The sequence below is a fragment of the Mirounga leonina genome, unplaced genomic scaffold (genome assembly GCF_011800145.1).
Source record: "Mirounga leonina isolate KUSES-001 unplaced genomic scaffold, KU_Mleo_1.0 Mir_92, whole genome shotgun sequence".
Taxonomy (NCBI): Eukaryota; Metazoa; Chordata; class Mammalia; order Carnivora; family Phocidae; genus Mirounga; species Mirounga leonina.
This window is the reverse complement of record NW_023270852.1, coordinates 3880120-4013558: the sequence shown is the minus strand read 5'-3', so window position 1 is coordinate 4013558 and position 133439 is coordinate 3880120. Positions and strand designations below refer to the sequence as shown.

Genomic DNA, 133439 nt, shown 5'->3' with positions numbered 1-133439 from the left:
TTTATTTATTTATTTATTTATTTATTTATTTATTTATTTATTTATTTGGAAAGACTTTATTTTTTGACAGAGACAGAGATAGCGAGAGCAGGAACACAAGCAGGGGGAGTGGGCGAGGGAGAAGCAGGCTTCCCGCTGAGCAGGGAGCCCGATGTAGGACTCGATCCCAGGACGCTGGGATCATGACCTGAGCCGAAGGCAGACGCTTAACGACTGAGCCACCCAGGCACCTGGAAACTAGTATTTTAAAGGAGTTCAGACTACAAAGGGGCTGCACAAGGGAATTTCTAGGATGACAGAACTATTCTGTGTGATACTGTATTGTAGACCTATGATTTATGCATTTGTCAAAACCCACAAAATTATACATCACAAATAGTGAACTTTTTTGGCATGCAGATAAAAAAATCAGCCAAAGTCAACCAGGATATCCAAGAATCTCAGGATGGAATGCAGACAGCAACAAATGAATCTGATTATATTACAAATGCATGACATAACCTCACTGAAGGAAGTGGGGAAAACAGAAGCTGACCTAAGTAACTTTGGAAAACCATGTTTGGATTGGATACTTTAAAGCTAAAGAGAAAAAGAACGTTATAAACACTATACTCTAGTTGGTAAGGGAGAGCATTTCTGAAACTGATTTATTTGTATAGGGTAGAAAAAATAAATTACAGACAATGGGAATCAGATTTCTCACTTCAAAGAAAGAAGTTAAAATTAGGGGCACCTGGGTGGCTCAGTCGTTAAGCGTCTGCCTTCGGCTCAGGTCACGATCCCAGGGTCCTGGGATCGAGCCCCGCATCGGACTCCCTGCTCGGCGGGAAGCCTGCTTCTCCCTCTTCCATTCCCCCTGCTTGTGTTCCCTCTCTCGCTGTCTCTCTCTGTCAAATAAATAAAAATAAAATCTTTAAAAAAAAAAAAAAAAGAAGTTAAAATTAATCCAGGAGAGAAGGCTAGAATGAATTCTGTAGTGCTGTATTAGAATTGGGTCTATATGGACTCATACTTATTTTAATATACATTCAGATGGATACAGAAACGAATATAAATACGTGTGTTTACAGGGGTTAATATCTATGTGTATATGCATGTGCGTATATGAGTGTGTGTGCGCACACACTTTTTTTTTTTTTTTTTTGAGACAGAGAGAATGAGAGAGAGAGAGAGCACATGAGACGGGGGGAGGGTCAGAGGGAGAAGCAGGCTCCCCGCCGAGCAGGGAGCCCGATGCGGGACTCGATCCCAGGACCTCAGGACCATGACCTGGGCCGAAGGCAGACGCTTAACTGACTGAGCCACCCAGGAGCCCCTCTCTTCCTTTTCTTTTTAATTTTTTTTTAAGATTTTATTTATTTATTTGAGAGAGAGAGAATGAGAGAGAGAGAACACTAGAGGGGGGAGGGTCAGAGGGAGAAGCAGACTCCCTGCCGAGCAGGGAGCCCGATGCGGGACTCGATCCCGGGACTCCAGGATCATGACCTGAGCCGAAGGCAGTCACCCAACCGACTGAGCCACCCAGGCGCCCGCGTGCACACACACTTATTTGCTAGCTCTGTTTACTGAGTAGGCCTAGAAGCAATGGCACTTCAGTAGCCATGAGCACACCCAGCACCCAAATCTTGGTTTCTAAATAAAATTCTCCAATGAAAGGATACAGGTAGTGACCTGAAAGAGCTCTCAAAACTGGAAGAATTTGGCCAAAGTTGGAACAATTTGAACAACAAAGTAATGATAGTATTCTATTATAATCCAAAGAAAAAATATCCATGAGTCCATACTGATATAAATAAACAATTGAATAAATAAGTAGATAGGTGAGTGCCAGAGAAGAAACAAATTTTCCTTATAGAAGAGTTCAGAACAATATTTGTAAATACTCCCTCTCCAGGAAGTAGACCTGAATTCCTCTTTCCTTGGGTGTGGGCTGGACTGAGTGACTTGCTTCCAAAGCACAGAATATAGGAAAGAAAAATAGTAACTTTACAGTGGAGGAAACTGGCAGGTACCATTTTAAACAAGTGGGTAAGGTTAACATCATTAGTGATAGATCACATTGGTATCATATACCTCCTGATATGATGTAAGGAAAAGGCACTTCACCTTTGTGGTAATTTCCCCCCAAACTTAAAACTAGTGTAATCATAAGAAAAACCCAAACTGAAGGACATTCTACAAAGTATCTGACCCATATTCCTCAAAAATGTCAACGTCATGAAGAACAAAGAGAGACTGAGAAACCGTCAAAGATTGGAGAGGATTAAGGAAACATGGTGACTAAATGCAATGTGGGATCCTGGATTGGATCCTCAAATGGAAAAATGATATTAGTGGAAAAACTGGTAAAATCTGAATAAAGTCCATGGTTAATGGTATTATGCTAATGTTAATTTCTTAGTTTTGACAACTGTACCATAACGATGTAAAATGTTAACATTAGGGGGAACTGGATCAAGGTAACCCTCAATACTAACCTTGCAACTTTTTAGTATTATCTAAAATTATTCCAGGGCGCCTGGGTGGCTCAGTCGTTAAGCGGCTGCCTTTGGCTCAGGTCATGATCTCGGAGTCCTGGGATCGAGTCCCACATCGGGCTCCTTGCTCAGCGGGAAGCCTGCTTCTCCCTCTCCCACTCCCCCTGCTTGTGTTCCTGCTCTCGCTGTCTCTGTCAAATAAATAAATAAAATCTTAAAAAATAAAAATAAAATAAAATAATTCCAAAAGTATAAGTAGGTTCAGGAAAGCAAAATTATAGTGTCTAACACAAGAAAAATGTTCTTCTGTTGATCAGGAGTATTTCCCCAGGCTTGAGCTGGCTAAAATATGTCTCAGGTCTAGGTCCTTTGGCTGGAATTCCCTGCTTACACAACAATTTTGAATTGCCAATTCAGCCTAGAGGGGCCTGTGGTCCCGGGAAAAGGAAAGCATTGAATAGGACAAATGAGCATACTGTCACTAAAAAGATGTATCCCCTAACTGTAAATCAATCTACCAGCATCCAGGCCAGTTGCAACCACTTCAGAAAATTTAGTTAGGAATCTCTCACTAACAACCTGCTCATCCCAATGTCCAAAATATACTTTCTGGACTAGTGAATCTTCAATTCAGACCCTACAATCTGGTAGATTGCTTCTCCACCTCCTACCCACCTCTACCTCTTTACCCACATTGTTGTTCCAGCCCATTAGGCTTCCTGGGGTAGCCAGCCTTCCCAGCAGTACCTCCAGTAACATCACACTTGCTTTATACAATAAAACCAATTTCTGATACCTTAGCATCCCTTTTACTTTCTCAAATAATATGAACCAGTTTTAAAAGTGAGATTCCCTTAGGCCCCTGGATGTTTTTATTAAGTAAAATTTGTGCCTGTATTCTGCAAATATTAGGGCACAATACCTATAAATAATGACTCTAAAATCTAGCCTCTACCAGGTTTTTACTGTATTGAAAGAAAAGAACTTGATTCTTTCCCTCCTAATAAAACTAACTCTTCTTTAAGCTGTATGTTTCCTGGTGCTTTTCCTTATCATTCTATGTTTGAAGGCCTGTGTAACATGAATTGCCACTTCTCCTTTCAGAGATGAAGACAGAAATATGTCATTTGTATTTCAATTATGAGGTTCTTCCCTTTTCTCACTTTTTATCATTTCCAACTTTGCCTTGAACTTCCAAGTTCTTCTGGCCAACATAACTCTAACCTGCTTGTCAATAGTTTTTAGTAACTATTGTAATGGAGAACTTGTCTTTACCGCTCAAAGCTCACCAAACCCTATACTGAAAACTATGTGTTAGTGAGTCAAGCAAAAGAATGAAGAGCATCTTATTATGTTAACCAGAATGAAAATCAAGGTTACTGGATATTTGTTTCCTCTTTGTTGTCTAAACTTTATTACACATAATTTTTTATGTAATTACTAGTCAAACACTTGACTTTAAAGAAATGGGAAGGGTAATTTTTTTTATTGATTGATTTTTAAAGATTTTATTTATTTATCTGATAGAGACAGCAAGAGAGGGAACACAAGCAGGAGGAGTGGGAAAGGGAGAAGCAGGCTTCCTGCCGAGCAGGGAGCCCGATGTGGGGCTCAATCCCAGGACCCTGGGATTGTGACCTGAGCCGAAGGCAGACGCTTAACAACTGAGCCACCCAGGTGCCCCAGGGAAGGGTAATTTTTTAAAAAAAGATTTTATTTATTTGAGAGAGAGAGAAAAAGCATGAGTAAGCAGGGGGAAGGGCAGAGAGAGAATCTTAAGCAGACTTTGCTCTGAGTGAGAGCCCGATGCAGGCTCCATCTTACAACCCTGAAATCATGACCATGAGATCATGACTTGAGCCAAAATCTAGAGTCAGATGCTTAACTGATTAAGCCACCCAAGTGCCCCTAAAGATTTATTTATTTATTTATTTGAGAGAGAGAGAGAGAGCATGCAGTGGGGTGGGAGGGGCGGGGCAGAAGGGGAGGGAGAGAGAGACTTAAGCAGACTCCATGCTAAGTGGAGAGCCCTTCTCAGGACTTGATCCCACAACCCCAAGATCATGACCTTAGCTGAAACCAAGAGTCGGTGCTTAACCTACTGCGCCACCCAGGTGTCCTGGGAAGGGTAATTTTTGACTGACAGAAATTTTGTCTTATTACTACAGATGAGTCTGGATTTAGAAATGCCTCACTGTGTGTATTCTCTCCCAGGATTGGGTAGAGAGTGGGATAGTTCCTTTCCTTTACACTGTGAACGAGCGGTTAGCCCCTCCTTGTTCTCTCTTCTCTGGGAGCTGATCCTAGCCCGAGTCTCAATGCCTCAACTCCGTTTCCCCTTCCATTCTGGTCCTCATTTCTGTGCTGTGCCCATAGTAGTGAGAGAATATTTGCTTGAATTTTGTCACTTACAAAATTCATACTCTTTCCAGCTTTTCAATATAATCATATATTTCCAAGTAAAGATACTCAGTAAACAAAGTTCAGGGGAGAAGATAAGCCTGGATGTTTAAATTTGGGAGTTGTCAGCATCCATATAACATGGATACACACTAAATGAAGGCACCAGCTTCAATCCTTATACTAAATTTTAGTAAAGCTCAATTTTTTTTTTCACTTCTGTATAAATACATTAAAAAATACAAGTAATTAGAAGCTTGCCTGGGGTGCTCGAGCTTTGCTTTACAAAGCACTGTTCAGGGACACAGAAATCCAAAGGCTGAGTTCCATGAAATATACATTTTCAGTTTTACTACAAACTGCCAATTGCTTTTCAAAATGCAATGTACTAATCTGTAAGCAGTTAATGAAAGAGTTCCTGTTTCTTCACATCCTTTCCTAAACTTTGTATTATCAGACTTCATACCAGTCACTCTGTGAGTTGACCTCTCCCCTCAGGGACCAAATTCCTGCTTTAACTAGCTTGATGAGAAACCCTTGCTCTCACCTTAGCACAAGACTTTTGACCGTTTTAAGGTCGCTGAGAATAAGATATAGTTCCAGAGAAATAAAATTCATTAGTGGGGCAATACATATATATAAATTTAATAATTTATACTTTTCTGATCCCTAACAAATGTTTTAAACATAATCACATAAAGTTCAGACATTGTCACCAGGAGCCCATTAAGCGCTACTACCTATTATCTGGCATGTAAGTAGGGTTTCAATTAAGTATTTGTTGAATGAACAGAAGGAAATGCCACTCTATAGCCTTGAACAAACACACTGGGTGCCTCTCGTGATCCCTGTTTTCTTTGCTTCCCTGACATGAGTTATCAGGTCTCATCAGTTCTGAGATGGCCCTGTCTTATTCTAAATTCCTACTACCATTGCTCAAATTATCACCACCAAAATCTATTTTCATTTCCTATGCTCCTATCTCAAGTCTTTTTCCTACTTCAGGCCAACTTCCACGTGCTCACTAGAGTTACCTTTCTAAAGCTCAAATAAAATAACATCAGTCCTCTTTATCAAAAATTTCAATAGTGGAGGCACTTGGGTGGCTCAGTCGGTTAAGTGTCTGCCTTCGGCTCAGGTCATGATCCCTGGCTCCTAGGATCGAGCCCCGCATCGGGCTCCCTGTTCGGCGGGGAGCCTGCTTCTCCCTCTCCCTCTGCCTGCTGTGTGCTCTCACTCGCTGGGTGTCTCTCTCTCTCTGTCAAATAAATAAATAAATAGTGCATGGCATGCAAGGCTTTTCATAATCTGTCTTTAATTGATTTTCCAACTTCATCTCCTACTACTTCTCATTAAGCACTCCTACCCTCTATCCCACACTTGAGAAAAGTCAAGCTATTTATCATATTTCAACTTGTTGGTTACTCTTTCATGTTTATATGACATTGTACATGCTCATCTTCTGCCTGGAAAATACTCATCTAACAATAATCCTTACTCACCCTTTGGAGTTCAAGCCAAATGTTACCTCCTCTGTCAAGCCTTTCTTGAATCCCCAAGCCAGTTGTTCCTCTGTGCTCCCATAGAATATTCTATTGACTCTTGTCATAGCATTTATATTTTACTGTGTTCATCTTTTTTGCCATCTTGACCAATGCTGTTCCATAGAAACCTAACACAAGCCACATGTAATTTTAACTTTTCTACTAGCCACATTAAAAAGTGTAAAAACAAACAGATGAAAAGAATTTGCATAATATCTTATTTCACCCAATATATCCCAAATATTATCATTTCAACATGTAACCAATATAAAATTTATTAATGAGCTATTTTAGCTTATTTTTTTGTACTAAGTCTTCAGAATCCTGTATTTTTTTTTTTAAAGATTTTATTTATTTATTCATGAGAGACAGAGAGAGAGAGAGGCAGAGGGAGAAGCAGGCTCCCTGATGAGCAGGGAGCCCGATGCAGGACTCGATCCCAGGACCCTGGGATCATGACCTGAGCCCAAGGCAGATGCTTAACCATCTGAGCCACCCAGGCGCCCCCTGTATGTTTTTTGAACTTTTAGCATATTGCAATCCAGACTGCCACATTTGAAGTGCTCAAGAGCCACATATATCTAGTGGCTCACAGATGGGACAGCTAGTGTGAGCTTCAAAAGGGATCCTATCTTGTTCATTTTTTTATTCCAAGTGCTTGATTTGTAAGAAATGCCTGATAAATGCTTGTTAAAGGAATCAATGAACAGATGAACGGTGATAAAAATAGCTAAGGTTGACTGCTTGCCACGTGAAAAGGCAGTATGATAAGCAATGTACGTCACTCTGATCAGCAAATGCTCGGTTAGCATTCGATGGCTATTTAACAGTTACTAAATAATTACATAGTCTTGGGAAAGCCACTGAACTTCTTACAGTCTCAATTTGCCTATTTGTGAAAGGACAGAGAGTATGTGCCCATACTGGGCACATTATATACTGACTCGGAAGACCAGTTTTAAAATAGGGTGGATATAAATAAACTCAGGGGATGGGTAAGAAGTTTTAAGAAACAATGCTGCACAGGAGAAGGGCACATGCTTTGGAATTAGACACACTGCGTTAGAATTCCCAACTCCACTACTCACTTATATGCTCTTAGGCAATTTAATTAAATTCCCTAATCTTCCACTTCCTTATCTGTAAAATGGACACAGTAATACCCACCTTGTTGTGAGGTTTATAAATAGTATCTTCAAAGTATTTGGCTAGAAGATAGGCATTATTATCGGTTCTAGGAAGTCTTTCACTCTTTTTTTTCTTTAAGATTTAACAATTTTAAAGATTTTATTTATTTATTTTAGAGAGAGAGAGAACGTGCATGCAAGTAGGGGCGGGAAGGAGCAGAGGGGGAGGGAAAGGGAGGGGAAAAAATCTCAAGCAGGCTCCATGCTGAGCAGGGAGCGCCGTGTGGGGGCTTGATCTCACCACCCTGAGATCGTGACTTGAGCTGAAACCAACAGTTGGATGCTTAACCGACTGAGCCACCCAGGCACCCCAAGATTTAACAATTTTAAAGGTAAGCATTTAGGTAAGGCTTACCATGTGTCAGAAACCGTGCTAAGTGCTTTAAAATATTAATGCGGACCTGCAGCCACCCGGAGAAGAGGGCCATCCCAGCAGTGTCCGGGCTGTCCCGGCAGGTGCGATGCTTTAGTATGACTGTGGTCAGGCCGTTTTCCAAGTTCGTGCGGCCACCTGTTCAGGAATATGGTATCGAAGGTCGCTATGCCACTGCTCTTTATTCTGCTGCATCTAAACAGAATAAACTGGAACAAGTAGAGAAAGAATTGTTGAGAGTAGCACAAATCTTGAAGGAGCCCAAAATGTATGCTTCCATTATGAATCCCTATATAAAGCGTTCCGTGAAAGTGAAAAGCCTAAATGACATGAGCGCAAAAGAGAGGTTCTCTCCTCTCACATCCAACCTGATCAATTTGCTTGCTGAGAATGGTCGCTTGGACAATACCCCTGGAGTCATTTCTGCCTTTTCGACCATGATGAGCATCCACCGTGGAGAAGTACCGTGCACAGTGACCCCTGGATCTCCTTTAGATGAAGGCACTCTTACTGAATTAAAAACGGTCCTGAAGAGCTTCCTAAGTAAAGGCCAAGTCTTGAAATTGGAAGTTAAGACTGACCCATCAATCATGGGTGGAATGATTGTCCGTATTGGAGAGAGAGATGCTGATACGTCTGCAAAAACCAAGATTCAGAAGCTCAGCAGGGCCATGCGGGAAGTTTTCTGAAAGTGTTGATTTTCTGTCAGTGAAAATTCCTAAACTTGGAGCAACAATAAAATGCTTCTTGAACAGGGCGCCTGGGTGGCTCAGTTGGTTAAGCGACTGCCTTCGGCTCAGGTCATGATCCTGGAGTCCCTGGATCGAGTTCCGCATCGGGCTCCCTGCTCAGCGGGGGGTCTGCTTCTCCCTCTGACCCTCTTCCCTCTCTTGCTATCTGTCTCTCATTCTCTCTGTCTCAAATAAATAAATAAAATCTTTAAAAAAAAAAAATGCTTCTTGAACAGAAAAAAAAAAAAATTAATGCATTCGGCTTCATAACACCCCCAATGAGATAGTACCATTATTTCCACTTTATTGCTGGGAAACTGAGGCACAGAGGGGAAATACCTTGCCCAAGGTCATTTAATAAGTGGTGGTGCTAGAGATTAGAGATTATGTCAAATGTAAGTCTTATTTCCTTAAAGAGTCATACCTTTGTATTTACTGACAAATTTTTACACATAAGTGTGGTTTGCTGCATGAGTTTCTTCCCAGTTTGGGGCCTTTGTTTGCAAATATTTCTGGGAGCAGGCTTCTCCCTAGAAGCTCAAAGATGTGCTAGTCCTGATCTTAAAGACTTTATGCAGAGTTCTCAAAAAGCACCATCCAAAAAGCAGGAAATAGGTGAGTCAGAGTCTATGGCTTTCACTTTGGATTGGCTGTGATGTTAGAATACAGATTACAATCTAGTGATCCCCATTTCTAGTCATCTGCAGCAGCTCTGCTCTGATCTAAATACAAGGGGAGTAAATCTCCAATAAAGAAAGAAAACGAGGGCGCCTGGGTGGCTCAGTTGGTTAAGCAACTGCCTTCAGCTCAGGTCATGATCCTGGAGTCCCTGGATCGAGTCCCACATCGGGCTCCCTGCTCTGCAGGGAGTCTGCTTCTCCCTCTGACCCTCCCCCCTCTCATGTGCTCTCTCTCATTCTCTCTCTCTCAAATAAATAAATAAAATCTTTAAAAAAAAAAAAAAAGAAAGAAAAAGATTAAAAAAAAAAAAAAAGGAGACAGGAAAAAGAAAAGAATAGTCTCCAGGTCTCAGGGTTCTACTGATTTTACTACTGCCCAAAAATGAGGTCTAAACATGGATAATGCCACCCACAAAAAAAGGGCAAAATGACCATCTAATCAGATGAGGAAATAAACTGGCCAGAAAGATGGTTTCTCTTTTTTCCACAATGATGCTTGGAAAACAGACAACAGACAGTATTTAAGGAAATACTACAAATACTGTTTTTCTTCTTCCCAACACCTGTAAGCCACCAGGACCCTTTAATCAAGAGAGGTAGTGAGAATGCAGGGGAGGCAAAATTTTACCTCTACTTTCTTAGGGTTTTTCAGCCAGGCCTGAGAATTAAACTGATAGAAGACAGATTAATAGGAGAAAAGTATACAAACCTGAAAGTTTTATATGATATGGGAGCTCTCATAAGAAAAGAAAGATCCAAAGATATGGCAAACCTACCGGCTTTTACATTAGGTTGAACAAAAAGGCAATTGTGGAGAAGTATCTAAACTATATGGGGAGGCCATAGGAAGATAAGTATTATTTTAACATGGTCTATTTATACAGGATTCTCTTGGCCTTAATTCCCCAGTGAAGAATATTCATTTTCCCCTGGTACAGGGAGGGCATCTTTCACACAGGAGTGTTTATCTCCTGTTTTCAGGAAGAACAGGGGAGATTTGAATGCCCTTCTTTGCATCTGCTGTTTTAAGTGCCTTTCACTCAAAAACAGTCCTTATGCCAAAGGGGCATATTTGGAGCTGGCATAGCCTGCCACCCTTCGAGAACCGAAAAGTCAATAGTAGGATACAAGGAATGATTTACAAGGGCCAAGAACATATCAGCTATATTTTTGTTTCACCTAGATTGAGTTGTTGAATAGTGAGGGTCAGATGATTCACTTCCATGTGAAAACCAAACTTACCGCACAGATCTAGTATTCGCTCAATACTCAGCGTTAAGTTTCACCCTCCTTTTATAGATGGGGAAATGAAGCTACAAGGACCTATGTATACTTGTTCAGACTGGCAATAGACGGATAGTGGCAACGTTAGAAAACCTGGTAAAATTGGTTCCCCCCCCCCTTAATAACAGGCTTTAAAAATATGTTTAAAGCAGATGGATTCTGGATGTCATAATTGAGTACAGGGCAAGGTAGAAATGACCAAATGATTTGCAGAGAATCACTGCCCTCACTAGAAATTTGACGCTCTTGCAAAAAGTGGCCTGAAACTCTTTCTACACTATGAAAGTGAGCATCTCTGATGCATTCTAGATGGCTGTAACAGGTTCTCCACTGTAACTACAAAGGAAGTTGTGTTCAACTTTAGTTTTATCAACACGAGTATTTTTAATGTGAAATAGTTACTCCTAAATAGTTCACATTCTCATGAAATCTATAAAGATAAAGCATGGTAAAAATAATTACTAATTCTAGGAGTGCCATGGAGACGTATGTAAGATTCCATGCTACTCATTGTAGGGAACACAAAGATAAGGACAAGGCAAAATGACTTGATCTTGTTTTGGAGATGGCAAATGTGGCTTGGTAGAAAGATTATGGGGTTTGGCATCAAACAGATTTAGATTTCAATCCCACTTCTGTCACCTAACAGCTGTGTGATGTTGGGCAAGCTACTTGTCTGAGTTTCAGTTTTCCCATGTATGAAATTCAGATGAATAGATGAGTACCTGCGTAGGGTTGTTGGGAAGATAGAGTGAAGAACCTCATCAAAACCGTTTAATAAGACATTGGCAGAAAAATATACGAGTTAAAAAATGACACATGCCATAAGAAAAGTGTTTCCTCAGAGCAGGAAGATTCAGTGTTTACGTAAAAAAAATAATGCTTAACCTTCCTTGTTTTTTGTTTTTTAAAATGTCATGAAATTCCGAGGGATTCATAATAGCTATAACAACATTATGTGTAGCGTATGTGTTTCTGGTGTTTATTCCTATATATTTTCTCAGTAATACATGGTATTTCTCTTTAGGTTGCCAGCTATTTGTAAATAGGTGTAAATTATTTTTGCTTGGAGGAATTTACCTTCATTTACAGAACTGTGTTTCTATAGCAAGGATCAAAAGCACGTACAGGTATTTCATTTTTGAATAAAACTACAATGCAGTTGATTCCAATATATGGCAGCCCAATCTTCAGGGCTCTTGTTGCAAGATGGGGAAAGCATTTGAATGAATGATTTTCTTTGGTATTACTACACTACTACATAGAGGTTAGACTCTGGGCAAAATCCTTCATTGCCTTTTGTGGAGACTATTACTCATTTTTTTTTTTTTTAAGATTTTATTTATTTATTTATTTGAGAGAGAGAGAGAGAGAAACAGCATGAGAGGGGAGAGGGTCAGAGGGCCAAGCAGGCTCCCCGCTGAGCCAGGAGCCTGATGTGGGACTCGATCCCAGGACCCTGGGATCATGACCTGAGCCGAAGGCAGTCGCTTAACCAGCTGAGCCACCCAGGCGCCTTATTACTCACTTTTTGTAGATATATGAATTCTTTGAATTCATTTAAGAATGATGGTGCACTGAGGGACAATGGTCAACACAACATGCCCTCCCCATAAGTTTGTACCATCTTGGAGAGTGAACCACTGTTTTAATTTTAGATCCTCCTCCAGAAAGCTCATCTGGGGGGGGGTTGTGGAGGGGTGTCTCTGCTGGAGGTGCATGTTACAAATGAGATGCCTTTATGCTCTCAACCCTAATGTTATTTTTGAAAATTATAATGTACTCATTAAGCAATTACTTAATTTCTTCATGTGGTTTACTCAGAACTAAATAATAGGTTATATTTTTATACAACTATTTGAAAAAAACCATGATGTTTGCACAAAAACGTAAAAATTTGCAATGAAAGTATTCTCCAGAAATAGTGTCTGATTGCACATGCTGATAAATCTCAGCAGTGGCTTACTTAGTTCTGGTCTTCTAAGAATATGCCCCTAAATTCCCTAAGCATTTAGATCGTTAAGATAGCTGGCATTTACATCATTATTTTTATATGTATTTCCTCATCCTGAATTACATTGGAATGATCCATTTATGTCTGTCTTCCTATTACACCCTATGCTCTTTGGAAAAATTATATGCCTAGTTCAGGGACAAGTACTTTAAACAAAGGCATTTATCTGAACTGAACAACTTTATGACTAAATTAACAAATATGAATCATGTAGTCTTTTTTTTTAACTTATTTTTTTTATTCTTATGTTAATCCCCATACATTACGAATCATGTAGTCTTTAAAAAAATTTTTTTTTATTTTTAAAAGATTTTATTTATTTGACAGAGCACAAGTAGACAAAGCTGCAGGCAGAGGGAGAGGGAGAAGCAGACTCTCCAGGGAGCAGGGAGCCCCACGTGGGGCTGGATCCCAGGACCCTGGGATCATGACCTGAGCCCAAGGCAGACGCTTAACGAACTGGGCCACCCAGTTGCCCCTGAATCACACAATCTTCAATTCTTTTGCTGCTGGTGCTCTTTCACAAGCTAGAATTTTGCCCAGAGTCCATATGTTTGTTTTGTAAAGGTTACTATCGACCAATTTATAACAAGTGCTTCACCTGGCCCTGGCTATTTTCAGAATTCTGCTACTGGTCTGGATTCCAGGCACACACATCTGGCCTAACCTAGTGGAATGCCTCATCTCTGAGGGCAAGCAGCTGTGTCAGCTGTGTGTTCTGTGTCCCGCAGGAATGACTGCGCATGGTGCTGGACTGTGAGCTCCTCCAGGGCGGAAGCTATGGCGTTAACTAATTAATTAGTTATTGTTTTAGAAGCTATGGTATTTATTTATTTATTTATTTATTTATTTATTTTTAATTTTTTTATTTTTTAAAGATTTTATTTATTTATTTGAGACAGAGAGAATGAGAGAGAGAGAGAGCACATGAGAGGGGGGAGGGTCAGAGGCAGAAGCAGGCTCCCTGCCGAGCAGGGAGCCTGATGCGGGACTCGATCCAGGGACTCCCGGATCATGACCTGAGCCGAAGGCAGTCGCTTAACCAGCTGAGCCACCCAGGCGCCCAGAAGCTATGGTATTTAAATTAAAGTTTCCTGGGTTCAGTACTTAGGTCAGCCACGAGGTAGGCAGCTCACTCAACTTTTGTAGTTTCCAACCGGGTGCAGCATCATGGGTGCTTTGGTACCACTAACAGGGCCAGGCACTGAAACAAGCTCTAAATTCTCAAAGAAAAATCGGTCTGAACCATCTTAGCTGATCCTTAACTATCAACCCTTGTGCGCTAGTCACTGCGCTAAGAGCTTTCACTCACGTTCAATTCTCACAATCCTTTTTCTTTGTACGGTTTGTAGTTTTTGAACGACAGGTAGCTAAATCCTAGTGAGATTGTACCACGGGAGTCTCATGGAGCCTAAGGTTACAGTAATGCTATTACGGAGTTATTCTCACAATCCTTTTATTTAAAAAATTGAGATATTATACAATATTATATATTAAAGTGCCTTGAGTGCACTAGTATTAACTGTACTGCTTGAACATTTTTTACAGATGGATACCAACCAGATCCGGAGACAGAACGTTTCCAGCTCCCAGTAGCTTCCCTCGTGCCCCTTCCATTCCCGGGGTCACCATTATTCTAACTTTTCTCACCATCGATACGTTTTGTACGGTATTATTGTGGCACGATTGGTCCGCGGCGCTGGACGAGACGCACGCCCGGTTTCCTCGCTAAAAAGCATCCCGCCGAGGTTGCAGGAGTCCCCGGAGCCGACCTAGCGCGGGACTCCCCGTAGGCGCTGCGGGAGCACGCCACAATGGCTGCCCGCGCTCTCCCGCTCCGGCCTCGCCGCTTTCTCCCACCTTTCAGTGGGTACCCCTCCCGCGCGACGGGCAGCCGGGCGTGGCCCTGGGCGGCCACCCGCCGGAACGGGAGCGGCCAAGCGGCCGCTCCTGGGCCCGGGACGTGGGGCGCGCGCCCATTGGCTGAACTTTCCCCCGTGGACCGGCCGGCCGCAGAGCCCGCCTCCCGGCCCTCTCTCGGCGCTCCCGTTGGCAGTTCGCGTCCCACCCGCGCCCGCCCCCGCCCCCAGCCCGCCGTGATGGAAACGGGGTTGCGGGGCGGGCGGGAGGCCGAAGCGGGGAGGAGGGGTTGAGCTTTCCTCCCGGTAAGGGGGCGCGAGAGACGAGACAGGCCAATCAGGACGAGACGTGGAAAAGAGGCGCCGCGCCAGCCAGTCACATCGCGAGGTCCAGGTCGGGGAGGCTGACGCGAGCGGCACAGCCAATGGGCGGGCCACTACCCGTCCGCTCTCCGGCAGCCGGTCGGGGGTGGTGGAGGAGCGAGTGAGGAGAGCGCGACGGCGGCGGCGGAGCCATCACTGGACGGCCAGGGGGCAGGCGAGGCCCGAGCTTCTGCGTCTAGGTGAGAGGCAGCGACGCCGGGCGAGGGGAGGCCGGGCTGCGGGCCGCTCCTCGCCTGGCCCGGGCCGGCGGCCGCGGGAGCCGGGGCGGCAGGCCGCCAGAGGCGGAGGCGACACCCGCCGCCCCGCCCCCGCCCCCACCCCGAGCCGCCCGGAGCCGGGGGCGCCCGCCTCTGCCCGGCTGGCCTGTGCGCCGCTGGGCCGGGGCCACCGCCCTCCAGAGGGCCGGGCTGGCGAGCGGGGACGCGCGGAGGGGCCTGGTTTGCAGCCGCGGAGCCTTGGGGGCTCTGCCTGGTGTGCGGAGGCCGCAGGGAGGTGGTGAAGGTGGGGCGGGGTACTTAACGGAGGCGCGGGCTCGTGTGCTCCGGGGTGGCAGTCAGAGGGGGCCTGTGATTGAAGGATTTCTGGTCTGAGGGGGAAGAAAGTGACGGGAAAAGGGTGATGCTCAGAGAAGGGTGCCCGGGGAGAATGTGCGGAGCCGGGGAATGTGGCTGGCCTTTTGGAAGTAGGCATTGATCGAGCGTGGGGGGAAATCAGCTGGGAGTGAAGGGAGGGTAGGTTTTTGAAGGTTAAGATCTCTGGACAAATGGGGACAAGCGGATTTGGAATAAGAGGCACCTACTCAAACCGGAAGGTGACTGAGGGAAGGTTTTAGGTGAGGTGTGGCTGGAAGCTGTTTGACTGGAAGGCTTTACGTGGCCAGTTAGGAGAAAGTATACAAGGGGCCGACGAGGTCGCTTTATGTACGGTAGCTGAAGGGTGTGGATCTTTTATGATTAAGTGAGCAAGAGTAACTCTTCCTTTTGGGAGAGACTGGAGAGCCGAGTGTCTCAGGCAGGAGTCAGTCAGCCAGGTTCTTTGGTTCATGCGCTACTCATGAGGGCCAAGCCCTCAAAAGTTAACTCTCACAACTGAGGCTGATTGTGTCTCCCTTCCCCACCCCCGTGGTAGTTCGTCTAATTGTTTTGCCACACAAACTCGCCCTCTCTAAAGTAAAGGCACGAATATTGTTTGCTTTTGACTGGATGGCAATGAGGAGTCACTTAATTCTTTATGTTTTAAAAGAAATCAGAATGTGTTGGTTTAAAGGCAGCATCAGAAGGTACTTTCAGAAAATCTGCCCTGCAGGCGAGTTTCTCAACAAATGACGCAAGATCTCTTAGAGTAACACAGTGAAAATTAACGCGTAAGTACAATTCTGTTACCGTAGGATCAACCGCTTTGATGCGGTAGGATTTGATTATGTATCATACTTGTTGGGAAGTTTTTTGGGAGTCTTGGGAAGTCTTGGGAAGAGTGTTGTAGCTAAATAGGTTCAAAGTTCTTTTCACTTAGAGGAACGAAAGGTGGTGTGTGTGTATCACTGTTGCTGCCTCTCACTTTCAAGCTTTAGGATTTTTTTTTTTTTTGTGGGGTGTGGGCGGAGGTTGGGGGCAGAGAAGAGGTAGTAGAAACGAAAGCGGCCCACTACACATTTTCAGTGGATTTAAATGGGAGGAGGTGATAGGCAGTGAGATATAATTTCTGCTTGAGGATAGGACAAAAGGATTGTGAAGAGTTAAACACTTTTTGACAAACATGACGTGCTGAGGACAGAAACCAAAGAGGGCATAGGTTGTATACGGTATTTCCTTAGCCAAATCACCAAAGCGTCATAGCTAATGGACCATTCTTTAGGAGGTAGAAATAATTTCGTGGAAGTAATTTCTTGGTAGTGCTTTTCACTGATCACATTTTACCCTTAGTATAACAGAACACCTAAGTGCTGAGGCGACTCAGAGCAGAGAAGTAATAATCCAAGTGGTGTGGAGATAATCAGGGAAGGTTTCCAGGAAGAGGTGAGTTTTGAGACATCTTTGGAACTAGGAGTTTGGATTTGTGTTATTGCAAAACATGAAGATGACATTCTATTAGTTTGTACGTGCTATCAGCAACTGTGGACAAGAATGACACATTAAAAATGGTTTTAAGGAGGATGGAAGATTTGAATGAAGATTTAAGAGTGTGGAGATCAATTATGTCTAAGGTTGTGGTTCTGTCTGGTGGCTCGGAGAGAAGAATTAGAATAGTTAATGATGGCTTGGAGACAGTAAGGGAAAGAGCACTAAAATATTTTTTGATATTTTTGGTAAGAAAATATGTTGACAATAAGTTGGGTTATTGAGAGGGAGATTTGGTGTTCAACCATAAAATAATCAGAAACATTTTTGAGTCCTGTAGTAGATTGTGTTGATAATAATAGCAAAATTTATTGGGTGCCACTTTATGCCAGATACTGTTTTGAGCTTTTCGAGCATCATCTTTCTTTGATTATCACTGTTTTATAGACGAGGGAACTGAGATTCAGAGAGATTTAATTTGCCCAAGGTCACACAGCTAGTAGGTGGCAGGTCAGGATTGACAAAGTCAATAAATATTAATTGAGCATATGCTTCATGCCAGGCACTGTGTTAAATGCTGGGGGTTCAAAGTTGCCAAGCAAATCCAAAGGTCAGGCTGGAGGCACTTTTTTGGAGGTTGTCAGGAATTAATAAAAGAGAACCAGTGAAGGAAGAGAAGAAGATGAGTTGGAGAGACTTGTAGACACTGAGGAATATACTGTTTTGGAAATCTTAGGATAGAAATAGTTTTAAGAAAGAGGAAGTAGTCAGCAGCAAAATACGTAGCTGAGAGACTCAGAAGAACAAAGACTGAGAAAAAACCGTCGAGTTAAGTCAGGAAAAAACTTATGTGAATATAGTCTCAAAAACCAGAATTAAGATAATAAGGTATAGGCAGATAGTTACTCATGTTTAGTGGCAAGTGCTCTATACAAATTTAAAATATGGTGGCAGTTATGGTCAAATTCATAGGAAAGATGTTGGTATGTCCCTTTCTGATATTTTAATCTTTGGCTGCTAAGATCATGGGTGGTTTAAAAATGCTCATACTCTTTGTATTTTCCAAGTTAAAAAAAAAAACAAGCATTACTTTTATAATTAGTGGGGGAGAAAATCATTCTGCTGAAATGAGCTAATAGGGAATAGTGGATGGGCTTCTCTGAATTATGTTTGGGGAAGGGGACAAGATGGTCTTATTTCAGTGTATACTGCTGCATATGAGATACTTTGGTAGGTACATTCCTGTTTTGGAAATGATTAGACATATTCTGAATCTGTATATCCTGAAAGATGGCATTTGCTTAATCTGAGGAATCGGTTTACTAAATCACCTTGAAGCATGGAGATGTGGTCTTGGTTTTTCTGAACATTGTTTTTTTTAGGGTTTAATAAACAAATTTGAGGTTAAAAGCACACCACTCATTCGATTGGGTCATTTTAACTGTGTCTTTTGGACTTTATACCCTTCTTTCTTCCCACACATTGGTTCTTTAGTTCCTCTCTTAGTGGGTTTGTAATGGGCTTAGATTTTCAGTTCAGTAAGACCATATGAAAGTGCTGAATTTACAGATAACTAATTTAACTTAAAATTTGTCATTGTTTTCTGTTCCCAATTTGAAGAAGAAAAGAGACAGATTTCAAGACAGTGACATAAGCTTCTCTAATCAAATAATTATTCGAAAACAAACTAGTAGGATTTGCCCCAGGATCAGTAGTTTTATTCCAGTCTCTAAAATGGAGATGGAGGAATCTTTTAAGTCAAGAATAGGATCTAATTTTTAGTTTAACTTGGCCCATAGGGATTGTGGGAGGAAACTTAGTATTTCATCTAGGTACTGTGCTATGTTCCTTAAATAAATTATTGCATTTAGTTCTCATACAATTCTCCAAGGTGGATAACCTATTACAGATGAGAGAATGAGGCTCAGAGAAGTTAGTAAGTAACTTTCCAAAGGTTGGAGAGGTAGAAGCAGAGCTGAGATTCAAACCTTGCTTTGTGGAAAACCAAAGTTCATGCATATGAGATAAAAGACAAGAAAGACTTGTTTATATTAATATCTACAATTGAAAAAAACGCCACATAGCCTTAGGTGTTTAGTAACTGTTACCTTAGAGGATGGGACTGTTGCTCTGTGTGTTTGCTTTGTGACACTGGCTCTTAAATGATGGTGATGATTATGTATCTTTTAAGGTGCATTATATTACCTTTAGAGGTACATGTTTTCTTTCACATTTTAGTATTTTTTGAAATGAAGATGTAATTTACAGTCTTTTTAAAAATGTTTATGAAATGGATACTATGTCTTTTTTTTTTAATTTGAAGATCTAATTGTCTTTATTAAATGATTCATGAATTGGACAGCAGCACCCCATCTAGTAAGTAGAGAGGCGCTCCCAAATGGCTGCTATGTCTTAAAGTCAAATGTGTGTCTCAGAATTGAGGAAGTGTGGTATATGCATATAGTCTGCATGTACAGTGCCTTAGCAGTTTGTTGTGTGCATTTTCTTCCCAGCTCCTTCCTTTACTTAGCCTATTACCTTTTTTTGGTATGGTATAATATAGAACTGAAGTATATATTAATAATAAAATAGTCATTCTCTTTAGTTAGTGAATATTACAGGTAGAAGAAAGTACTTTGCTGTGGAAAATTCACATTGCCCTGTGAATCAGCAGATCTGAGTTTTAATTTTGGTTTTGCTAGTAACTTGATGAGTAACTTGAGGCAAGTCACTTCCCCTCTCTGAGCTTTAGTTTTCTCATCTCTAAAATGGAGTGGGGAGGGGAACTTTTAGACCTGTCCAGCTTGAACAAACTGTATGCTCTTTCTGTAATTAAAAACATGGATGCCTTAGATCCTTCTTAAAAACTGTATTTATTAACTTTCTACTATTTTTTCTTTGTCTTCATCTCTTTGCCTTCTCTCCTTGCCCTTTTTTCTGTGGATCCTTGAGAGTACTATCAGATCCAATGTATTAGAGAGGATGTGTTATTTTTGATATCCTGCATTTACTAAGACAGGATATTTGAGAAAGTAGGTATTTAGTAAATAGTTAACAAATGAATATATGTTTTATCTGAGTTTAATAAAAGGATCATTTAAATAAAATACCATACAGAAGCTGTTAAGGTTCTTTGAAAGGTCGTTCTGCCTAAATAATGAAATGTGTTTCGTGAAGTAAATTTATCTGCTCTCTATGGGGCAGATGTATAAAGAAGAAGACTACTGGACCTGTCTTTGAGAAGTTCTCTGTTCTAGTAGGAGAAGGAATCTCCTTTAAACTTTGTATTATGGAAAGTTGCCAACATAAAACACACATCACCAACTTCAGCAATTACAAACCTGTGGTTAATCTTGTTTCATTTCTGCTTCCACCCACTTCCTCCTTTTTTATTTTGAAGCAAATCCCTAGACATTTTTTACCAATTACTACCATATAGCATGATGAGTGTGACAATAGACATGCTAAGCTAAGTGAAGTAGAAATTGTTCATTTAAATATATTTTGAGACTTATGTGTTATACTGTGCTAGGCAAGAGAAATTAGATATAATAATCTGTAGAGCAGGGGTAATATAATTGGATAGACTGAATATACATATATAAAACAATATAGCAACATGAGATCATATACCAAAATTGGTGATAGAGATTTTAAATGAGAGATGACATTATTTCTGAATGAAAGTAGGATTTAGATAGGGAAAAAAGAACATTAAGGGGTGCGATGAGGTTGATCACGTGGAGAAAGCATATAGTTAGAAAATCTAACTTTAGCTTCATAGGAAAAGTTATCTGTAAATCTGTATCTCTCTATACCTTTTAGACCCCTACAGCATATTATTGACATACTTTGATCTTAAATCAGTATTTGAAAAAAGCCAATTTCTGTGTTACAATTTAAGACACACTGCTTTATGACTGTATCACTGTCTGTGGTGAATTATTTGGCACTTTTCATTAAAAGGCCTTCTGAATATCTTAGTACCACATGTATTAATGGATCCATTTTGTCTAGAATGTTTGTGTGTGTGCCACCAGCTTTCAAATATAAATCATATGAGATCTTAAATGGTGCTGTGTGTGTTTAAATGTTAACCGTTAGACAATTTTAAGATTACTTTGAAATACCTGGTTTATATCATTCTTGTCTTTTATGGAATTCTTGCCAGAAATGTTGGCATGACATGAGTTTTCTCACATGAGAAATCCTCCTTGAATTTAAGGAATTCTTACCATTATATATTATTATTATGGAGTATTGACTTAAATACTTTGAAGTATTAATTGAGAATAAAATCTTAAAATGTGTTCCATAATGCAGAGATTTTTAGTCAAAGGTCATGACCTCTTTTGAGCATCTCCTCAAAGCTTTGTGCTCTCCCCTTAGAAAAATAAACAGCAATCCCTCCTTGTCCATAGTTTTGCTTTACACGGTTTCAGTTACCTATGGTCAACCTAGGTCCGGAATCAGGTGATCCTCCTGACATATTAGAAAGTCAGTAGTAGACTAATAGTAAGTCACAATGCCTAAATCATTTATCTTCCTTCATCTCATCATGTCGGCATTTTATCATCTCACATCATTATCAAAAGAAGGGTGAAGTACAATAAGATACTTTGGGAGGGAGAAAGACCACATTCACATAACTTTTGTTGCAGTATATGGTTATAACATTATTATTATTGTTAATCTCTTACCTTGCCAGATTTATAAATTAAACTTACCATAGGTATGTATGTATGGGAAAAAACAGTATGTGTAGGGTTTGGTACTATTTGCAGTTTCAGGCATCCACTGGGGGTCTAGGAATGTATCCACTGCAGGTTAGGGGGGATTACTGTACTTGCACACTTTGTTTTTCATATAATTTCCGGGGGTTAATAAGACTCTCAGAATCCAGGGTGCCTGGGTGGCTCAGTCAGTTAAGTGTCTGCCTTTGGCTCAGGTCATGATCCCAGGGTCCTGGGATCGAGCCCCGCAAGGGGTTCCCTGCTCAGTGGGGACTCTACTTCTCCCTCTCCCCTTACCCCTCCCCCTGCTTGTGGTCTTTTTCTCTCTCTCTCTCTCTAAAATAAATAAAATATTAAAGAAAAAGACTCTCAGAACCCATGTGTCTATGGATTCTAGTTTAATAAACCATTCTTTAATGTATAGGCAGAAAACATACCGCTAAAATTCAACTCAAATTTATTTTGGTGTGTACCGCTCACCTTTTACAAACAAGTGTCTTTCATTATTGAGTGACAAAAATGATAAAACTCATTATGCATATGCCTAATTTTAAAAAATAGACCAATTCTTTTTTTTTTTTTTTTTAAAGATTTTATTTATTTGAGAGCGAGAATGAGAGACAGCATGAGAGGGAGGAGGATCAGAGGGAGAAGCAGACTCCCTGCCGAGCAGGGAGCCCGATGCGGGACTCGATCCCGGGACTCCAGGATCATGACCTGAGCCGAAGGCAGTCGCTTAACCAACTGAGCCACCCAGGCGCCCACCAATTCTTTTTTTTTTAAAGATTTTATTTTTATTTATTTAACTATTTATTTATTTTGGAGAGCGAGAGAAAGAGCATGAGCAGAGGGAGGGAGAGAGGGAGAGGAAGAGAGAGAATCCTCAAGTAGACTCCCCGCCAAGCGCAGAGCGGGACGTGGGGCTTAATCCAGGACACTGAGATCATGCCCTGAGCCAAAATCAAGAGTTGGCTGCCCAACTGGCTGAGCCACCCAGGCGCCCCTTCAAAATTTTATTTTTAAGCAATTTCTACACCCAGAGTGGGACTCAAACTCATGATTCTGAGATCAAGAGTAGCATGCTCTACCAACTGAGCCAGCCAGGCACCCCCAAAATGGAACAATTCTTAATTGGATTCTTGGGAAAAAATAAGCTATAGCTAGCTTAATAAATATGTTGCATGATTTTATCAAAGATTTTGGAATAAGTATATGGTACTTCATATAATGGCTGCTATCCATCCTGAATTAAGAAGAAGTAGAGTATGACTTTAAGAATGGATAAATATAGGGGCGCCTGGGTGGCTCAGTTGTTAAGCGTCTGCCTTCGGCTCAGGTCATGGTCCTGGGATCAAGCCCTGCGTCAGGCTCCCTGCTTGGCAGGAAGCCTGCTTCTCCGTCTCCCACTCCCCTTGCTTGTATTCCCTCTCTCGCTGTGTCTCTCTCTGTCAAAAAAAAAAAAAAAAAAAAAAAAGAATGGATAAATATATTTCAGAGGTTAAGGAAAAAACTACTTTGGCCTTACTTGCCCTTATCTATTTGAGATCTGTGGAGAAGAGGGTCTGTTAAAGTATTTTGAGTTGTACATTTGTGTTAAAATCATTCCTGTATGTGATAATGGGGCTTAGAAATGTGTTTGGGCTGAAAGGGTTGATTCTCTATGGAGCCTGGAGATTGTGTTTATCATCCATCTAGTTTGAAGGATGGTCCTAAATAAGTTTCTTAGAAATATGTGGTTTTAAAAGGTTGTGGGTTGCACCTAAAATGTAATCATAATAGTGGATTTTAGCATAAGTAGAATCCTCAGGAGATAGGAACAGTTGAATTAGCTGCTATTGAGACATTTGACTGTTTGAAGATCAGTGAATTTTAGGTGTATTGCTTTAAAGTGATAACCTTTGTGACCTATTAGAGTTAATAATTCTCTGAGTATCTAATGTACTACTAGGAAACAGCTTATTCTAATATGCAGTAATAGATACATAGACTTTGAGTGCTAGGAGAAGGAGGATTTAACCATCAGTGATTTTGGCTCCTTTTCAATGAATTTTACGAATGATCAGAGCTGTTAATTGACTGGCCCAAGGTCAGGTGGTTACTGGCAGTCCCAACAGTGTAGTTATTCCTTACTGATTTTTTTTTTTAATTTTTAACTTATTTTATTTAAATTCACTTAGTTAACATATAATGTGTCATTAGTTTTAGATATAGAGTTCAGTAATTCATCAGTTACATATAATACCCAGTGCTCATTACATCATGTGTCCTCCTTAATGGCCATCACTCAGTTACCCCATTCCTCCACCCAGCTCCCCTCCCTCAGTTTGTTTCCTATAGTTGAGAGTCTCTTATGGTTTGTTTCCCTCTCTGATTTCACTTATTTTATTTTTCCCCTCCCTTTCCCTATGATCCTGTTGTTTCTTAAATTCCACATATGAGTGAAACCATATGATAATTGTCTTTCTCTGATTGACTTATTTTGCTCAGCATAATACCCTCCAGTTCCTTCCATGTCGATGTAAATGGTGAGATCACATCCTTTTTGATGGTTGAGTAATATAATATATATTATATATATGTATATATACCGCATCTTCTTTATCCATTCATCTGTCGATGGACATTTGGGCTCTTTCCATAGTTTGGCGATTGTGGACATTGCGGCTATAAACATTGGGGTGCAGGCGCCCCTTCAGATTATAGCATTTGTATCCTTTGGGTAAATACCTAGTAGTGCAATTGCTGGGTCGTAGGATAGCCCTATTTTACTTCTTGAGATTCCTCCTTGAGATTCTTGAGGAACCTCCACACTGTTTTCCAGAGTGGCTGTACCAGCTTTCATTCCCACCAACAGTGTAAGAGGGTTCCCCTTCCTCTGCATTCTCACCAACATTTGTTTTTTCCTGACTTGTTAATTTTAGCCATTCTGACAGGTGTGAGGTGGTATCTCATTGAGGTTTTGATTTGTATTTCCCTGATGCCAAGTGATGTTGAGCATTTTTTCATGTGTCTGTTGGCCATCTGTATGTCTTCTTTGGAGAAATGTCTGTTCATGTCTTCTGCCCATTTCTTGACTGGATTATTCATTACTGATTTTTGATAGGTCTGTTGTGCTTACTGATTTTGGCTGTCTTCATTCTGGATCTGTTTCTGGAGAAGGAAGTATCTTTACACTAGCTTTTTTAGCATTGTGGCTTTGATTCTCAAATGATAAATTGACTAAGAATTACCTGGATTTTTATACTCTTAATGTTTTTACTTTGCTGTACATGTTCTCAACCCATCTTTAGCACAATAACCCATGGTTACAGTGCTTATTCAGGTAAGGTTCTTAGGAGCTTAAATCAGTTTCACAGCTGGAAACAGATACTAAGAATCCACAAAGTCATTAGACACTCCCCTTATGTTTTCTATAGCTTTCTGGGCTGATCCCTGCCTGACAACATTTAGTTGCAAGCTATATCTATGAACTTGGCAAAGTTTTAAAGGTAAACTGGGAAAGGATTTTTTGAGAAGAGGGTTTGTTATGGGATTTAGTCCTTTTTAAGACATTTCTAGATAGTTTCCAGAACTAGAGACTGGAGGGATCGTTCACATTCAAGTTCAGAGAAGTTATTATTACTTCCATCAAGGGCCTGATTCCAAGTCCTTATGTCACATTTGGTTGGTGTAGACCTGGTGGGCAGGAAGAAGACCTGCCCCTGTGTTGGTGACCCTATAGCCAGGGCAAGGACCCTTAAAACAGTGACTCTCAAGCTGTTTCAATCCCATCTTTAGCTAGGTCATTCTTTAGCTCAATAATTCCCACTTTCCGGTGGAAAAATAATAGTAATTGTCAAGGTACAAGCATTTTGGGGTTAGAGGTATGATTAGTTCCTAATTGAATCGCAAAAAATATACTTGTCTTTAAGTCTAGACTGGTTAGAAAACTGTAGGTCTCAAATCCTAGTGATGTAATTGTATAATACATTCTGCAGGTTTAATAAAACAACTAAAATGATATGTATAAGCTCAATTAATGCTAATTTTTAATTAAAAAGTAAAAATAATGATTATTGAAAAACCATGGCCAGCTAAAGAGAACACCACTTCACTGACAGTGAGTGCCCCTCTTGAAAATGTCAGAATTCCAGCTTTTGAGTGTGCATATGTGGTGTAGGAGCTTTGTAGCATTGGGAGTTGCAGCAGCCAGAGGAATTAATTGTATACAGATTGAAGTCTTTGGTACATTCTAATAACATGCCCATTTTTGCAACTCTTAATTACTGGCTTAATAGTTTATTTCTAAGTAGTCTTATGCGTCAAAGGAAGATCATGCTTTCTAAATCATTTGTAGTCCATGGGAGGTTTGGTCCATTTTTGGATAATCATTACCTTAGAAGGTAATCTGTGAGCTTCTCCGGAGCATTGTTTCTGTAGCTGTGTTGGGAAATTTGTGAGAGCCTGGGCTTAAATCGAGTTCAGTGGGCTTCTTCACCTCAGGACATTTGCTAGTCTTTGATATGCTAATACCCTTTGTTGATCCCTGGTTGGGGGTAAAGCATACAGTTTCCCAGCCCCATTTACCATGTTTTGGAAAATGCTGCCTTGGAGGATGTACCAGTTTTCAGATTTCAGCCTTGAGAACAGATTCAGAAGGTACATAAGAAAGTGACACAAAAGAAACAGGAAATACAACGTACAGCATAAAGCAGGAACTTCAGAGCCTTTTCTGCCGTTACCGGTTTGCATTTGCTGTAATAATCAGACTGAGTCTGAACTCCTTCTGAACTGAATCTAAACTGCTTCTATAAGCAGTGAAATACCTGATTCTACCAGCTTGTTCTGAATGATCTTAATCTTCCTGAATAGACTTTGTTAGTTTTAAATTACACCACACAAAATACATAATTAGTAAACTGCCTGAGTCAGTTTTTGGGTAAACCTGTAGGTAGTCTACATGTAATGTTCATGGTAAACATAATACATTTTCCTGTTAACATCAGTTTTACTGAGTAACTTGAAATATTTTTATATTAACCCTTAGATATATTATGGAGTCAGATGTACAACTTCCGTGAATTCCTAAGCCAAACGGGATATTTCCCGTTCTTTAGTTGTGTTCAAGAAGCCTGATTTTTGGTAATACACTTAAAGTATTAGTATAGCTATGTATATTGGAATCCTATATTTCACTTTTCTGAGTCTGAAAGTATTAGGATAAAAATTTCATGTCTTAACATGAAAACATTTTTATTAAGGTGAGGAGAGACTGTAGAACGATAGTTTAAGAAAAAATAATGTGACTTATGGTAACTACTTTTTAAAAATTGTTTTCTCCCAGAATGGAATTGAACACGTGCTTTTACAAGCAATGGAACTGTCTATTACCAAACTTAATAGGAACGCAACCCTTCTGTAGGCTTTACGATAGAGAAGTTACCCCACTGGTACAGGCTTTGAGAACAGAAAGAGAAACAAAGGAAAATGGATATGGCTGAAAAATTGAAGTTTTCTTGTCAGCAGATAACTTTAATGCTGTAGAATTGACATTTATTTTCTGAAGGAGGAAAACTTGACTTTTTAAAGTTCTTTAGATCACTCAAAGGAATTTGGAGGCTGATTTTTTTTGTTAATGTCTAATATTTTCCAGGGTAATGAAGCCTTAGAGGCATTTAATGCTGGCCAGAGTGCCATGCTTATGGAGCAACCTCAGTGTATAAAATAGTTGTGTAGTGCCCCTAAGAGAACTAATGAACCTATTGGGATTCCTAACCACCAAGAAGTATCTTAGACATTGAGGAAGATAGGATTCAGAGAGTTAAGTATTCGTATGCCAGCGTCTGTGTAGGCAAACAGAGTGCCCATTATATCTACTTCAATGGGTGCTTACAACAGGGTTGGACACTAGCATCTTTTATTGAAAAAAGAACTGTTAACCAAGATGCTACAGCTATTCTTTTGTTTGTGGAAAAATGCCTTATAAGCCTTAATTTTTGAAAAAGGAAAAAGGACCCCACTATTCTTATCAGCTTGAGTACAGTAAATAGTTTGTGCATTTTGAGTTTGCATTTTGGCCCTTTATTTGTTGCTTACAGCTTACTTTCAGAGGCGGTTTTCTTTTCTGTTGAGTCTTAAAACACTAAGTAATGATGGCTGAGTTATTAAAATATAATAGAAAAGACACAAGGCCAATGGTTCCCAGTATGCCTCCCATGGAAGACTATCAAAAATCTTTAAGTATATATACTTACCTACAAGGTGAAGCCTCTTCATAGTCGAACCAGAATGAGTTGGCTTGCTTTTGGCTAGACGTGTGTCAACTCCAAGTGGTCACTTCCTAATTAGAGGTTCACAATTAAGTGAATAAGCAAAAGTGAAATTTTTATTCAGTAAAAGAGGTTGTTTGGTAGGCAAAATATTTTAAAGTATGAGGCCCATGGGGCCATATTTTTTTAAAGGAGTTTTGGGTAACTAAAAATATGTAACAAGGAACAACTCTTTATTGTTCCCTAGGCCCAAGAAATAGGTCCAACATAGATTAAATAGTTGATAGTCTCAAAAGTAATAAGCAGTTCTCTCTTCAAGTTCTTGGTGGTAGAATGTATTTTCTAAAGACGGTTTTAACAATATCTCCCATCTTACATGTTCTTTCAGTGTGATCTTGACTCCTCTCATCCTGAGGTGGGGCTTATGTCTCCCGCTCTTGGATTTGGGTGGTCTTTTGAATCACTTGTAAGCAATAGAATGCAGCAGAAGTTATACTGCGTGACTTCCAAGGCGAAGTCAGAAAAGGTGAGAAGGCTTCTACCTGTCTTACTAGAATCCTGGTCTTGAAGACGTTAGCAGCTTTGTAAGCAATCTAGCCTGACATTGCCGTGCTGCAAAGAAGCCCAGAGTACTTGAGGTGGAGAGATATGAAGGAGCTAAGATCAGGAGCTACAACTCTTCACTTAGAACTGTTTAGTTGAACCCTTTACAAATTCCTAACTTACAGATATCATGAGAGAGAGGAAAATGATTATTGTTGTTTTCAGACACTAAGTTTTTGAGTAATTTTGTTATACAGCAATAGATAATCAGAACACTGCTTTTCCTGAACCTGCTACTATATACTGAGATTTGACCATGTGTAAATGTATGGTAAGGAATACACCCTAATGATTTGTTCTGGGATCTAACATTAACTTTATTTTTGATCTTTTACTTTTGTGATATAAAACTTTTTTTTTTACCCCTTTATCCTGCACCCATTTGGAAAAACTAGTCCATCTTTAAGTATTAAGTAGAGTGTATTTTGGTAACTCAAGGTGTATCTCGTATGTTGGGAAGTGTCCCTGATATGTTTATTATGGCATGAGAGCATATGCATCATCTTTAGAAGGCCTTTTCACTGTACCCTAATTTTAGTTGCTATTGAGATTGATATTTGGCTTTCTGTTAGTTTCCTAGGGCTGCTGTAACAAAGTACCACAAACTGGGTGACTCAAACCAACAGAAATTTATTGTCTCATAGTTCTGGAGGCTAGAAGTCTGAAATCCATGCTCCCTCTGAAACCTGCAGAGGAATCCTTTGTTGCATCTTCCTGGCTTTTTTGTTGGCAGTTTTGGTGTTCTTTGGCTTGTAGCTATGTAACTCCAGTCTCTAGTTTTGTTGTCACATGGAGTTCTTCCTGTGTTTCTCTGTCTTCACATGGCCCTCTTCTTATAAGGACACCAGTGATAATTGGATTAGCAACCCACTGTGCTCCAGTATGATATCATTAACCTTTAACTAAATACATCTCCAAGGATCTATTTCCAAATAAGGTCACATTCTGAGGTACTGCGAGTTAGGAATTCAACATATCTCTTTTGAGAGAACATAGCTCAATCCATAACAGGCCTCAAGGGAGATTTGTATAATTATGTTTTAACCATTTATAAATCTTTATTCCAGAGTAGATTTTTCATCAGTACCCATGAAGTCTGTTCTCTGTATGTTAAGTCCCCCTTCCTTCCGGCATGCATACATAACACACATGAAATTTGATGGTAGTTTTTAACTGTTTAGGTTCATCGACCCCTTTGAGAATCTGATAAAAGCAGTGGATTCTTTCCCTAGAAAAATGTGCAGATGTATGCGTGGGACTGTTTATTTGTGCACGTACATAAACAGACACACAACAGTATTTTGCTTGAAACTTCAACATGTTCTTGAACCTCCACCCTTATCCCCCCACCCCCAAAGCCTGTTCATGAACTTCTGGATTAGAGAATTAATTAATTTCGATTGGTTAGAGATACCTAATCCCTATTTCCCTTTTAGTGGAAAAACAGAAGGGAAAAGGAAGAGGAAGCAAAGGCGTATGTGTAGGGTGTATAGGATCCCCTCACGGTCATTGCGACTGCATGTGGCTTTCTGGGGGATTTTCATGTTTATGTGATATTTATGATGTGCTTAGTCTCATTTCCCCTCGCTCCTGCTCCCCATCCCCATATATAACCTTTAGCTAAATAAAATTGTAAATAATATACTTTTCAGTAAAGAAGAATAATCTAGGTTCTTTTAGAGCTGTACCAGTATATAAACAGACTTTTATATCTTGCTATGTGTTGGATTAGCTCATGACCTTTTTAAATTCTGTGTTATTTAAAAAAAATTTTTTTTAAGATTTATTTATTTCTTTGAGAGAGAGAGAGATTGAGCGTGTGAGCGCATAGTGGGGAGAGGCAGAGGGAGAGAGGAACTCAAGCAGACTCTGTGCTGAGCATGGAGTGGACACTGGGTTCTGATCTCATGACCCTGAGATCACGATCTGAGTCGAAACCAAGAGTTACCTGAGCTGAAACCAAGAGTCAGATGTCCAAGCGACTGCGCCACTCAGGCGCCCCAATTCTGTGTTATTTTTTGATTATTATATCAAAGTTATTTTGAAAAAGCTAGTGGTCTAGGATTTCTGAGTCTGTGACAGAAACGTATTTTGTGCTCTTCTTCCCTTGTCACCTTTTCTCCAAAATAATACTGCTCAAACCTCACCTGTGAACATCTTAATGGGCTTTCCTTTTAAAAATACAGATTTTTTTTTTTTACATACCTTGAAACAGGCTATAGGTTATGTTTTGATTTTGCATTTAGCCACTGGCATATTTATATTTCTGAAGGCTGACATTCATGTGTTGGTTTGCTTTTGAAGATATTATATCAAACAAGTATTTACTGTTTTACAGTGATATGCATGGTGAGTCTAGTAGTAGTGAAATCACAGGTGATGAGTTTTCATACCAGACTGGTTTCCCAATGATGCCTTTCTCATTTGTGTTCACTTTTCTGAATATGAAATATTGGAGATCATTATTTAGAATAGGGGTTAGCAAACTATGGCTTTCACACTGCCTTCCTCCTTTTGTGAATGAAATTTTGTTGGAACACATCCATACCCATTCGTTTACTTAATTATTTATGGCTGATTTTGTGCCCCAAATGGCAGAATTGAGTAGTTGATATAAAGATTGTTTGGCCCACAGAATTGAAAATATTTACTACCTAACCCTTTACAGAAAACCTTTGCTAATTGTTGGTTTAGAATATTTTGTAATTCCTCCCTTTTAAGGATATTTAAATTTTTTTTCTTACTTTTTAGTGATGGAATCTGAAGGCTATTAAAAGACCATCTAGCTCAACTTTATCTGGTGCTTGAATTTCCTTAGGTACTCCTACCAGGTGGTCGTCCAGCTTAGAGGCCTAGGACAGTGAGACGGAAATGGCAATGGATGTGCTTGTGTTAAACACAGAAGAATGACCTCTGACTGGGAGTCAGTGACTGACTTAATAATCTTAATCTTTGTCCATTGGTCATTGTCCATTGGGTCTCCCTTCTGTCTCCATTGGTAGGTTTTGACTTTGGCTTTATTTACATGGGAAAAGGCACAGAGGAGCCAGATTTTAAGAGGAAGACAACTAAATGGACCCTACTTCAAGATACAGCTGTTAAGTGGTGGAAGTTTATAGGAAAGTGGATTGAATAGTTAGACATTAACTTTAGACTTTCATATTCAGTGCTTAAGTTGCCCTAAATAAATTTGTAACTGCTAAAACATAGAACTAAGTCCTTACAAATAAAGATTTGTCAGATTTTACAATTTGTGTTAAAATTGCTGGTGCAGAAAGAAACATATATAGGTAGAACAAGTCTAGACTTCACTGCAGAACTGTATTTGGTAATTCTGTGTACTTGACTACTTAGTGAACGTGGTGAACATAGGTGATCTCTCAGGAGATGGAAGAGAGGGGCATCTGATCCCAAGGTCAACATTATCTGAAGGGGGAATGTATTTCTCACATTCCATTCTTGAAATCCAGCCTGTTGGAGTCTTGTTCTTCAACAGTTTCGTAGTTATCACCTGGTTTTTAATCTAATAGGTTTTTCCATCTAATAAAGAAAAGGGATGAAAATGTAAGTAATAAAGATCAGCAGAAAAAAGATAATACCCTTTTTTTTCCTTAACAGCACTACTCTTTTATTTTTACTTTTAAAAAGTTTGTCAGGTGCAACTCACTCTCTGTCTCTCTGTCTCTGTCTCCCTGTCTCTGTCTGTCTCTCTCTCTTGCCCACTCTCATATCTTGAGAGTGTACTTTTTGCTTTAATAAACCTTCCCGCTTGTGTTGCTCAAAAAAAAATTTGTCAAACTTTTTTCTAACAGATAAAAATGAGTTTGTAAATAGAAGACAAAATATAGTGGAGACTGGCTAAATGAGAGGAAAATTTGTGCTTTCAGATATTTTTTTGGTACCCTCTGACTTTTCTATTTTATAAAAAATGTTTTAAAAATATATAACACATGCACGTAGTACATAATTTAAAAATGCACAGAAGGATATGTAAATTAAATGCTCATCATCTCTATTGCCCACTTGTTGAGTTCTCCCTCCCAGAGGTAACCATCATTACCAATTTTTTGGGTTTTCTTGCCAGAAGTAATCTATGTATTTATAAGCATGTGCATACTTTTTTTCATTCCTTTTTTCGTAAAAGTTGGTGTATCATACGGTATATTACTTCTTGACTTTTAAAATTTATCATGAATACTGTTGCATATCAGTATACATATGTTGAACTACCTCATTCTTTTTTTAGATGCAGAATATGCCGTTTTAGTAATATACCACTTTGTTTGCTCAGTCACCTGTTGGTGGACATTTAGGTTTTCAGTCTTTCGCTATCAGTGTTGCATTAAATACATCATTTCACACACTTGCAAGAATAACTGCAGGATAGATTTTTAGAAATAGAATGACAGGGTCAAAGGCAATGAACATTTAAAATTTGATAGATACGGTCAGATTCCCACCCTATCCCCCATAGTTTGTACTAATTTATAGGCCTACCAGCAATATAAGAGTCTGTTACATGTGTAAACCCTGATTGTAAATTTTTTGGTCTTTGTAAGTCTCATAAGTGAAAAAATAAGTCTTGTAGTTTTAATTTTCATTTTTCAGAATGAGTAAAATTGAGCATTAGTTACACATGGAACATCACATTTTATGTTAAAGACCATGGATATGTAATATAAAGATGTACATGTACATGTGTGCACTTGAAAGTGGAGGAATAATCTTTTTTTTTTTTTAAAGATTTTATTTATTTATCTGACAGAGACACAGTGAGAGAGGGAACACAAGCAGGGGGTAGTTGGAGAGGGAGAAGCAGGCTTCCTGCCGAGCAGGGAGCCCAATTGCGGGGCTTGATCCCAGGACTCTGGGACCATGACCTGAGCCAAAGGCAGACGCTTAACGACTGAACCACCTAGGCGCCCCAGAAAGTGGGGGAATAATTTTGATATTGTCTTTGTTCCTTTTCATTTGCCTTGTTAAGTAAAACAGATTATTACAGGTTATTAAATAGTCTTGGCACTCAGGATCACTGGGTTTAGTATAGTCTTACAACTTAGAGTGTGTGGTTCCTAGCATCACTTAGGAACTGTTAGCAATGAAGAATCTTAGGCTCATCCCAAACCTGTTGAATCAGAATCTGTGTGTTAACAAGGTCTCCAGGTCATTTGTGTGCACATTAAAGTTAGGGAAGCACCTATAGAGGGATTTATCTGGCCTAAAAATAAGGCTGTAGCCTCCCAAAGAGGGTATACAAATTATTAACCTTTTGGCTATTGTCGGGGGGGGGGGGCAGTGCCTCATGAACTTGGTTCTAAATTGGACTGGCAAAAATATTTGAGGTGTGGAATTTTGTGCCTTGAGGAACTGGAGTAGGTGTCTTTGGATACAGCTTTATTTATCACTAGAATGTTTCATTTCCATAGGGTCCAGAATTTATTTAAGATTGAAATAGAATTTCCAAATAGAAGCTCTAGGTTTAGGGACAGATTCTGGGGATAGGGAACTTGTAAGAGCTAGGCAGACTATGAGAGTTCAGCCAGGAGGAACAGTCAGCATTCTGGCTTAGTGGGAACACAATATGACCCAGGAACTGGAACAGAAACTCAGGATCTTGGTCTAGGCCAGGGGTCTACAAATTTTCTGTTAGGGGCTAGACAGTAAATATTTTAGGCTTTGTGGGCCATAACGTCTCTGTTATGAGTACTCAGCTCTGCTGTTTAAGTATAAAAGCAAGTATGGGTAATTCACAAGGCAGGGTGTTGCTGTGTTCCAACAAAATTTTATTTAAAAAAAGGGAATTAGGAGAGATTTGACTCTGGGGCAGTAGTTTGCCACCCTCTAGTCTAGACCCATACTATGAGAATAGGGAATTAACTGCAGCTTTTTGAAAGGTGGATGTCTCAGAAGCTCATCTACCAAATAATAGAAGTCCAGATTTAAGGCAGCAGATATTCTATACATCCCACGTTGATGGTGAAATCAGGTTTCTGAAAGCGCTGCCAGGGTTTTCCTCCCTAATAGTGCAGTAGCTTGGGTGGGGCCTTTAGGTTGAAGTTCTTCATTTCCTGAGGTGGACAGGTATTAGGTTCTAAAGGTTAGGGTTAAAGATTTTTTTAAATCCCTGCCTGTTATTTCTTCCATTTTACCTTGAAAATGGGCTAGGCAGTGTTTCTCAAAGTTTGGATTCCATTCAGCCTGCCTTAAATCAACTGTGATTCCTAAATTTGGAAAGGGCTCTTGTGGAGCTATTTAAAACTGTAAAAATGTAATTATGTGTCTAGTCTTTTGTGTATTACATTTAATCTTCACACAAATGCTATGAAGTGAAGAGGGGGTTGGGTATGCTATCTGTATTTCAGAGATGAGAAAACCAAAGAACCAAATAGGTAAGTAAGTTCACCCCTAAGATAAATGGGTGTACCTGGATTCCAGCCCAGCCCTACTAGACTCAGAGCTCAAGGGTTCCTACTATATCATGGCATCAGGTTATATGAAAGGCTTGTTTCCACAAAGGGCCTATGTTATTTAGCGGGAAACAGTTTATAGCAGGGCCTGATTTCATACAGTACTGAAAATGGGTTCACTAGAGATTTAGTTTCCTACTTATGTAGTGGAGGAAACACTTTTCTTCTACCCTCTAAGTTCTGTGACTGGTGTCTGCTAATTAAACTGACAAAAGACAGATTAACAGGAGGAAAGGGGTATGTGTATGTGTGTGTGTATATATAAGAAATGGGGATTCCTTTTTTTTTTATGTGTGCTAGGGTTTTCATGTCACAGAAAAGACTTGAAAACCCAAAGAGAGGTGGTTAAGACTTGAAAGCTTATAGACCATATTAACAAAGGGTGATAAATTATGAAGTGATGGGTGGGAGAGGAGGGTGGGTGAAATAGGTGATGGGAATTAAAGAGTACACTTATAATGAGCACTGAGCAATGTATAAAATTCTTGAATCACTGTGTTGTATATCTGAAACTAATATAACACTGTATGTTAACTATACTGGAATTAAAATAAAAAACAATTTAAAAATAAAGTTCATTAAAAACACAAAAACATGGAGAAGTGGCTAAGACAAAGGAAAAGGAGTTTGGGCTTCTGGTAGCAGTGAATCGTAGGAAGGTAAATATATGGGAAAATCATAGAAGATAGGGGTTATTTTAATAAGGTTTGTTGTGCAGACTTATCTCAGTGCTACCTTTATTTACATCATCTTCTTGGCCATAAAACTCCCCCAGAGTCCTCATTATGGCAGTCCTCATTTCTCAAAAGTTCCTGCTTTTAGTCAGATAGGGGAAGCTCAGGGAAGACTTCTTTCTGCATCTGTTAAATCTCTATGGCCTTTAGCTCAAAGTGATCCATAAGGTGTATATTCTGATCCGCCACGCTCCCTCACACAACATTTCTATTTTTCACAGTTACATACTATACGTGTTATCAAAATTCAGTGATCCTTAGGATTATTTTGGTATAGATATTTGTAGAAACATGTTTGAATTTGTTATTTAGCTTAAGCAAGACCTCAAGAGCTTCTTGTCTTCCACCCTTATTACTACCTCTCCTGACCTGGGTTTTTTATTTCTAACATTCCAATGAATAATTCTATCTAGGTAAGGTCTTTCAGTGGATTGGGTGGAGCAGAGTTGGAAATAAATCCACTAACCTTTGATAAGAGCATATTCTTAACCTGAGGATAATGTCTTTTTTATTCAGACTGATAGTGACAATAATTAAGCCCAACTAGACGGTCTTTGAGACAAGTTCTGTTTGACAGTAGACCTCTTCTGCTCTCTCTCTTTGTTGGCTGCCTCTGGAAATGGCCCTCAGGGAAGTCCTGGTAAAATCTAATTGCCTTTAAATTTTAATTGTTTAAGAGTCTACCTGAACCAGTTAATAGTTACAGTTCTATTCTGTGTTGCTAGTTAGGCCCATCGACTCTTATTGTGGAATAATGTGGAATTTTAAGGATTCTTCAGCCAGAATTTGCCTTATTTCATGTGTTAAAATTTCTGTGAAGCAGATTTTTGTCTATCATATGCCAAGAAGGCCCTGTAGTGAAGAATGCTATTCTACTTCCTCCTGTAGGGAATTGTGCAAAATGAAACAGGCCTTCAAGACCATCTTTTCCAATCTCTTCACTTTCTCTAAACTTCTCTTCCAGTGCTTGCACTCAGTCCTTATCCATGAGTTGATGCCTTTACCTCACCTCAAAGGACAAGTAGAAACTTTATTCCCCCCACCCCCAAAATGTGGGATTTAGTTTGAAGATACTGGTTCAAATTTGGCTCTGCCCATAGGTGTGCTGAGCAACTTAAGGCAGGAGGATTATTAAAGAGACTTGGGAGACTGTATCTGAAAGTGTGAGAGATACGGGTTTTTTGTGCTTAATAGATTTTCCTTTTCCATTCTTCCCTTTGTTAGGATTTTTTCTCATCACTGGGAATCTTCTATAAAACTTGGCTTCAAATCTTTAGAATTGCCTCTTATTCCTTCCTCCTACCATTCCCTACTCTCCACATTAATTGTTCATATTTGTCTTTCTGCTTAGCAAGTGTCTGAAACAACTAGTTGACAGAGTATTAAGAGTTTTAATTACAGTTGTTTCTAGCTCTAATACAGGGAAAGGAATCCCCATTTCTTGCACTTTAAGAGCTGCCTTTTTTTCCTTTGCTAGATTTTTTGCAGTTTTCTGGTTATTTTAATACCCCAATCTCTTACTTTAATAGCTTTATCTATTGAAAGAACAATTAAAAAAAAAAAAAGTTAAGCGACTACCTTCGGCTCAGGTCATGATCCTGGAGTCCCCGGGATCGAGTCCCACATCGGGCTCCCTGCTCAGCGGGGGGTCTGCTTCTCCCTCTGACCCTCCTCCCTCTCATGCTCTCTGTCTCTCATTCTCTCTCTCGCAAATAAATAAGATCTTAAAAAAAAAAAAAAAAGTTGAAATGGGAGAGAGAGGACTTGGTCTTTACTCATTTATCTTAACTAAGTTTCTAAAACTAATTGAGACAAGATGATTAGCCTTCCACTAATACTAGGACATTTATAATGAGAGTATAGTTGTTTTACAAAGGTGCAGTTTATATTGACCGAGTGAGTGCTATTTTGGAAGTTCTTTGTGGTTTCTCCATTTGTGGCCATTTCAGGCTCTTTTTCTCCTTAAAACCTACTGCATGTTCTCTTTTTACAGATCAGGAAACAGGTTCAGAGTAGTAGTTTAAGATTTATCTTAGGATCTCCAGCTTCAAAGTGGCAGCATCTGGACTTGAAGTGAGTGAATGTAGGAAGTGAGTGAATTGTATCCCCATTTAAGTACATTTGCAATATGTTTTCTTTTTTTTTTTTTTTAAGATTTTATTTATTTGACACAGAGAGAGAGCACAAGCAGGGGGTGTGACAGGCAGAGGGAGAGGGAGAAGCAGGCTCCCACAGAGCAGGGAGCCCGATGTGGGACTTGATCCCAGGATCCTGGGATCATGACCTGAGCCGAAGGCATACGCTTAACCAACTGAGCCACCCAGGCGCCCTGTAATATGTTTTCTTAATATAAATATAAATACATAATGTATAATGTAAAACCACTGGGAAAAACCACTCTAGCAAGAAAACCTTGAAAGTAATAGTGATATCTGGTATCCAGCATTTTTACTGGTCTTTTAAAAGAGTTCTGCCTCTTTAACTTTGGAACCATAAGAGAGGGTATTTTTTTTTTTTTAATTGAAGTATAGTAGACACACAATGTTACATTAGTTTCAGGTGTACAACATACTAATGCAACAAGTATATATGTTATGCTTTGCTCACCACAAGTGTAGCCATCAACTGTCACCATACAACTCTGTTATAATACCATTGACTGAATTCTTTATGCTGTACCTTTCATCCCTGTGACTTACTCATTCCATGACTGGAAGCCTCCACCTCTCATTCTCCTTCACCCATTTTTGCCTATTCCCCTGCCCCTCTTCTCTGGCAACCACTGATCTTTTTCTGTATTTATGGGTCTGTTTCTACTTTTTGTTTATTCATTTATTTTGTTTTTTAGATTTCACATATGAGTGATAGCATATGATATTTGTCTTTCTCTGTCTGACTCATTTCACTTAGCATGATACTCTCTAGGTCCATTTTTGTTGTCCCAAATGCTAAGATCTCATTTTTTTTTTTATGTTGAGTGATATTCCATGGTGTGTATATGTATGTATGTATGTATGTGTGTGTGTGTATTCACCACTTCTTCTTTACCCATTCATCTGTGGAGACTTAGGTTGCTTCCATATCTTGGCTATTGTGAATAATGCTGCAGTGAACATAGGAGTGCATATCTTTTTGAATTAGTGTTTTTGTTTTCTTTGGGTAAATACCCAGTAGTGGAATTACTGAATCATAGGGTAATTATGTTTTTAATTTTTCAAGGACCCTCCATACTGTTTTCCACAGTGGTTGCGCCAATTTACATTCCCTTCAACTGTGCAGGAGGGTTCCTTTTTCTCCAAATCCTCACCAGCATTGTTATTTTTGTCTTTTTGATACTAATCGTTCTGACAGGTATGAGGGGATATCTCATTGTGGCTTTGATTTGCATTTCCTTGATAATTTGTGATGTTGAGCATCTTTTCACGTGCCTGTTCGCCATCTGTATGTCTTTGTTGGAGAAATGTCTATTCAGGTCCTCTGCCCATTTTGAGTCAGATTATTTGTGGGTTTTGGTGTTGAATTGTATAAGTTCTTTATGTATTTTGGATATATCATTTGCAAGTGTCTTCTCCCATTCAGTAGGTTGCCTTTTCATTTTATTGGTGGTTTCCTTTGCTGTGCAAAAGCTTTTTATTTTGGCATACTCTAAGTAGTTCATTTTTGCTTTTGTTTCCTTTGCCTGAGGAGACAGGTAGAAAAATATTGCTAAGGCTGAAGTCAAAGAGATTACTGCCTATGTTTTCTTCTAGGAGTTTTATGGTTTCAGGTTTCCATTTAGGTCGTTAATCTGTTTTGAGTTTAGCTTTGTATATGGTGTTAAGAAAGTGGTCCAGTTTCTTTCTCATGTAGCTGTCCGGTTTCCCAACACCATTTGTTGAAGAAACTGTCTTTTACCCATTGTATATTCTTGCTTTCTTTGTCATAGATTAATAGACCATATAAGCATGGGTTTATTTCTGAGCTCTATTCTGTTGCATTAATCTATGTGTCTCCTTTTGTGCCGGTACCATACTGTTTTGATTACTATAGCTTTGTAGTGTGTCCTAAAATCTGGGATTGTGATACCTCCAACTTTGTTCTTTCTCAAGATTGCTTTGGCTTATTCAGGGTCTTTTGTGGTTCCATACAAATTTTAGTATTTGTTCTAGTTCTGTGAGGATAAGATATTTTTTGAAGAAAATACTCAGCTGCCACTGTTAAGTGATGTTTTCTATAAGGCAGCTCAAGAACAGTAAAAATAAATATGAATCACGTTTCATAGCCCCTCCGCCCCAGCACACAGGAATGATAATGCCGCTGTTTTTCCTCAGTATTGCAATGCTGCATCTACTTTTCAGCAGATGACAGGAGCTTTAGATATCTTGCTGTGGAGTAGAATCACACAATCGGAATTAAAACAGCATGCTCTAGAAGGATTGGCAGCATTTTCTTCCCTGGCTTCCATCTTTCTAGTAGCTTCTGGCTCTGTCAGCAGGACCTATGTGGAAGATGTGACAAGTCTGGACTTTCCTTGAAAGAATTCTTTTTTTTTTTTTTTTTAAGATTTTATTTATTTATTCATAAGAGACAGAGAGAGAGAGAGAGAGGCAGAGGGAGAAGCAGGCTCCCCGCTGAGCAGGGACCCCGATGCGGGACTCGATCCCAGGACCCTGGGATCATGACCTGAGCTGAAGGCAGATGCTTAACCATCTGAGCCACCCAGGCACCCGAAAGAATTCTTATTTATGCTGGCTTCGCCATTAAATTAGTAGGGTGAAATTATTGGTGGATGGGGGGAATCAAGAATACCTAGACACAGAGTTTAAAAATACTTAGTGCCTATGAAGTTTTTGGTAACATTGTGATAAAGTGGGAGACTTGTGGGAATTCTTCTGTGAAGAAAACCATGTAAGTCACATGTAAATAGCTTTGGGCTAGTTACCTGAACCTGATAAGCAGTTTCATTCTTCAACCTTCTTAGCAAACAGCCTTTATATTGCTAAGCTTGAGGAGACAGAATTAAGTTTGATAAAAATTTTCTGCTATTTGGTGTTAACAGATTTGCTGTTTAGGCTTTAGAGGGAAGTTGTCTTTGTAGATGAGAGAAGAAAGTATGTAGTTTGTTAGTTTAGGGTTGAGCCAATCATATATTCAGACTGTAAATCCTCAATTATTAAAGGGAAAACTGCCTGATATCTTTTTCTGTTTTAAATGCATATGTACACCTGTGGCAAACTTTCTTGTGGCTGGTATCTCATAGGTGCTTAATAGTATTTATTGAATAAACTCTTACATATGAAAAAAATGAAGCTTAGAGAATCAGATGACTTGTTCTAGGTCATGTTCTCAGTACACTGTGGTTAACATGTAATTAGCATATAATTGTTATTAATACCTACCAGATTTGTTAAGTATGTCGATGCACAGTTTCTTCATATCTCCCCTATGAGGTTATTAACATTTTAATTTTATAATACACTACTGTTTTAATTAGGCTTTTGGTCACTGAAATCTTGAAATAGTCTCATTTAGACCTGAAGCTGGTTATAACTAGAGTAACCGTATAATTTATTGTGCATACTGAAAGACTTCAGAGGGCTCTACTCAAACTTAAGTTGGGATAGCATGTATAAACCAGTTTGTTCCAGGCAAACCAGGACATGTGGTCACACAATGTTTTTATTTTCTAAAGTACATTTTTTATTGGTGTATAGCATACATTCAGAAAGTCTTAACCAGTATCCCAGAAGCCTCCCTCACACCCCCTTCTGGTCACTACTTCTTTGCAAGATAACCATTCTTCTGACTTTTAACTGATGAGTTTTGCCTGTTTTTGAACTTTATGTAAATGACACTATATAGTATACACTTTGTGTGTCTGGCCTCTGGCTCAGTGTTCTCATTGTGAGCCCCATGCATGTTGTATGTAGTGATTGTTCCTTCATTTCATGATTGTTCATTCATTTTCTTTTCTGGTTAGCACTTCTTGTGTCCTGTTTAATAAATGTTTGCCTACCCCAAGATGATGGAGATGTGCTGTCATCCTCTAGATACGTAATTATTTTACCTTTCACATTTAAGTGTATAGTCTATCTAGAATTCATTTTCGTGTGTGGTATGAGGTAGCAGTCAGGATTCATTTTATATAGGGATAGTGAATTGACTGCAGTATTCTTTTTTTCTTTTTTAAAGATTTTATTTATTTATTTGACACAGAGAGAGAGAGAGAGAGGAATCACAAGTAGGCAGAGTGGCAGAGAGCGGCAGAGGGAGAAGCAGGCTCCCCGCTGAGCAAGGAGCCCGATGTGGGACTCAATCCCAGGACCCTGGGATCATGACCTGAGCCGAAGGCAGATGCTTAACAACTGAGCCACCCAGGCGCCCCGACTGCAGTATTCTTTGTTCCAAAAACACATTCCGGTAGCTTTATAATATATCTTGTTATACGGTAATGAATTTCTCCAGCTTTGTTGTTCTTAGTGCTTGTCTTGGCTATTCTTGTCCCTTTCTATTTCTATAACATTTTAGAATCTTAGTTTCCATCCACATGTAAAACAACTTAGAGTTTGATTGGGATTGTATTGAATCTAAGGAGGGTGAGCTGACATTGTATAAAGATGTCTTCTAATCCAGGAATGTACATTGTATATCTATTTATTTAAGTATTGTTTAATTTCTCTCAGTGTTTTGTAGTTTTCAGAAGAGAGGTCTCAAATATCTTTCAGTTTATTTCTAACTTTTGGTAGTTTAAAAAAAACAATTTATTGAGGTAAAATTTATACAATATATTAGTCATTTTATTTTTAAATTTTTTATTTTTTAAAAGATTTTATTTATTTATTTATTTGTCAGAGAAAGAAAGAGCACAAGCAGGCAGAGCAGCAGGCAGAGGGAGAGGCAGAAGCAGAAGCAGACTCTCCGCTGAGCAAGGAGCCTGATGTGGGACTTGATCCAGGACCCTGGGATCATGACCTGAGCTGAAGGCAGACGCTTAACTGACTGAGCCACCCAGGCATCCCTGTATTAACATTTTATTTTATTTTATTTTTTAAAAGATTCTGTTTATTTGAGAGGGATTGAGAGACAGCACGAGAATGGGGTGAGGGGCAGAGGGAGAAGCAGACTCCCCACTGATCAGGGAGTCCGATGTGGGGCTCGATCTGGGGACTCTGGGATTATGACCTGAGCCCAAGGCAGACGCTTAACCGACTGAGCCACCCAGGCGCCCCTGGCAGTTTCTCTTCACTGCCCACTCTCCCTACCCCTCAGCCCCTGCCAAACACCAATCTGCATTCTGTCTCTGGATTGATTTATTCTGGATATTTCTATATGGGAAATCAATGCAGTATGTGATGTTTTGTATCTGGCTTATTTTACTTAGTATGTTTTTGAAGTTCATTCCCCTAGTGTAGTGTCAGTTCTTCCTTCCTCTTTATGGCTGAATAGTATTTCGTTGTAGGTGTATGCTGTAATTTGTTTATCCATTTATCTGTTGATGGATCTTTTGAGCTATTTGTACTATTTGGCTGTTGCAAACAGTGCTGCTATAAACATGCATGTACATGTACTTGTTTGAATACCTGTTGGCAGTTTTTTTGGGGTATATACCTAGGAGTGGAATTGCAAGGTCATATAATTCTGTGTTTAACTTTTTAAGACACCACCACCATTTCCCACAGCAGCTGAACCATTTTACATTCCCACAAGCAATGTGCATGGGTTCAGTTTCTCTATGTCCTTATCAATACTGGCTATTTTCCATAGTGTCTTGGTGTTTTGGATGGTGTGGTAAGTGGTATAGTTTTGTTGTTGTTGTTGTTACTTGATTTTCTGTGTTGCTGATGTATAGAAATATATTTGCTTTTTTCCATATAAACCTTGTATTTAGTGACCTTTTTAAGTTCCACTTAATTTTAATAGTTTATGTATTTATTGGATTTTCTTGTTCATCTGAATTTCTAATTTTCACATGCTTTCTTATTCTTCTGTTTCTTTTTCATAGTAGTTTGTTTATTTTATGGATGCAATATTCTTGTGAATGGCTTGAAGAATTTCTATTAGAATTTAAATTCTCTTTAAATTTTTCATTACCTTCATTTCCTTTGTGGTTGCTTCTGTTGCTTTTCATTTTGGTCCTTCTTTTAATTTTGTTAAGCATTTCTTAAATATCAGGTGATCCTTGGTTATCTATTCATATTTATGAAGGAGCAGGGTGATTGGTTTTGGTGGTTCATACTGGCTTCCTCTCAGTTTTTTGAGGTCTGTTTTTCCAAAAGAGCTTTTCTCTAAAGGAGATTATTGATGGAGAGTTCTGCATGAGTTTGTCTTAAGGGCCAGCAGCAGTCCGATAGGCTTAGAACCTAAAATTTATTCTGAGGCTCAAGTGTTGTGAGACTTTTTTCCTTTTGGTTGCTTTAGTTTCCTCTCCTGATTGTCCACCTGCCCCACCAAAATTTGTGGATGTTAGGAGCAATGTCAGGTTCAGCCCTACTTCACTTTTGTTCCTAGCACCCATGCTCTATGTTCTTCTCAGCAGATCTGAATACTAAGTCTCGGGAGCCCAAGTTTATACAGGAAGTAAGACTGTCATGAGTGGCTCTGCTGTTGTGTGAGCAATCCTTTAATTACCTTGATTTCCCTATGCTTTAATTCAGCTTCTTGATCCTGAGCTTGGTGTTCTTTGTTCAGGGAGTTGGGATATCTCTTGCCTCCGTATAAGTCCTTTCCTATGCTTGCTTTGCTTGGATTGCTATTTCTTCTGCTATGGCTTCTCTGTCAGTTTAGTCTTGGCTGTTTCTTCTAGAAATACGTTCCTTCTTTCCTTCCTTCCTTCCCTACTTTCTGCTTGTTAATTGGTCTATTTCTTATCTTCAGATTGTTATGAATTAATTATTTTTATCATTATGAAAAATTTGGACATAAAACACAGGTATCTACTTCCTAGCATAAAGAAAATGTAAATACAATTGAAGTTGAAACCTCTTCTCTGATTGTATTGCACTGCCTCTCAAGCATCTATTAATATTATCATGTGTGTGCATTTCTAAACAATAAAGAGCATTGTTTTGAATGTGTTTGAGCTTTGAATAGCGACATACTGCATGAAACCTTCTGCATCTTGTTTTTTTTCTATTCATCATGGTTCTTTTGTTTATTTGTTCTCTTAGTATACTATCTTTTCTGCTGTTTTAGTAGAATTTGGACAGGGAGGATAAGTCAACCCATGTATTCTTTTCTGTGACTTTTTTAAAAGGGAGATTTAAGCACCTTTTGGATATATTGTCACTCCAGACATGGAAAAGAAAGGACTTGGTATTACCTCTTCTTGTTCCAACTGGTCATGATAGGTGAATATGATACGTCACCATGTTATATAAGCTAGGCAATTGAGTCTTGCTGCTGACCTGTATTTGGTGTTATAAATCCTTTTGGAGACAGAGAAATAGGATTCATTTGTGTGTAGGGTTTAACAGAGGTTTAAATGAAGATTTGGGTTCTTATTGCTGGAAGGAATTTTTAGAGGTCATTTAGTACAAACTATACTAAGGAAGCCCAGGCCCAGAGAAGGTGAGTGATTTGTCTGAGGTGATCCAGGGGGGAAAACACAGGGATCAGAAGCCAATTTTGCAGTTCGTTGTTCTTTCCACCTTACTACAGTGGATCAAAGGTTAAAGGCCCCTTTTGTTAACATTCGACTTTAATTTTTGCCTATCCTTTAAAATATTTATTTCTATACCAAGAGATTTTTAGTACATAAGAATTAACATAAATCTTTGAACTGATGTTTATTTGCTGTGTTTTCCTTAGGATCAGAATGGTTTCAATCCCAGAATACTATGAAGGCAAGAATGTCCTCCTCACTGGAGCTACCGGTTTCCTAGGGAAGGTACTTCTGGAAAAGTTGCTGAGGTCTTGTCCTAAGGTGAATTCAGTGTATGTTTTGGTGAGGCAGAAAGCTGGACAGACACCCCAGGAGCGAGTGGAAGAAGTTATTAGTGGCAAGGTAAGTGGGGGGAAAATGATCATTTGGAGGAAAGAAGAGTGTGTGTTTGTATGTATAACTATTATAATCATCAACAGCTCAGTTTATTTCTTCAGTGTCCTGAAAAAAATTAGTGAAAAAAAAATCCTACAGGATGGCAATAAACTGGATATGACTTGTGCTTAGTAGGAGAAAAAAAGCTTTCCTCTGTGATGGGCAAAATTGTATAACAAGTTCTAAAATACCTGTATGTTAGATATTTAATGTGTTCTTAGAATATTTGAGACCTATTACTTGTAATTAGGTATTTTAGATAGTATTCAGGATAATAAGTAACTAAGAGGTAGTTTCTAACTAGTACCTACGATGCTGTGAAACACTGTCCCTTGATAACACTTAAAAATTTGTAAGCACTGATTTCTCCCCACAACAGTGTTAGGAAGTAGCAAAGCCACATATTCCCATTTGACAAATAAGAACATGATGACAAGAGGGGTCATTTAGAATGCAAGAATAGGTCATGCATTTTGAAACTTTGGAGAAGTATATTGATAAGAAAAAATGGAAATGAGCTGGAGTAAAATTATCTCACAATTGTAAGCTTTGAATTCTCTCAGATTGAATGAATTTATCTGACAGTCATTGGCAGTAAGTTTAGTATAGTAGCTATGTAATTTTTTAGTTATTAGGTAGTGTCTAGTACCTTTTAATCACTTGTAATTAGTATGTTTTAATCTCCCTCCTGACTCCCTCCTCTAATAAGAGGTTATTTATTATTACTCATTTTTTATATTTCAGAAAACATTTACTGTGCATACTCAGTGCTGGACACTTGACTTGATGTAGGAGGTTGAATTCAGGGATAAATAAGATAGAATCCTTGCCTTAATGGGCTAGAGAGTTTTTAAGAGGGAAAAGGGAAGAAAGAGGGAGTATAGAAGTGTCAAGAGAGACTGGATAGGAGCAATTATTGGTGTTAAAGTCTTGGCTGGAATTGAGAGCCTGAGTAAAATGTCAAAGATTTGGGCATCTCCTATGGGGTCTCCAGGGCAGTGGGTCTAAAAACTTTCCTCCACAATAAGTCTAATATGTAAAGAAAAAGAATGCCTTACACTTAAAGCCTGAGATTTATTGAACTTTTGTAATTTAGCCTAATTATATATTACATGGAGTTTAGATGCCAGAAGCTCTGGACCCTCCTGGCCCCACCTCCCAGTTGTGCCCACCAAAAATGTCTCCAGACATCACCATATGTTCCCTTGGGGGTAAAATTTCCCCAAGGTGAGAACCACTGATGAATGTCTTCAGGAAAAGAAACTCCATTAATATGGTGGTGGATTGAACTAAAATAATTGACCACGAAATAAATTCTGGAAAGGGAATAAAGCATATCAAAGAGGCCATTAGTGAACATAATAAAGTAGGAACTGGCGGGGTGCCCATGGATTAAAAGCACTGGAAAAGGTAGTGTTGAATAAAGAGATGGTGGCTAGAGAAGGGAAGAGCATCAGGTCTCAGATGTAACTTGCAAAGCAGCATGACCCTTTCTTGGTGGTTGGAGATGTCTGATATGAAGGGGAGTTAAAGGTCATTGGCAGTGTGGGAGAATGAAAAGTGTGAATTCAAGGTATTAAAAGTACTTTTCTGGTCATTCCTCAGGTTGGTTTTTTTTTTCCTGCCCGCCCTTTAAACGTTGATATTCTTCAGAGTTCTGTCCTAGGCCTTGATCTCTTCTTACTAGATCCAGTTAGGTGATTACTCAGCAACCTCTGTTTCACGTGAGACAGATGGTTGTATTTTAATAGATTTGGAAAAAGCTTCATCTAGTCTGGACCAAGGGTGCTCATCACTGCTGCTACCTGGGTGATCTTCTCTTCCCAGGGCTCTCTGTATGTAGTTAGTAAAATTTGTATGGATAGTCTGGCTCTTCTCTTCCCTGAACTTCAGACCCGCAAGATCCAGTTACCTCTACTAGGTGTGTGCTCTGGGTGTCCCACAGGCCCTTTACACCCAACATTCAAAAAACTGAACTTGTGTCTCCGTAACTGTACTTTGTTCTCTTCCCATGTTTTCCACCTAATGAGTTTATTCACTTAACAAATGTTTATCATGTCTACATCTTGCCGGGCACTCAGCTAATAAGGACCTCTGTGCTGAGCAAAATAGATGTGGTCCCCGTCCTTGTGGAGTTCACATTTCCTTATCCCTCCTATTCAGTCATTGGCCAAGTCTTACTGAATTATTTTAACTCCCCAAATGTTAATGCTCTCTCAGTTCTAGGTGGTTATACATGCTGCTTTCTCTGCCTGGAACACTATCGTTCTATTTTATAATTTCTGGTGCTTCCCCAGCGGGGTTAGTTGTTTCTCCTGTACAGTCTCATAGCACTGTAGTATTACCCCTATTTTATTACCTTTAATATAGTATTTTAATTGTATTTACTTATCTGGCTTTTCCTATCATATTCTAAATAGCTTTCGGGAAAGATTGTTGCTTTGTTTTCTCAGTATCTAGAAGGTGCCTGGCTCATCTGAAATGCTTAGTAGATATTTAATAATTAATATAAGAACACATTAATACTGAAATCACTAGGTAACAGTAGTGGAAGGGAACACTGTTATATCCATTTAGGAAGTGAAAGCGAGCATTATATAAGGTGTATAGATTTTTCTTCCCAGATTGAGAATCTCTGCTTAAACTACAAGTATGGATTTAAATGAAGTGGAGAGTCAAAGTGTAATAGAGCAGTGATCTGGAGAGAGCATCAGTATTTCTTTATAAAATCTGGGATGAAAAATTAAATTTGACTCACAATCGAATGTGCCTTTACACTGTAATCACCTTGGGATCTAACTGATTCTTTAGTTAATTTATTTCTTCCAGTATACTTAAGGAATATTGAATTTTAGGGTTAGAATCCTGTATATATGATATTTCTTGTTTGTCCAGATTCTAATCTGCATATTTGCTTGCCAACTTTTTTCCCTTCAACATATTTTTTTCCTTTAAAAATTTTGTAGGTTTTACAAATTTAATATAGACCATGAATAATGTTATTTTACTGTAATCTACTGTAACAGAATAAAACCAAAATAAAATGAAGAGATAAATTAAGATCTGGATTTTAGAAATCTGAATGATCATTTTAAACATTGTCCTGATGTCTATACTGCTTAAGTCTATTCTGAGGGACGGTGCAATACACTCTAGTCAGCAAAGGCATGGGCAGTTCAAATTTAACTCTGCAAACTACCAGCTCTGTGTCCTTGTCAAGTTACTTAAGTTCTCTGTGTCTTAGATTCCTCATCTGTAAAATGGGGATAATAATGTGGGTTTCACAGGGTGTTTTCTGTACAGAATGATAGCAGTTAAGAATAGCAATTTTAGGGCGCCTGGGTGGCTCAGTTGGTTAATCGGCTGCCTTCGGCTCAGGTCATGATCCCGGGGTCCTGGGATCGAGTCCCGCATCGGGCTCCCTGCTCCGCGGGGAGCCTGCTTCTCCCTTTCCCTCTGCCTGCCTCTCTACTTGTGCTCTCTATCTCTCTGTCAAATAAATAAATAAAATCTTAAAAAAAAAAAAAAAGAATAACAATTTTAGGATTAACATAGTTGAAGTTTTCAGAATAGTGATCCTTGGTGGGGTGCTAATGGGTTTTAGAAAGTTGAAAAATACTGGGGTGGGAGGGATAGGGCGGCTGGGTGATGGACATTGGGGAGGGTATGTACTATGGTGAGCGCTGTGAATTGTTTAAGACTGAAGAATCACAGACCTGTACCCCTGAAACAAATAATACATTATAATGTTAATTAAAAAAAAAAAGTTGAAAAATACTGCTCTAACATATTTTATCCCCTTGGATAGCTCTTTGACAGATTAAGAGATGAAAATCCAGATTTTAGAGAGAAAGTTATAGCAATCAACAGTGAACTCACCCAACCAAAACTGGCTCTTAGTGAAGAAGATGAAGAGATCATCATAGATTCTATCAATATTATATTCCACTGTGCAGCTACAGTGAGGTTTAATGAAAATTTAAGGTAAGTAAAGGTATTTATATGATATTTGAACTTCAGCATAGTTTAAAAATTTGAATTCTTTTTAGTCAAATTGTTTTGAAAGTGATTTGAAACTGTTTGCCCTAAGTTAATTGTAGCTTTCAATGTCCTAAAGAGTGTTAAGAGAATTTTCTTCTTCTTGTTAGCAGTTTAGAAACATTGGACAGCTAATCTGTATATTAGACGAAGTTGCCTTGAATTTAACTGTAAGGCAGGGAAGTATAGAGTAGAAGAAAGAGAAATTTACCTTCGGTAGGTGTGTCAGTCCTAACAGCTAATAGGGTTTGTTTCCTCTTCCCTCCATTCTTTCAGAAGCCTAAATCTCAATGGCTTTATTTTTCTACTCTGCACATATCCATCTGAAAATTAGAAAAAAAAAAATTGAACTCAGGTTTTGCAGAGTAAAGATAAAATGGCTTATAAATTTAAGTTACACCTTCTTTTGTTTTAAAACTTGGTAGCAGTATTAGGGACAGGCAATAGTGGACATAAGTTTAATTAGAAAAATAATTTGAAAAAAAGAAAAATAATTTGGACTTCTGTCAAATGCCTGTTTCAAGAAAAAAATAACATTTTAAATGTTTACTATTTTTTAAAAAAATCTCACAGATATGCATTTCAGATAATGGTGCTTAATTCAGAGGATTCTTTTTGATATGTTCAAAAATACTGTTTTTTAGTGTTAATCTAATTGTATAGTCTTATGCCAGTTAAAATGGTGCAGACTTTTTTAGGTTTTACAATTACTTGAAGTCCTTCTTAAAATGTTTTTAAGTTAAATTTTGTTTATAAAGGGTTTTGAGATTATTTCCCATAAAGTCTTTAATATAGAAGTATAAATCTTAATTGGCATTATATAATGTGACAGTTCAGCACCAAAGCATTACAATAAGTTTTGCCTATATTCCAGGTGAGAACACTGTGATAGTCACTTACATTTCTTTAATAGTACTTTATAGTTTTCAGGGTAAATTTTCTCATTCATTATTTTATTCCATGCTGATGTTACCACTGTAATATTGTGGGCAAGTCCATTTTATACTTGAGGAAGCTGAGGCAGCACTGTGTACTGCACAGGACATGAGCTTTTTGGAATTACATACCTTAGCTCTAACTTTGACTTTATCATTTATTATCTGGTGATAATGATTTATTTACTTTTCAGTTGTTTCTATACAGCCATTATGTGTTCATGATTCAAAAGTGACAAAAGAATCTTAGTAGAGCTATAGCAGAATTTCACTTTCATAAAAGGTGTGTGTACATATATGTGTATTTATATATATCTTTTGATATTTGGCACTTATTATCCTTGGATAGTGTGATAACAGGCAGGTTTTTAGTATTAAATAATAATCTAACAGATATTTCCCCCCATAGTTCTAGCTTTCATTGTTTTTCATAACCAAAAGAAAATTCACACAGCCTTATGAAACTGTTTTCAAGAAAAAAAGGTATATATTTACCAGATAATTGTGGTATAGTCCTCATTAACTTAAAGGGGAAGTTAGATGCTTTTAAAGGGGAAATTGCTTGCAAACAGACATTAATTAGGGTGAAACTCCTCAGAGTAACCTTTATGAGAATGGCCAAAGTGCAGTCCTTTCAGGGAACCTTTTCTCTCTTTTTCCCCTTGAGGTAAGCAAGTCTACCATTAATGAAAGGGAAATCTTTTCGCTATTTCATCTTTTACTAGTGATCTCATAGTGCAAGGAAGATAGATAGATGAATAATAAAATTTATTGCCTTGTCAAGGCATCTGTATTTACTGACCTAACCTGAGTCAGTTACATTGAAATTATTGTTTCCTGTGAAGCAGTTTTAATGTATATTAATGTGTAAGTGGTGATATTGCAACATTAGATTTGGGCCGGACATTCTAAAATAGTGTAGGTTGGCATGTAATAACTGCCTAAAAAACACTCTTTATAATCATTTTTATCTTTAACTGCCACAAATAAAAAGTGGCACAAAGACTTTATTGCCAGGGCAAAAAATAATCCAGATTTTACTCCCAACATTATACCCAATTTTTTGTAAGAAACAAAAATTGCACACAGATCCTATTTGCAAAGTCCTTATAGTCTAATAAGGGAGATGGATTTGCTTAAATAACAGTAAAGTAGGATAGAAAGTAAGGAGTCACTAAAGAGTGTACATTAAGTGCTGTGAGAATTGAGAGGTGGTAGAGCTCATTTATTTTCAGATTTGGTGGTTTATAAATCTTGAGGTGGGAAAAAGTGGGTATCAAGATTAGGAATTGTAAAGAAATACTGACAAAAGATGAGGGGAGAGTGACATTGAGGATGATGAAGGGAATTTCTTAAATATTTGATCCTGGGGTCTGTTGTTCCTAAGGTAGTAAAGAAAGAAAGTGAAGATAGGACAGTGGGGTTGAGAGTAAAGGAGTGTCAAGAAACTAGAGACCATGATGAGGACAGAAAACAGGCTTACGAGGGGAATTGGAGGGGCAGATAGTGTGGTCTGGGGGAAATTCTTAGTACGAGATGTCAGAGAGCAGCAATTTGAATGTGAGAATATGTGAATATGAACATATGAATATGGGAGTAGGTGTTTTGAAAGGAGTGGAAGTAAAGATGGATGATGAGAAAGGATTAAGAAGCTATTGAGTCTAAGGGCACCAACTCTCCCACTTCAGAATGCATTATGAATCTTAGGAATTCCTGGAAAATGTGTTAAAAAATGCAGAATTTTAGAATCTACCTGCAAAATTCAGACTCTCTGGTTTGGGATAATACCCAGGAATATTTATCTGTAGCGAGACCCCTGAGTATGATTTTAAATTATAAATGTCTGGGTCCCCTACCTTAAGATTGATTAATTGGTCCCTAGACATCTGTGTTTGTGTCTTAATTAAATTAAAAAAAAAAAAGCAGCAAGCAATAGTGATGAGATCTCATCTAGGAAGTATTTTCTCAGAAATGGGGAAGGGGAGAGAGATATCAAAATGGCCTGGGGAAGTTATTTAAAATATAGTTTTCCAGGGCCACCTGGCTGGCTCAATTGGTAGAGCATGTGATTCTTGATCTTGAGGGTAGAGGTTACATAAAAATATAAAATCTTTAAATATAAATATATATATTTTTATATATATAATTTAATATATAAAACTGTATAAATAAATAAATATATATATGTTACATATATATAGTTTTCCAGGCTTCGATTCAGACATTACAATGTGCCTGAGGATGAGGTCCAGCAATCTACATTTTTAATAAGCCCTCAGGTGTCTGTCCCGCCAAGCATGAGCTCTCTGGTTTAAGGTCTTAGAAGTACTATCAACACAGATTCTGAACAATCCAGGATATCTGTGCAAGACAGATGAACAAGAAAATTTATTAGGCAGTTCAAGTTGAGTTTTTTTACTCTTTTTTTTTTTTTTTGAAGTGGCTTCTATGTCTACATTAATGATGGACCATAATTAACAAAAGATGTGTTCTTTTGCCCCCTCCTCCAAAAGCTAATGTTATTTAAGATGCGTTTATGGCTCCATATAATCAAACCATGAAAATATTATTATTATTTTTTGGCTTTCTAGTGATCTAACGTGTCAGGGTCTCAGCCAGAAGTTCAGTGGAGTAGAAATTGGATGGTGGTAAAATAGAGTGAGATTATTAGCCTTGCAGAGATACTGAGAGTTACGTATGTAAGTATATAATGTGCCTTCAGGTTTGGGCTCTCAGGTACTACAGGGATAGTAGACAAGGTACAGGAGTGTTCTCTCTGAAGTTATTCCTTATTTTCAGTGACCCAGAAATTCTGTCACCATCCTCAGGAACCTGTAACAGAATATCCTTTGTGTACTGCTCCCAAAACCTTCCTCTCCCTTGCTTCATTGTTTTACAAATGCAAAAGAAAATAGCGTATTGCCTTACAGTCTAGTGGACTGTATCCTCTCTGTGAAATGTCTTTTTTGCTGGATTTCCATTTGAGCAGATTTTCCCCCCTCAGTTGAGATAAGGAAGAAAAAAGATACACTCGTGATTGTAAGACCTCAAACCAATTACTTCATTAAAAAAAAAAAAATTCCTTCTAGTATGTTTTCGTGAACCCTCGGATACTATTAAATTAGAAGAAAAAATAATGCACAGGAATTTTTTCTCTCCTGAATTATTTTTTGTTCTTGGTGACCCAGAACTTGTTGTCCTGTCCTCAGGAACCTGTAACAGAATATTTTCTGTATACTTCTTCCAAAACAGTACCCTCCCCATCCCCGTTGTTTTGCAAATGCGAATAGATATCAAAGCACTGCTTTATAGTCAAGTGGACCAGATTCTATCAGTGACATATCCTGGCCTTTTAAAAGAATAATTGGATTTTTTTCTTCTTGGATCCTGAAAAATGTAAGAATTTTGGAAAGTACCTAAAACTATTGTGATTTTTTAAAACATTCCCTTGTGGTCTATCTTTGAACATACATTGTTTTATGTAAAAATGTAAACATAGAATTTCTGATTTTACTTAGGGAAACAATTTCCACATTTCTAATTTTTTTCATAGTTAAAATTTTTGTGATGTGATGGTGATACACCATAATTGATGTATAATGTTCAGTAGGTATAGCAAATTTAGGGAATTTTCATTTCTTTCTTTGAAAAATTACAGTTAGAACAAGTTTTTCCTTTGAGTTAATTTCAGTAGGTTAACTAGATTAGTAATTATATCGTTTCTGTACTTCCTGGTACTTTGTCTTAATCTCTTTTGAATCCGTTATATCAGTGTAGTCACCAACAGTGTATTACTTTGCCAGTTTTATCACAGTATTACTGGTGTTGAGTATATCAACTTTTTTTCGTTCAAATAACAAGTAAAAACTACCCACCATCTCATTACCTTTAGTAATATTTATTGAATGCCTGTTTCAGTGCCTTTTTAGGAGTGAATAATGCTAAATACTTGCAAGCTATTTATTTCATTTAATTTTATGCAAATCCTAGTAGGTAGACTGTATTGTAGTTCCCATTTACAGGTGAGGAAATTGAGGCCTGAGTGCCTGACTAACTATACAAGGTCACTGAGTGCTAGCTGGTAGGTAGGCTAAGTCAGAATTTGAACCCAGGTATTACTCAGAGTCTTTTTTTTTTTTAAGATTTTATTTATTTATTTATTTGAGAGAGAGAATGAGATAGAGAGAGAGAGAGAGAGCATGAGAGTGGGGAGGGTCAGAGGGAGAAGCAGACTCCCCGCCGAGCAGGGAGCCCGATGCGGGACTCGATCCCGGGACTCCAGGATCATGACCTGAGCCGAAGGCAGTCGCTTAACCAACTGAGCCACCCAGGCGCCCCCAGAGTCTTGTTCTTAATCCTGCTTTACTTTATAATGTGTATATTTTAAAAATATTCATGCAGATTTCCCATGTTTTTATAGTTGTTGTATAATTATTTTAAATGACTCTTCTTTCATTGTGATAAAATACCTGCTTTGTTAAAGTTTATTCATTTCATTCATAGTGAATATTTAGGCTCTCTAGGCTTTTGCTATTACTGGATGAGGCTTTATTGATTATTTTTCTGCATATATTTGCATTTGTGAAATTATTTACCTTGGATAAGTTTCAAGGAGAAAATAATATATAGATCATTTTTGAGTCTTGCATGTGCCTCTTGTGGCAAAATGTACCCGTTTTATTATAATACCCCTTTGAATTTTGTAAGCTAGTCTTTAAAAAAGTGTTTGGATTAATTGCTACACAGAGAAATAAACATATTCTTACTTGATTATATGTTAATATAACTTAATGTTTCTGAGTTTTCTTTGACTGTTTTACCCTTATTGGTGACTCTGCCTTAGCATTTTAAAATTACTTAACCATTCTGATTACTTTTGTAATTCCATATCATGAAACAGTATACTTTTAAAAACCAAGGTGCAAGAGAAATCTAACGTGACTTCAAAATGTATGTATAAAAGCCAAAGACCGAAGTTATCTGTGTTTATTTCTGGGTAATTTAAAAATTTTAATTTTTTTTTTTAAATCCTAGTGGGAGGCTTCTTTTATAATTAGGAAATCTTTCTTTTTAAATGCAACTGATACAGTGGATGTACTTTATATTGAAATAAGATATACAAGATCAGACCTAAGGGATCAGTTGTAAAGAAACAAAAATCTGTCTCTCTAATGGAAATAAAAATATTTTAGCAGGTGAAATAAGTGACTTTCTAATTTTTCACTGGGAAAGCTTCCCAAATTTTCATTGTCACTTTTTCTTTTATAGAGATGCTGTTCAGTTAAATGTGATTGCTACACGCCAGCTTATTCTCCTTGCACAACAAATGAAGAACCTGGAAGTATTCATGCATGTATCAACAGCATATGCCTACTGCAATCGAAAGCATATTGATGAAGTAGTCTACCCACCTCCTGTGGATCCCAAGAAGCTGATTGATTCTTTAGAGTATGTTTGTTTTAGATTTATACACATTGGATTTGATCCCAAAGCTCTGGACCCAAGTTTATCTATGTGTATCTCTTGGTCTATTTCAGTTTCTCTCTCTCTCTCTTCACCTACACATATGTATACATTTATCTCTTCCTTATTCAACCAATTATTGCATATCTACTATGTTCTTATTGTGTAGATTTATATCTGAATGACTGTTGGTGAAGTCAAGGTGGATCTTTCACATTTGACCAGGTGTGAGGGTTGGAGGAAGGTCTCTGAACAACTCATCCATGATATTAGGGCCTCTGTTTTCCAGGGAGTTAATCTAGCAACTATGAGAAGTACCTGATACCCATGGAGACTAATGACTTGCCTGTTCAATAGCAGGGTTCTAATTGATTAAAAAATTATCCTTTTTTCCCCCAAATGGAGTGTATCTGTATAGAGAGGCCTTAAATTATTAGAGGACCAGTCTCATTCCTTTAAATGATACTCCTAGTGTTATTGTTTATTATCTTTCTGAGGACTAGGATCCTGTCAGCAATTATTATTTGAGAAGTATTTGTAAGTATTTGATGGATATGGCGTAAGTGAAGTCGGCAGGGTCAAGATTTCATTTGCTTCAGGCTGTACTTTCTCATCAAGTGAAACAAACAGGATCAGAGCAAAAACAAAAAGAAGGGTCTTTTCTTCTTTAATGGGCTAGAATTACAGAAAATTCCCGTGTCCATCATATCTGAACATATTCGTTAATCCTCCGATATTAGCCCTGTGGACTTTTTCCTAATTTATTCTTCTCTGTTTCCCTTAGGTTTCCTTTCTTCCCAGAGATGCTATCCACTTTCAGCTCTGTTTACTGTCCCCTGCTTTCTCAAATTATTTTTTCCTAAGGGTGCTAGAGAGCGTTCATTGTTTCTCCAAGCTTTCTACCTATAAGCACATATAAATCTTTTTCTTTACGGCTTTCCTGCTGATGAGTATGAGGAAGCAGACAGATTATAAGAAAATAAATAAGAATGGGAGTTTACCAAGACATTCTTATAATTCCCTGTTTCTGTTTTTTGACTCCATTTCTTAGATGGTCCCAAATATTTATGTCCTTGTCCCCATAGGTCAGTAGTGTTTCATATCTCTGGGAAAAGTTGAATGCAGAAGCTAATGAAGCTTTTTACTTTTTCTCTTTTTAGCAGTTGGTATATCCAAACATCTAAGTTGCTGAGAAAGCACTCGTAACCTTCTAATTTTGTATCTCTTTTCTTTGCTTACAAAGAAATCTAGCTAACAGATAATTTTAGGGTAACTCATAGATTGGCTCTGTAAACTCACTCCCAGTGATGAAGCTTTCTGGCTAACATCTCCTTGGTTTAGCCAGTTCATAGTTTTTGCTGTTTTTTAATGTAGCAACTGTTCCATTTTTCAAGACTCATCTCCACTATGGAATTTTTCCTAAGTTGAGTAGCAACCTCCCTTCAGTTTTGTTGATTCTTTTTCTTCCATGCACAAAAAGTACTTGTATATGCGGAAGAAAACTTACCTTGATAATCTCTGTTTTATGCTTCCTCGTCAGTTAATACGGGCATCTTTAGAGTATGCCATTTTATACTGAGTGTGTAAGTCTGTATAACATTATAGATAGTAAGGAAGAGTATCTGAAAACAGGTACATAACATAGTGGAATTGGAAATGTAGAATTGGAAAGACCATGGATATCACCTAGTATATCACCCTCCTTTTACAGATGATCAGAGACATATTCGTTAATCCTCCGATATTAGCCCTGTGGACTTTTTCCTACTTTATTCTTCTCTGTTTCCCTTTTCTTCAGAGACATTGAGAGGATTGGAGGAATTTTGTGACTTCATAGTAGGTTGCTAATTGAATTTTTATAGCATGGTTCAGTTTATTTTTATCACTTACCTTAGTATTTGTTAGTCTTGCTAGTGAGAACATAATAGTTTTTAGTGCTTTACATGAACTACTTAGATCCCTAGACCTTTTATATTAATTGTAAATGTATGTTCATTGCAAATGTTTGTAATGAACATGGTGCTGTTATGGTGGTTATGTACAAGTCTGTAATTCCTAATCTGAAACCCTTGGGGCTAGATATATTTTGGAATTTCTTTGGACGTCAGAAAGGAAATATAATCTATGTACTCTGTAATATGAAGTAACTTCACCTAGATCCGGGATAGCACCCCTGATCAAACACATATGAAGTGTATGAATATTTACCTTAAGTGGTCTTTTTTAAAAGGCCATAAATCAGTTCAGATCAGTTATTGCCACCTACTATATTATTTATGAAAGAACTCTTGGCTTTCAGACCTTTTGGGATATAGAAATTGTATATAAGAGATGTGGGCTTGTAGTTGATGTTTAATGAAAGTAGGATTCACTTTTTTTTAGTAAAAGTTGTCAAATCATTTGAGTCAGAGCAACAGATATGTTTGAATATGCAAAGTTACTGAATATATTTTTGCATGCAATTTCTGTGCTAACCAGGTGGATGGATGATGGCCTAGTAAATGATATCACACCAAAGTTGATAGGAGACAGACCTAATACATACATATACACAAAAGCATTGGCAGAATATGTTGTACAACAAGAAGGAGCAAAGCTAAATGTGGCGATTGTAAGGCCATCGATTGTTGGTGCCAGTTGGAAAGAACCTTTTCCGGTAAGTTGTGAGAAATCTTTGTAAATAATGGAATTGAGAATTTTAAGTCTTATCTTTGTATAAAAAGAGTTGGCAGTTGTTTGATATAAGAGCAGGTGTTTTTTACTGTACATGGCTTACTCTGGCAAAGTTGTTCTCATTCATAGAAAGAGATACTTTTGTTGGTACTTTTTTGTAATGTAATGCTGTGTATATAGAAATGCAGATAAACATTTTCAAAATCTTAACTGAAAGTTAAATTCAATCAAAGTCTGCGATGTTGTCTGGAGTCAAAGTAGACATTGCATTATACGTTTTCTTTGTGACTGACAAGATATTGGACTCTGACACATCAGCATTTGTTGGCTTTTAAAATTATTTACTGATTAGTTTCCCTTGTGGAGGTGAAAGAAATAGAGATAAGAATATTCAGGATCTTATTTTATTTCATTTGCTTTTTAGTACCAAAAAGAGGCAAGCGTTCCAAGGGGTAAACTCTTCCTTGTATAGATCACAGGCTAAGAAAGGCATAAGAAATTTCTATGATAATTTGCTGTAGAAAAGCAGGCCATTATGGTATTTGTGAATCCCTGGAATAAGGGAAAATAGATATAAACTAACATGAATTGATTTATAAAAAACCTAGGTCTCTATTATGATAGTAAGTGGTATCTCTTGTTGCTTTGACAAGTGTTGTCTTTTCGTCTGTTTTATTCAGTAATATTGAGGAGTTCCCATTTCCCCCCAGTCTCAGGATGCTGCTTCAGTAAATAGCACAAAATTAAACGTGAGAAGGTTTAATTTAGCTAAAATATTTGACAGGTATAAAGTCCTTTTTATTGATTTCTCTTTGTAGAGAGTTAATGGAAGAGTAGGTAACCCTTTGAAAATGACTTAATTTCACCATTTGCAATATCAGGAGAAGACTGCTTCTGTTACAGAAGGAGAGAAATATTCTGGTCTGAATCTTGTCTTTTTTAGTTTTTAGAAGAAAACTGCTAAGTATATATATGGGGTTGTAGATTTCAAATCTCTAGTTTTATAATATTTCTCAGCTCCCCCTATTTTTAATTTTTTATTAGGGATGGATTGATAACTTTAATGGACCAAGTGGTCTCTTTATTGCGGTAAGTAAACCTTTTGACTTATTTAACATTCTGCATATTTTCCTGTTTTCAGTGTATCTTTATATGTATATGTGTATGTGTGTATATATATGCACTCTGCCTTATATATCTTAAGGTGTTGTTTTTAATTTCAACAAAGGCAGGGAAAGGAATTCTTCGAACGATGCGTGCCTCCAACAGTGCCCTTGCAGATCTTGTTCCTGTAGATGTAGTTGTCAACACGAGTCTGGCGGCAGCCTGGTATTCCGGAGTTAATAGGTATATGAGGTGACAATGTCGCTTGTTAAATAAATAGTAACTGTGAAGGGAAAACGGAGCTGATGGCTAATGTTAATTAATCCCTCAGTCCTGGCAATTTCCATACCAGTATGTACAGGTATTATCACTTCCAATTGCAAGAATTGATTTAATCATAGGTAATATAGCAAGTAGTCCCATCAGTTGTAATTAAGAATTGACATTAATTTTCATATACTATCTACAGGATGGACAAGTTCATTTGGGATTAAGAATGAGAAAAACCCAAAACCCTGGTGCTTTTTTAATCCAAACTAAAACTTAGTATAAACTCAACATAGAAAAAACTGAAATTTTCAGAGAATGGCTTACATATATCAAACATGGCACACTAGAGTAGCTTTAAAGATTTATTTATTTATTTGAGAGCAAGGGAGAACACAAGCAGGGAGGAGGGGCAGAGGGAGGGGAGGGGAGGGGAGCCGACCCCCCCCCCCCGCCACGAGTAGGGAGCCTGATGTGAGGTTCAGTCCCAGGACCCTGGGATCATGACCTGAGCTGAAGGCAGACACCTTCAGCTGCCCCACAGCTGAGCCACCCAGTTGCCCCACTAAAGCACCTTTAATTGACTTAGGCCTCTTTGTAAAAGGGAGTAGTAGCATTTACAGGTAACTCTTAAATTTTAAGCTTTTCAATAACATTTTTTTTCCCTAATCAATAAACTGCCCTTATTTTTTATTTTTATTTTTTAAAGATTTTCTTTATTTATTTGAGAGACAGAATGAGATATAGAGCATGAGAGGGGGGGAGGGTCAGAGGGAGAAGCAGACTCCCCGCTGGGCAGGGAGCCCGATGCGGGACTCGATCCCGGGACTCCAGGATCATGCCCCGAGCCGAAGGCAGTTGCTTAACCAACTGAGCCACCCAGGCGCCCGAACTGCCCTTATTTTTTAAGTCAGCATTTTATATCCTAAAAAATACGATTATATGAGTATATTGTTTCTGGTAAAAGGGAACTCAGTCCATAGTTTTTAAACTAGAGCCTCTGGAAATGAAAAGAAGATAGGAAGAGCTGAGGTTGTTTGTCATTGTTGTTTTCCTTACATTTAAAACCAGATACTCCTGCTATTATAAGGAAGAAGAATACGAAAAGAGAAAAATATTTATTTTTTTTATAATAATTTTTTTGGTGGGGGGGGGAAGGGTAGTTGTAAATAGCCCTTCAGACACAAAGATTAATTGTTTAAGGATAATTTTTAAAATAACCAGTGTAGACAAGGTACCCATCATCCTTACTTCTTCCTACTTGAATGTTGTTTAAGATGTCGATTGGATAAGCTTGGCCTCTTTTTGATGTCTCACTGCTTTGATCTCTGTCTTTGCAGACCAAGAAACGTCATGGTGTATAACTGCACAACAGGCAGCACTAACCCTTTCCACTGGGGTGAAGTTGGTATGGTTTTACCTGTGTTTTTGAACGTTAGAATACATCTTAACTTAAAATACCCACTGAGTTTTTATGTTAGAACATACCCACAAGGCATTAAAAAGCCACTGAGTTACCAGTTTATTCTTATTTTAATTGCTGTATTAGAATATCTATACTTACGCTGCCTTGTGGTCCTTAGCAGTATTTCATAAATTAAAAAACATCCTGCAGTATATTCCCTCGTTGGCCCACCCTTTTCTGACTGTACTAATTTTCTGCTGCCGTCTGCAGCCTCCTTCACAGATAAATGCCCAGGATGAGGAAACAGTGATTTTTTTCCCTCCCTCATGGTACTCTCAGTCCTGAAGTTGTCTATTCAAAGGCAGTATCACTTCCAGCTACAGGAGTTGTTACATCACAGGAGCCACCTAGCTCCTAGCCACCTACCTAGCCAGCTACCCCAAGAGTAATAAATTAAGGAGTTAGCAAGGAGGATACGTTTTGCCCCAGTATTTTCTATTACATTTATTAATTTATTGAAGTTCACAGATTCACAGGAATATATGTGTGCTATATTGCTTGTTCTAAATTAGGGTTAATAGAACTTAAAGCCTACTGAAATTGAATAATTTTTAAGTTGTTTTTCAAATTTAAAGTAAGATATATCGATGGCATGGATTTAGTAATAGGTCTTATTTTACCTCTCATTGAACAATTTTTGTTACCCTTACAGAACAGTTTTGATTTTAAAGTAAATCTTTATGTCATTTGTCCTAGGGTTTTTCTGTGCCATTTTTATTTCAATTTAAAGATTGACCATTATAACATAAGAAAAAAAATCCAATCTAGGGTGATTTTAATTTTATGATAATTATTTAAATAGTATTCTAAGAATTTTAAAACACTGAAATGAGTTAGGTTTTTTGTAATCTCTCATTGTGTTGTAAAGTGTAGTAAAAATCAAGCTAAGCATTATTTTTCAGTGGATTTCTCAATATACATTTCCATTAAAGTATTAACATAGATAATAGATTTGGTTTTGTTGATATTGTATTGCCTAAATAAATTACAGCAGAAGTTAATTTTGGGTTGTTTTAAGCTTGTTGATGTATGTTAATTTGAGCAACTTAATTATTTATAAGCAAAGGATGATGATTTTCCTTTTCTTTTTTAAGTAAGTATACAGTAATAAGAATCTGGAAAGAGGAACAGAAAGAAAGAAGCTATCGTGAGAGGTGAAATATAGAAAGTGACATTGTAAACTGACATAGGTAAAACATTAAAAGGATTTTTAAGAGTGAATTGTAACAAAAATTCATTCATCTAATTAAAATTCATAAATAGTGACAGTTCTAAAACCACTCAAGTTCAGCAGTCTAATACTCCTATTCTCTTAGCTACTATCGAGAGTAGAAAAGTTTGTTTTTTAATTGAGCGAACTCTGACATCTTTGGTAAAATATTTTGCTTTGTAAAAACATGATTTTTTTTTCAAAACTTCATTACATGGTTATTATCAAAGCTGTTACACAACTTTTCTTCCTCAGAATACCATGTAATTTCCACTTTCAAGAGGAATCCTCTCGAACAGGCCTTCAGACGGCCCAATGTAAATCTAACCTCCAATCACCTTTTATATCATTACTGGATTGCTGTAAGCCATAAGGCCCCAGCATTCCTGTATGATATCTACCTCAGGATGACTGGAAGAAGCCCAAGGTAATGGTGACTAGCTCTGTCTTATCTGTTCCTCTGACTGTTAAACAACCCATGCTTACACTAAAATGCATATTCATTAACTCTCTATTTGTTTATGCTTATGATAAGGCTTAATGGCCTTTTGTGAATGAGAAGACTCTTGAATTAAGACTTTGTCAGAAAAGCAAAGGTAGTGTCATCACTTACTCTAATTTATTCTGAAGTTTGGATGATAAATTATTGTCATGTGCTGAATTCTAGGTCTAATTTTAGGTGTTTTTTCTGAATAACAAATAACATTCAAAATGCTCTGACGCTTATTTTTCCTACAGGATATTATCTAAATCATTCCTTCAAGATGAATCCTTTAAACCAAGTGTTCAGGCGCCCCAATGTTAAGTTGTATTCCAACAACTTATTGCTTCATTATTGGAAGGGTGTCAGACATACAGTACCTGCATTATTGCTTGATCTTGCACTCAGGTTGACAGGTCAGAAACCGTGGTAAGAAGAATAGCAGTAAATACATCTATGTATTGGTAAGGTGGTGGAAGCTTGCTGGAGAGACAAAAAGTCCGCTAGCATGAGCTTTACCTTTAGAATTACTAAACTGATTAATCACAATCACAATCAAGATGCTAGGACATTTCTTAGAAATTTAGAATATTTGGGGAGACTAATTGTGGATCTCATTCTTATTGGGCCATTGATCCTCCAAAATCCCATAATAGAGGAAATGTCCAGCATCAAGGTTGTCATTGTTATTATAAGCTGAAATTGAGCCCGTCTCTCCCCTTTAAAAACTCAGAGGTGAGTCTGTAGGGGATTAAGGGTAAAATGTTTGCTATGAGTGGATTGTACAGTTTTATATGAAAAAACATAGAATCTAAAAAATTAATGGCTTGAAATATCTCAGCTGCCCATTCAGCTTATAATATGGTAATTACAGTTTTTGACTAATTTTCCAGGTTGAAAATGTCATAGTTTAAAACAAAAGTTAACAAATGGGAAGTTTTATGTTTTCTTACGGTTGTTATATAGCCTTTCTTTTTTCTTTTCTTTCTTATTGAAACCCCACAAACTTAAAGTCCTCCTACTATCTTTACCAGAATTATAGCGAAATGTACCATAAATATATCTATTTTTTTTAACTACATGGGCGTTACAGTGGAGCCTTTGATTGGAGAGTTCAGGATTTGAGTATTAATGTATAAAGAAGATGCTGATTCCAGAACTTCCATCAACTGTTCAAAAAATAAAAGTGAGGTATCTGCCAGTTATAGTGTATCAGGATCTGAGTTTCTTGTAGGGATTTTCTGTGGATTCAGTTGTCAATTATGTTCCTAACCCAATGTGTTAAATATTGAAATATGTGAGAGGTGTCAAATTGAACAACTTTAGGACAGGTAAAGAAATACTTAATGGAAAAAAGATCCAAAATATATCAATTATTTTGAAGTTTCTTTAGAGTGGTCTATGAAATGCAGTATTTGTGATTGGCAGCATTCTTTCATGGCTAAAAAGCAAATGTAAATTCCTGAGTGATGGCATTGCATGCCTTCCTGATATTAATAAGGTTATTGCATATTAGAGCAGAAAAGTCAAAACTAGGTCAAAAAAGTAAAACAGGGTAAACATATCACAAAGCCTTATACAGAAAAGGGGGCTTAGTAAACTTAAACAATGAATGAATAGCCAGAGTTTATTAAATAATTTATAGTCGGTGTTGCTGTATAACAAATCATCTCAAACTTAGTGGCTCTTAGAAAAGCAGAAGTTACTTTATTATTTCTTTCGGTTTATTGTTTCTCTCAGGATCAGGACTTCAGGAGGGAATCAGCCAGGCAGTTTTGGCTTGGGGGTCTTTGACATGATTGTCAGATGGAGCTGAAAGGGGGGCATGCAGTGGAAACATCTTGTGTCGATGTCTCTTCATAAAGTGTCAGGATCTCTTCCTGCAGTCTCTTTTCGAGAACTAGTGGTAGCCTTAGGGGAAATGGACTGCTTACGCGGTGACTGAAGGCTTCAAGGAGAGGTCTTTCAGCAGGCAGGTGGAAGGTGTGTGCATTTTCTGACCTGCCCATAGAAATCATGCAGCACTACCTCATTCTTTCAGTCACACGTGAGTCACTCAAGTCCTCCAAAATTCAAGGAAAGGGGATGTAGAGAATGTTCAAGATCGTGTAAAATGTGAGCAAGTTAGTTGAAAGGTATTGTTGAAGCCATTTTGGAAAGTGCAGTTGGCTCTAGTCTGCCTTCTGGCCACAACAGTTCATACCCTTCCCTCATGGGAAATACACTTACCTCTTCCACCCTACCAAGACCTTTCTGGCATCAGCGTGAAGCCACTGTTGGGTCAACTGAATCTGGTGCAGTTGTAGATAAGGCTGTTTAGGAGTGGTTTTGCGGGTGTAGTTCCTCAAGTATTGGTCTGAAAACCTGTGAATGAAAGTGCCAAGTTACCTGCTGCCCATACACACAACGTGTAGGGGTGAGACAAGCATAGGAAAATGACTGGACAATTTTGTGCAGTCACTCATCTGTAACAGTTTTGAATTCCAGCTAGGTTATGTTTGGTGGCTTCTTAATTAGGGTTCAGTCCTACTCTCTGGTGGTTCTTTTTTTTTTTTTTTTTTAATAAAGATTTTACTTATCTGACGGAGAGAGACACAGTGAGAGAGGGAACACACAAGCAGGGGGAGTGGGAGAGGGAGAAGCAGGCTTCCCGCGGAGCAGGGAGCCCGATGCAGGGCTTGATGTGGGGCTCGATCCCAGGACCCTGGGATCATGACCTGAGCCGAAGGCAGACGCTTAACGACTGAGCCACCCAGGTGCCCCTTTTTTAAAGATTTTATTTATTTATTTGACAGAGAGAGACACAGCGAGAGAGGGAACACAAGCAGGGGGAGCGGGAGAGGGAGAAGCAGGCTTCCCGCGGAGCAGGGAGCCCAATGCGGGGCTCGATCCCAGGACCCTGGGATCATGACCTGAGCCAAAGGCAAACGCTTAACGACTGGCCCCCTCTCTGGTTGTTCTTTGAGATTCTTGGCTCTGCCCTCTGAGTCATCCTTCTTTTTCATTAAAAAAAAAAAAAAAAATGGCCTGGGTTTGCAGCTGAATCACCTTCTTACCCTACTTCTTGCCCGTAAAATGTTGGGAGCGCCTAGGGCTGCGATCAGCAAACTTGTTCTGTAAAGGGCCATGTGCATTATTCAACTCTGCTGTTAAATGTAGCTTCCACCTTGCAACCGCTCAGCTGTGCAGCCATAAGTAATATGTAAGTGAGTAAGCATGACTACATTCCAATAAAACTTTATTTACAAAAAACAGGTGGCTTTGATCCCTAGGCTCTGGTCTGCTGACCTAGATCCAGAGGCCTCTTTTCACTTTTGTCTCTGTCCCTTTAAGTGTAAACTGATCAGATTCCTTTTAAAACTGCAGGTTTCCCGTATATCTCATTTTAAAACAATCTACTCCATTAGACCAAAGCCATACGCGCAGATCTCTTTGAAACATGCCTTTTTCTATCTTGGGTTCTATATGAGGTTGCTATGGAACAACACCCTTCGATCTTAGATCTTTGCCTCTCAGGTTCTGCCTCTTCGACAACAGTTTCTATGAGACATGTCTTTAAGATTGGCATGAGCCTTTTGTTTATCTGAAAGGTTCTATGAGGAACTATTTTAGATCTTTCTGAGGTCTTAACAAAGAATCTCACATCTGCATTCTGGACTTGAGCTATGCTCAGAAGCCATTTCTTAAAGAATTCCTGGCTGACATTTTACATCCCTTCCAAATTCTACTCATATAGTTCATTTTTTTAAAAGATCATCTTTGTCCTCTCTTGAGGAAATCTTCTTGGCTAGATCATCAAGTTTATTAGGTAGAGTTTTTATTTTTCATTTTACCACAAGTGACAATTTAGTTCTTCTAACTTCCAACAGTATTTTTCTCACTTTCCTTCAAGCCGTCACAAGTATCTTCCTTAAAGCTCTCTTTAAAGTTTCCACTAACATTCTTCTCTTGGTCCTTCCAGGTTTCACCAGTGGTCTCCGCAAGGGCCTTCCAGATTCTGTGTACTTGATCCTAAAGCCAATACTACATGTTTTAGATGTTTATTATAGCAGCCTCTCATTCCCTGTACTGATATCTGTTCTGTGATCTGTGCTGCATGATATATCACTTCAAACTTAGAGTCTTTTTTTTTTTTTTTAAGTTGTATAATTGACATCAAACTTCATATCTTAGAACAACAGTCACTTTACTTATCTCATGATTTCTGTGGGTCATAAATTCTAGAAAGCTTTACCTGGGTGGTTTTAGCTCAGCATCTTTCAAGTGGATGCAGTCAGATGTGGACTGGAGCAGGTACACTGTGGGAGTAGGAAAGGAAGGGTACAGAGCAGCAAGAGTGGCTGGGCATCTTTCTCACGTCACATAGTCTCAGAGCCTTTCTACACCATCTCTCCACATGCACTGATTTGGGCTTCCTTCAGCAGAGCAGCCTTAGGGGGTGGACAGCATAAATGGTGACCGAAGCCTTCAAGTGTAAGTATTCCAGTGAGCAAGGCAGAAAGCTGTATCACTTTTTCTTACTCACCCTTGGAGGTTATGCAGTGTCATTTCCACCTCATTCTCCTGGTTATAAGTTACCTTTTACCTCTTGATGGGAAGATAGTCAGGGTGATATTGTAGGTGAGCATGTAGGCTAGAAAATATTGTAATCACCTTTGGAGTTTAAAGTCTGCTCCAAATAGGAAACCTCAAGTAAAGAATCTTTCTAATTGAGGTTTGTCTTGCGCAAGGCTAGTATGAGAGCAGCGATGACCCTTGACCTTGGGGCTTACAGTCTAAAGGCAACAAGAGCCAGAGAGGTTTTTCCTTTAGGCAGTCTTATAAATGTTAAATACAGAGTCTTATTTATGTTATTTAATTTGTTCAGATATTTACTGAACAAGGTACTGGGCTTTATGTCTTATACTAGGACCTTAATATAATGCCTCCTTCTACATTAAAGTAATGTTAATCATGGCATTCATGGTGTCCACTTTATTCATTTTCATTATTCTGTGTGTCAGCTAGATAAAAATCTAACTTACTGCGTTTCTCAATGTAATGATAAAAAGTACCACTCAGACATGCATCATAAGGAATCCTGGGTGACAGTCACTTGGGATTAGGATGTGTGGTCTTACTGCAAGTGGAGGCAGCATAAATTATTCACTCTCACTCTTGAAATGCAGTAGATACTTCATCACTCTTAAAAATGACATTAGGAAAATGGTTCCATAGTCCGATTTTTTTGTTATTTAGCCTAACTCTCTCTAGCTTAACTTCTGTGAATCTGATTTTTTTTTTTTCTTTTTTTAATCTTTCTGGTTGTTAATGGAGGGTAGTTTTGGCCTCCATCAGGGAACATTTAATAGCATTTGGGGATGTTTTTAGGGGGAGGTTATGCTACTGGCATCTAATGGGTAGAGGCCAGGGATGCTGAACATCTTACAATGCACAGGACAGCCCCCCACCACAGAGAATTATTGGGCTCAAAATGTTTGTAGTGTTGAGGTTGGAGAAATCCTGGGCTAGATCTTGGCGGATTGTGGTGATTTTTTTGCAGGTTGTGATAATAATAAAGGATAAATACATACTCAGAACATACATGGTGATGTAGTCTCAGGCATCTATCTGCTCATAGGGCATTTGAACCAGAGTGATTATGCAGAGTTTTAAAGTTTCTTTTTATCCCGATAGTATTCAATCCAGTACTTTTATTGCTTGATAAATACTCCGTGAACTTCACATGGAAGTGGCCTTTCAGATTTCCTTCTTCCCCTCCAATTTTTTATTGTATTTTTAAATGGCTGAATCAGTGATTGGTTGCAGGGTAATTCTGTCACTTGAGTGAATCTAAAGATAAGACTAGGTGAGAATTGTCAGTGAAAAAGAAATCAGGAAGAAGAACTTGTTAATAAGATGTATGTTGGAAAATGATGTTAAGCAAATATGTGTATGTGTGTCATTCAAGTGCACTATACTGGTTGTGATGGTAGATACTGATTTAATTACAGACCTGTTATATCTTTTTTTGTTTTTGTTATAGGAAAAAAATGGTCTGATCTCTTTTCTAAAAGGAGCATGTCTTGGTTTCCTCCCCGCTCCCCCCATGTGCTTTCTATCTGTCTGAACTCTTCCTGTCCAAATACAGCCTTCGATGCTCAGTAATTCTTTTCGTGTTTGATGGAAGTTTTATTTTGGGATTACTTTCTTGCATGAACTACAGTTTTCCTTTGCATAGTCCATGTTGCCTCATTTTCTTGTAGTGTTCTGGATTCAAGGTTTCTTTCTAAACATATTGAATGTGTCCTCAGAATTGTTTAGCTAATGTTACTGTTTTGACTTTTCCCCCATTTCTAATGTTCTAATTTTCTCCCATTTTTCCCCATTTCTAAAACCCCTGATTTTGGGACTTTCTAAACTATGTAAATGCTAATCCTTATCGTGGGAATATAAATAGAATTCTTTTAGAGTATTTCTCCACAAATTATTTTTCTGTTTATCAGAGGCCAGGGATTTTTGGTGTGTGTTTTGTTTTAGAAAGTTCTTTCTTCCCTTTTCCTACTTATCATAGGTAATTAGATGTTACTGCTCTGGTTAGTGTTACGATATCAATGACTTACAGTGTGCCATGATATGTAAAATGACAGATTTAAAGATTAAGGCCCTTCGTCCTTTTTAAAAAGGAACAAATAAAAAATATCAAACTTCCTTATTTCTATTCTATAAGGATGGATAATGGGGGTTTTGGGAAGTTAGGTGAATATCTTGAATATCTATTTCAGAAAGTTTTCAGCATGAGTCATTGATTTCACAGCACATTCAGACAACCAAGAGTGGTACCTGTCTGTGTTAAAGAGAAAATTACTTTAAAAATGTATTTGGAGAGAGTTGATTAAATGGCAAACGAGTATTTCTGTATACTTTGCCTCCATGATGCTAAAGAGTTGAGATTATAACGTAACACCATGTATTATGAGTTCACAGGAAATCTTAGTAATTGTAGCTGAACCAAAATGTGATTGAAGGAACAAAGAGCAAGGGAATACTAATTGAATCCATTTATTTGCTTAGGATTATAGTGGAAAATGTGACCTCAAAGTACTGTATTTCCTTTGAAAATTAATTTCATATATCAACAGAACTCTGTTTAGGCAGCATTAAATTCATTTGCTGCTGCTTAAAAATTTTTTCCATTTTGGATTTATAAGATGTTCTTCAAAGATACAGAAATATTCTTACTCTCTGGTGGTTTGGTACACTAAATGAGTTACGTATTATAATTTTACTGTTACTATCTCAGTGTAGAAACTGATACCTTGGGTGGTGATGAGATTTTTTCCTAATCTATGCAAATTATGAATCTGTCCATTTTTCTTACAATACAGGATGATGAAAACAATAACTCGTCTTCACAAGGCTATGGTGTTTCTTGAATATTTCACAAGTAATTCTTGGGTTTGGAATACTGACAATGTCAATATGCTGATGAATCAGCTAAACCCTGAAGATAAAAAGGCAAGTATTTCCTGTTTTATATTAGAAAATATGTAGCACACTAATTGGAGAACCATTAGCAACCTGAGAAATAATTGGATATTTTTCACAATCAGTATGCAACAAGAAAGACATTTGACACCTATTTATAGTGTCTCGTTAGAGCTTCCAGTCATAATTATGGTGGTAAAATAAAATTGCTCTATCTTAAAATTTATAGTGTAAGTATTTGAGAGTAGCTTTCAAAGTATGATTGAAATGTTGATTCTTTTTTCCCCTTTAGTCAAATTCATAGAAAACTTGGACTTCTTTATGCATTTTTCCTTCACTTTGTTTTCTTTGAATTTCGAGGAAAAGAACCTTCTCTCTGAAATTGTTTTACTCATATATTCTTTCATTTCTTATCATTCCACATTTCATCCTGTTAGTTTGAAACTTAAACTCTTTATGTTTTTTTTTTTTTGAGGTTACCTTAGATATTTTAACATGCGTAGCTAACAAAGTCTAAATTAAGCATTTTCTATAGCTTCTTCCTTAATGATATTTAGGACCTTAAAGTGTTTGAGCTGTAGCTACCACCCCACTAATATACATATTTATACATTACTTCAATTCTCTATTTAAATCTTATAATTAGATATGATTTTGGTTAGTGTTACTTAGATTTAACCAATACTTACCAGTGTCTTTACTATTAGATCTTCTCTTTAGGGTCATTTTCTTTCAGCTTGAAATCTATCCAGAATATGATTTAGTAGGGTGCTGTTAGTAGTGAACTCTCAGTGTTTGATTGTCTGATGTGTCTTTATTTCACTCGTGTTTCTGTAACATGATTTTGGCACATTAAAGATAACTTTCTCTTTTGTATTCCTTTACTATTTGGCTTATGTTATTGCTGTTGAAAAAATCAGTTTCATTTGCTCTTGCATTATGGGTCACCTCTTATTGTCTCTTTTTCAGAGTTTTTTTGGTATTGTGCAGTTTCACTGTGAATGTGTCTGGTATATATTTATATATTTTTTAATTTATCCTGTTTCACAGTGGGCTTCCTGGATCTGAAGTCAGATTATTATTATTTCTTCACATATGGCCTCTTCACCATTCTCTTGTCTTCTTGTGAAATTTTAATGAATTTTAGATCATTCTCACCTCCAGATCTTTTAACTTTTATTTCACATTTTGTGTCTCTTTGTTTCTGGCCTGAGAGCTAATAATTAAAGTTCTGTGACAGTCTTTCAGCTGTGCCTAAGCCACCCCGCTGAATTTTGGGTTTCGGGTATTTTCACTTTTAGAAGTTTGGTGTATTTTTCAAATCTCATAGACATTTCTTAAATAATCTTTAGAATTTTTTTTCTTGACACATTGTAGACATAATTGTTTTAAATTCTGTTTCCGCTAATGCAGACTTCTAAAGGTTGTGCAGCTTAGCATCAGCCACTTCATCTGTCCTTTAAGCTAGCTCTCATTCGTGGCACCTTGTTTCTTGTTTCTTATTGTTTGACTGTAAATTCATGTTCCTTGAGGATTTCTGTGGGAATTTTTTGAAGCCTGTGTTGAAATTGCAGTTTCCCAATAAGGATTTGCCCTTCTGCCAGTAGCCTGGTGAGTGTTAGCATTAACTAGCCAGGTGACATTAAGAGGCCAGGACCCACTTTGAAATATCTGATGAAGTTTTTAGCACAACTCAGGTGAATATGGGCCTTCAGTAGGCTGGTTCATGTTTACAGTTTCTCAAAGGTGATTTTTTTTTTTTTTCATTTTCCCAATCGCAGCTTCCTTTCTCTTTCCACTTCTTTCCTTAAAAATTTTAATGTTTTATTTAATATATCCAAAATAATATATAATTTAAACAAAAATTTAAAAATTACTTAAAATTTAAAGAACTATTTAAAGGATATTATACTTTCAATTTTTTTTTATACTGAGCCTTTCAAACCCAGTGTGCATTTTACACTCCCCAGCACATCTCAGTTCAGACCAGTCACTTTCAAGTTCCCAAAGATGTGCGTGGTTTGTGGTGGCTACCATATTAGATAATGCAGATTTAGTCCCATTGTACTGGTTGTGCATGACAAAGGCATCAAGAATGCAGTTTTTCTGCCCACTTCTGTGTGTGGTGGGTTTACTTTTTTTTTCACCTTTGCTCTGAGGCTACAGCTTTTGGGATTTTTATCTTTTTGCAGAAATATTCCATAAGACTCCTTAACTGGGGCGCCTGGGTGGCTCAGTCGTTAAGCGTCTGCCTTCGACTCAGGTCATGATCCCAGGGTCCTGGGATGGAGCCCCGCATCGGGCTCCCTGCTCGGCGGGAAGCCTGCTTCTCCCTCTCCCACTCCCCCTGCTTGTGTTCCCTCTTCTGCTGTCTCTCTCTGTCAAATAAATAAATAAAATCTTAAAAAAAAAAAAAAAAAAAAGACTCAACTTATGGGGCTGTAGGCTTTATGAGCCAGTCTTCCTCCTTGCCTATAGCCTTCAAAGCAGAAGGTGTAGGTACCAGGGTCCTGCAGATAATCTCAGGTTAGGAAATTTGTGGCTTCTGCTGATTCCTTATTTTCTCCCTTTCCATCTTCCCTCTCCCCATCCCAGTGCACAACACATGCTGCCCAGTGGATTATCAGAAAGTGAGCACCCCGGTGAAAAAATAGAACATTATTATCCCCAGAGGATCCCCTCATGCCCCCTCCCAATCACTATCTCCCAAAAGTAACAACTATCTCAGATTCTAACACTAAATGGTAGTTATACCCATTGTTGACTTTATACAAATGGTATCCTAATACAGTATTTTTCCTTTTTTTTGTTGATATTTGAGTTATTTCCAGTTTTTGGCTATTAGGAATAGTTTTTTGAACCATGTGCACACATTTGTTTAGGATCTATACCTAGAAGTAGAATAGTAGCTAAGTCAAAGGGTATTTGTATGTTCAATGTAATTGATAATGCTTAACAGTTTTCCACAGTAGTTGAACCAATTTGTATTCCAAGTGGCAGTTCATGAGAGTTCCTGTTAATCCACATCCTCCGAACAGTTAGCCTTTTCATTTTAATTTTTAATTTTATCCACTTTGTTGGGTGTATAGTGGTATCTCAATGTAATGTTAATATGCATTTCATATTACATAAAAAGTTTGTGTAGAAATGGCAAAAATGGCAAAAATTGCCAATAATCCTATTGAAAATGGGCTAGAGATGAAGAGTCTACAGAAAATAAATGCAGGGCGCCTGGGTGGCTCAGTTGGTTAAGTGACTGCCTTCGGCTCAGGTCATGATCCTGGAGTCCCGGGATCGAGTCCTGCATCGGGCTCCCTGCTCGGCAGGGAGTCTGCTTCTCCCTCTGACCCTCCTCCCTCTCATGCTCTCTGTCTCTCATTCTCTCTCAAAAAATAAAAAAAAAAAAATAAATGCAAATGATTCTTAACAAAAGATACTCATCCTCACTCATAAAAATGGAAATGTAAATTGAAACTAGACTGAGATAATTACTACTTAACAGTTTGTAAAGATGCAAACTTTGCCAACATACCCTTTTGGTAAGGCACTGGCCAGTGGGAGCTCCATACATTGTTAATAGAAAGGTATATCTTTCTCTGACCTTGTATTTTCAACTTTTCTGTATCCTTATCTTTTAGATATTTCTCTTCTAAGCAGCATATAGGTTTTTTTCAGTCTGATAATTTTGGACCCTTATTTGGAAGACTTAATCCATAATGTAATTTCTGATAATATTTGATTTAAATCTAACTCTTAGTGTTTCTCTTTGTCTAACTTGTTTTGTTGTTTTTTTTTTTAAAGATTTTATTTATTTATTTGAGACAGAGAGAATGAGAGAGACATAGAGCACATGAGAGGGGGGAGGGTCAGAGGGAGAAGCAGGCTCCCCGCTGAGCAGGGAGCCCAATGTGGGACTCGATCCCGGGACTCCAGGATCATGACCTGAGCCGAAGGCAGTCGCTTAACCAACTGAGCCACCCAGGCGCCCTGTCTAACTTGTTTTAAGTTCTTTTTTTTTTGCTTTCTTTGAGGTTATTTTTTACAATTTTCTATTTTCCTATCTGTATCAGTTACATAGAAATATACTAGTTGTATTGGTAGGTTACTCTAGAGATTACAGCATCCTTCCTTACTTTATCAAGGGCTAATATAATATTGGTACTTCTGCCCTTTTTTGGATAACGCAAGGACCGATACGTATTTTAATTCTGCATGTGCATTATAGGTCTTACAATCATTATTCTTACTGCAGTCTGTGCAGTAAGTATTCACATAGATTTACCAGCATAATTGCTCTTCATTTCTTCTTCCATGTCCAGACTTCAGTCTGGAATCATGTTCATTCTGCTTAAAAAATACCCTTTAGTGTACTTCCTCTGGTGTGAGTCATCTGCTGATGTCACATCGTCCCAGTTTTTATTCTTCTGGAAACATCTTTGTCAAAGATGTTTATACTGGTATAGAATTGTATGTTAACAGTTTTCTTTGAGCCCTGGAAGACATCGTCGCATAGTTTTTTGGCTTCCATTGCTTTTGAGAAGTCTCTGTCAGTTTAATACTTGTGCCTTTAGAGCTAATCCATAACACCTTTTTCTGCTGTCTTTGAAATTTTCATCTTTGATTTTCAACAATTTTACTCTCATGTGCTCAGATACATGTGTATACGTGGTGTATGTGTATTTCGAGTCTTTGACTTATGTATTGTCATTTTGGGGAAATTTCCAGCTGTCTTCTCAGATAGTGTTTCTGTTCCACTCTTTCACTTTTCCTGTGGGGATCCAGTTACACGTATGTAATGACTTCTCATAATATCTCCTATCCGAAGCCGAGTCTCCATTTTAGTGCAATGTTACTTTAATGGTTTATTTATGTAGCTATTTTGGTCTACAACTTGGTATTTTCAGATAAGTGATGGTAAACACTGAATAATCGGTTTATCATTCCAAAAAAATAATCTGTTTCTGTATGGAGAAACACTGAGCAGTGCATAGCCCTCTTATTTTGCCATGAAGTAACACTTTTGTAAAATTTTCTTTTCATCAAATGGCCTCCTTACTGTTCCCTAAACTCCTAAGCCAGCTTTCACAACATATTCTTTCTCTTGATGTCATCACTGTTCTGTAGGAAAAGTAATCTGTGTGGTATGCAGGTGTTCAAGAAGAGATACTGTAGATAGAAACTGGAAATAAATATACTAGTACATGTGTAAAGCGGTGGTGAATACATAGATTATTTGGACAATGGAATTTTATCTTTTTTTTTTTTTAATGGTACAGGTTTCTTTCTTCTTACATTTCATATACTTCTCTTTAAATGCTGACATGAGTTTTCAGATTATCTTCTGAAATGTTTCTGTGTTTAGTGGAAGGTATAAAATAGGGATAAGAATTTCTTTGTGAATAGCAGGAAGATTTTAAAAGTTATTGTTATAAACATTTTATAGTCTTGTCATGTGCAGGTAGCCTTTAAAAAAGTGTGAATTTTGGGAGCGCCTGGGTGGCTCAGTTGCTTAAGCTTCTGACTCTTGATTTCAGCCTAGGTCATAATCTCATGGGTCCTGAGATCAAGCCCTATGTCGGGGCTCTGTGCTCAGCGTGGAGTCTACTTGGGTTCTCTCTCTCTGCCCCTCCCCCTGTGCGCTCACTCTCTCTCTGTCTCTCTCTCTCTAAAATAGATAAGTAAATCTTTAAAACAATTTCAGAAAGTGTGAATTTTTGATTAGCTATGAAAAAAATTATTCAGGAGTGTAACCGATAGATTTTTTGTTTCTATAGACCTTTAATATTGATGTACGGCAGTTACATTGGGCAGAATATATAGAGAACTACTGCATGGGAACTAAGAAATATGTATTGAATGAAGAAATGTCTGGCCTCCCTGCAGCTAGAAAACATCTGAACAAGTAAGTTTTTTACATCGGCTTGATTTCATCTTGTCTTCCTTATGAAACATTACACAATTTTTGTTTTGTTTTGTTTTTTTTGGGTAAGCTGGTATATTGAATGAAAGATATTGCTAGTGTAATATATTGCATTTAGGAAAGGTGCTTACCTTTGGACTGAAACTATGGGAGTTTTAATTTAGCCTATGATTGTTGAAACTTACCATCAATTTATACTGTTCCTTAGCCCTAATTTCAGGTAGGAATTTAGTTTTGAAAATCACTATTGTCTTTTCTTATATTACTACTGAAGAAGTAAAGATTTTAGAAAATGAAAATGTATTTTAAACTAGAGGTAATTTTAAAAAATAAACGAGGTAATACATTTGAAGGGTTTTTTGTTTGTTTGTTTTTTGCCCTAGTCAAATACATCTTTGGAAGGGGAAAAGAGATAAAATAATAACATCATTCAGCATAGAATTTTTTCTTTGTTTATAAAACCAGAGTTATAATTATTTCCTTAGTCTCATTATAAACATAATATATACTCATTGTTTTAAAAAACCCCAGACAACACAGGAAAAATCATTGTTATCCCATAATTCAGAGATGCAGTTAATTTCAGTAGTAACCTCTTTCATTTGTAGTGTTTTTATAATACAATTTTTATAACAGTTTTTAAGACCGTCACATCATTCTTTTTATACCTCCAACTTGTATGAGGCTTTTGCAGGGCAACTAGTTGTATAGTTGAGGAAAGTGAAGGTTAGGGAAGTTGTGTTTGCCCAGGTCATATGTATTAGGTGACAAAGGAAACTAGAATACTTATCTTTGACTCCTAATTCAAAGGTCTTTGGTTTTTTAATATCGTTTGTGTATTATAGTCTTATCTTGGACTGCCTATTGAAGTTAATGGAATTTATGTAGCATTGTTACATATCTGAATGTTTGTGATCTTTTCTAACACCATTAAAATTATAAAAAACGTTTTGAAACATGAGCACAATAATATTAATATTACTCTTTGAGAATGGGAGGGTCCTCCTATATAGACTAGTGCCATGTTTCATTCACGGATGAAGATTTGTCCAATTGGCTTTTGATCATGCGACTGTCACCTATAACTAAAGAAGTTCACTTGTCTGACAACTTGCTAAAGAAGTTGCTAAAGATGTTAAAACATGTTTATTTTGTCTAGAAGATGATGTATATAATGAACAAACCTTTTTAGATTAGATAGGAAGCTCCAGAAGTACAAGGGGCATGTCTGTTTTACCTACAATATACTTAGTACTGGTCACACAGAAAGATGCTCAGTAATACTTGTTGAATGAATAAATTTGCATCCCAAATACACTGTTATGAAAAACCTTTGTGTGTATTCATTGTTAATAGAGGTTGTGCATTGTTTGATGGACTGCATGGTCAGGTCTGATTTTTGCTAACTTTCTAAATTAAGGGCTTCTAGTTAATTTTTAAATAGGTTTCAAATTAATAATGGATTTGAAAACTGAGCATCGATCATCTGCCATCCAGCAATATTTTATTCTAGAAAGCATTGTCTGATATGTCTCTTGATTTGCTTTCCAGGTTGAGAAACATACGGTATGGTTTCAATACTATCTTGGTGATCCTGATTTGGCGCATTTTTATTGCAAGATCACAAATGGCAAGAAACATCTGGTACTTTGTGGTTAGTCTGTGTTACAAGTTTCTGTCATACTTCCGAGCATCCAGCACTATGAGATACTGAAGACAAGAATTTAGCATTAGAACATCTATGCATATGGTGGTCTAAATGCACAAAATGTAAAATGTACTTAAGTCATCTCACCTTTTGTCAAGACATTAAACCATCTTAGATCAGAGTGTGGAATAAAGTATGGTAAATTTTATGTAACATTTTAATGTTTATGCTTATAAAAATCTGGTGAACACACTGTGGTTATGCCAGCTCAAATCTACAATAGCCACCAAAACCATGACTTAACATTTTGATCCCTGGGGACAAGGGGTGGGGTGAAGGTAGCAGTGGGGAAATAGGAACCCTGACCAGTATAACTGTGCAATTCTGGAACATATTAATTAAAATATGCCTTAACATTTAGTGATTTCTAACTCTAATATATAGTGCAGTGGAAAGCATTTATTTGGACAGGAATACTTAGCTAAGTTGGTAGATATTTCATTCTTCAGTGTTTGATTTTTTTTCAATGGTTGAAGTGGGTTTTAGTTTTGTTAAAACTGTAGCCAAACTTATTTTCACATCATTCTATAAGTTATTGAGTGGTCTCCAATATGAAAGACATGTTCTCAATTTCCTTTCTCTGATTAGTGGTCTGATGCACATCATTTTTGTATAAGCAATCAGTTGCTTCCGTAATCAGAAGGCTGTATGTTATTCTAAAGACCCTACTGGATCTAAATAGGTTTGAGAATCCATATCAACATATGCTATGTATTTTTTGAAGGAAAATGAAAATGAATTCCATAAGACTATTAGTATCAAAAAGAATAGGAATACATTTTTCTTGTCCACATTATGACCAAATAAAAATTAGTCCTGTGAAATTTTGTTCATGTTTTGAAGTTGGAGGATTTCTTGAGACTTTGGCAAAGGGGGGTGCAGGTGGGGAGGGAGTCACTATATTTGTGCTCTCTTCCCTTTATACATTTTATTAACAGGACTTTTAAAAGGCTTGTGCAGTCTTTCCAATGAAAACTGAAAGTGCTTTATTATGGAAGAATGTATTTGCAGGTAGTCATAATAATAAGAAAACGTTCTCACATGTGTGTAAACACATACTAAACTTTTGACCTTGAGAGCTGAATTCCTTCAAGAAAAATAAAATAGTGCATAAAATAGCGTGTATAAAATTAAGTAAAGGACTTTATTTACATACCACATAAAGTAGCAAACTGTTGAATGAGTTTCAAGGTACCATTTATTTTTTCTGCATGTAGTTTTAGCTTTAGAAAGAAATGCATTATAGAAACAAGTAATAGCAAGAAAATTAATGTATATTTTAATGATACATTATTATTCCCTTTAAACCTTAATAGTAGTTAACTGTCCTTACTGTTTTAACATACATTTGGTTTAACAGATTGATCAGCATAACTCTTCTAATTTAGCTGATCAAGTTGTACTATATTTAAATCATCAACAGTATATCTTGAATGTGTTTAATGAGGTCAGTGCACAATACAAAAAGCTACATAGAACTTTACATCTTAATTTTCTCTGTCAATTTAAATGCAATGTGTAAGAAGTTTATTTTGTTATTGTGAAAAAAAAAACTAAATGTAAAGGAAACCACTTTCTTCCATGCAGGTGCGTAATCTTGAAAAGGAAAAATGCTTCCATGTTGAAGCCAGATTTTCTGTAGTAAAACTTTTAAACATTATTTTAAAATAAATATGTATATAAATATATATATATTCTTTGAAATGATACTAAGTCTCTGGTCTAGGACCGTACCTTGTGTAAGGTGTGAGAGACCATGACAGTGTCTGAAAATGGAATAAATGATGATGCCTTTAATTTAAAGTGGCCCACTGATTAACTCTAGATGCTCTCTACATCGAGTACTCCATCTCTCCAAATCCATTTCCATAATATGTTGAAAACAGGCTAACATTTCTATGATGTTTATCCTTCTGCCGAATATACTTAGAATCAGGTGAATTGTCTTTGTATCTTGCAGAAGAATCAGGTACAACTTTGCCAGGCATGTGAAGTACAGAGGGGGGTATGTCTTCTGACCTAGTCATTGTTCTTGTAATCCAACATAAAGAAATGCTCGCTGGGACAGGTGCTGAGGCCACTGCATTAATCTTGTGTGTTTGTTTAGAATTCTGTTGTCAGAAGAAACTAATGAATAGACTAATATGTCATTTTAGAACTTAGTTCTAAAATTAATGTGAAGAGTAGATAGGTTGTTAATCCCCCACCACCTAGACTTTAAGCTTAACTCAAAGATTTTGGAACTCATGTTTGTTTGTGTCATTTGCTAGACATGGTTTTTAGTTATGTTTGACTTTATTTTCTACAGTATGAACTCAGTTTTTAACACGATAACCTAATTGAATTTAGTATTTCATTTAATTCATTTGATAAAGCCATATTGTAATACATTTGGGTTTTTTCCCCACTATTCACTCTTGATTCTATGCTTTTATCAATTGTGACATCATTTGTGGCTATATTGCAGTTTGACTTGGCAACATTAATAAGTTTGAAAGCTCAACAAAGAAGCATGGCAATACGTTCTTTGACTAAAGAATGGTATAAACATGGTATAAAAATGGTAATAAAGCTTGGAAGCAGGGAGGAAAAAATCTTATTTCTCCCATTTTTTTGTGTGTGTCTGTAGGAACTGGTTCAGGGTTTTTTGCTTTTTGTTTTAAATGTAAATTGATAATCTTTTATAAGAAGTAAATAGAAGCATTATTGGGTGCCTTTGTTTGTAAACCAAAAAGTAATAAATGAATCCCTATATTTCCATTATAGTATTTATTGTATTTTTACAATAATTATCCTGAAAACTATATTGAAAATACTACCTGTCAGATAATGTGGTTAGAATTACAGGAAGCAGGGCTCATGTATACTACTTACGTTTTTTTAGGTACACACTTATTACCTCTTGTATCCTAATGTTATTTAACTGAGTTTCTCACAAGCATTTTAGGGGAAGCGTATGGACAGGATGAGTACCTTTCATTAAAGTATTATTTTTACGTATTGTCTGGAATGAGGTCGTTTTTCTGTTTTCTAAAAACAGTACCAGGAGAATGCCAGGGTCTCATTTAGGCTCCAGCTACTCTCCTCCACACTGAATGATACCATTTTAATTTATAGGTACACTTGTAGTAATTTATCTGTTGAGTAAGGGTGAGGGAATCACTCACTAGTAGTAGAGATTAATTATAAAAAATAAGGTATTGGGTTAGGTTCAGGTGAGTGTAAATGGCCTTCCAAGAATGCTTTCCAGGCTGCCTCCAAGCCCTCACTTGAAACCGTTAGCACTGATTTGCTCTACTTTGAGAAAAACTCTAAACTTTTGCATGAGAAACTAGAGACTGGAAGGTATGCTGCATAACTTGATACAGAAATGAGTTAATTAAACTTACAGTCTCTGTGATAAGAGAAATATGAACTATTTTCTTATTGAATTAATGTTTTTATCTTAAAGCATTTTCTAGTCATAGAGTGAATTTATCTTTTTTTTTTCTGGTGGTATGCTCTTCCATTTCTGTTACTCTTAAGATTTCTAAGCTAATCATCTGTCAATTGAGCATAGTTGTGAATAATTGTTAAATAATTCCTTTGATTTTTCTCTATTAAAGAAAAGTTTGAGTAACATTAAGCTTGACCTGCTCCTTTTGCAAGTTGATGGCTCTAAAATACATTTATATAGAAAACCATAAAGTGCTAAGTATGAGTTCAGTATCTTTACTGTGGGCCTGAACTCAGGGGAATAAGGTGGTAACTGTCTTTTTCTTTTCTTTTTTTCTTCTTTTTTTTTTGCAGGGGGGGTCACAGATCACAGACACTACCTATAATTTTATACAAGAAGAAGAGAGGCAATGGAGTGAAGATTTTTCTGAATTCATTAAAATATACAAATATTCATATTTATTCTCTTTGAAATATTTACCTTAATATTCTCCACTAGATGCTTAACTTCATTTTCATGTTACAGCTTCATGGAGTTGAATTAGGTGTCCTCCAAAGATGCTTTGGAGGGAGAATTCCATTATTTTCTGCTGGTTGTACAGAAAACCTAACACATTCTCGCTCTGTGTCTCTCATGTGTAAATCTGTGCAGAACCCTTGAGATTTTTGTGACCAAGGAATAACTAGAAAGTGTTAGGTTGAACCATATATAAAAAGCTAATATTTGATCATCTTAGACCTATAAAGGTCTAAAACTTTCATGTGACTCATTCTAGTATTAGAGCCGCTTTTTTGGTTTTATTTTTTTTTAACAAACATCTGAACCTAAACATACAGTTGAATGTGGTCTTATTTAAGATTTTATTTATTTATTTGACAGAGACACAGCGAGAGAGGGAACACAAGCAGGGGGAGTGGGAGAAGGAGAAGCAGGCTTCCCGCGGAGCAGGGAGCCCGATGCGGGGCTCGATCCCGGGAAGCTGGGATCATGACCTGAGCCAAAGGCAGACGCTTAATGACTGAGCCACCCAGGTGCCCCAAATGTGGTCTTACTTAAAATAGTCATCCTGGGAGATTGTATATTTCATCAGTACTTAAGTTTTTGACATTTAACACCTAATTTTCTGCTTTATGTTGCATCTTTCGCAGGTTCTTGTCATTTCTCCCAATTTGGGTCTTGGCTTCTTAAAAGGCAAACCAGGCCTGCACCTTTCATGTCGTAGAAACAACAGTAGTAAACATTTGTTGAGCACTTGGCTGTGTCAGGCGGTACTCTAAAGATTTTACAGATATTCACTCATTTATGCCTTTCAGCAACGCTTTGAGGAGGGTTCCTCTATCACTTGTTTTTTTTTTTTTTTTTTTAAAGATTTTATTTATTTATTTGACAGAGAGAGACACAGTGAGAGAGGGAACACAAGCAGGGGAAGTGAGAGAGGGAGAAGCAGGCTTCCGGCGGAGCAGGGAGCCCGATGCGGGGCTCGATCCCAGGACCCCGGGATCATGACCTGAGCCGAAGGCAGACGCTTAACGACTGAGCCACCCAGGCGCCCCTATCACTTGTGTCTTATAGGTGTGGTAACCAAAGCATATGATGGTTAACAGTTTACCCAGGTTACACTGGTAGTGGCAGAGCCAAGGTGTGAACTCAGCTAGTCTAGCGCTCAAGCCCCACTACACAATGCCCACCACACTATGTTGTCTTTCACTGTAGGAACACAGATGTTTCTGGACTATTCAGAGAAGTTGTCTGACAAGCTGTTGTACTAAATGTCTTTATTGGCTTTCTCATTTGAAACCCAGCAGTCATCAGAATATTCAGAACTTATTATGGGTTCATGCTATGTTTTACATTGCAAATATCTGTTTATCTGTTCATACCACTCACCACACTGCAAGCTTCTCAGTGGTCCAGACCTGAATATAACACATTACTTACTTTTAGAGATTTTGTGACTTAACATAGGAAAGTAAACATAATTTTAATATAACATATAAAGAAAGAGAAGGACGAAATGCTGAAAGCACTGCTTAGTATTTCAGGGCAGAGCTCATATAAACATGACATTGAAGTTGTGGTTGTAAGTCTGATTGGGAGATACTGGGATAAGGGTACATTCCAGGTGTAGAGAAGAGATTTGTAAAGGCTAGGAAGTGTGGAGCAGTGAGGGAATATTTGGGGATTACGGGGGTTCGATGACAAAGGAAGGACGAGGCAGTTGGAGGTCAATTGAGGGCCTTTACATGGTTAGAATTAGCTATATAGGTTGTGGAATAACTCTTGTCTAAAATAAACAGTTTTCCTGGCCAAAGCACACCCAATTCCTATTAAATATCAAACGATTTTGGACTTGACCTGACCCATTACATTTCTAAATGAAATCAATTTGAGAGGGAAAAAGTCTACTCATGTAGTGTTACTAAGTATTTTTGAGAATACAAACCACAACAGAATTTAAACAACTGGTCTCTGGTTTTCAGTTATTTGTGATTATCCAGCTGAGATCTCTAGGCCAGCAGCATCTGCGTCTCCTGCGAACTCAATAGAAATGCAGCTTTCCGAACCCATCCCAGACTTAATCAGAAATGGGTGGGACCAGCAATCTGATTTAACAAGCCCCCAGGTGGTTGTGCCGTGCGTGCGTGGGCTGAAGGTGGAGAACCGCTGGGCTCAACAGTCCATCTTTGTGAGATACCAGCAAGGTCCAGGCAGAGTGCTGTCCTAGGATCTGGGACAAGGTCTGGAAAGTCCCACTTGAAACTAAAAATCATATATAAAACACCATGCAAAACACACAGTAATACATGGAAAAGGGTCTGGCCTGGCAGGAATAATGCTGCTGAAGTGTTCAGAGAAGTCAGCTTTGTGTGGTGGAATTATGGTTGGTTTGGCTTTTTGTCCCTATTCTCTTGTATTTTTGAAGTTTTCTGCAATGAGCCTGAGTTTTTTGTTTTGTCTTTTTGTTCTCTTTTTTTGTTAAAGCGGTTTTTATTTTAAAGTGACTTTACAGTGCATGGAATCTGAAAAAATAACAAAAATGTAAAAATGTGTTTTTTCTCCAGTAAGAGTCAAGGTCCCTTCATTCTGGATTTTTAACTCCAGATCTTGAGGTGGAATTCTGTTTTACAGTTAAGGAATGACAATTTACTAGGCAGTGATAGACCTTGAAATTGTCCAGGTCTTTGTTACATTTTTGGTACTTGGTAGATAGGTTTATTTCTGGCGCTTCTTAGTTTCTTGCTCGGTCTTTCTCTGATGTCCTTGCCATCCACGATTGTATGTCCTCTTTGTGCAGCCAAGTAATCCTAGCCCTCCAGCTAGCTTAGTTTCCCACTGTAATTCTCATTAAAGTGTTTGTATTATACATTGGTTAGTTGTGAGTTTACAGAGAATCAGCTCCCACAGAGACCTTTCAGCTCTTGGTAGACTGAGAAGGTATTTCTGTTCTTAAAGTGGAGTTCTAGTACCTACGCAATGGGAACCTCTCTTAACTACTGTAATGTGGTGCAGGCAGTTCAAAGTATTGCTAATTTTACAGTGTCTTATTTGAGGAAATCTGAAGTGATCAGGGTTCTGTTGCCTTAAGCTTTATGAAAACAGGACCTGCCCTCATTAAATGGAAAATACCTCTTCACTCTGTTTTCTGCATTTGATTGTGAGCTCTCCCATAGAAGAGGGCCTATTTTTTACACACAAAACCATCTCCCTTGGAGGAAAATAAGACAAAGGCAGATAACAGAAAACATGCAAAACTGTGATTCTTTTGCATTTTTCAGCAGATTCCACGGCCATTTCTGTACAAATACACTGATTGCTTTGTACATGAATACTCCCATATCAGCATCTCTGACATACAATTCCATGGTAACTGGAATACACAGTCACTTCTAAAATGTAGAAACTACTGTTACAACCTTTTCATAAAGACAGAGAAGCAAAGTCATATAGTGGAAAAAGCATTAATTGCATTAATTTTGCTGTGAGCCGAGGTATGATGACTGCCACCCCCTAGCTGTGTGGCCCTGAGTGTGTCATGTATCCCTTCTGCCCCACCTTCCACAGCATTAAAATTCGTACCTGGGAGCGTAGTAATAAAGTGGATATGAAGTGTTTGATACATTCGAAGTGTTCAGTAACCACTCCCTCAAAATCACCATGAACATCCAAGGAATAAAACTGGAAGAAGAATAGGATGAATTCTGTGAATGCAACCCAACTTACCTCCTCAGATTCTACACTGTGATTTTCCCATTTCTGATGTTTCCGTCAACATTTGTTTTATCATTAACAAATACAGACTCTGAACATTTTTTATAAAGATCTAAGAAACCAGTTCCCTTTCCCCCTGCAATATTAATATCACTTTCATTGAGTACCCCTCTCCACTGCGGCTCTTCTCCCACCAATAGCTCTTGCTCACTGGGATGGAAGGAGGATCCTTCAAAATTTCCTCATCCAAGGACAAAATTCCCATAATCATTTCACCGAGGGCACGATTCTTTAAAGATGGCCAGTTCCCAAATCATCCAGTTCCATGGAATTTCTGTTAGCCACACGCCTTGAGACAACTCACCCTCTTTCTCCACCCTAGTGATTTGTAGTCTGCTGATTGCCAAGCGCTTTGTCTTCCTCCTAGGGTGAGAGATTTAGAGCATGTGACCTGGGCCTAATTTGTGCGCCAAGAACATTTTGGGAGTTCCCTCCTCTTGCTCGTATTTAAGAGAGAAAACCTAAAATGCAAAACTGTCTGTCTTTTCTAATTATATATCGTGGCTCCTAAAGTATTTCACGTTCCATTAACTCTGTAGTCCTCACACTGAAAAACGAGAAGGCACAGGAAGATCAGTGGCCTGTAATTAGAAAAAAAAACCTTAAACTATCGTGAAACAAGCTCTGGAGATCACCCCACTCTCACATACGTGCGTTTATAATCTTCCTATCTGAGCCTCCATCCTCAGAATGGAAAATCTTCGGAAGAGTCTCAGAACTAGAATTTGCAGGGTACGTGTGTAAGGAAATTGTTAATCACAGGTTCTTAGCTCTTGATTTGGGTCTGTGCTTCACCCGGCATTCCGTAGAGCTTTCTCACCCTTTTTCATTTTCAAAGGAGAATGTACAATGTTTCCACATTTAATTGTTAGGATTTTGGGGGGGTTGGCTTCATTTTTTTTTTTTTAAGATTTTATTTATTTTTTTGACAGAGACATAGCGAGAGCAGGAACACAAGCAGGGGGAGTGGGAGAGGGAGAAGCAGGCTTCCCGCAGAGCAGGGAGCCCGATGCGGGACTCGATCCCAGGACCCTGGGATCACGACCTGAGCCGAAGGCAGACGCTTAACGACTGAGCCACCCAGGCATCCCTTCATTTTTTTTTCCATTGCAGTTTAAGCCAGTACATACAGAAAATAAACCTAGTTGCCTTTTTACCTTTTTCCCCCCTTAGCTAGAACTTTCTAGTTACTCCATTTGAGTTAAGTTTCTAATTCTCACAGTCCTCACTTTGGAGTCCACCCCCCCCCCACCCCTACCTTTGCCCCCAAGAGAAGGTTCCTGTGTATGGTGTTCTTTTGCCCCTGCAGGCCCACGCTCCTCTCTGTTCTGCAGCCGCTCTTTGCCACTGATTTCAATGCCTCCAGTCTGGTACCTCTCGAAAGCGCACTCTTCCAGCAGCTGAATGATTTTCCTAAATCACAAATCTGTTCATGTTCACCCCTATATGTGAAACCGTATATGACTCCCCTTTTGTACACTGCCCCCAGGATCAAATCCATACTTCATAGCACAATTTCAACGGCTCATTATGACCTATCTGGACAGCTTCACATCTCTCACATTCTTCCTGTTCCTCATGCCCAAACCACTTGCTGTTCTACCAAAATTCTAATCTCTCTCTTGCCTTGATCATGATATATCCTTCTACCTGCAAAATTTTGCCTGTTCTCACCATCTTTCATCTTTCAGTGTAGGGTCTGGATCAGGAATGCTTTCAACCGCAAATATCCAAAAACCCAGATTGCAGCTAATTTTTCTAATTTTTTGCTACCATTTATTGTCACCATCATTATTGCTGGTGTTATTTCAAATAGTAAGATCAGTCTTCTAACCTATGTTCTTAAGTGATCAGTTGTTCTGATAAAACTCCATTCCACATTCTCATTCCCCTGGTCCAAACCAGGGATCACAGACCGGTATTAGCTTAGCCCATTCTGCTAATCGGTTGATAACTGATACCTGTGTTGAAAGAATTTGAGACTTGAGACGCTCAGCGGAAGAGAATGCCTTGCATGATCATTTAGTGATGTCTGTCATGGGTGCAGAAAGCAAGCATGGTATGTGTGCAATGTATCTGCCATCTTTTGCCAAACTTCTGCATCTCTAAGTGGCTTGGTGTTAAAAGTTTCACAGCTTGTCAGGATGGAAAAGCACAATTCTAGAATAGGAAAGCATTATGATTATTTTTTTTATTAACATTAATAAAGTGCATTATTCCACTTTATTTTTTTTTTATTTTAAAGATTTTATATATTTATTTGACAGAGAGCACAAGTGGGGGGAGGGGGCAGGCAGAGGGAGAGGGAGAAGAAGTTTCCCGGTGAAGCAGGGAGCCTGATGCGGATATCGAATCCAGGACCCTGGGATCATGACCTGGGCTGAAGGCAGATACTTAACCGACTGAACCACCCGGGCGCCCAACATTATTCCACTTTAAATGATAAAACAGCCTCACTTTTCTAGGATTAAACCCAATTTAGTTGTATATTTATTATCTTTTGTTTGTATACACTACTGAATTCAGCTTTCTAGTATCTCCACTTGTCAGTCTACTTTGAATTATTGTTACACCACTTAACATGTGAGAACCTTACAAGAGTATTTCCATTTACCTCCCTCCCTGACGGATTGGTTCAGGATTATATGTCAAACACTCTGGGAATTTCAAGAAATATTTGATGGACACTGCAGGGAATTAAAGTCTCTTGAGTGAGTTAGTTGAATCTATGGGCCCCCATTTATATACACAAGCTACTGAGGACTGGGGGCATTGAGCTAAAATTTTCAGTTTCCCCACACTGGCCCCCAAAGTCTGAGGACTGGACTATTCTTGTTCCTTTTTTGCTCCCTGCCCAGGCTCTGTTCTCCTTCCTGCTTCCATTCCATAGCTCTCCTGGGCCCCATTCTGAATTGAGTGAGGGCCAAGAGAGCTGTGGGCTTAGAAACCTCACACCATCCCTGCAGCCCTCTGCAGACTGCATCCTGCCAGGTTGCTGAAGGAAGATGCCTGTCTTCATTGCCTGTGAACTGCCTGGTCTTGGGTCCCTTTTCCTCCCTTCCATTTTCTCTTGACAGAGGAACAGGGGGATGTTGGGGAAAGAACAAAGGACTTTAGAGTCAGTCAGATCTAGGTTCAAGGTCTGGCTCTGTCACTTGAGCACCTTAGGCAACTCATTTCCCTCTGAGTCTGTTTTCTCACCTGTAAAATAAGTCACTGTGAAGATGAAATGTGATCAGGTATGTAATGTACCCAGGACAATGCCGGACTCCAAACCGCTTAATTAGTGCTAGCTAGCTCTTATTAACAGGTGAGCCTGGGAGCACAAGCTCTGGCCTGCTCCTGGGATGAAGACCTTCCTACAGGCCCAGAGCAGAGATTCTGACAACCCAGTGGTGCCACCTTTACTCAACCTAAATATACACAAACGACATGGAATGCAGATTTTCTTTCACTGAGCTGGTATCCAGGTCTGGGAAGTGAACGCAATTCGGCAAATGGTTTTAAGTGCCTGTTTGTGTCAATACTTAGTCTGGAGTTTCAAAGGGACAGGCCCACTGGGAATCTGAGCAAGAGGCTGTGGGTGAGGGGAGGGACGGGGGGAGCCTCGGGAGCACAGCTAGGCATGGTATGAGCACACTGACCACAGCTGCTCCCCCCCAGAGCCCTGCAGGGACACCTTGGCCCTACTTTATCTTTCCACCCACCTCTCTTACTTATGCTTCCCTTTCCCAACCCCAATGATCGATGACCAGTTTCTCAACGGAGCTGCTACTACCATTTCAGGGGGCATGACTGTCCTGCACATTTGTGGGCGTCTGACCTCACTGGCCTCCACTCACTGAATGCCTGTAGCCCGCATCCCCTGCCGTTCATTTCCAAATGCCTCCCCGCTTCCCCAGGTGCACCAGGCACTCTTTGCACTTGCTTGTTCCTCTGCTTGGAATGTCCCTCCTCACCCCCACCTCTCCACCAAGCCCTTCAGGAACACCCAGCTCAAATGTCACATCTCTGGAAGCTCCTCCTAATTCCCCGAGGCCCCGGTCACAGCTGTGGTCCCTCCCTGTTACCCAGCAGGGATCACCACTGTTGGATGGCTGTTTTGAGGTCAATTTCCTTCCTTACACTGCAGCTCCAGAAGGGCTGGACCACGTCTTAGAAGCTTTTGTGTACTTCTCGCAGTCCCTAGCATCCCGCTGGAGATGCCAAAGGCACTCCATGCAGGGGTCCTCAGGGAAAGCCTCCCATCTTCCCCGGCAGGGGGCAGGCGGGGCGGCACTTCAGGGGACCTGGCGGGGAAGCAGCCTGGCTTCCCCTGCCACCCGGTGGCGGATCCAGCGCCTGCCTTGGAGCAATGTAAGAGTGAACCTGGCTGGAATTGATCCTGACATCACAGCAAGGAGAGAGAGCTGCAGAGTGAATAGGATGGGTTGTACGGATGGCAGGGCAAGGGATTTGTTCTCCATGGGGCATTATGTCACCTTAAGGGAGCCGCTGCTTTGTGTTCATGCCAGTACAGAGATGCTGCATGGAATGCACCGAAGGAGCAGGGCCTGAGGGGCCAGTTGTGAGCAGTTAGCCAGACCTTGCATCACTCACAGCACAGGATGGTGCAACGAGAAGGGGTTTGGGAAATCCATAAAAGTACTCCATGAGAGAAAGAGCCCATAACTTGGCACTTGCCACCAGGGGTTCCTGAGGCTACATTATAACCTTATCTGTGGAGGGTCTTGCCCTTCTCCTCAAATCTCCTGCTCATCCCTGCATATGACCTGGGAGATGCCCCCAAATGGCAGCTTCATATAGTGGAAGACAATGGAGTAAAGAAGAGGGAAGAAACTGACCACGAGCTTCTTTTCCTTCTGTGGCTTCTGCAGTGGTGGCAGACGTTATGAGGGGCTATGGCAGGCAGGAACTGAAATTTCTAGAGGATGCAAGACTAGGTGGCCTCAGCTGGGCCCTCATGCCCTACTTTTTAATAAGGCTTTTACTTACTTCAGTGACAATCATTCATGCCATGAATATTTACTGAGCACTGAACAATAGTAGTTGCTTGGGGCCCCTGGGTGGCTCAGTCAGTTAAGCGTCTGCCTTCAGCTCAGATCATGATCCCAGGGTCCTGGGACCGAGCCCCGCATCGGGCTCCCTGTTCAATGGGGGCTCTGCTTCTCCCTCTGCCTCTGCCCTTCCATGCACATGCACACTCTGTCTCTCAGAAAAACCCAAAAAATCTTTAAAAAAAATAGTGGTTGCTATGATCACTATGCTAGACTTTATTATTTGGATTAACAATTATTCTAATAACTGGTGGTAACACTATCAACTATGAGGTTAATGTTGAAGGCTCTGTAATCTAGGTAATCAGAGATCTCTGTGATATGCAAAATAAATCCAGCTCGAAGCAGCAAAAATGAAAAAAGTAGTGGAGTGGATCATATAAGTTAGAAATTTAGAAGTTATTGACCTCACGAACTGTTTAATACAGAAACTGAGACAATATTTTTTCATCTTTTAGATTTTTCCCTCTGCTTTTCTTTGAGTGAGAAACCACAAGCTCTCTTGCTAGAAATAGCTTCTTCTGCCAAGCAGGGAAAATGATATCCAGTGATCCAAACTTGTGTCTTTCCAGCAGTGTAACCAAAGGCAAGAGAGCATTGTTCTCACTAGTTTTGGCAGTAATGTTACTAGGACTCCGGTCTGAGTGACTCAGGTGCCCGCCCTTTGGAGTTGGGGATTAGGGGAAGATAAGGTGTGGCAAAATTGACTATATCCAAAACACAGGGATTGGGGGAAAGTTCCTTTGAGAATGTTGGCAGAAATGAGATGGAGAAGCATACCAAGAAGATGAAACCACAGTTACCACCATCCACTCACAGAAGAGGGTGGGACCAGTATTTCTTCCTTAAGGAATTCCTAACAATTTTGTCAAATACCTCACTCAAGTCCAGATATGTTATGTATATTTAATTTTCCTGATCTTGGCTGCATATCTCTTATTTGCCCCTCCAGGTATGCTCTCCACCCTTCTCCCCCACCCTGCCCTCCACCTGCTCTGTGCTCTAGGCTAGGCTGACTTATCTGGACTGTATCAAGAGTTCCTTTGCCTTCCAGTTGGATTTCCGGTTGCAGTTGGCTAACGGAGACAGGAAATTGGAGGGAAAGAGAAAGATGAGTTGCGATATTTACTTTCCAAACTCCCTTCATGCAAGATTACTTCAGGCTGCCCAGATCCCTCCACCAAAGGGGGTGTGGCTCTGCATACAGTAGCTCTGTCTTCAGGTTTCCGCTCACCTTCGGGCTCAGGGGTGGTGACATCCCCACTGTTCTAGCCCAGGGTACTGTACTCTTCCTTTAGTCTTCCTACTTCCTGCACATCTTTGTACATAGTTGCTTTATTAAAATTTTCTCTTAAAGCCATTCTAATTTGAGTACACTGTTACCTGACATAAAGCCTCTCTGCAAGGTAAATGAAATTAATTGGTTGTGATTGTCTTTAAGCCACATTGACTCCTTATGGTCTCTGCTTTCTTTTCTAAGCATTCACAGGTCATTCTCTTTACCTATTCCTTCTAGACTCTAGTAGGGAGTAAAGGTCAGGTTTGGCAGGCTGTAGTTTTGGGAACACTCTTGAAAAAATGTGGCTGCATTTGCTGGTGTCAGTTCTTTAATACCCTACCCTATGCTTTAATGTGCTCTAGAGATTTGGCCTCTTTACCCTTCTAGTTTTTCAGTAGGAATAACCCGGCCCATGGCGCACCTGGGTGGCTCCGTTGGTTAAGTGTCTGACTCTTGATTTTGGCTCCGGTCATGACCTCAGGGTCTTGAGACTGAGCCCTGCATTGGGCCCCACCCTGGGCATGGAGCCTGTTTAAGATTCTCTCTCTCCGGGAACCCTCCTACACTGTTGGTGGGAATGCAAGCTGGTGCAGCCACTCTGGAAAACAGTATGGAGGTTCCTCAAAAAGTTGAAAATAGAGCTACCCTACGACCCAGCAATTGCACTACTGGGTATTTACCCCAAAGATACAAATGTAGGGATCCGAAGGGGTACGTGCACCCCGATATTTATAGCAGCAATGTCCACAATAGCCAAACTATGGAAAGAGCCAAGATGTCCACCGACAGCTGAATGGATAAAGAAGATGTGGTATATATATACACAATGGAATATTATGCAGCCATCAAAAAACACGAAATCTTGCCATTTGTAACGACGTGGATGGAACTAGAGGGTATTATGCTAAGCGAAATAAGTCAATCAGAGAAAGACAAGAATCATATGATCTCACTGATATGAGGAATTCTTTTTTTTTTTTAAAGATTTTATTTATTTGAGAGAGAGAGAATGAGAGAGAACGAGTACATGAGAGGGGGGAGGGTCAGAGGGAGAAGCAGACTCCCTGCTGAGCAGGGAGCCCGATGCGAGACTCGATCCAGGGACTCCCTGGATCATGACCTGAGCCGAAGGCAGTCGCTTAACCAACTGAGCCACCCAGGCGCCCCAGATACGAGGAATTCTTAATCTCAGGAAACAAACTGAGGGTAGCTGGAGTGGTGGGGGGTGGGAGGGATGGGGTGGCTGGGTGATAGACATTGGGGAGGGTATGTGCTATGGTGAGCACTGTGAATTGTGTGAGACTGATGAATCACAGACCTGTACCTCTGAAACAAATAATACATTATATGTTAAAAAAAAAAAAAAGATAGTAGGAAGGGAAAAATGAAGGAGGGAAAATCAGAGGGGGAGACGAACCATGAGAGACTATGGACTCTGAGAAACAAACTGAGGATTCTAGAGGGGAGGCGGTGGGGGGATGGGTCAGCCTGGTAATGGGTATTAAAGAGGGCACGTTCTGCATGGAGCACTGGGTTGTTATACGCAAACAATGAATCATGGAACACTACATCAAAAACTAATGATGGAATGTATGGTGATTAACATAACATAATAAAATAAAATAAAATTTTAAAAAAAGATTCTCTCTTCCTCTACCCACCCCTCCCCCCCCAACCCCAGCTCACGCTCTGGTGTTTATTCTCTAAAAAAATAATAATAATAATAACCCGGGTCATGCTGTGGTAACAACTTCCAACACTGAGTGGCTTAAGATAAAAACAGGTTGATTTCTTTTTCCTGCTAAGTGTCCATCATGAGTTGGCAGAGGGCTCTGCTCATAGTGAACACTCAGGGACCCAAAATGACACCAACAGATGGTGTTGGTCATTGTGCCAGAGGGAAAGAGAGTTCTGGAGCATCTTGCATGGACAATTAAATGTTTGGCCTGAAACTGACACCAAACTTGTCACAAGGCCCCATACCTCCACATGCGTCCAAAGGGGCCAGGAAGGCTGTCCTACTGATTGCCCGGGAGGTGCCTGATTTCAGGGGTATCTCTTATCTGTCCAACTGGGGTATAAAACCTCTTGGGACAGAGTTGTTTTTGCATGGCTTCTTTCTAGCCTATGTCTGGACCAAGATCATACTCAGTAACACCCACCTGAGAGGCGGCTTGTCCAACCGTGATTTTAAGAGTGAATGACATTTGAAAACAAAAAGGTATGCTAGATGTTATGATATTTCGTCAGCAGTTGCTCAGGGTTGTGTGTGTGTGTGTGTGTGTGTGTGTGTTTTAATGTCAATGGAAAATACGAGTTCTTCCAATAGTAAAATCTCATCTGAAAAGTAAAAAACCATATAGAAGGGAAAATGTATCTTCTAGATGTGCCCTTTCTGCCATTAGGTTTATTTCAAAGTAAGTATACAATTTGGTTTGGAACCCACAGGATACATGGCACATATTAGGCTAATTTTTGTGGAGTGAATGAATGCGTATCATCATCTCCACATATTTACCTCGCCTCCTGTCCTGGCTTTTTCTCATGTTGCCAGGCAACAGAGAACCTATGTTCACTTTAAGCATAGTGTAACATGGAGGAGCTGAGCTATGCACAATGCCAATAAGGTGTTCTTACTCTAGCACAAAAACAGTAGATTCTGGGCTAGATGGCCTTTTATTGCCAGAGGACAAAGGCGTGGGTGGAGACAGGCCGTATCCACTATCTGCGGGCTGCTCTGACCTCACCTGTGTAACCTCAACTCTCCCTGGCTCTGCCAACCCGAGAGGGTAAGATATGGTTGAATTAACATCGAATCTCACATCTTGATTGCTGCGAGTCCCATCTGCTTACAAAGGAGCTCCAGGTGGTCTCAAAGTCACCCCCCAGGTATTTCTGCTTCCCTGGACTCAGGCTGAGTCCATTCATGCTTTTCCATGCCTTGATGCAGATTGGTGCCTGCAAACCATTCTGTCTCTGCTAATGGTGCCCTTGGGTTATTACACAGCTCTGTCAGGCACAGCTGTCCTCTGTTGGTGGTGTCCCAAGCCCTCAGTGGGGAGTCAGGGGAGGTGACCACCGCCGCCAACTCTGAGTCACATTGGATCATCTGGCTCCTGAAATAGCACACAGGTCCTTCAAGAACAGAGTGTCCTCAGCTTCTGACCCTGTCTTCTTCCTTCTCCACTCTCACCCTGCTCCCCGCCCTAAGCTGACTCTATCCCCCACTTCCCCATCCCTACCACTTCCTGTCCTCCATTCTCCACCCCTGGTGGGGGATGACTCAAAACTTGTCCCTCAAACTGGGCCAGGGATCTGTCAACATTTCCTTCCCCTCACCTTGGTCCTCGTCATGGTCAAATAAGTAGTGGGTGGTAGAGCCAGGTTTTAAATCCTTACCCACCTTTGCACTCACTTTCCCCTGAAAGCATACACTGAGACCCTGAGATAAAAATGAAATACAGAAATTATCTGTTTCAAGTCAGAACTCTTTAGTTCTCCTCCTTTCCCCAAATTTGTCCCTCTCCCTGCATTCATTGTTTTAGTAAATGACATCACACCCCATCCAGCCTGCTCATGCTCCATCCTGCCCAGAAATCCTACCAGCGCTACTTACAACATGGAACTCAGATCCATCCAGTCACCACATTGCCACTGTCCTCACCCTAGTCCAAACCCATTGTTATCCCTCTCTTGGTCGACCGACCTCCTACCTGGTCCCATCACTTCCAGGCTTAGCCCACTTCATTCTCCATAAAACGATTCCACTCAATTCTCCATAAAACAGATCCCTCATCATTGGATCTCCTATCGCATGCTAGCCTCCTTCGTGTTTGTTGATCACAGTTCAAAATATTCATGTGAATATTTCTCCCCTCTCCATCCTGCGCTCACTGACTTCCTTGACTCCCCCTGAAAGGCAGATAGAAGCCCCCTACTGTGGCACTGGGGACAAAACTCTGCAGATACTTAACCATAAGTAAAGAAGAAAATGTTGCTTTCTAAGCAGAAGACTGAATAATCCAGTGCAAACTTGCAGGGTGAGCGTCCTTCCCAGGGAGACGATGAGGGGCAGGAACAGATTAAGAAACCTGTCATCCCCTGGGGGCGTGCCCCTTTTCTATGGCTCAGCACCCTCAGTAATGCCTAGAATGGAAGGTGGTGGGGGGCGTCTTGGTGACTTGAGGGATGCAGGAGGCGAGGAGGGAACCCTTTCCCTATCCACGGGAGAGCTGGATGGAACCAATCTGTGACTGCCACTGAGCTGGGGCAGCAGTGAACACAGCTCCACCGTCACGCTTGTGAGATTGTTTGATTAACGTTTGTCTCCCCGGCGAGACTGCAAGCTCTGCGGGGACAGGCGGGGGCTAGTTTTTGCCCTTCGACCCAGCGGTGTCAGACACACGGTAGGTGCTCCGTACGTACCTGTTGAATGAATACACGAACAAATTACAGGTGGACGTGCAGGTGGGTATTTACAAACATACATGCAACACGTATGTGTATGTGTATGTGTGCACATGCTGATAAGCACAGCATTGAGGCTTCAGATGGCCAGTATCCTCACTTGTTTTTCAAGCGTAACAGTCAGTAGAATTTTATTGAAGTACGGAAAGGGCTTAAAAAAAAAAGGTGTTAAAACCCATAAAACCGGCGCCTGGGTGGCTCAGTCGGTTAAGCGACTGCCTTCGGCTCAGGTCATGATCCTGGAGTCCCGGGATCGAGTCCCGCATCGGGCTCCCTGCTCGGCAGGGAGTCTCCTTCTCCCTCTGACCCTCCTCCCTCTCATGCTCTCTGTCTCTCATTCTCTCTCTCAAATAAATAAATAAAATCTTAAAAAAAAAACAAAAACAAAAACATAAAACCTCTGTGAAGTCCTTACTCCTTTACCCGGGCTGGGAGATGCTTCAAAGCAGTGCTTTTCCAGGCTTGGGGGAAGCATGTGCCTCCCTCCCAACCCTCTGGTTCAAAACCTTTTGGGGAAGCACGTGTGAGCTAAAAGTATCATTGCTTTGATTTGATTTTTCATCAAAGTATTTGGTTTATAATTTCAAAGTACCCTAGAATAAGAAGGGATGGGATTTTTGCATTTAGCAGAAGAGGACAGAGGTCAAAAATGGTAGAAAATTCCTGTTTTAAAGCAAAGAAACCAGCGTGTGCCACAGTGAAGGACTTGTCATATGCATTTTTCTTGTCGTTTTAAAATTTTTTGACTGGAGATAGTGTTGGCTAGAGGGCCAATTCTTACTAGCATAAATGAAGACACTTTTTGAAGGGTTGTAACTATCTCCTTTGTGCAGATTAGGATTAGATTGTGATTCACCAGGGCTGCGTGGTACACAGCTTTAAGGCCCACTGTGGCCAGTGATATGTGGTGCCTGATGACAAAGGGGCCCAGGACAAGGTTGACTTAGAGCAGACGAAAGAAGTGAGAGGAGAGTGGGGTGGAATACAGTTGTGCTCACTCAGAAACTGCAGGAAAAAGATCAGAGACAAAAAGTTTATATGATAAAAATGAATCTACTGGGTGCCTGGGTGGCTCAGTTGGTTAAGCGACTGCCTTCGGCTCAGGTCATGATCCTGGAGTCCCGGGATCAAGTCCCACGTCGGGCTCCCTGCTCAGCAGGGAGTCTGCTTCTCTCTCTGACCCTCCCCCCTCTCATGCTCTCTCTCTATCTCATTCTCTCTCTCAAATAAATAAATAAAATCTTTAAAAAAAAATGAATCTACTATGCTTTTTAGAAACCTCACAGTCCAAAAAAAATTGGCTTAGCCCTTTGTCTGCCAGAATTAATAGGAAAGGCCAAGTCTATCATTGCATGTGCCTGTATGTGCCTGCATGTGCGTACATGCACACCTTTCCTGCCTGGTTAGTAATTGTGCAAGAGCCCTGGGGGCTTATGGGTAACCCCCAGTGAAGGCTCTTTGCAGGTGGATGCAGCTCTTGGTTCTTCTTACCCATGTCCTGTTGGATCCATTCAGAAGCAGTGATCCCCTTGCATTTTATAACAAGCTTGAAACACAGAGATCTTTGCTAAGATTCCTAAGCCCTGGTGCCTGGTGGCCAGTGTTCTTAGCCATTTCTGTCTCAAGTATCTAGTAACTTTTTGCTACTCAGCATCTATCCCCTGCTTCCTCTAGTTATAATACCCAATTTTCTAAGTTCCAGGGAGGAAGCATGTGACCAGCCAATTAGAACGCTGTGTCTCATGGATTTAGTGATTGGCTCAGTAATTGTCGTATATTCTAGTGAAAAGCCAATACGATTTTTTTTGGAGACACCTGCTGGGGAACATTACGTAGATCCTGCCAATGAAATCAACAGAGAGAGGGAAATGCAATATTGAGAGATGGATAGAAACAGTCCTCATGATATATTTTAGATCCCTGGATCAAGCCATACCTGAAGGTAGTTACCCATGCACTATTTAGTAACCAACCAATAAATAACCCAACTTCCTTTATCTCCCCCCGCCCCCAAGCCTGGTTTGCCTCTGTTTCCCATCATTTGCAATAGAAGGTATCCTAACAGATACTGAGTCCTCCCCCTGGGAACTTTAAGTGAGGCAAAGGTCATAGCTGTTTATGAATCCAGCATCTCTGCTCTATCCTCCAGATCTCCAAGAATATCATTCTTCTCTGGTTTGGGTGTTTTCTCTATTTTCAGCCCTTGGAAGACTTTCCATTCTGGAACAATCCAGTTCGAGGTTCTATTTATGACGAGGCCCTTGAAAATGAACAGAAAAAAGCCTGTTAATTCTCTCACAAGGGAAAGGGTAGTTAGATCTCCTGGACACAAATGCTTGGCTGATCTTCCGGAAATGGGGGGGTGGGGTGGGGAATTTACCTTTTCATTTGCCTCTAGGTGGGGGAACAAACTAGAATAGGTATCTCAATAAATTACCTACTAGTTAACTTTAAAGGTATAATGCTAAGGCAGCAAAGTCCTAGTAATAGAGTACCTGACCACTGACTCACTTTCAGGTAGGTTTGAAATACCATAAGGATAAGACTACAGAGCAAGACACAAGGCACCTGACCCAGTGCTTCCTGACCAACTGCCATTGGAGAGGCTGCGTGGGCAGAGTTATACTCACACAGCTGACTGCAAATTCAGATGCCTCCCGGGGCCAGGTGTGTAACAAAACTAGTGACCTGGGGGAGGATGGAGCTGCACAGGCAGCAGTGGGGACCCTCCTGAACAGGAGAAGACTGTTCAATAAACAGGCCGCCGATACTCAGCTCAGCCTATTGTCACCATGTGGGGAAATAGGCACAGTGTGGCTCGAGTTTAAGAGAAGCCCTAAATTTTGTGAGTTCTAAATGTTTGCAGCTAATTACATTTAAAAAAAGCAAACAGGACTGTTCAGCCAAACAAAATACACAAGCTGGCAAGATACATCTTTTTCTGTTCCTTTGTTTAAGTCCAAGATAAATAGTGTGTCTCAGCGTGTTCATCAGAAACCAGATTCTCCAAATGTTACAAGCTACTAGATGGGTGCCTGGCTTTGACCGCCAGGGGAGATGGGTGTCTGGGTTGACCTGTTCCCCCTTTGCAGGTACTGGGCCTGCCTCTCCTTCGGGGACTTCTCTCCCTCGATTACACGTGGCTTGGGTGAGGCTGACTCGGTCCCTGAATGTGCAGGTCAGCCCACAAACCTGGCCCGGCCAGGGACCTCATCCTCTTACCATAGTGGACTAGGGCAATAAGGCAATTCCTGGATTTCTTTTTCAAAAACTACTGGGAAAGAGAAGCTCTGCTTCCTCTGATGTTGCTAGCTTGCTACAGGATTATGGATCTGGAGGGTTCCTGTGCCATCAATGGGAGAGGCCGGGAAAAGAACTGCACTATCACCGAGGAAAGCAAGACACGGAGAGGGCGAGGATGGGAAAGAGAGAGAGATAGGGACCAAATGTGAGCTCCTGGCTCCAGCTATACCTGAAGCTATACGTACATCTGGACTTTGAGGAGGTTAGCAAAATGTTCTCCTTTTCCTAACATAGTTTTAGTTTGCATTCTCTCACTAGTCACCAAAATAAGCTTGTCAAGTATATAGTGGGTTACTGACTACCTGATAGCACCTCAAACCTAACTGGAGCCTGGGAGCCCAGAGCTTCAACGGGGGCCCTGTGGCTGGGAGACGGGGACATCTGTGAATCCAGCACTGAGGCTGTAGGGAGAAGGGCAGAAGAAGGAGAAGCAGGGCTGACAGATCCACCCTTCCTGCAGGGGTTAGCGTCAAATGTGTGCTCGGGCAGCATCCCACGTTCAGCCTGTTTTGCTATCGCAGTTATGTGCTGCGAGTGATTTCAACGTAAATGAGCTCAGATGTGATTGATAAATGGGGGGATGATGTCAGGGGAATGTGGAGGTTGCCCTGGTTCCCATAGGATGCTCCCAGGCTGCTGGAAGCTGAAGCCCAAGGGCAGGAACACAGCTGACGACGGCAAGGTCCTCCTTTACCTCCTGTCGCCTGAGTTGAGCCACAGTCTCCGTCTTCCCCGATCTTGGGCATGTTTCTTTATCTCCCTGACTCTGAAGACTACAGCTTCTCTTACATTTGCCTTCTGCCAACTGACCCCTTCCTCCTTTTTCTCCTTTCCAAGTCAAAGTCCTTTGTTTTCTGCAGAATGTTTTTTTAATGTATTAAGAGTTGAGCATTCTTTTTTAGACTCTGCTGGTATTTTTTATTAAGATTGTTATTGCTTTGGTTAGTGCTCTGGTCACAAACTTGTGTATGTGTTGAATTGTCTGCCTCAATCCTATTTTCCCATAAGTCTTATTATTTTTAGTGTGCAATTTTACAGAAAGCACAGATCTCGTTATTGCCGAAACACCTGCACTTTTTTTTTTTAAAAAAAGAGCAGAATGATAGGTAGCCATAGATGTGCTGACCTTGGGCCATGTTGCTTCAGTTCTCCTTCGTTTGCTTGCTTTTATATGGTATTATCAAAGTTCAACCTGTCTTTTAATCATTTTGTTTGTTTAGTATTGAACTATAAAAAGACTTACACCTGAATCTCGGGTCCTAGGAGGGCGAACGTGGAAAGCTTTCTGGATCCCTGAATTTAATTTTCCAACCTGGAAGACCTCGCTGTGCCCCTCAGCATCCAGGAGGGGCCTTTAAGCAAAACTACGTGCACCAGCAACGCAGCATAAGCAGATGCTACACACCGTAAAGGACGTGAGATGCAGGCAGCTGGAAAATTGTGCTACAAAAATAAACACCCACTTTCTGCAAATTGGGCAACTCTCATTAGCCCTGGGAAGCTCATTTTCATGGTTAAGTAGTTAAGCTGCTGATTAAAGGCACAGACCATTTAAGGCACCTGCTTCTTCTTTCATGTTCCTTCTGTTTTAAACTTTGGCCAGGAGATGGCGCTCTTGAATGTAAATTGCCTGAGGATCCCTAGGTGTTGGTGGTACAAGACCCACTCAGCACCTGCAAATACCTCCTTCTTAAACTGAGAAAATGACTTGGATTTTCCGTTGGGGAGAGGAATGCAATTTTAAATCCAGCTAGAAGCCTGAGTGGCTAAGAACATAATAACACCACCTGTCATGTTTTCATTTGGATCTAAAAATTCAATTAATGCCGATTAATGTTTGTGTGTGTGGGGGGGCAGGTGTACCCCCAGTGCTGTGATGTTAAACCAGGAAGTAATAATACTTTGTAGAAAAAAATAAGGCACTTGAGGAAGGACTAGTATTTGATCTTACCACATTAGATAAAGACAACTTGGTACACAGAGGTGTGGCAGACCTGACTTTATATCTTGGGCACAAATGCCACATATAATGGCTTATATCTTCCATACCTACCTTTGCATGTTACCAGAGGCCTTCAAAGCCATTATTCCCAGGGCTGAGTAAAACAGGAGGTTTCGGAGCCAAAGAATTTATGCATCTTCAAACATTGCTTTTTAGGCAGCTTCTACATATATATATATGTATATATATATATATAGTTTTAAAGATTTTATTTAAAAGAGAGAGAGAGCATGTGAGCAGGGGGAAAGAACAGAGGGAGAAGGAGAGAATCATCAAGTAGACTCTGCACTGAGCATGGAGCTGGACGCAGGGCTCGATCTCATGACCTGAGCCAGAAACAAGAGTCAGATGCTTAACTGACTGAACCACCCAGGTGCCCCAGCTTCCACCTATATTTGAAGAGCAAGTTCTAGAATGTGGCAGCTGGAGGTCTGATTGAATCTTACATTGAGATGTGGGTCCAAGAGATGTGCTGTCCTAAAAGAGAATCATAATGTGACTTGCCGGGTATGGGGTGCCCTGGGTGGGGGGCTCTGAATGCAGTATCTCTTTTAATCCTTACAACATCAAGAGGTGGTGACTCTTATTATCCTCGTTTACAGATGAAGAAACAGGGGCTTACATAAGTGAAATAACTTGCCCAAGGTTAAACAGGTAGCAAGGATTACAGCTAGGAAATTATTCAGCTGGTTCCAGAATCCACACTCATTACTCTGCTGTTAATCTCCTCCCCCCAAACCCCCGAGCTTCTACAGTCTCTTTCCTACTTCAGACTTTCTGAGGGCTTTCATGGTGCACAGGATGGACACCGGATCCTCTAGCCTGACACTCATGGGTCTTTTTTTTTTTTTTTTTAAAGATTTTATTTATTTATTTGAGACAGAGAGAATGAGAGAGAGCACATGAGAGGGGGGAGGGTCAGAGGGAGAAGCAGGCTCCCCGCCGAGCAGGGAGCCCGATGCGGGACTCGATCCCGGGACTCCGGGATCATGACCTGAGCCGAAAGCAGTCACTTAACCAACTGAGCCACCCAGGCGCCCCCTTTATTTCTAATTTTAAAGAAATTCTAAGTAATGTCTCATAGTTCCTTCCCATACTCCGATGGAAGGTCTTGTTCATCCCTTGTTGTGCACACCCCCTGTACACTCAGGAAACCACCAGCTTCAGGTGAGGCCAGCCAGGGCTGGCTCTCTGCTCTGAGACAGAAACAGAAACTCTCTCCTGTGCGTGTTCAGGAGAGCTCAGGGCTTCAGGGGTATTAGGGCTGTCGGACGTGTGCTGAACAGTCAGCCCGCCCTTTCCCTGGGCTGGGGAGGGAAGGAGTATCAAAATTATCTCTAACTTGGTGAGGCTGGAAACAGAACTGAGGCAAATACAGGGACTGAACGATGCTCATGGCAGGATGTCCAGGATGTGCAAAGCCCATTTGCCATGGCATTGTCTCCCTAAAGAGTGCTTGGGTGGTGTATCCATCTGTCAGGGCTGCCATAACAAAGGACCATAGGTTGGGTGGCTTAGACATGGGAAATGTGTTCTCTCGTGGTTCTGGAGGCTAGACATCTGCTCAAGGTGTTGGAGGCCTTGGTTCTTTCTGAGGGTGCGAGAGCGCTCTTGTTCCGCGCCTCTTCTCTGGCTCCCGGTGCTTTGCTGCCAATCTTCTGTGTACCTTGGCTTGTAGAGGCTTCACTGGGAGCTGCCTGCATCTTCACCGGGCAATGCCTGCCTCTTCCACTGGTCTTCTTTTTTTTTTTTTTTTTTATTCATGAGAGACAGAGAGAGAGAGGCAGAGGGAGAAGCAGGCTCCCAAGGAGCAGGGAGCCCGATGCAGGACTCGATCCCAGGACCCGGGGATCATGACCTGAGCTGAAGGCAGTCGCCCAACCAACTGAGCCACCCAGGCGCCCCCCACTGGTCTTCTTCTTATAAGGACGCCTGTCATGTGGGCTTGGGGCCCGTTCTAACTCCAGTATGACTTCATCTGAACTCGTTACATCTGCAACCACTCTATTCCCACATAAGATCATATTCTGAGCTATTGGGGGTTTGGACTGCAACATACCTTCTTGGGGGAGACACAGTTCAACCATAGCGGATGATCTCTGCTGAAGCTGGCTTCTCTAATCCCCCTTCTCTAAGCTTCCCTACGGCTGACCGTTCACACCAGTGTGTACGTGCCTTACGCCAGGGCTTCTGAACTTGCGGGCACTGTTGACATTCTGGACCAGATAATTCTTTGTTGTTCAGAGGCTGTCTTGTGCAGTGTCTCTCGCTGCCGGGAGCACTCCGCCCCGCTCAGTGGTTGCGGTCAGACGCGTCTCCAGTCATTGCCAAATGTCCCCTGGGGGGCAGATTACCACTGCTGTGGGGATGGCCACAGGTCGCCATGAGCGCCGCCTCCACCCCCCACCCCCCACCCCCGCGCCGGGGGCGCTGCCCGTGGTCCTGCGGCTATTTCTGCCTCCGAGGGGTGGCTCAGCGGCCCATTGTTCCTCTTCAGTTCTCCCCACTTCCGTGGGGTCTGGTGCGGAGCCCGCAGGCCAGAGTGGGGGGCTCGGGGGAGCAGAGGAGAAACCGGCGGCTCGTGTAAACTGACACAGGGAGTGTGAAGCGGTGATCTCCAGTGCTAGCGTGGGCAAAGTCACGCGGGGCAGGAGGGCCCGAGGCCATCTTCAGCGACAGGTGCAGGTCAGCGGGGAATTCAGGCCCGGAGGTGTCCGCAGCGTCCCTGAACTGGTTTTAAGGTTATGCAATAGCACTCAGCGCTGCCATGCTCAGTGCTATATGCAATGTCAGACCGAATCTCATGTCATCCTCAGGATAACTACAAGCAGTCGCTGCAATTAAGATCCTCATTCTATAGACAAGAAAACTGACTCAGAGAGGTGAAGTAACTTGCCCCAGGTCACACGGCTATTGAGTAGCGGAGTCAGGATTTGGGCCCCAGCCAGCCTGTTCTCCATTCCATGTCTTCTCAAAGGCCCATCTGAAGCCCACGGAGAACGTGCAAGTTCCCAGAGGCAGGTGGCGGAGCTAGGCTGCCTGAAGGGGACCCTTGGGCGGGGACAGTTTCCCTGCCTGGATTGATAAAATACATTAAGAGAGACGAGGCAAGATCTTTGATCTGCTTCAGAGAGCCAAGGGTTTCCAAGCAGGCTCCCTGAAAGAGTTCCTTGTTCATCACAAACCTGATCGCTTCATTGAAGCAGGTCCCTTGGGACCTGTGCTGCGGGTTCAGCTTACATCTAGCTGGCGGCCGATGTTTGCTCAAAAGTATGTTCTTTTCTTAATGTTACTTGAACTGTGTATGTGTGTGCACACGTGTATGTGTGTGTGGCGCTGGAATTGGCAAGGATGAGCATGCAGGTGAGCAGAGGTTGGAGGAGGCTCAAGGCCCCTCACCTGTGGATAGGATGGCAGCCTCCAGATGTGTAGAAGGGAACTCCCTACAGCAACCTGTGAGCGCAACGCCATCTCCATCTGCCCCTCAAAGGCCTTCCACCCACAGTCACCCACTCCTCAACTCTCAAGTCGGCTTCAGTGTCAGAGACAGACAACGTGATATAATAGAAGAGCAAGGGGGGCACCTGGGTGGCTCGGTCGGTTAAGCGTCTGCCTTCGGCTCAGGTCATGATCCCAGGGTCCTGGGATCGAGCCCCGCATCGGGCTCCCTGCTCTGCAGGGAGCCTGCTTCTCCCTCTCCCACTCCCCCTGCTTGTGTTCCCTCTCTCGCTGTGTCTCTCTCTGTCAAATAATAAATAAAATCTTTAAAAAAAAAAAATAAAGAAGAGCAAGGGACTAGGAATCAGAAGGCGTGGATGTGAATCCCAGCTCTGCCGCCGAGTGATCTCGGAGAAGTGGCTTAATCTCTCTGAGCCTCAGTGCTCTGCACTAGGTCCTGAAAGGACAGTGTCTGGCATATAGGAAGCACTTAGTAAGTGGGTGAGATAGCAAATACAGTGTTTACAACCTGTTTATCATAGGCACTGACATTCACAGCGTATCCTTGCTGCATTCACCTGCTTATCATCCTGGGCTGAAAGAAGAGACACCTGCTGGGTTGGGCTGGAGGACCTCTAGTGAGTAGAAAATGCAGTTTTTGGGCTTTATGAAGCTTCTGAGAGAAGCCAAAGGTGGGCTCTGCAAGGCGGGGATGCCTGGAGTTGGGTATTGTTCTAGAAATATAATTAATAGGCCACGCACCAGTGCATCATTTCTTGGTCCAGACTCGGTGTTAGACCCTGGGAGATGTGAAAGTGAGTGAGGTCAGCTTTCTCTGTCAAAGGGCTCACAGGCCAGTGGGGGAGGGGAGGAAGAGAGAGCATTAACCTGCTGGGTGATTAGAGCTCTAACAGGCCATTAGCAAAGAGTTGCAGAGAGCTTTACTGATTCTTCTGGAATCTCTTTCTCAGACACGACATGGGAGTTGGGTGGCTGTGTGTTTTCCAGACAGATAAGTGTCATTAAGAAACACTCCAGACAGGAGTGGCACTAAGATATCTGGATGCTATCAGGCAGACATACCAACCTCCGCTGTCATATGGGTGTGATCCATGGCTCGCAGGCCGCACAGCTCAGGGAGTTGGGACGAGGACAACAGTTGCCAGTCACCTTCGCCTGCGTGCAGCGGCCCAGGGAGCCCCCTATCGGTTGCACACGCGGAGTGCTTGCGCTGCTGGGCTGGCCCCTTGCTCTTCAGTGTGCCCTGGGAACAATGGGCAGGAAGGCATGTGGGACATGTCAGCTTTTATTGCCCTTGTATGGTAGCACGTTGGCCTTAGGATTCAGGATGAATCCGCTGGGACGAGGGACCATCCACGCAACAGACCCCATGCTGGGCTTAGATGTCTGCTCACGTGTCCCCTTGGTTCACTGTCTGACTCGAACCTGTGCTCTTTCCCTCTAGGGCGAATTCCTTCTCAGAAGATTCCTGGGCTTCTCATGGAAATAGGATCTCAGTAGACATACCTAGTCGTCCCCAGTTCCTAGGTTTGACTCCTAGAGCTCCTAGACTGACCACAGCTTGGCCTCCAGCCAGGCCCTTCCAGCTCCGTTTGTCTCTGTGTCCGGGTATGCCCTCTGAGAAATGGGTTCATTTCTCACATTGAGTGCATTTTCCATCATGGTTATTGTGAAGACTGACTCGATTTACCGTATGAATCATCTTTATTTATCGTGTGAATCATCTTAAGGCCATGCATTCTCAACAGGGGCAATATCAGGTGAAAATTTGTTCTTGGGTATAGAGAAAGCACTGACATATACATAAACAGATGTACAGCCTATCTGTAGCAATAAAGTTTCGCTGGAGGGCATAAGGGGAAAAAAGGCCTACAGGGCTACTTGGGGACAATAGGGGAAAAAAGGCAGAGAAATACTCTTAAGACCCTAAGATAGGGGGTCTAAAAAGGAATATTTATATCAATTACAAATACACTTTCTATGTGATTATCTTTCTGTCCATGCTTATTAATACATTTCCGTGTAACAAACATTAGTAAAACAAAACTAATGTTGAAGACTCTGGTAAAGACCATTTCAGAATGTGTCTACAGACGTGTCTACAGAATTATCAACAAACATTTCGAGGAAGCCTCTTATGTAGGCTATGCTATATTTGAGATATTTCCTATATTTGGAACTCTGTGTCCTTTTTAAATAAAAACATTGAAATTCCCCAAATGGTTTTATTGGCACTGGTTACCATCATGGAATTTGGGCCAAAAGCCCTTTAGATATCTATGATCAATTAGTTTTTGATTATTGGCTAATTAAATGCATTTAAAATATATCCAAGAGACAGATATTACAGTTAAGTATCATAATTAAACTAATATTATGATTGAACATATTTTATTATATGTGCTGCCAAAGCGAGCACTGAACATATTTTAATCTCTCATCAGTCCAGGGCACTCATGGAAGGAATATTTATTATTTAATTTTATATGTACAATTTACAAAGTTTTCATGTAAGCTCCATTTCCTGGTTGTGTACCTCATCTGACACTCTCAAGAGCCCTGTGAAGTAGGGATTATTATTATTTTACCATTTTATTTTAGAGATAAGGAACATGAGGCTCAGTCAGCTTAAATAATCTCTTCAAGAGATTTAGCTGCCGATGGTGTGTGTGAGCCGACTCAGGCTGCCATAATAAGACACCATAGACTGGGTGGTGTAGGGAGAAAGAATTCTATTTCCTGCTACCCTCTTAAGTTCTTTGATTGGGGCCTTGTAAACTGGGCCAACAAAAGGCAGATGCACAAGAGAAAAACAGATTTATTAGCATGTGCCTCACCCTTATACATGGGAGAACTCAGAAATGAGTAACTCAAAGGGTTCATTAGGATTTGGGCTTATATAGCATCTTAGCAGAAGAACAATACATTATTAGAGTGTGTCAAGACAAAGGTGAAGGACCTTGAATGTCTAGGGGCAGCAAACTAGTGGTAGATAAAGGCTGGTTAGTAGATTCCTCTCCATTACCAGGCTATTCCTCTCCATTGCCAGGCTAATAAAGTTGTCTCCAGTGATTGACTTTTGTTTTTACTGGTAGAGAGGGGAGGAGATTTATATCCTATTTTTAGGCTTTTCTTGGATCTACTTCTTCTAAATTGCCTTCAGCTCAAAGCAATCCTATGCCTAAGTGACATATTTTGGGGTGGCATATTCTGTCCCCCTACAGTGGCTTAAACAACAGGGATTTATTTTTTTTTTAAGATTTTATTTATTTATTCATTAGAGACAGAGAGAGAGAGAGAGAGAGAGGCAGAGGGAGAAGCAGGCTCCCAAGGAGCAGGGAGCCCGATGCGGGACTCGATCCCAGGACCCTGAGATCATGACCTGAGCTGAAGGCAGACGCATAACCATCTGAGCCACCCAGGCGCCCACAACAGGGATTTATTTTCTCAGTTCTGGAGGCCATAAGTCAGGGAGCAAGGTGCCAGGAGGGTTTGTGTCTGGTGAGGCCGCTCGACCTGGTTTACAGATGGCCACCTTCTTGCTGGGTCCTCATAGGGACTTTGTTTTATGTGTGTGAAGGGAGAGAAAAACATCTTTGGTGTCTCTTCCTCTCCTTATAATCTCAACAACTTCTCAATTAGGGTCCCACCCTTATGACCTCATTTAAGCTTAATTACCTCATTAAAGGTCCTTTCTCCAAATAGAGTCATATTGGGCATTAGGCGTCAGCACATAATTTGGTGGGGTGGACGGGAGCACGATTTGGCCCATAACATGGTGGCACTGGGGTTGGATTACTCTCCTCTGACTCCCAAACCTGTCTCCTGGCCACATCGCATGATCCCTCCACGTGCTAGAATCTATGTCCTGAGCCAGACCATGGCAGCAAGCCTCGTGCAAGCAGGCAGCTGCTGACCCTGGTGAGAGCTAGAGGTGGGAGGAAGGCCTGCATCCTTGGCATCAGGGAGAGAAAGCATAGGCAGAAAGGCAAGCTTCCCCTCGCTGTGGTCATTGCCCATCATTCAGGTGTTCTTTATCTCTTGCCTTGACTATTGGAAGAGTCCCGTTTACCTTTTCTGCCTCCCGCCTTGGCCCACTCTATTCCACCCCCGCAACAGGCAAGAGTCCTTTTCCTAAAATGCAACTCCTTACTGTGCTTAAAACCGTTCAGGGTTCGGGCACCTGGCTGGCTCAGGTGGTAGAGCGTGCAACTCTTGATCTCGGGGTTGTGAGTTTGAACCCCACCATTGAGTATAGAGATTGCTTAAAAATAAAATCTTTCAAAATGTTCAGTGTTTCTCCATATCTAAAGTCTGATTCCTTAACTCTGCATTTAAGAGCTGTCCTGACCTTGGCCGGATCCACAGCTCTGACATTATCTCCTGCCACGGCTCTCCTCAAATTGAATATTCCAGCTACACAGAACTCCCTTGTGTTCTCTCCAATACACTGCTCGAGAAAATGTCTATTCTTATTTCAAAACTCAGCTCACAGAACATCTCTTCTAGGAATATTCCCCAGAAATCTTTCCTAAAGGAACCTGGCCATGCATTTCTTCCTGAAGTATGCTAGTTTGGTTATAAGAAGCAGTTACCTTCTATGGGAATTGTCCCCATTTTGATCCGCCTTAATGGAATGTGGGCCTCACATAGAACAGGGTTCAGTGAGTACTTGCAGAGCAAACGAGTGTTTCTGGTGGCAGGTCCCTCACCCAAGTGGGTCTCTTCATCTTCGTCATTCCCCAGCAGCCAAGAAAGCCAGCTTGTTCTCATGTGGACCTGCAGCCCCGGCTAGTCTCTGATGGACAATCTCAAGGAACAAATTGATCCTTATGGATTTTCTGCAGTAATAGAAAATATCACCAGAAAAATGGGATTTCTCTTTAATCTTAGTAACCCGCACTTCATCCCCTCCTCTTTTTGGAAAATTTCCTATGCCCAATATGGCAGCCCAACTCCATGCCACTGCTAGAACTCTGGGGGTCTCTGAGGCTCATAAGAAATCAGTTCTCCAAGCTTTCCTACAGCAAGCCAAGGCTCCTAGAAGGTCAAACACCGAGCCCTGGCAAAATCCCTTCAGTCAGAGTCCAGACTTGGCTCTTAACTTACCACCTGCAGCCAGTTGTCTCTTGAACTAATTGGTTGGCCAACTGTTAGGGCTTTTTTTCACTGACCAGCTGTTTAACTCAGTGGTTTATCACTTCCTTCCCTACTTGAGATATACAGAATCTCCCACAGAAGACTTCGCTGTCTGACTCAGATCCTACCCTTCATTCTCTCTCCTTCCTGGAGCACAACCACCTTCAGTGCCAACCCAAGGAGAGAAAGAACTCAGAGTAACCTTAAAACTCTGCTGCTTGTTATAGAAGGGAAGAATTGTAGTAACAAAATTGTCTAATTCAGTCAAACACACAGAAAATCCTGAAGACGATTAGGAGGGCTCTTCATTTTAGGATCAAGAGATCTATTCCAGCCTTTACAGAGTCCACAGGGGGTTAAGGTTCATGCATGGCTTCTCAATCCTAACTCGCCCTGATCATTTCTTGTTGGCATGATGCCTTTATAAGACTCTCAGAATGCTCCATATGCTCATCCCTATGGTAACAGAGTAACACCGCCGAACCTTTTTCTCCCCGTTCTCATTTCTACTCTCCTCTACATTTTATATCCTGATTTTATTCCACTTACTATCACACCACATTTTTCATGTTTGTTTTACATGATCATTGCAACTGTTATAACTTAATATTTCACCCAGTGCATATAAATACATTTTAAATTATTCTCATTTTGTTTACTAATTTTACGAAGTTATTTTTCACTCTTGTATGTAACACTTTGATGGATATCTTCACAAATAACACATTTTAAAAAATTCTTTCGACTTACTTCCTTAGGATTACTTTTCAGTATTGGAATGACTGGGTTAAATGGGATGCATATCATTATGACTCTTTTAAGCTATTAATCTCTCGCTTTATATACACTGTGACAACTTTGTGGAGGTGTCTATTTTAGAGCAGGATCACCCACACTGAGGGCTATGATCTTCAATTTATCTTTGCTAATTAAATAAGTATAAGATATTATTTTCAGTTCCATTTCAATTTCCATTTAAGTCATGGCCAGTGCTTTAAAGTACAACTTCTTAGTAAGGCATGGTCAACTCGGACTTTTTAAGCACCACTAACTAAACTGCGATTTCTTTTAAATCCTATTCAGTTTGACTTTGGTTCAAGGCTTCACTGACATCTGGAAATGTGACTTCCTGCACCTGCTTCCTGGGTGCCCTTCCCTGGCTCTCCTCACCTTCTTCCCATCCTGGCCTGCACTGCTGTCTACCCAGGTCGGCATCTCTCTAAATTGTGCATCCGTCCTACCCTGTGAGTTATGTCTAACTGCATTTCTTTCTCTAGAAACATGTTTTGACTCTTTGTTCCAAATGCTCAGGATTACTGTTCTATTCCAACAGTGCTGTCAGAGTCCAAAATAGTTTGGAAAATTTTCTTTGGAAATTGTTCTCAAAGCCATTGACATGTTCTTTTAAATATCCTTATTAGTGGCAAAACTTGGTATTTAGAAGGTAGATTTTTAAATTTTTTTGGAAGGAAACTAGTATCTTTTACATAACTTTCCATATCAGACGGGTCCTGTCAGAAGCCAAAACCACGTCATTATTTCAGCAGAGAGATATAAGATAAAGAAACTATGTCCCAGGGAGAAGAGAGCTGGACAGGCAAAAAGGGGACACTGGGGTATCACAAAAGTAGTAGTTGGAGGAAGCAACTATCTCGCTTAGAGATGGGAGAACAGAAGGAAGATGTTGGGATTACTAAAGCTGAGAAATTTCTAGAAGGAACCTGCAGAGCTGGGACTCGGCCCTCTGTGGAGGAGCCATGCTCAAATGGAACTCGGTGCTCGGAGCTTGGAGTCTGGAGAAGAGGCTCCTTGGAGCTGGGATTCGGGCCCCGCAGGAGGCAGTGCCAGGGCTGGGGCTGGATTTCAGAGAGGGCTCAATGTGCTTGGTTCTGGGTGTGGGACAACCACAAACTAGAGCCACCTGCGCTGCTGGAACCAGCCGCCGCCGCCGGGGGGGGGTGAAGAAATGTTGCTGGAGCAACGTTGATAGGAACGGGAAGCAAACAAAGGAGAAACTCTCCATCTTCCTCCAACCCTCACGCTCCCTGTGGCACCCCTGACAGGCAGAGCCTAACCAGGAGCCAGCTGGAAAAGAACATTGTGTGCAGAGGCTCAGCCCCAGCATCAGAAGTAGACTGTGGAGGAGGGGAGGAATGGGGCCGAGAACAGTGGCTCAGTCACCAGCGAGCCACCAGGCACCAGGCTCTGTAATATTGTCAGCTACGAGACCTCCTTCAGTTCATTTGGCAGTCTGGTTTGCCAGGACTTCCTGCCCATGGGTGGATGGGGGCCCGGAGGCCCGGAGAGAGGAGGTAATACTGATTCATGAACTTGTCACTTTGTGTTCACTGCTTGGTCCGCTGCCTCTGCTGAAGGTAAGCTTCCTTGGGGATGCCAAGGGGGCTGTGACAGGGAAGATGGGAGGAAAGAAAGGAAGGGGCCAGGGGCGTGGCATAAGGCTATGCCACGTGTCATCGGAGTCTTCCTTGTGACCCACGCTCTACATCTCTAGAAATTTCTACCCAACTCATGAAACGTTTGGAGTAAGTGGGTTTCTTATGGAAACGGTGGAACGGTCTGAACTTTGCACTGTGAGAGACTCGCAGATGAACAAGGACAGCACCTGCAGATACAGCACAGGACTTAGCAGAAATCTTATTGGTAGCAGAAATCTCGGGAAGCTTTATGACCTCACTAGGCTGTATAATTGGTCTGTATCTTAAGACCTGGGAGGCTCTAACTGACATTTAAGTTATACCCATTTTATAGGCAGAGAATTTGAGGCTCAGAAAGGTTAGGTAACATGACCACGATCATATAGTTATTAAATTGTAAAATCTGGATTTGAACTCAGTTCTGATTCCCAAGAAATGGGAAATGGACAAAAGAAGCCACATGGTACTATTACCTGCCATTTCCTCAACATAGAGCACATACCTGAAAACATGCTAAATTCTTATTGGGTTTAATCCTCATAATCTCATGAGGTAGATACATTATGCCTATTTCACAGATAGAAAAACTGAGGCCGACAGGCTAAATAATATGCCTCTTCACAGCCAGCAGTAAGTGGAGCTGAAACGTCCACTGGACTCCAAATTTTGGGCTCCCAACCAGTGCTCGTTAGACTCTAAAGAGCATGAGAATCACCTGGGAGTCACGTTAAATGCAGATTCCTATTCACTAGCTCCGGGGTGGGGCCCAAAATGCTGCATTTCTAATAAGCTTCCCAGTGATGTTGATGCTTACTGATTCATGAACTTCACCTTGATTAGCAAGACTCCTAGCAATGGCATCATACTGCTTCCCTATCCTGCCAAAACTATCTCACTGTTTTCACTGTTGGTCCGCCACCAAGAACACAGGAGGCCTCTTGGTCAAACTCAGCTGTGATATGACACACACAGCTCATCCTTCTTTCGTTTTCCTTCCTCTGAAATTTTTCATAGTAAAGTAAGTAACCAAACAAATCCATCATCTGGCAGGTCATTAAGGAAAACATGATTTTTGCCCCCATGTGATTCCATTCAATTAATGAAGCTGTCATTAAAGTCTGTGAACGTGTCAAGAAAATTAGTTTCAGGTGTTACATTGTTTTGGTTCTAGAATAATTTCTATAGTTTTAATGAGGAATATTTGAAACATCATCACCCTTTTCCCCATCAGGGGCTTACAGCTCAGGAAACCGAAGAAGTCTGCCATATTGGGGGTCAGCGGGATGTTTACAGGAAGCAATTCACAACAGCTCATTGTTGTCTCCTTCTATTACCCTGAGATCTGCTCGTTGAGAGTTGAGAATGTTTTCAGAGCCTTAGCATTTCTTTAGGGATAGAGAAGCAAATGTAGCTTATGAAAAGTGCTGACAACTTTGTAAAGGGACCCAAAGAAGGCTAGCCAGGGATCTCCCACTGTTGGTGTCTGCCCAGAAAATGGAAAGCCTTCAGGAAGATTCATTTCCCCTCTCTAACATAGAATATTTATATAGTAAACTCTGGGTTTAAAAAAACAAACACTATTTTATTCCAAGAGGTACGTGGGGTGGGTTAATATTTAAAAATAATGGACATGTTTTCCTCTTGCAGTCCCACATTTCCTAACATAGTTGATTAAACCTCAACATTTTCAGCAATTAGTGTTGAGTTGTAGCCAAAAGAATGATAATGAATAGTATATCAATACATATATATATATGTTTTTGGCTTTGGGGCTTTAAAGCTGAGTCTGGACTGTAGCAAAAATATGGTAAGTTTGCTTCACCTTCACACCAGGGAGCTAAGCTAGGAATATGTGAGCTGGAGCACTGAGGAAGCAATCAGGAAGGAGACAGTTAATTGCTGGTGGGGGTGTCTGAGACGGAGTCCTGTTTTGTTCCCATCGATGGGCTTGACATCCTAGATAGGACAGGGAAACAATAGAAACTAAGATAATGGTCGTGCTTGGCATTCAGTGCATTCCTTCCTCTGAGAGGCTTCTGCGGACTTCTTTATTTTTCTTTTTTTTTTCCTGCCTATATTTATTTTTATTTACTTATTTTTTAAAAATATTTTTTACTTAAATTCAATTAATTAACATATAATGTATTATTGGTTTCAGAGGTACAGGTCAGTGATTCATCAGTCTTATATAACACCCAGTGCTCATTACATCATGTGCCCTCTTTAATGTCCATCACCCAGTTACCCTATCCCTTTACCCCCCTCCCTCCAGCAACCCTCGGTTCGTTGCCTATGATTAAGAGTCTCTTATGATTTGTCTTCCTCTCTGGTTTCATCTTGTTTTATTTTTTCTCTCTTCCCCTATGGTCCTCTGTTTTATTTCTTAAATTCCACATATCAGTGAGATCATATGATAATTGTCTTTCTCTGATTGACTCATTTCACTTCTATATCTTTTCAAATATCACCTATTTTCCATGTTTTGTGTCAGTAGTTCAGTTTTTTTTAAAGTCATTTCTACTGTTGAATAACACGCTATGGTACGAATATGCCATGATATGTTTGTTCACTTGTCGATGGACCTTGGAGTTATTTCCACTTTTTGCTAATATGAATAAAACTGATAGGAATATTCTCGTACAGCTCTTTTTAAAATACACTTTTCTTTTTAGAATAGTTATAGATTTACAGAAAAGTTGTGCGGCTAATAGAGAGTTCCTATATATCAATATCTAGTTTCTCCTATTATTAACTACTTACATTAGAATCATGCACTTGTCACATTTAATGAACCAATACTGACATATCATTATCAACCAAAGTCCATCCTTTATTTAGATTTCCTTCATTTGTGCCTAGTGTCCTTTTACTGTTCAGCATCCCATCCAGGATACCATGTCCATTAAGTCATCTCCTTAAGCTCCTCCTGGCTGTGACAGTTTCTGAGACTTAACCTTGTTCTTTAGGACTTTGACAGTTTTCAGGAGTACTGGTCAGACATTTTGTGAAATGTATCTCTATTAGGATGTGTCTGATATTTGTCTCATAGTTAGACCAGGGTAGGGGTTTGGGAGACGAAGATCCTAGAGATAAAGTGCTGTCTCATCACATCATATCAAATGTACATACTACCAACATGTGTTCGATTTTTCAATATATTTTCTGCATCTTTTGAGATTATCATAATTTTCCCCATATATTTTGTTAACGTGGTGGCTTACATTAATCAAGGTTCAAATGTTGAATCAACCTTGAATTCCTGGGACAAACTCCATTTAGTCATAGTGTATTATCCTTTTTCTGTGTTCCTGGATACAATTTGCTAATAATTAGTTGAAGATTTTGTGTCTGTGTTCATGAGTTTTATTTTTCTTACAGTATTCTTTTGTTTTTGTTTGTTGGTTTTGTATCAGAGCAATGCTGTCCACATAAAATAAGTTGAAAATTGTTCTCTTCTATTTTCTGGAAAAATTTGTGTGAGGTTGATATCACATGTTCCTGAACATTTGATAAGATTCACCAGTAAAGGCTCTGAGCTTAGAATTTTCCATGTTAGAAGCCTTTTAATTACAGATTCTGTTTCATTAATAGATATATGATCATTCATTTCTTTTTCTTCTTGAGTCAGTTTTAGTATGTTGTGTTTTTTAAGTAATTTGTCCATTTCTTCTAAGCTATCAAATTTATTGGCATAAATATGTTCATAATATTTCCTTATTATATTTTGAATGTCAGTAAGCTGTCTACTGATATCCCCACCTTCTATATTGGCAATTTGAATTCTCTCTCTTTCTCTTTCTTTCTTACCAGAGATTGATCAGTTTTGATAATATTTCAAAGAATCAGGTTTCGGCTTTGTTAATTTTTCCTAATGTTTGTTCTCTATTTCATTTATTTCTGCTGTTATTTTTATTATTTCTTCCCTCCTTCCTTTGGGTTTATTTTTTTTCTCTAGCTTCTTCAAGTAAAAATTCTGATTTTTTAAAATTTTAAGCCATTTTTTTCTACTTTAGCCATGAAAGCTATAAATTTCACTCTTAGCACTACTTTTGCTGCATCCTACACATTTTAATATGTTGTGTTTCCATTATTATTCATTTGAAACAATTTCCTAATTTCTCATGATTTCTTCTTTGACCAATGGATTATTTACAAATTTACAAATTTGTTGTTTAATTTCTAAATATTTAGGGGGATTTTCTAGATACTTTATTATTAATGATTTCTGCTTGGTTTTGTTGTCTCTTGTGGCTAGAGCCCATATGTTCTAAGATTCCAATCTCTTAAAGTTTATTGCAAGTTATTTTATGTTCTTGCCATGTGACCTTGCCATTTTTCCTGCAAAAGGGGTAGCCTTTGACTTTCAAGTTGACTTGTGTGACTTGCTTCAGACAATGTAACAAGGAAGAAGTAATGGCATGCTAGTTCCAAGCCTAGGCAAAAGAGGGCTTGTGTATTTCCCATTGCCTTCGGGAAGTTTTACCATCTCTGTGTAAAGAACATGCCAGGGCCAGCCTGCTGGCTCAGGAGGAGGATGAGAGACACAAGGAGTAGAGCCTGGCCTTAATCAGCCTAAGAAGTCAACCTCCAGATCTATGATCAAAAATAAGTAATTGTCACTTTAAGCCACTGAAAGTTTTGAATGATTTGTTATATAAAAAGAGCTAACTGGGGCGCCTGGGTGGCTCAGTTGGTTAAGCGTCTGCCTTCGGCTCAGGTCATGATCCCGGAGTCCTGGGATCGAGTCCCACATCTGGCTCCCGGCTCAGCAGGGAGCCTGCTTCTCCCTCTGACCCTATCCCCTCTCATGCTGTTTCTCTCTCTCTCTCTCTCTCTCTCTCTCAAATAAATAAATAAATAAAATCTTAAAAAAAAAAAAAAAGAGCTAACTGATGTAGCCATTCTCCATGACAGGTGATTAAAGGGATGCTCAAGGCCTAGCCAGCTGGTCTGTATCCATTCCAATAGGCTTTCCTGCTCATTTGGGCTAAAGCACTACCAGGTCTATGTTCCCTTCCTTCTAGCTGCTGCCATTACTTTTTTTCCCTTGGAACAATGACAGTGAACATCAGTTAGGGCATCAGCCTGGTGAGTTTGCTCATGGAGTTGTCCCGACACAACCCCTATTGAAAAAGCTCAGGCATCCTGGGAGCACATCTGGGCCAGAGGGGCAGCATGAATGGGGTGTTGGGACAGAAACTGACCAGTCTCAGTTTTCTCCACCAGCCAGGGGAATGTGGAATGGAGAGCACAATTAAAAACCTCTACTGGTCTGCAGCACCTCTATATTGGCTCCCAACATTCACCCATGGTTTTGGACTCCGCTAACTTCAAGATGTCATTCCCTTCCTCTGTTAAAACGTGACTACCTTCAATCTGGTAAGGATTAGGCTTCTGGGACTGGCTCTGCATTTGGTCTGTTTCCCTATATTTATTCTGGCATCTCTAGTTTGGTAGGGAGAAGGGGGGCCAGCAGCACCCGTTAGTGTTCCATCTTGCCTAAAATTGGAAGCTCCATCTTTTCCTTTCTGCTAGTGTGTATGTATTTGTGAGTGTGCACAATGTACAAATATTTGTGTGCCTATGTGCCCCACGGGTTTATATTCTTTTTGTCTGATAGACAAATACACACATAAATAACTACGCATACAACAGGTATATATACATATATATGCCTCATATGTATATTCCACTAATATATTTTCATGCTATATTTATTAGTCTGCTATTGTTTTTCACCTGTGCTAAGTCTGGGAGAGGTGGGCTGGCTCACTCTTTGTGGGGCCTGAGGCAAGAGTAAAAATAAAGGCTTCCTTATCATATGTCTGAATATTTAAAAGCTATAAAACAAGCTAATACATTGTTAAACAGACTATGTCCTAGCCTCCTACCTTGACAATTACATCTTCCTAAGAACCTGGGAAGGCCAGGTTCAAATTTAGAACTCTTGGATCCTTCAGAGTTCTATGTCAGAAATAATGGTATGGAAAAGCTATTCCCTGACCTGTGCGCTCCCCTTCTATCTACCCCAGCGTGGGGTACTCACTAGTTCATGCACTCAAGCATCATTTACCCCCCTGCAAAAAGCCACCCCTTGGCGGCAGTTTGGGCATAGGCATTGCCGGTCTAACAGCATAGATCATCCTTGGGAGAATGGACAGGGAAGAGGCCTGTGCCGGCCAGTTAAGTGGCTTTAGGGACATTTTGGCAGGGAGACCCAGGGTCTGATACACCCAGATTGTCATCTATAAAGAGTGGGGGCAAGATTCCAAGAAGGGATGCCTTGCTGGCCCTACAAACATTGCAACTGGTAGGGAAAAGCCTAGCCAGCAGAGGACAATAAATATACATTGTAACAATACTATAATGCTAATAGTGCTTCACTGAGGAATAAATCCTCCTTGAACATGTGTTATTTTTGTTTAAAATACCAGCTGCAAATATTTTCTTTAGAATTTTTGCATATTTATTTTTAAGCAAGGTTGACTTTTTTGGTATGTTATTTATTAAGTTTTGGTACTAAGCTTATGCTAGACTTACAAAGTGATTTGGGCAACTTTCCACTTACATATTCTGAAACAGTTTCAGTCATTTAGGTGGTTTTATATGTTCCTTGATGGTTAGGTTAGTTAGATCTTGCCTGTAGAACATGCAGGGTCTAATGTTCTTATTTATTTTTACTTTTTAAAGTGGTGGATTTATGAGAAACCTTGCTAGTGTATTGTGTGGTTGTTAATGTGTTTAGATAATCTACGTTTTCTTGAATAAATTTTTGGTCATTTCTATTGTGCTGGAAAAATCAGCCGTTTCATCTAGATTTGAAAATTTATTGACAACGTTTTCTATGATATTTTATAATGATTTTTACTGTTTTTTGCAACTATGGTTTTATCTTCTTTCTCGTTCCTGATGTATTTATTTGTCTTGCACTTTTTCTTCCTGGAGTATTGGGCTTATCGATCATTTCTGTTGACATTTGTTTTGTGATTCATTATTTTCAGCATTTTATCTTTATTAATTCCCTCATATTTCTTTTACTTTGTTTTGTTCTAATCTTCTCAATTGAATGCTTGGCTCATTTATGTTCAAATTTTCAAATGCAAATCCCAAGGAAAGAGCAGGTGCAGGATTGTGAATAGGTAATGAAGCCAAGGGTCAGAAGGAGGACAGGACATGAGGTAGAGTGGGGAGAGCCACATGAGGAGGAGTTATGACAAGCAGCATAGAATGTGTGAGGCTTGGTTGTCAGGGTGACATGTTATAAAACACCGCCATCCGGACACCCTGCCTCCGCAAGCTCTGCATCCAACTCCTGTCTCCATTTTGGCCATGAGCACATCATGAAGAGCTTGCCAAATACCCAACAGAAATCCAGAGCCACAATGTCTACTGCATTTGTGATCCAAGACTTTTAGTTTCAGAGCACAGTAAGTGAAAAAGAAGAGCCAGTAGGGACAAACATAAGGGTACTAAATTTTATTTTGTCATGGAAGGATATTAAACATAAAAAAAGATTTTTTTATTTATTATTTGATAGAGAGAGACAGCGAGAGCCGAAAATCAGCAGTGGCAAATATCAATCCTATCAGAAAGAAGAGAGGATCAGGTAGGTCACAGTTTATTTCCACAAACAATTCTATAAAGACAGCATCCTGGACTGGATAAAAACTAGCCAGAAACACAAGGAGACAAACCAATAAAAATGAAAACCATTAGAGGCAGAACCAATAGGGTTTAATATGTTGGAATGATCAGATATAGACTTTAAAGTAGTGGAGATTACAGTATTCAAGGGGATAAAATACAATGTCTAGAATTTAAGGAGAGAACTAAAAGCTGTTTTTTTTTTTTTTTTTTTTTTAAGATTTTATTTATTTATTTGACACAGAGAGAGAGACAGCTAGAGAGGGAACACAAGGAGGGGGAATGGGAGAGGGAGAAGCAGGCTTCCCAAGGAGCAGGGAGCCCAACACGGGGCTCCATCCCAGGACTCTGGGACCATAACCTGAGCCGAAGGCAGACGCTTAACAACTGAGCCACCCAGGCGCCCCTGAAAGCTGTTTTTTAAAAAGAATCAAATGAATACCCTAGATATCAAACCAAAATTGAGGATGCAATTAATGGGTTTAACAGTTAATGAGAATATTAATACATTAGAAGACAGAGTGAAAGAAAGCACCCAGACCGAAACACAGAGAGGCAGAGGTAGGAAAAACACAGAATAGAAGAGACAAATGGATATAGGAATATCCTAGATCGATTTAATTTTTGTATTATTAACATTCCAGTAAACAGAGAATGGTGGGAGAGGGAAGAGAGAGAGTGATGGAGGGAGAGAGGGAGGGATTGAGGGTGTGAGAGAGGGAGGGAAGGAGGGAGAGAGGAACAGAGAGAGAAAGACAGAAGGAATGGGGAGGAAGCCATACTTGAAGAGAGAGTGGCTAAGAATTTTCAAAACAGATAAGCAATGTGAATCTAGCCTTTTAAGACTACCTTCAAATGTCTTGCAGGACAAATAAAAAGAATTTCACCATCTTTACTATGATGTATTTAGATGTGGAAATCAAAGACAAGGAAATAATCTTAAAATCGGCAACAGAACAGTCATTTTATCTTCAAAGTCACAATAATAAGATCAACTAACACAAGGCAACTAACAGAAAGAATGGAAGCCATTGGACAGTGGAGTAAGAACTTCTAAGTGCTAAAAGAAAACTGTCAAACTTAGAATTTTATATCCATCAAAAACATCCTCAAGAATAAATAGGAAACAAAGGCACTTCCAGACGAATCTAAATGGAGATAATTCATAACCAGTAGACTGAACTACAGGGAGTCCTCAAGGGCAGAAGGAAATGATACCAGTTGGTCATGTAGGAAGGAATAAAGAGTAATAAAAATAAGTAAATATAGGTAACATTTACTGTATAAAACCATTTAAAATATTTACCATTTAAGTGTTTAAATTAAATTTATAAATAAATTATAAGATGAAGAACACATAAATCAGAGTTGAAATGTTGTAAGAATTTTACATTGTCCAAGAAGGTGAAAGTACCAATTAATATTAGATTGGATAAATTCATAAACCATGATGTAATCTCTAAGGCAGTCACTAAAAGAATTATAAAACAGCATTTGGCTTCCTAGCTAATAGAAAAGAAAAATTGAGCAATTAAAAATATTTCAAGAGAAAGTAGGAAAGGAGAACAAAGGGAGATAGAATATGTGGGACAAAGAGAAAATAAATAATAAAATGGTAAATTAAAACACCCTCCTATTGGTAATAAGAAAACAAATGGACTAAGGCCTCTGATTAAAAATCAAAGATTACTAGAGTTGATTAAAATCTCAATTTCATGCTTTAGATGAGAGGTTCATAAAACATAAGAGTACACAAAACAAGAAAGGATTGAGGTCACATTCACAGGTACCAGGGCTTAGGATTTCAATATGTGTTTATGGGGGACACAGTTCAACCCACAACAACACCCAACAGAAATACATGCACATTGTGTACCTTAAGATGTGTAAGAGTGTAGGTAAGAGTAGTATTTGTCAGAACCCCAAACTGTAGTGCTCTATTATTAATAAATTGTAGTGGTATAGTAATATAATGAAATACTATATGATAATTGTTTTAAAAGATTTTATTTATTAGAAAGAGAGTGAGCACAAGCAGCAGGGGGGTTGGGGCAGAGAGAGAGAGGGGGAATCAGACTTCCTGCTGAGCAGGGAGCCTGTCATGGGGCTGATCCCAGGATGCCGGGGTCATGACCTGAGCCAGAAGACAGCCTTAACTGACTGAGCCACACAGGCGACCCTTAATGCTATATGATAATTAAAATGTATACATTATAGCTATATACAACAATTTGTATCTCACAAATATAACATTAAGTTAAAGAAGCCAGATGTAGAGAATATATACTATATGGAATCCATTCACTGAAAGTTAAAAACAAGCATAACTACTCTACTATTTGGGGGATATATGTTAGATGATTGAACCAAAAAAAAAATTCAAGAAAGTAATTACCATAAAACTCAGGATAGTGGCTGGGGCGCCTGGGTGGCTCAGTTGGTTAAGCGACTGCCTTCGGCTCAGGTCATGATCCTGGAGTCCCGGGATCGAGTCCCACATTGGGCTCCCTGCTCAGCAGGGAGTCTGCTTCTCCCTCTGACCCTCCTCCCTCTCATGCTCTCTGTCTCTCATTCTCTCTCTCTCGCAAATAAATAAAAAATCTTAAAAAAAAAAAAAAAAACCTCAGGATAGTGGTTATCTTTGGAGGTAGGGAAGGGGTTGCAATGGGGAAGGGGCATGAGGAAGACTCCTGGGTGTTGGCAGTGTTCTATTTCTTGACCAGGATGCTGGTTACAAAGTGTTGACTTTGTGATAAATCATTTGGTCATATACCCTTATTTCATTTACTTTTCGGTGTGTGTGTGTTTAAGATTTTATTTATTTATATGACAGAGAGAGACACAGCGAGAGAGGGAACACAAGCAGGGGGAGTGGGAGAGGGAGAAGCAGGGAGCTCGATGCAGGGCTCGATCCCAGGACCCTGGGACCATGACTTGAGCCGAAGGCAGATGCTTAATGACTGAGCCACCCAGGTGCCCCCTTTTTATTTTATTTCTCATGTTTTATTTCTCATGTTTACACACACACACACACATATTTATAAAGAGAAAGAAAGAAAGAGAAAGAAAGAGTGAATCCAGTTTAGTGAATTTGAGGCCATCTGGGTTACATTTACAATCAAATGAGCCAAACCAAAGAAGTATAATTAGGTTTATTAGAAACAATATATTGTCCTCAGTTCTGCTTACTAACCTGGATAGGTGTGGCTCTGCCTGCAGTATCTCCTGAATATGAAATTGTTAACTGAAATAGTTGACAATGTTAATTTATGCAATAGTATGTTTTTGAGGAACCCACAGTGTGCCGGACACTGATGTGCTTTTCCTCTGAGTTGAATTTTATGGAGTTCTGAGGAAATATGGACACTTTTGGTTTGAATAGCTGCTAGTCTCAGATTTCTTCACAGTGAGAATCTCTTCCCTCACACCACCCCCACCTTTGCCCACGCTCTAGTTGCAATGACTAAAACTTGCGAAATACTATGTATTCAAGCAGACAAGATGCACATATTCAAAAAATATCATGGCCATCTGAGATCAGGGTGAGAAAGTCTGTTGCAAATCTGTGGCAGCCTGAGTTGGGGAGTTGATGTGCATGTTCTCTGAATATTTAAGTTAGGTAAAGATTCTAAATCTCATTGCTTGAAAGTGATCCAAAACTCAAAGTGCCAGCCCCACTGGCCCCTCCTTTAGGAATACAGATGTCATCAAATCTCAATAATGACAGCTCTTAAGACAGCACAAAAAGAAATTTAAGAAGACATTTATTGTTTCTTAAACTTTTAGTATCTTCCATGCCTGGCTTGAAATTCATCACATATGATATTGCTGTCTTGCTTAATCATGTGTTTAAGACGAATGGACCTGTAGAATATGCCAGAAATGAATTTTCAGGAGCCTGGCTTGCCCAGTCATAAGTAAACCATGTTCAGGTAGTGATGTGCCAAGACTCCAATCAGCTTGTCTTCATAGACTTCTCTCTTTCCAGAAGCCATGAGCTTCAGGAGGGCAGGGACCATGTTTCCGTCCCTTACCAATGTGTACTCAATATCTAGTACAGTATTAGGCATGCAGCAAACACCAAATACTTATTGATTGACTAGCTGACTGAGAAAACAAATGAGCAAATACTTGACAAAACACGTTTCCCTAAAATGAGCAATGATATTCCAGAATGGTTCCATTTACATTGTATTTAACGTCCCTAACCCACCAAAAAGGGCCTGACTTTTGGACTTTCATGTATTCAATCAACTAATTTTTATTGAACGCTTATGTAGACCTTAGGGTACATAGTATTTTTGATGATAGGAGATGGGGGGAAATTTTTTTAAGTGGTAGGAAGTATTGGGGGCCGATCTTAAATAGAGTGATCAAGGAAGGTCTCACTGAGTTGATGTTTGAGTAAGATCTGAAGGAAGTGAGGGAGTAAGAGGTGAAGCAAGAGAAAAGAAGAAGAAAAGCAGGTGAGAACTAAGGGTACATCTCCCAGAACAGCATTTTAGGCAAAGAAAATAGCATGTACAATAGCTCTGAGGCAGAGAATCCTGGGAGAATTCAAGGGAAAGCAAGAAGCTGTGTAGCTTGAGCAAAGCAAAAGGGGGAGAACAATGGGAGGTAAGGTCAGAGAGGTTCCTGGTCCAGACTCTGTAGGATTGTATAAACTATTGGTTTTCACTAACAGTGAGATAGAATCCATTGGATTATCTTGGGCAGGGGATTGACATGGCCTGACTTACTTTTTAACAAGATCACTTTGATGGTTTTATTGGAAAAAGACATAAAGATCAAGAGCAGAAACATATGGAGTCAGAGCTAGTCTATGGAAAATTCTAACCATCAGATAGACACAATTGTAAGCAGAGAATTTGTTTTTTACCAAAATCAAGTCAAAATAGTTCTCTCCTTTCAGGAATATATTTGATGATAGAGTGGATACTATAATTACACAATAGATATTTTCTTTTTTGATGAAAATATATATTTGGTAATACATGAATATGCTACTGTCATTGCAATTTGGAAAGAGGTTTTGGAATGTTTAAACAAAATGATTGAGAAATTATAGATTACTGTTTTGAATGTTTTTGAAGGGTACTATTTGGCATCTTTTAAGGTATTTTTTAAAAGAACTGACAGGAGATTTAGATTAAAATTAATGGAGTATGAAGCAAAAACAATAAAGATGAACAGTGAAATCAACAGAAGTTATTTTGATACTGAGAAGTGAATTATAATAAAATTTTCAGATTATACTGAAAGCAGCAATTCATTAAGAGGAAGAGATAAATTTAAAATAAAAGTTATAGGGGCACCTTGGTGACTCAGTGGGTTGAACATCTAACTCTTGGTTTTCCATTCAGGTCATAATCTCAGGGTTGTGGGATCAAGCCTGTGTGGGGCTCCTTGATCAGTGGGGAGTCTGCTTGGGATTCTCTCCCTCCCCTCTGCTCTGCCCCCTGCTCATGTGCTCACTCTTGTGCGCTTTCTCTCTCAAATAAATAGATAGATAGATAGATAGATAGATAGATAGATAGATAGATAGATAAATAAATAAATAAAATCTTTTAAAAAATAAAATAGAAGTTATAAAGTTGATCATCCCATAAATTTAAAAATCCAATTAATAAAGAGAAGTGATTAAATAAGCACATTGCTAATTTGGCAAAAACCAAAACCAGTGACGTTAATGAAGATAACAGAAAAGTCAAGATATGCTAACACAATAAGATACCAATGAAAACTGGTTAAAGAGTATTGTCGATTCAAAAAAGTATTGGAAAGAAAAGCTTGAAATGTTCTGAAATCTTACAGCTCGTATTTGAAGGAAACTGGATGGAGATTTTCCCAAATTTGAAAACAACCCTGAAAACTTACATGACATTACCAATAACAAGTTGTAAAGCTGAAACTTTCTAAAATATCAGTATTAAAAATCTACTTTCACCAACCATGTTAGAGGAAAAACCTAACTGTCTTTTTACTCTTGGTGTAGAAAATGAAGAGTTGACCAAAAAGTCTGCACCTCCAAAATTGTAGGAGAAAGTATGATAAAGGTGTGTCAGGTAGTTAATTAATCAAGATATTGCTTCTGGATATTGCTTCTGGAGTCACAGGTTTTGTTGACTTTTTAAAATTTGGATCTAGTTGTGATTTTTTTTCTCACTCTTGTTAAATTAATTAAACAAGGAAGCCATTAGACTGAAGTAGCTCTCATGAGGTGGCAGCCTACATAGCAACCCAAAATCTAAGCCTGTGTACATAAAATGCCTCAAGGTTATGAAATTGAAACCTAAGGATAATCGATCAAAAATAGCCAGCTAAACTTTAAGCTATAGCCAGTCAAATAATTTCCTTTCTATGCTTCCACCTCTTCTCTATGTATCATTCTCCCAGCTCCTGTCAGTGGGGTGCCTCTAACTTTTGGCTTGGCATTGCCCAATTAAATTGATTTTTGCTCAAATAAGCTCTTAAAATTTTTAATATGCCTCAGTTACCTTTTATCATTTTAAGTAAATATTCATGTTCTGCCTAAATTCTTAATGCATTTTTTAAGAGGGACCCCCAGGTGATAGAAGCTTCAGGCTCCCAAAATCTGGATTCACTCTGATCAATAGGTTGGTTTGTGTATTTTAAGATTGCAAAAAAAAAAAATTTTTTTAGATGTCCACAAAGATAGAGAGACAGATACACAAATTTGGAGTTCAGGATAGAGGTTCAAGTTGGAGAAGTACATTTGTGAGTGGAATGTTGTCCATATTCCAGTGTGTGGCTCCTTACCACACCACTAATAATTAACTTGATTCTCTGCAGATGCTGACTGGGTGTCCCACAAATTTAACTCAAGTGTGACACTACCTGGAAATAGTGTCAGATTCCACAGATTAATGGCTCAGTCCCATAAGACTGCCCCCCTTCTCACTTCAGATGCCAAGCTCAAATCCAGCTGGTTACCTGGGCTTCTGACCACCTTGCTGTAAATCAGAGGTTCCCACAACCGCCTCCTCGGGTTCCACTGATTTGCTAGAGTGGCTCACAGAACTCAAGAAACTAGTTTACTTACTAGATTACTGGTTTATTGCAAAGGATATTAAAGGATACAAATGAACAACTAGATGAGGAGATACATAGGAAGAGGTCCCAGACACAGGAGCTTCTGTGCTGTGGAGTTCGGTGCCTGGAGCATGGATGCATTCTGTTTCACCAACATGGAAGCTCTCTGAACACAGTTTTTGTGGAGGCTTCATGACTTAGACATGATTGATCAAGTCATTGGCCATTGGCCATTGACCATTGATTCAACCTCTAGTCCTTCTCCAGGCCCTGGAAGGTAGAGGGTTGGGACTAGAAGTTCCAACCCTCTAATAATTAGGTTGGTTCCCTTGGCAACCAGCCTCATTAACATAACAGAGATATCTCTACAGCTCTTATTACTTAGGAAATTCCAAGGATCGGGCCAGAAAGAGAACGAAGACCGAATATAGGCATACCTCATTTTATTCTTGGCTTTATTGTGCTTCACAGATGTTGTGTTTTTTTTTACAAACTGAAGGCTTGAGGCAACCCTGCTTCAAGCACGTCTATCAGGGCCATTTTTCCAACAGCATTTGCTCACTTCATGTCTGTGTGTCACATTTGGGTCGTTTTCACAAAATTTTAAACTTTTTCATTATTATTGTATTTGTTGTGGTGATCTGTAATCAGTGATTAAAACTCTTTTACTGTAAAAGCTCAGATGATGGTTGGTATTTTTTAATTAAGTTACGTACATTTTTTTAGGCATGATGCCACACACTTAATAGACTACGGTATAGTGTCAACATCACTTTTATATGCAGTGGAAACCAAAAACTTTATTTGACTTGCTTTATTCTGATATTTGCTTTATTGCAGTAGTCTGGAACCCAGCCTGAAATATCTCTAAGGTAGGCCCATACATATTTCTTATCATAAAATCACAATATCACACATATCTAAATGGTATTTAAAAACTTAAGACTCAGGGCCATGCTAGGACTTTTGTGGGCTCTAGGCAATTTTACCTTTGTGAGCCTCTTCCTCCATTAAAAAAAATATATATATAATTATATAAAATTATATAATTATTAATAATTAATATAATAGTCAATATAATCACTAATTAACTAATATACAAATTAACATGATAACAACAAACTAATTAACTAATTAGCATAATAACAACATAATAATTACATTATTGTATATTTATATATTATTCTTGAAAACCGACCTCCCTGCTTCAGAGCCAAAATATAACACAAACACAGAGTTTGGGATTAAAAAAGAACAATAGCTTTATTGCTTTGCTGGGCAAAGGAGGCTGCAGTGGGTTATGGCCTTCAAAAAACTGCAAGCCTGGGGCGCCTGGGTGGCTCAGTCGTGAAGCGTCTGCCTTCGGCTCAGGTCATGATCCCAGGGTCCTGGGATTGAGTCCCATATCGGGCTCCCTGCTCTGCAGGAGGCCTGCTTCTCCCTCTCCCACTCCCCCTGCTTGTGTTCCTGCTCTCACTATGTCTCTCTCTGTCAAATAAATAAATAAAATCTTTTTTTTTTTAATTTCTTTTCGGGGCGCCTGGGTGGCTCAGTCGTTAAGTGTCTGCCTTCGGCTCAGGTCATGATCCCAGGGTCCTGGGATCGAGTCCCACATTGGGCTCCCTGCTCCATGGGAAGCCTGCGTCTCCCTCTCCCACTCCCCCTGCTTGTGTTCCCTCTCTCGCTATCTCTCTCTCTGTCAAATAAATAAATAAAATCTTAAACAAACAAACAAAAACAAAACTGCAAGCCTGCCTGGAGGAAGGGGCTAGGGGGCTTTGTAGGGAAGTCCAGGTTCTAGCTGGTTTGACAGGAATTGTGTACTTGCTGCCAGCCTCCTTTGTCTTGTCTTGAGGGTGGTACCGCGTTCTTGAAACAAAAAGTTAAGAAGGGAGGAAAAAGGTTACTTTAAAATCAAACTTCGCTGGAGCATTAGTACAGCTATTTGATTTTGTTCAACCTTATGCTTTTAAGAGGTTTCATTACGATTATATGTTGTGTATTATAAATATATAATAGCATATATTAAGATGACTAATATCTAGGCTGAATATATTATCATATTTACTTTTTCTTCTAATTTTAAAATAAATTAAAATATTTTCAGGGGCCCTGAAAACTATTGCATAATTGTTAAATTAACCAGATTAGGCCCAAGACGGAGTCATCATGTTAAACTCTATATCAGCAAACCAAAACGATACTGAATTTCTGTGCGGGCTCTCCCAGGGAGGCCCAGGTCAACCCATCAGCAAATGCCTGCTCAGCACAAGTTACCTGACTTGGCTCCAAATAAGGAAAGTAATCAGCAAATGCCACTATAACTTCCTCGTTCCAGCTCACTTTGGTCTATAAAAATCTCTTGCCTTGTACAGCTTTTTGGAGATCCTTTCTAGCTGTTGGATTGATGCTGCCTGATTCATGAATGACTGAAAAAAAGCCTGCTAGAACAATAAATTGTCTGTGGAAAATTTTCTTTTAACACAGCCAATTTTGCATATACTCTCCAGATCAGTCACACATGATGGCCCGCTTCTGGTTAGCCTGCCTCCAGCTTCCCTACAAATAGCCCCATCAGGGCATAATGAAGCCTTCCTTTCTTTTCATTGTAAACGTTTCTTGCTCCCCTGCCTGCCTGTGACTGACTTGCTGACTCCTTGATTGACTCCCTTGCTCTATAGTGAGTTCAAGCTTTGGTTCATTTCCACAAGGACAAGACCATTAGAGAGGAGGAGGTCAATAAACTGGAGGTCAGGATAGTAGAAGGATCAAATATGTGGAGGTTAAAGTCATCTAGCATTATGACGGGAGGAGGGTTGGAGGGATAGACATTGACGGACATTGGTCATGTGAGAGACGACCCCAAATAGAAGAAATAGTGGAAGTCACCCAGGGTTCACAGATGATGGCAACAGTGAAGTATGGTGGGTGATAAAGTCTGATGACCTGGGAGTCAGATCTATGACTCTTACAGAGGTTAAGAGGAGATAATGGCAGGGGAGCAACAATGAGGAGTTGGAAGGACTCCTCTCCATCAGCTCCAGTGAAAGGAGGGATGTTGGAGCTCCTGCAACGGGAGCAGTGCCCTCAGGAAGAGCCAGGTTTCAGTTAGAAGATGAAGGTAACCCAGGCTTGAGTGTTTAGGGAAGCTTGCTTATTAGGACCATGAATTCCAGATAGTTGACTGCTTTAGAAGTTGGAGAGGGTTATGAGATGGGGTCAGAAAATACAGAACATTTTGGAGATCTTGGGGATGAGGGATGAACTGGGGGATATGAGCTTCCTGCAGTGACTAATAAAAATGGAGACAAAGACATACAGATGGATGGTGAAGTTGGGGGAAGGGATGGTTGGGGATCTTGTCAAGGTGGATTCTGAGCTCTGGTGCTTCTTCCAGACCTCCCTGGGGTCTGGAGGCCTGTGGAAGATCAGTTGTCCACTGAGCATGTGGAGCTTTGTTTAGACCCCAAGGATGGAGGTGTAGAGGGTGTGAAAGGGAGTCTTAGAAGTGGGAAGGGTTTCCCATGTTGGCATAAAAATGTCTCTGTAAAGACTGCCTCAGCTGCCTCAAAAGTCCTGCCAAGCCCTCAACATGAGCTGGATACACAGGCACCGAAATATTTGTTGAATGAATGAATGAAATAATGGATTTCCTTTAGTAACTGGAATATTTAACATCCACACCCTAAAGCATCTGCATTAGAATCACTTTTTGGGTAGATACCTACCAGACTTCTACACAATTAAAAGAAAAACAAAACAGGATAGAGTCTGCCTGCCCTAAGAGCAAATTCCAGCCCCAGAATGGAGAAAATTCTTATACCTTCTAAAATTATGGTTTTCTAAATCTAATCATTTAAAGATCCAGATCGCATAGGCAAAGAATGGGTGATTACAGAATAAGGGAAAGGAAAAGAGGAGTTAAACTTTATTGGTGGTGTTGGGGGTGGTCAAAGAAAGAATATGATGAGTTTTGAACATCAGTTTGAAGAAGGGAAAGTATAATAAGTATTTCTTCTAAGTCATATGAGCCTGGGGTGAAGTCAGGATTACTGGCACCCAAATACTAAAAATAAAAGAAAATTAGTTATTTCACTTTTCTTCATTAGCCACCTTGCAGGATCACCCAGCATTTCCTAGGTCTCTCCTTGCACCAGCCATCAGGAGCCATTTCCTTGGACATGGGTGACAAGCCCGGGAGAGCCATCAGAGCGCCTCTTGGCTTCTGGTTCTAGGCTTGCTCCAGGTGCCTTCTCTGCAGCAGCTCCTAGAAGAATTCACATTCTGCTTCCCAGTTATAGACCCCTCAAGGCCACACTAATAAAGAACAGATTAAAGGGACCTTAAGGTGTTTTTAGTCTAATTCGCTACCTGATTGCAGGGACTCTTCAGAAAATGGCATTCAACTTCAAAGTGACACAGCATTTACCACCCCAGAGGCAGCCCATTCCATTTTGGTCCTTTTCAATAAATAGAATGTTCAGGCTCATTGAACTGAAATCCCCATAGCTTCTTTAGCAGTATTCCTGCCAAGATTTTGTAATCAGTTTAATAAGATCAGTGGCCATAGGATTATATGCCATAGGATGTCTTTCTGGTGGCCAGAATTCAGTCTCTGTAATGGAAACAGCAGATTCAACCCTGGTGCAGTCTTACTAAGCAATTTCCTTTTCTGTATGCATTATTTATCAATGTTCTTCTAATGTCATCCTCTGATTACATTATTGATTAGTTCTTTATTTTATGCAATCTAACAAGCATTAGATTAATTAAAGAATGCCTACTGTGTGTCAGGCACAGAGGTTATAGCCCCCTTGGTAAGTGAGTCAGATGAGATTCCACTCTCCAAGACTTTATTTGCTATAGGGATATAGAGCCAAGGAAACAGGCTTTAATTCAAAAGTGAGCCAAGTGCTATGTTATGGGAGTTATTAGAATAGGTTGGGAGTTCACACTGGGCCACCTAATCTAATTTGAATTATAATGCCAGAAATCAAGTGGTTGGTTTTTTAAAGTACATGCTAGCCCCGAATGTAAACTCCACTCTCCTTGGATAAATTTGTGTATGTCCCATGTTTCATCAAGCATTCATATGCAGACCATCCCCAGTGGTGAAGCCTATGGATAGGACAAACCCAGGGTTAAGCAGTCATGGATGGGAAAAGTGGCTGGCAGGGGTGAAAGAGTGGGGAGGTGGGTCTTGGCCCTGGGTGCCTTTAATGGCTCTCAAATTCCAGACTCCCCAGTCTTTCCCTAGTGGGCAAGGTTACTTCTCAGAATGACACGAGTTGCTGGGCCTCTGATGATACAACTGGAGCACATTTTGTCCATTGATTATTCAATGGAGCAAGGTCAGAAGCATTAAGCAAAAATAT

General features: G+C 39.8%; 2 protein-coding genes across 2 annotated transcripts; both read left to right on the top strand.

The window, feature by feature from the left end:
- Window positions 1-7956: 7956 nt before the first annotated feature.
- Window positions 7957-8736, top strand: LOC118004098 (ATP synthase subunit O, mitochondrial-like). The gene has a single exon (XM_034995268.1). It carries the CDS (start codon window positions 8002-8004, stop codon window positions 8668-8670), a length of 669 nt encoding a protein of 222 aa, XP_034851159.1. The 5' UTR covers window positions 7957-8001; the 3' UTR covers window positions 8671-8736.
- Window positions 8737-14873: 6137 nt separating this feature from the next.
- FAR1 (fatty acyl-CoA reductase 1) lies at window positions 14874-81281 on the top strand. The gene is made up of 12 exons (XM_034995477.1): window positions 14874-15112; window positions 45562-45757; window positions 49599-49774; window positions 56032-56211; window positions 58705-58882; window positions 59944-59988; window positions 60128-60246; window positions 61611-61678; window positions 63201-63372; window positions 70794-70923; window positions 76668-76795; window positions 78365-81281. The coding sequence occupies exons 2-12, from the start codon at window positions 45569-45571 to the stop codon at window positions 78525-78527; spliced, it is 1548 nt and encodes a 515-aa protein (XP_034851368.1). The 5' UTR covers window positions 14874-15112; window positions 45562-45568; the 3' UTR covers window positions 78528-81281.
- The last annotated feature ends 52158 nt before the right edge of the window (window positions 81282-133439 follow it).

What these genes read in the sequence shown, in the direction of transcription:
- LOC118004098 (XM_034995268.1), top strand. Translation starts at nt 8,002, where the DNA reads ATGCGGACCTGCAGCCACCCGGAGAAGAGGGCCATCCCAGCAGTGTCC.
- FAR1 (XM_034995477.1), top strand. Translation starts at nt 45,569, where the DNA reads ATGGTTTCAATCCCAGAATACTATGAAGGCAAGAATGTCCTCCTCACT. An exon ending in TAAACCCTGAAGATAAAAAG is followed by an intron (nt 70,924 to 76,667) that starts GCAAGTATTTCC and finishes TTGTTTCTATAG; the next exon opens with ACCTTTAATATTGATGTACG. An exon ending in GCTAGAAAACATCTGAACAA is followed by an intron (nt 76,796 to 78,364) that starts GTAAGTTTTTTA and finishes TTTGCTTTCCAG; the next exon opens with GTTGAGAAACATACGGTATG.